Genomic DNA, 113,356 nt, shown 5'->3' with positions numbered 1-113,356 from the left:
TCTAGATTTCTGTTATTAGTTTTGAAGGAGATGTTAATTTTCTGTTTCTTAAATATATTTGTAATTTTGTGAATATTACGGTTGTAGGTAAAGGTTGAAAAAGATTTCGATTTAGTAGCTTCTTTAATTAGGTTCGATTTTGGGCGATGTCTGAATTTACTGATTATATTTTCTATAAAATTCTTGTTGTATCCATTATGAGCTGCGATATTGCGTATGGTATTTAATTCTTTGTTGAGGTCTGATTTCGACATTGGGACATTAAATGCTCGATGTACTAAGCTATTATAAGTGGCCCGTTTATGGCTTAGCTACTAAATCGAAATCTTTTTCAACCTTTACCTACAACCGTAATATTCACAAAATTACAAATATATTTAAGAAACAGAAAATTAACATCTCCTTCAAAACTAATAACAGAAATCTAGATATCCTATACAATTCTAACTCAATCAATACCTCTAACCCTTCTGACAAATCAGGCGTCTACAGATTTCACTGTAACGACTGTCTCAGCACCTACCTTGGACAGACCGGTAGATCGTTCAAAATTAGATATACTGAACACGTAAATGCGATAAAATACAGAAAATTTTCCGCAATAGGCCAACATATACATGATTATAAACATAAATTTTATGGTATGAATAACGACATAGACATCATTGAAATAATAAACAAAGGCCCCATACTCGATTTCACAGAACAATTCTACATCTCACTCGATCAATACCATAACCCAAATTTTAACCTTAACGATCTCTCCGAAAAACCTACAATACTTTTTGACACTTTTATCAAAATAATGAACACTCTTAAAATACCAAAAAACCGATCCATCTTCAAAACAATACACAACACGCTTACATATTTCCCCTACCATCGCACGCGCCCACCTGATCACAGTCCCGCCTCTACCGCGTTGCCTCCTTCCCCTAACTCAGTAACTCCGCCCCTCCCTGCTCCCTTCTAGGCCTCGTCTCTCCTCAGCCTGTCAGTTCCACTACGTTCCGTCTACCATCAACTTGGCACCTGAGGTGAGTTTCTCATTCACCAATACTTCGCGAAATTTAACTCCCTTTCGTTTCTTAAATACGGTAACTTTATATCGCGTTTTATTTCTTATAGGTTCCGACTTGGATCAGGATCCCTTCTAGTCAATTTATGTAATCACAACCTACAACATAAGATCTACAAGCACCATTTTAGCCAGGACCTTTGTTACTTCTCAGCAAGATGATATACAACCACATATCGACATGTATAATTGTTTAATAGGACTCGCTGATCATCTACATCAACAAGCAGTGACCCATTCAAATTGTTCATTTCTACTTATATTGATATTTTACATAATTATCTGCTCCTTAAGTCCAAGTTGTAGCTTCAGCTGAACTTTACCATATATTTTAAGTGGAACACCATTAACTAAATGTTTTATCAACTTTTAACTTGTCACACATGGCTATATGTCCCGAGTGTTAAAAATACCAACTAAGCCTACAAACATATTACTATAACCTCAGCTGAACTGTATCACATATTCTAAGTGGAACACCATTTAACTAAATGTTTGAACACTTTAACTTGTCAAACATAGCTATATGTCTTGAGTGCCAAAACTCCATAGATTTACACCTATAAACATCTCTGCTATAGCTATAATATAACAGCAAGTTTTTAACACGTTATTTTAATTAGAAATTTTATAAGTGTACACCCTACAGGACTATGATTTTTCTTAAATCGTGATTTTTTACCTGGACATGTTCACACCTTTTTGTAGATAGATAATGTATAATTTTATATTCACTGTTATATCATACCTGAAGTATTGTAAGGTTTATTGTCCTCGATTAATTGTTCTTGGCTGATGATGACAGGTACACTGTCGAAACCGGTCCCGAGTGTATAAAAATGTGAAGGTTTAACTGTAACGTAAAACTGTCACATAATATAATGTATTGAAAAGGTGGAACTTATTGTACTTTTCTTTGATGTGAATTCTGCTTCAATACGGAACCTAAATATGAAGTTCTTAACTTTAAATACTGAAATAGCAACCGTAGATCTCATAAATATGCTGCAAGAGTCAATAGATTTTAATAGTTTTGCTGGTGGGTTGTTTATAGATCTAAAGAAGGCCTTTGATACAGTAGACCATGAAAGACTGTTAGCTAAATTAGAGAGAGCAGGAGTTCGTGGTGTTGCATTGAAGTAGTTTGATAATTATCTGTCCGATAGAAAACAGTATGTAGTGCTGAATAACTGTAGGAGCTCAGCAATTAGGGTAACCCATGGTGTTCCACAGGGGTCAGTATTAGGGCCGATTCTCTTCCTAGTCTACATCAATGATATTGCAACTTGCCGCTTGAAAGGACGTATCACACTGTATGCCGACGACACAAACTTGTTCTATACTGGTAGTAATATAGACTCCATTGTTAAGGATATGCAGGAAGATCTCAATACTCTGTGCTTTTGGTTTCAAGCAAATAAATTAACTATTAATGTGCAAAAGACTAATTATATGATAATGACAAAACAAGGTCAGAATGAAATCCCACACAGTAAAATATATATGCAGAATACTGAAATAAAACTAGTTAGAACTGTCAAATATCTTGGGTTGGTGATTGATAGGAACTTGAACTGGACAGACCATGTTGAATACATTACTAAAAAGATCACACCTGTTGCAGGAATTTTAAAGAAACTTAGTTATCTTGTCCCACAACATCTTCTAAAACACATCTACTACTCTTTAATTCATAGTCACCTACAATATTTGAATGTAATCTGGATGCGCTGTAAGAAGTCCGACTTGAATGAGCTAATGGTAGTACAAAATAGAGCTGTTAGAAATATACTTAATCTTCCCTACTTAACACCAATAAAATATCTATACCTAAGTGCTAAAATACCACCCCTAAGCATGAGTGCAGAATTCAATACAGCTGTACTCATGTACAAAATAAAACATAAATTTATACAACACAACACTACATATACTCTGAATTCTGACAACCATCCATATAGTACTAGGCATGCAAATGACTTTGCCTTATACAATGTTTGCTCTTATAAATATGGTATAAACAGCTTGAAGTTCTCTGCGATCCAGTTATTTAATAACATCCCTGTGGAGATAAAAACAGCACCAACTTTGGCAAAATTCAAACAAAGAGTCAAGCATTATTTTTGGGAAAGGTACAGTGCTGTTTAAATCAAAATATCAGATGTAATTTAAGGCATTCTCCCAAACAATCTTGCAAACTGTCCGGAACTATTCTTGTACCTCTACAACTTTTATGTTATGTAAGTGTAAATACTCTGTAATCTGTTCTTGTACATCTGCAACTCTGTGTTATGTATATATACTATAAATACTCTGTAATCAATTCCTGTACGTCTGCAACTTTTGTGTTATGTAATTGTAAATAATCTGAAATCTATTCTTGTACTTCAGCAACTCTTATGTAAATGAAAATATTCCATAATCCATTCTTGTACTTTTGCAACTTTCATGTTACGTAAATGTAAATACAGTCAGAAATAATTCTCTGTAATCCTCATATTGATGATGTACATATTTTATATATTGTATGTGTTTATATGTTCAACCATTTACTAATTATCTTATATACACAAACTATATTTTGATGTGTAAGTGCCCGCCAGTATGTAATGTCCTGTACAATTCCTATGTATGAGCCTGCAGGCTCGTTGGAATTAATTGAAATAAATGAATGAATGAATGAATGAATGACTAAGGGAGTACCTGGACGTCTCGGGCTACTAGGAGGCAGCCACGCAGACGGAGCCAAGGACCGAGGACGACGGCGGCGCTCCCGAGCGCCGCGACGGCGCGACCCCAGTTGGAGAGCTGTACTTTACGAAGTACACGCAGACCAACAAGGCAGCCAATCAGGATCGTCGACCACCTACCAAGGCGAAGTGGTCGCAGACGCAGGCCTACCAGGAGGGGCCTGTAACCCGGGCGCAAACCAGGAGAGAGCCCGTGATGGTGGATGGCAGCACGGCAGTGGACAAGGACGCCCCTTGGCGTGCTGAGGCCGCCGTCCAGGCCCTGCCAGCCAACATGTCATTCGAGATGCAGACCTCGATGTGCGCCCCACAGGACAGGGAACGCAGTCGAGTGCTAGCACTGACCGACGCCGCCGCCAGCCGGGAGGAAGAAGCAGATGGCAACGCAGAGGAGCCACCAGCCACCCCGGGGTCACCAGGCCGGGAGGAGGGCCACCAGGACGAGGCCTCCTCCCCAGCCGAGAAGCATCCCCAGGGAAGAAGAAGAAGACGACCCCGCACCAGGAAGCAGAAGGCGACGCTGGCCCATCAGGAGAGGACCCAACAGCCGCAACCCAGGACTGCTCCCAGGACGGCAGCCGACCGAGGAACTAACCAGGAGAGGACCTCAGCGGGTACCGGCAGTCAGGTGAGAGTAAGACGTCCCCCTCAGCAGCTCTTGCAGTGTTTCCGCTGTTTGAGGTGGGGCCACCGTCAGGTTAGCTGTGGACTCCAAGTGAAGTGCAACCACTGTGGTGGTGATCACTACTACACGGCCTGCGCAACACTTAAGGAGGCGCCGGTGTGCGCCAATTGCGCGGGGGGCCACCCGGCCTCCCACCGCAGTTTCCCAGTCTACAGGGCCATGGCGTGGGCAGAGAGGAAGGAGGCCCGGCGCCATGACCCACCCTCTTCCAGGAGGCCCCCGGCTCGGCGGGCTTGGCCTCATTCTCCGGGATCGGAGACTGGGTACGAGGTAACCCAAGGAGGTGGAGCCGTGCGACAGGCCCTAGTGGTACTCGACGCATGGCTCCGCAGCCGGCAAGGACCGCGCTAGTCACAGCAGTGCCCAGACGGACTGATCCCCAGGCGATGGAATGGCGAGGAATGGGTTTTGTTATTGTGCATGTTACCTGTTCCTAACTAACACAACCTCTGGTCTTTTTCCAGCCCACATCCTTGCATGTGCTATCCAAAAGATGTCAGGTTTTACATGTAGGCTCTTTCTTCTTTCTGCCTATGTGGTTTTTCCCTGAACCTTCAATACCATACTTCAACACCATATACCTAACACAATCTCGCCTGGTAGCGTGCCTGACATAGAAACAGGCAGATACTCCTTGTATCACTTCCCACTCTACCCAGCTATCTCTTTTCTTCTTAGAAATTAATAGCATGTCGGAGGCCATGTAGATTGAGTCGATGGTCACGGCGGGGGAGCGGGCTACAGGGGCCCCCCCGAAAAAAAATTAAAGAAAGAACCATCATCATCGTCCATTTTCCTTACCCAGCTCCCGCCGGTTTGGAATGGCTAAAGTTAATAGTAAAGTTTTGCTGAATATTCGAATGCAGTTTTTTTTTTTTTTTTTTTTTTTTTTTATTTTATTTTATTTTTTTTTTATAAAGAAAACCGCCTATTGTTATAAACGCAGAATAGAGAAATACTCTTTAACGAACTAGATGATAACTCACGAGATTAAGAAGTGATTTTCCATTAAGTATTAATTGTACACACCTAACCAAACTCGGAGTTGCGACTCATCATAATTATGCATATTCTCCATTCTCCAAGCACCTGGGGAATTTAGTAGGCCCATATATACAATATTCTTTGGGTAGGCCTATTTATCAGGTTTTGTGACAGGATCTGTGTAAATAAATAGCCTTGTGATTCGTGATAACAGGCCAGGCCACTGACAGTACGGGCCAGTAGTCAAATTCGCAAGGAAAAGATGGTTCGTCTTGTGCTATCGAGATATAAACATGCTTATAAATTGTTGAAATCTGTGAAAACAGCTTCAGCAAACACATTGTTGAGATACCAGTACTACTGTTCTGCGGCGCAAGTATGTCATCATAGAGAGATTTGCAATTTCCAAAGATAAAATGTACTATTATACAAATTCTCAGCATTATTTAGGTTATCGGTAGGCCCATATATTCTTTCAAACAAATAATGTTATCCCATAGGAACAAAAATTGCTGGTAGATGGTTGCAACATAAACTATGTGAAAGTTGGAGCTGGGCCACATCCTGTACTGTGTACTCCGGGCGCTTTGGGTAAGTCGGCACGTCGGCAGCGAAAGAAAAAAAAAAAGAAGGTAGTGATTCGTGTGCGGGTTCCTAAAAGCATTCTCTTTGCCTAAAAGATAGGTTAGAAATCCAACATGGTGCGGTTAGGAACACAGAAAGTAGTCGCATTTGGCATCTATCCACAGTCTCCTTTTAATTCTTCTATATAAGTAAGAATATTTCTGGGGCGAGCTGGTGGCTCGCCGGCAAGCATAACGAATGATCTCTCATCTCTCCCACTGTTAGGTATCGCTATAGGCCTACTCCACTTTTATAATACCGGTATGCTTTCAATGTTTCCGAGATACGGATACCCGCAATCGAATCGCTACCCTAAAAGAAAATTATCACCACTCATCTTTCATTTTTGTCAACTGCTTGTAGAAGTACGGTACGACACCTTCGCCATTCGCCTCTAGCTTTCTGCTATCCTGACAGCCATCATTTCTTCTATCTTGACTAACAGAATTTAATGTTTCATCAGCATATCCCATTATTTTGGGAGTTGCTGTAGCCGGCTGGAGCTCCCAGGCTTCGTTTTTAGCCTTGACCAGGGGCTTTAAGGCCAGATGCCCCTCCGTTTGATATGAAATAATAACGTAGCCCCCAACACTGGTTACTTGGGTAAATCAAAACCAGGCTGAAAATGTATTGATAAAAAAATGTAGCAACTGAACAAAGACAGGCAATTAAGGATAAAATGTTAGCCTTCAGGACCAATTGGAGTAGGCTACACATCTCAAAACAGATCGCACTGTCTGCATGATAAGTGGAATGGTTGAGATGCCATCAACATTTTTACATTGTTAACATCAAGTACCATATGACTTTGTCTCTCCACTTCATGCTCCATAGTGCCAAGAGTTGCCTTTAGTTTTTCAACAAGGATCTTCTGTTCAGTGCTATCAAATTTTATGGCATAGTTAATGAAGAATACATAAAGAGAGGTGACTGGCTGTGAAAGAGTTATGTTGATTTCTGGCAGAAGTGTCGCTCTTGCTTGAATCATGACTTTGCCTTTCATGAAGCTGTATTGCTCTCCAAAGTTATCCAGCAGTAAGGACGGACTAGGGTCTTCCTTACTGCCTTTCCCTTTGTATAACGTGAGGACAGTTGATTGCCTCCATATATCGGATATTTGTTTCCTCCTCAGACATTCGTTGTACCGTATATAAAATAATTGTTTCTGCGATGTCAGCTTCTGTTAACGCTAGGTACTCTTCATAGGTTCCATCCAGACCAGAAAAATATAGAAATTGCTTTTACCCTGCAAATGCAGATTCTGGTTATTGAGATGGCTCGCGATGTCTCTTGTACACGTCAAGTTCCACAGCCACTTTTCATCCTTTAGTAATGCTCTGTCATCAGAATGTTCGTTCTTTTCTTTTAAAAACTTAAGAATATTTTCAGCTACAAAATCTTTCAATGACAGCCAGTGGACACTACAATGAAGTAAAAATTCTCCATGGTATTCATCATCTTCCAAGAGTTTGAGTAATTCCCTTCTGTTGTGTACACTGGCATGTATTCTATTAATATCATCAAAAGTCATTGGATCCAGTAAGACAGACAGTTTTGTTTAAGTCCTTGCATAGAAGGGTTCTTAGTGTCCGGCTCCATGGCTAAATGGTTAGCATGCTGGCCTTTGGTGACAGGGGTCCCGGGTTCGGGAATTTTAACCATAAATGATTCATTTCTCTGGCATGTTGTCTCCATCATCATTTCATCCTCATCACGATGCACAGGTAGCCTACAGGCGTCAAATCAAAAGACCTGCATCTGGCGAGCCAAACTTGTTTACGGACACTCCCGGCACTAAAAGCCATACGCCATTTCATTTCAGGGTTCTTAGTCAATAATGCAGCAAAATTGAAACATTTTACAAATGCCATTTATAAAAAGATTATGACCCACGTGCCTTGGGTTGGCCGCCCGTGGCATAAAGGATTGATTTCTCCCCTCTAACTGCCACACTTACTAGTAATAATTGTTCCTGGCTGAATAATGTACTTGGAAACAATATTTCATAGTAAATTCTCTTGTTAAATAAAGGGTCCTAATGCTAAAATCCTCAGGAATATAAATATTTGGAGAGTAGCATTTCGACAAATAATAACTTTGTTGATAACGCACACATGCTGGGCAGAGTAGCTCAGGCAGTAGAGTACTGACCTTCTGAACTCAAGCTGGCAAGTTCAATCATGGCTCATCCAGTGACATTTGAAGTTAGGTACTTAAAAAAAAAAAAATCTGCAGCATAAAATTCAAGTTCCTTGCAAACTCAGAAAACTGTAAAATTAGTTGGTGGGATGTAATATCAATATTATTATTATTATTATTATTATTATTATTATTATTATTATTATTATTATTATCACACACAAGGTCTGGCTGATAGGGTTAGACAGTAGAGCACTAACTTTCTGAACCCAGCTCGGCAGATTTGATCCTGGCTCAGTTTGGTGTTATTTGAAAGTGAAGCCTCATGTCATTAGATTTATCGGTACATAAAAGAACTCCTGCAGGACAAAATTCTGGCATCTTGCCATCTCCATAAACCATACAAGTAGTTTGTGGGATGTAAAGCGATTATTATGATTATTATTATTTCTTTCTTTATTTCTTCGTTATGCCCATTCAAAGAGTGTGTTTGGACTTGTCCATTGGCCTGATGGATTTTGCCTTCTTATTTTCCCAAAATCTCTTCATGAATTCACTGTGTTGCATCTTGTGTTCTGTGGACCACTTCTTTCCCGTTTTCTTTTTAGTTTTCTCTGCAAATTTGTGCTTGGCTACTATTGATCTTCTATGATGTCATTTGTGATATTCATTTCTTGGAGGTCCACCTTAGTTTTTTCTAGCCAGTTTATTTTGACCTTCTTTGAGTTGATTACTTTAAATAATTTTTTGGCGAGTCTGTTGCTGTCCATTCTATAGATGTGGCCAGAAAATTTCAGGCATCTCTCGCATACGGCATCAGTGAACCTGTCAGTTAATGAGTAGAGGACTGGGCGAGTTGGCCATGCAGTTAGAGGCGCGTGGCTGTGAGCTTGCACCCAGGAGATAGTGGGTTTGAATTCCACTGTCGGCAGCCCTGAAGATGGTTTTCCATGGTTTCCCGTTTTCACACCAGGCAAATGCTGGGGTTGTACCTTAATTAAGGCCACGGCCGCTTCCTTCCAACTCCCAGGCCTTTCCTATCCCATCATCGCCATAAGACCTATCTGTGTCGGTGCGATGTAAATCCACTAGCAAAACAAAAAGAAACAAAAAAAATGAGTAGAGGTTTGCTGTTCTCCTTTTAATCCACATTCGATTTCCTCCCGTGGGACCATAAATTTTCCAGAGAATTTTCCTTTCCTGCTTTTTAATTTCTATCATTTAGAGTGACCTCCAAGGGATGTAGTTTCTGAGACATTTAAAGCTTCCAACAAATACAACTGTCTTGTAGTGTCATAATTTTGCATTATGCAATATAACTCTTTTGTTGCACTAATTCTACGATAGTCTGTCTGTGTTATGGAGTGGTTCTACGTTAGCCCTACTGTCTAGTCCTGATGGTAGTATGATTTCTCAAAGGTATTTAAAGGAGGACACCTGGGAAATTGTGCCAATTTCCATCTCTAGTGGAGTTTTTTAAGTTTGCTATGTTGATGTCGATTTTCCATATACTGGGTTTTTATGTACAATATCTGGAGGCCTACTTTTGATGCTGTATTGTGTAATCTCTGTACGGTGTATCTGGTTTCATCTGTGGTCTTAGTAATGATTGCTAGATCATCAGCAAAGGCTAAACATTTCACCTTGACTTTGCTTCCCAAATTTCTGATGCTCACGTCTTTGCAAGTAATGACATTAATGGCATTGTTTATGAATAAGATCTTAATTAACGGATTCCATATTATTGGAATGCATTTCCTAAACATTTTGAAAAATTGTAACATTATAAAAACATCAAGATAGACTACTACTATAAAGCATTGTGGTATGTACTTTTGACACAGCCATCAATTATTTACAGCTAACGGCTGACATGTTCTTATTCAAGATAAAACCAAAATTGTTATCCAATTTTCCTTTTCAACTGTTCCTATTTTTAAGTGTGAAATGTTAAATTTTAATAATTATATTTTAACTTTAAATCGGGTGCCTGATTTATCTCAAGGTGATACAGTGACTGAAGATGCCTTCTATGAAAGGCAAAACATGTATCATATTTTTATAATGTATTAAGGACAAGATCCTAATTATATAAGACCCAAATGTATTGAATAAGTGGTTAAATAATAAATTAGTAATCTTATAAACTCACATCTTATCCAGTAATCGGGAGATAGTGGGTTCGAGCCCCACTATCGGCAGCCCTGAAGATGGTTTTCCGTGGTTTCCCATTTTCACACCAGGCAAATGCCGGAGCTGTACCTTAATTAAGGCCATGGCTGCTTCCTTCCAATTCCTAGGCCTTTCCTATCCCATCGTCGCCGTAAGACATATCTGTGTTGGTGCAACGTAAAGCAAAAAAAAAAAAAACTCACATCTTTGACGTCCCTTTCCCATTCTCTAATAAGTTTGTCTACAACTAAGTTAAACAGAATAGGAGAGATGTCGCCACCTTAACGAATGCCCTTACATATTTCATAAGGTTCAGAAATTTCCCCAGGGAATGTCACTTGAGAAGTGGTATTCGTGAGAGTTTGCTGGATTAGTTCTCTCATCTTCCTGTCCACTGTGAGTTCTTCTAGAGTATCAAAAACGTTCTGTCCACAGAATCATATGCCTTCTTAAAGTCCACAAAAGTGATGATTGTGCTCCTCGGTGGATCGTTAATATCGTCTTCAAATTCTACATTCGTTCAGCACATGGTCGACCTTTCCTGAACCCGCTTGGTACTTGACGATCAGGCAATCTGTCTGAGGCTTTAGAAATAATTCTGTATGTGATAGGTAGTAGGGATATGCCTCTGTAGTTATTTGGATCCGCCTTATTGCCTTTTTGGTGCAGTGGGTTTATTAATGCGCACTTCCAATCCTGCGGGATTGTTTCAATTTCCCAGATTTCTGATAAGATTTCATGAATTCTACGTATGATGTCATCTCCTAGTTTCCAGATTTCCACAGTGATACTACCCTCTCTAGGGGCTTTATTATTTTGTAGTGATTGGATGGTCTCTGCCGTTTCCTGTGTTGTCAGGGGTTGTGAATCAAGGTTCGGCGTGGGCTTTCTGAATTCAGTCTTTCTTTTGGAGGATCACAGCTGAGGAGGTCTTGGAAGTAGTTGGCTAGAATTGTGCAGTTCTCTTTGGTGTTCGATTCTAATGTTCCATTTGCTCGCGATGGAAACATAAAGGAGTGGTTGATAACTGGATAAATTCTCATGGAAGGTCTTGTAGAAATTCCTAGTGTTGTTTTTGAGGAACTCTTGCTCGATTTTTATTATTCTGTACTTTTTAAGATAATTTTCTGTACTTATAAGAAGGCCTTCCATTTTTCAGTTGTTTGATGTCCATTTTACTGATTGCACGCTTTCATCCGGTCATCAATGGCTTTATCACAGGTTGTGTTCCGCCATCAATGTTTTCGTTTCCTCGGAGGCCGTCCTAACTTCAGGGCTGATGTTTGAAGTGTTTTACATAGGTCTAGCCAGCCCTTGGGATCTACCTCTTATATGTCTTGTAAGAAGGTGTTGATGTTTTGTTTAATGCATTCAGGTTCAGCTCTTACAGATCTGTTATGTTTAGGTCTGGATTGGTTGGGTTGGAATCTCACTTTGATTTGTGATAGTGGTCCAAGTCGTCAATTCCATTCCATACTCTGACATTTTGGATCTCGCACATATTTTTTCTGGAGATCACAATGCAAGCAATGTGGAATCTCAGATGGATAGATTGAATCACAAATGAAGAGATATTGAATCGAATTGGTGAGAGGAGATCGTTGTGGCTAAATTTGATGAGAAGAAGAGATAGAATGATAGGACACATCTTAAGACACCCAGGACTTGTGCAGTTGGTTTTTGAAGGAAGTGTAGTGGGTAAGAATGGTAGGGGTAGACCAAGGTATGAATACAACAAACAGATTAGAGCAGATGTAGGATGCAGCAGGTATGTAGAAATGAAAAGGTGAGCACATGATAGGGTGGCACGGAGGGCTGCATCAAACCAGTCTATAGACTGATGACCCAAACGACAACAACATCAATCTGGAATTCCCCTAATGATGGGTTCAGTGATTTCCATGTTTTCTTTTCGTGTGGACGCCTCACAAAATACATAGACATGAGTTTCAAAGCAAAAGTTTTACAAAAGTCTATAAGGTGTTCTCACCATCATCATCACATTTTTCACCTCTTGCCATGTGAGCTACTGCAATATAAGGCATTCTCCATTCTTATTCATTTTACGATGTGCCAAGTGAAATCCTACAATCCTTTTGTGTTTCCTCTCTCTGCCGACCTGTGCTTTAAAATTTCAAATTTTCACGTGAAGTTTAGGAATCTTGCTAGTGGTTTTTTCTAAGAATTTCCAGAAGGCTTCAAATTTCTGTGGGTTTTTGTTGTTGTCAGTATTTGTGGGAGCATGGGTGTTGACCAAGAAGTAAGCTTTGTTGATCGATTTCACAGTAAGTATTGAGATTTTTCATATGGGGATGTAAAGTCAAGTACTGAATTGATGATTGTTTTGTGTACCGCAGAGGCTGTCCCTAGTTGTGGCAGGTTCCCATGGATTCTTATGGCAGGCTTAACTTTAAATATCCTGTACTCTTCAGAGTCAAAATAGTTTTCATCTCGGATGTGCACTTCTTGGAGTGCGGTTATTTGAACATCAGACTTGTCCAGAGAGTGCGTGCCTGTTTTCAGCAGGGTGTTGACATTAATTGAAGGTCCTTGTCTTGGGGCAAAGAGATTTTGACAGGTTCCGATCCTTCTCTGCATGATGCTCCCAATCCCCCAGAATCCGATGATCGGGAGAAACCAAACTAGGTGTGTCCGGAGCCTAGGGTAGTTGCTGTTATAACATGTTATCCATCATGCCAATGTTGCAAGTTGAAGATACATGCAAGGGCGATCATAATGGTATGATCACAAGATTACAACTCAATTGTTGAGATCGAGAGGTGCCTCTTGGTGTCTCCCGGTTAAATTTTCTTTTATGGTTGACCATATATATAGTCAAAAACCAACCCTCCTTCTTTACCTGGTCTTGGGACTGACAACGGCAACCACTGAACTACTCAATCTATCCAGTGGCTGCAGCAGGTGGAATTGTTGTTGTTATTATTATTATTATTATTATTATTATTATTATTATTATTATTATTATTATTATTATTATTATTTTATTACTATAGATGGGTGAATACCAGTTTTTGTCAGTACTTGATAATAATACAGTATATGATTTTTATCTCAATAGTAAAATACACATTTCTAAATATAGTATTATTAAATAGGCATTTGTATAATAGAACATACACATACATACATTCATTATCATTGTAGACTGGTATGCCTTAAAACGTTCAATCTGCAAGCTTCTGTAAATTTACTAAATGTCGCCACAATCCTCTATTTGCAACCAGTGCCGTGGCCTCATTTAGTTCTATACCTCTTATCTTTAAATTGTTTGAAACTGAGTCTAACCATTGTCGTCTTGGTCTCCCTCTACTTCTCTTACCCTCCATAACAGAGTCCATTATTCTTCTAGGTAACCTATCCTCCTCCATTCGCCTCAGATGACTCCATCACCGAAGCTTGTTTATGCGTACAGCTTCATCCATCGAGTTCATTCCTAACTTAGCCTTTATCTCCTCATTTTGAGTACCCTCCTGCCATTGTTTCCACCTGTTTGTACCAGCAATCATTATCACTACTTTAATGTCTGTTACTTCTAACTTATGAATAAGATATCCTGAGTCCACCCAGCGTTCGCTCCTGTAAAGCAAAGTTGGTCTGAAAACAGACCTATGTAAAGATAGTTCTGTCTGAGAGCTGACTTCCTTCTTACAGAACACTGTTTTTTGCAATTGCGAGCTTACTGCTTTAGCTTTACTACACCATGATTCAATCTCCCTTACTATATTACCATCCTGGGAGAACATACAACCAAATACTTGAAATTATCTACCTGTTCCAGCTTTGTATCACCAATCTAACATTCAATTCTGTTGAATTTCTTACCTACTGACATCAATTTAGTCTTTGAAATGCTCATTTTCATACCATACTCATTGCACCTATTTTCAAGTTTCAAGATATTAGACTGCAGGCTTTCGGCACAATCTGTCAGTAAGACCAAGTCGTCAGCATAGGCCAGACTGCTTACTACATTTCCGCGTAACTGAATCCCTCCCTGCCACTTTATACCTCTCAGAAAATGATCCATGTAAACTACGAACAGCAAAGCTGAAAGATTACAGCCTTGTCTAACCCCTGTAAGTACCCTGAACCAAGAACTCATTCTACCATCAATTCTCACTGAAGCCCAATTGTCAACATAAATACCTTTGATTGATTTTAATAATCTACCTTTAATTCCATAGTACCCCAGTATGGCGAACATCTTTTCCCTCGGTACCCTATCGTATGCTTTCTCTAGATCTACGAAACATAAACACAGCCGTCTGTTCCTCTTGTAGCATTTTTCAGTTACCTGGCGCATACTGAAAATCTGATCCTGACAGCCCCTCTGTGGACTGAAACCACACTGGTTTTCATCCAACTTCTTCTCAACCACTTATCGCACCCTCCCTTCCAAGATGCCAGTGAATACTTTGCCTGGTATACTATTCAATGTGATACCTCGATAGTTGTTGCAGTCCTTCCTGTTCCCTTACTTATAGATAGGTGCAATTACTGCTTTTGTCCAATCTGAAGGTACCTTACCAACACTCCATGCTAATCTTAATACTCTATGAAGCCATTTCATCCCTGCCTTCCCACTATACTTCACCATTTCAGGTCTAATTTCATCTATTCCTGCTGCTTTATGACAATGGATTTTATTTACCAACCTTTCCACTTCTTCAAACGTAATTTCACGAACATCATTTACTTCCTCCCCATGAACTTGGCTGTTCGCGACACCATCAGGAAGATTTCCTTTTACGTTGAGAAGATATTCAAAATATTCCCTCCACCTCTCCAGTGATTCCCTGGGATCTATTATGAGTTCGGCTTAATTACCCAAAACACTGTTCATTTCCTTTTTTCCTCCCTACCTAAGATTCTTTATTACTGTCCAGAAAGGTTTCCCAGCTGCTTGACATAGCCTTTCCAGGTTATTACCAAAATCTTCCCATTACATAGTAAATTAAATCAAAATATATTGTAGTATGTAATTCTAGTTTGTAGTTATGCATCTTTCCACAAACCAGATATTAATTCCTGGCTGAATAAATGAGGTGACATGCTTTCTCAGGTTGCTAGTGTTGTGAGATTTTCCTCCTAGCAAGAAACGTTTTACAAATGTAGCAAATAGCACAGTTATCACTGACAGGATCCAACTGGAAATAGTTCTGCACTTCACTCATATTATCCGGAAGTGATAAATTACAAAATGCACTGCCTTCTGTCATTTCAAATAACAGCTGACTTGAAATGATAAAATAATAATATAAAATTGAAATTGGGTTTCATGCTAAAGTTGCTGACACTTTTACAATAAGTTATTTCCTTGCTTGTGATGTGATTTGATTTACTTAAAAGTTTCTCTTATTGGTTACACTCGGAACTAGTTTAGTTAGGTGGAGTGTATTTTTTCCTTAGCCAACCAAATTGAAAATAAATAATGCTATAGATTAGTCCAATATCACGTTCAGTTATATCTTCTTCAAGCTACAATTTGACATGTTTTATTGGCCTGGTACATGACTTTTAAAGAAATTTGTACTTCAAACATGCTGGGTACCAGAACATCTGCAGAAATTTGGCAGAAGGTCCATTTTGTTATGAGATCAGTAGACATATAAATGAGCCCAATTTCTTGCTATACCTGCTATATTGAAACTTATGAGTTGAGACGTTCACCTTGCGATTGCTTTAAAATTTGCTACTTGTGGCAAGTTGACATTATTAATGAAATATTTTACTATTCTAGTAACATAGTATCCAAAAAGCTCATCTGTAGTGGTATCATTCAAAATCAGTACTTCTTTCGTATTGAGGTGTCATTAGTATAAAGAACTAATCTCTAATAATAATAATAATAATAATAATAATAATAATAATAATAATAATAATAATAATGATGATGATAATTACTTTACTCCAAAATTAGTGATACAATGTTTATCTCTGTGGGAGAGAAGAAAAGGGATTCTCCATCTGGCTGTATACCTCAACATTTCTGGAAATGTAAGTACCGGTACAAGAGAGAAAACTTAAACATCAACAATTTCCTGATGTTAATGGCAATTGGTTCCTAGAATCTGGATGTTAGTTGATGTCCAGACTAAGAGTTCTTCTGGACAAGGGGATGGGAGAAAAGAGGTCAATATTTCAGGAATTTTAAGCAAGTCAGTCATTAAGCACAGTATTGGTAAACACAGATGTGAGTGGGTTGAACTTTAGTGATGGAAAATTGACAAGTACTATCGTGGTGATTATGTAGCCATTCTGCAATAATTTTAGAAGCCTATCCAATGCAGAATTTTTCTGTTTTTTGATTAATGGATCTTGTTCTTCTTTCTTGGCCAGTTATATGTCATTAACTTAGCCATTCCCACCTCTTTGGGGAGCACTACCTATGTCTAGATATTAGCTAAGTTTTATGACCCTCTGAACGGAAGACCACTCTGTGGATCATACAACCAAGGAGCTGGACTCTTTGATTAATTTATCTATTGCTGCAGTTCATTTTATTTCTTTTTCTGGAACTTATTTTGTATCAGATTTTTAAAGAAATTAAAATGCTGAATCTTATATTTGCATTTTTTCCAATCATTTTCATGAAAATGATTGTTTTAATACCGGTATGTATGTCTTATCATATTGCATGTTGTTATTTATCTAAGGTAAGGTAAATCAAAATATCCATTTTTATTCAAAGTGCAAAATTTCAGGTTCAATATGGACAGACCTGAAGCCTCAAGTGGAAAACTTGGACAGAACAAAATTTACAATTGTTGCATGGGATCCTCCTGGTTATGGTAAAAGCCGTCCTCCCAGTAGAGATTTTTCACCTGGTTTTTGTGAGCGAGATGCAGAATGGGCTGTGAAATTAATGCAGGTAAGCAACAAGCGTGTTGTGAGAGTTTGTAACAAAGATAGTGAGCAAATAGGTGATTTTAGTACAAGATTTGGGAATAGAACCTATTAGGCTGGCTGAAAACTGTTTTACTACAAACGTTCTGTTAGTTTGTCTTTTAGTTGCCAGGCAAAAAATAATTTGTTTGTATTTATTGTTGGTACTATTGTAAAAAATGCTTCAAGATGAATAGTTATTTAAGCTATAAGGGAGGTAATTTTTGTCTTTACTAGTCAAGGAGGAGACTGTGCAGGCAATCATGTGCAAGACTAAAAACTCTATTTAACTCACAAATTGCTTATAACATGTTTATCTACTTCCATATTCTGTTTAATAGGAAATGGATTTATCATCATCTTAATCAGATTTAATAATAATAATAATAATAATAATAATAATAATAATAATAATATAATAATAATATAATAATAATAATATGGCCTCAGCTAATCTGGGCAGAGATTTTAATATGACTCATTCTAGGCTGCCTGCATATCAGTTTTAACATTCCATTTTATTGCACCAGATGACAACCTCTGTGGATCAGTGGTAGAGTGTGGGCTTCCAGATCCCAAGATAGCGGGTTCAAACCCAGCAGAGGTAGTCGGATTTTTGAAGGGCGGAAAAAAGTCCATTCGACACTCCATGTTGTACGATGCCGGCATGTAAAAGATCTCTAGTGACACATTTGGTGTTTACCCGACAAAATTAATTAAATCTCAGACATAGACGCCCAAGAGAGTTTCGGTTTAATCGGTCTGCCATCTAGTGGGCCTAGAGTAAAACGGAACGTCGAAATTGACGAGCAGACAGCCAGATGGCGTCAAATTGAAATGTCTGCACACGGTAGCTGAGGCCATACGATTATTGTTTATTATTATTATTGCACCACATGACAGAGTAAACCGTGTCTCTCTTGAACGTCTGTGGCTGACTTAGTTATTTTAATTGGATAAACACCAAATGTGTCACCAGAGATCTTTTACATGCCAGCATTGCACAGCATGGAGTGCTGAATGGACTTTTTCTTTTGCTCTTAAAAAATTCGACTATCCAGCCCTATGGTCTAGGTGTAGCATGTCTCCCTCTCACCCGGAGGCCCCAAGTTCAGTTCCCGGTCAGGTCAGGAATTTTTACCTGGACCTGAGGGTCGGTTTGAGGTCTACTCGGAATACATGATTACAATTGAGGAGCTATCTGACAGTGAGATGGCGACCTCTATCTAGAAAACCAAGAATAACATCCGAGAGGATTCATCGCACTGACCTCATAAAGCAGCATTCGCTTGGTAGGCCAAAGTCATTCAGGGCTGGGTTTTTTTTTTAAATCAGACTACCTCTGTGGGGTTTGAACCCATGATCTTGGGCTCCAGTGGTAGCTAGACTGAATAAATGAATCAGCATTTCTGTCTGGTGACTAATATATCTTCTTTGTGGTAAAGAAACAATAGAGAGTTGTCATGCAGAAACTTCTTCCCATAGACTATATGAAGCCCATGTTAAACCTGTGTGTTATTCCATGGCTTTTGGTGTTAAATCACCTTTTTCCCATTACTTCCCTGGGGAGGTAAGTTAACTTAATTCACATCATGAATAGCAACCAGTTATACTAAGGTAAAATACGCTAACTTCCCTAAATATAACTTTATAATAGCATACTGCATGGAGACTGGAAAAAGTTGTACTACAGTATATTCCGGATATCTATATTATGTTTCCTTCCTGCTTCGTTTACCTGTTTACTGGATTAGATCCTCATATCCTTTTTCTCCAGGATGTTCTATCCAGCATCATGTCAGGGGTTAGATTATTTTACTTTTGATTTTTCTCAATCATCTTTCTCTTCATTGTTCGGGGAAGCCTATTCTTCATGATTTGTTGTGTGGGTTACAAATGGAGCATGTATGAGGCTCTCCTCTCCTAATGTGTTCATACCAATGCATTCGGTTTTCTGTACTATGTTCTGCATATATTCTCCCCATTATTGTGACAATGAAGCCGAGATTGCAGAGGGTCCAGTGAGAGGTGACAATGTCAGCAGAGTGGCGACAGTGTGGACGGGCCAGCAGTGAGCAAATCAATTGCACTGGCGAATTGTTGATCATGGCAATAAGAAAGCTCCTAGAAGAAGCTGGAAGCTGATTAACCATGGAAATTACCTCAATCAGAAGCCATATTTTTGGTCATGAATGAACTTGTAAATAGTAGTTTAATAAAACTCACTACCTCTGAGTTTTGAATTTAATTGAAAATGTGCAGTATTGAAATTAGGTGCTTCTTAGGTTCGTTTGGAGATAAGTTTGAGTACAAAGTCAGTGACTGAAGAATGAACTGGAAGTAGAAACTATGAAAATCTCCTGTTGACCTCTGTAAAGAGTGAAACCAGCGACAGTCAGTCATTCGGTTAGTCTCGAGCAAATCGGTCTTAAATGGGTCAGTTGTGAGTTGACGCATGCAGTTATGAGACTGTCATGACTCCATAACGAGTTATTTCAGTGAGTACTACGTCAGACGACTATGCGGAGTTCGGTGTAGCCTTTTATTCTTTATTTGAACTGTCCTGGAATGACAATGTGCTGTGAAAGCCGTGTTGGAGAACAGGAGTTCAACTCACCACCGGGCTGCATGTACAGTGTAAAACCTGTGCTGAGTGGAAATCTCAAACATGTATGAACTTAATAAAATTCATGAAACTTGATCATATTTAGTTACGTCAATCAGAAGCCATATTTTTGGTATGAACTTGTAAATAGTAGTTTCATAAAACTTACTATTTCTCTGATTTTTTACTTTAATTGGAAATGTGCAGTGTTGAAATCAGGTGCTTCTTAGGTTCTTTTGGAGATAAGGTTTGAGTACGAAGTCACTGACTGAAAAATATGTAAGGCATAGGAATAATTTGTTAAAGAACAGTATTTGATTAGTTCAAGCAATTCAGGTTGAAGACCAACCTTGCTCAGAATGACCTGCTTCAGTAACTACACAGTAGTCCAGCCCCGCGGTGTAGGGGGCAACGCGTCCGCCTGTCACTGCGACCCCTGGTTCGATTCCCTGCCGGGTTAGTGGTTTTTAATGGTAAATTATTAATATCCCTGGCCTGGGGACTGGGTGTTTGTGTCGTCCTTAATGCCCCTTTCTTCACATTCAACACTTTACACTTCCGCCATTGCCAAATACATGCAGGTTCACAACATATGGTGCAAAGTAGGGGCAAAAGATCTTCTTAGGTCGACAGCCCTAATAAATAGCATTTAAAAAAAACTACACAGTATATATCTTCTTGAATTTGAACTATGATTCAATCTTTCAGCTTTGCTCTAACCTTCATAATTTTTATTTATTGACTACATTAATTCTAATGTCAATGAGAGTGAGGCATTACATGTGTCCTCCATCCTTTTGGTTGACATTTTCAGTGCCATCAGTTCTTGTTTTGTGATCAATGACTATATCTATTCCTAATTGTTTATCTTTTGTTTGGTATTCTCATGCTAAAACAGATATTTTCTTAACTTCAATAGAAATTTCACTGTATTTGAGCTTCATTTGCAGCTGTTTAACTTATTTGAGTGTATGTTGATTGTTGATCCTGGGGATAAGAAAGCTCCTAGAAGAAGCTGGAAGCTGATTAACCATGGAGCCGGTTCCCAGAATGATTTGAAGTAGAAACTATGAAAATCTCCGGCTGGCCTAAGTAAAGAGCGAAACCAGCGACAATCAGTCATTCAGGTAGTCTTGAGTGAATCAATGATTTCAATTACTTAAACATTATCATCTTAACTCTGTGTCAGTCAACTTAATTTTATTTGTAGGTGAAACCAGATCTGTATTTAGGTATCGTTATGCCTGTGAACATGAAGAACTCTGAATAAAGGTACACAGATAAATATTATTGAGTTAAATTAAATTGAATTTATTGGCAACGATTTGCCACAAAGGCTAATGAGCCCTTTATGTAGCTTCTACATTGAAAACAATACACAGAACAATTATTACCAAAAAAAAAAAATAGAAGGAGAAAATTAAACTAAAATCTGAATAACATACTTAAATGCTGAGCTGAGTGGCTCAGACGGTTGAGGTGCTGGCCTTCTGACCCCAACTTGGCAGGTTCGATCCTGGCTCACTTTAGTGGTATTCGAAGGTGCTCAAATACGTCAGCCTCGTGTCAGTAGATTTACTGCCACGTAAAAGAACTCCTGCAGGACTAAATTCTGGCACCTAGGTGTCTCCTAAAACTGTAAAAGTAGTTAGCGGGATGTGAAAAAATAACATCATTATTATTAACATACTTAAACATTATAAACTACATTAAAAAAACATACTGTGGTTAACCGTAAGAATTCTAACATTGAAATTGCTAACTTGGTTGTAATAAGGAGCTATGCTGATGATTAATGAGGAGTTGGTCTAATTATCTGAAATGCTACAAAAAGAAATTAATCAGTTTATAGGGGAAAGAAATTACTAAGATTAAAACAAAATAATAATAATAATAATAATAATAATAATAATAATAATATTTACCCTCAGTACTCTGTCACATGACTTCCCTAGATCTACAAAACATAAACATAACTGTCTATCTCTCTTAGCATTTTTCAATTACCTGGCGCATCCTAAAAATCTAATCCTGACAGTCACTCTGTGGTATGAACCACACTGATTTTCATCCAGAATTCTCTCAACATTAAAGATGCTCCATACATTAAGAGAGAGGGTGTCCTCCCTAGAGAATGAAAAGGTTCTTTTATTTTCTCCCGACATTTGAAGTCAAATATAGGACTCCAATAATGCTAAGAAAATTACATTTCATTGTCAAACTGTTGTCATCAATAAGAAAGACTTTTCGGCAATAAGTTATCAATCTTAGGAGACTGACTTTCAGCACGCAGTTCACTGGTAAATGTTTTCAGGTTGAAGATAAGGCAAGGACTCTCAAGCTTCTGTCCGAGGATATAGTGTTGGTGATGGTGGATTTGAGATGTAAGGGGGAAGCGCGCTGGAGGACAGTTTCGGGGGAGGAAGGTTGCGGGAAGTGGCTTTCACGTGGACAGAGTCCGTAGCAATGTAGCAGTAAAGATGTCCTCACAAACCCCTATACAAGCATGCGCCAGCCAAATTTCCATGGTTGCATACAATAAAATTAAATAATAATTTATTTATATTTTAAGAAGAAAAATAATAAATAATGATGTTAATGTAACATTTGAGACCAGGAATTGATTCAAATTGGGTCTTTGGCTTGCATCCCGTGGTTTGTGAGGGTTGATAGCAGTGAATTAGTTTGTTTTCACGCGGAAGACTTGAATGAGTGCGGTGGTACTGGTCAGTAGCAAAGAAAGATTGGTGGGAAAAAGTACTGTGGCTTCCCCTCCACCCACCCCTCGACCTGGGAGTCCACCAGCCGCCACTGCCGAGATACCCACGCCCTTATTTGGTATGATAAAATCAGGAATGTTATTGTAACAGGTGCAAATTTACCAAATGTTAATTGGGAAGCAAATTACAACAAGTGAATAGAACAGAATAGAATAGAATTTATCCTTGTGTTTTATTTTTGTTTAAATAACTGTAATCTTTTAATTTTATCATATACTGTTAATGTTAGCTGAAGATGGTCCATACAAGGACCAAAATTTGTCCTAATTTGAGATTGTATTGACTATTTTATAACTAAATTAGTTGTACAGTATTGAACATGTGGATGTTTATTTAAAAATAATTTCCTTGTGGAAATTCTTTGTTTTAAAAACTGGGAAGGGAATGCAAATGACAGAAAGCATGACCAACAAATGGTGAATAAGAGGGAAGGACAGCTGAATCAGAAAGTGATGGAACCAACTGGAGGGGAAAATATTCTAGACATGGTGTTGATAAAACCAGATGGTAGATGGTATAAGTGATCATGAAGCTGTTTTGTCATAGTTAAAAAATAAATGTGCCAGAAAAGAAGGTTGTAAAAGTAGGACTAATAAGCAATATCATATGGTTGATAGGAATTCATCTACCCATTCAACCACTCTTTAAAATGTAATTGTGATCAATGGAAAATGGTAAATAAAAATGTGAACATTATACGAGATGGTTTTAAAGCAATTGTTGAGGAGTGGTTTTTTTTTTGTTTTACGTCGCACCGGCACAGATAGGTCTTATAGCGATGATGGGACAGGAAAGGGCTAGGAATGGGAAGGAAGTGGCTGTGGCCTTAATTAAGGTACAGCCCCAGCATTTGCCTGGTGTGAAAATGGGAAACCATGGAAAACCATTTTCAGGGCTGCCGACAGTGGGGTTCGAACCTACTATCTCCCAAATACTGGATACTGGCCACACTTAAGCGACAGCAGCTATCAAGCTCGGTAATTGTTGAGGAGTGTTAAAGGTGGTAAGAGGTGATAAGGGTGCATTATATTATAACTGGGGAAAAAATTAGGTTACAAAGGATGTGCAGGGGATAAAAAAATAGAGTTAGGAATGGTTGCAGGAGTAAGGAGAGATTGAAGGAACGACTTAGAAAATCAAATTAGGCAAAATAGTCCTCTAAGGATAATATAATGGCAAACATAATTGGCAGCCAGACCTAGATAATGTTGTGAGATGGACAGCAAACAATGGCATGATGGTAAACAGAATGAAAAGTTCTCTCAGTTTTAATTACTGCGTTGATGGGCTGATATGACCTCCAGGAGATCATTATAAGTACCTAGGTATTAACATAAGGAAGAATCTTCATTGGGGTAATCACATTCATCAGGTTGTAAAGAAAGGATAAAGATCTCTTCACATGGTTATTAAGATATTTAAGGGTTGTAGTAAGGATGTGGAGGAGAGGATGTATACGTCTCTGATAAGACCACAATTAGAGTATGGTTCCAGTGTATGGGACCCACACCAAGACTACTTGATACAAGACCTGGAAAAGATCCAAAGGAAAGCAACACAATTTGTTCTTGGTGATTTCTATGAAATCCTGCAACCATTCCTAACATGAAAGAAAATTTTGTAAACTTTGAGCTGGGAAGACTTCAAACATTTCAACAATTATTAGACAGGCATACACAAAATAAAAAAAATAAAAAATTGACACTTGTTCATAATATTCATCAGTTCTTAAATAATAATAATAATAATAATAATAATAATAATAATAATAAATTGTGTGATTTGATATAATCTGATGACGTTTTTGAGAATAAAACATGTCATTCTGTTTTTAATGAAATTATATCTTTTTCAGGCATAATAGGCCTATGTTATTAAATGTTTTATTTTTTCAGGTATTTTTAATTAATTCTGCAGTAACTTTGATAGATTGAAAACTTCACAGTTATAGATTAACTAAGTCAAAGCTAAAAAAGAAATTGCTTCTTCTGTAACAAAAAGTGCATGCAGAATATGTACAGAATTGAAGGTTGGCTCTTTGTGTTATTTATTCTCTGTGTTATATTTTCCAAAATAGGAAAAAGTCACCTAAGTTGAGTTCTCAGCTGTAATACTTATCTTTTATAGTTCTGATTACATATTTATTTTCAGAGCCTTTAGACGTGTACAAATGTGAGCCATTTATTCTACCAGCATCATTCAACAAGTCTTTGGAAACCATTACACTCAAAGAACTGGAGCTAGTACCCAGGAAACTTAGAATTGTCCAAAAGCACACTCGCTTACATCTTGATAACACTTTAGCCAGACCAACCCTTTCTTATGGCAGTGAGGCATGCGGTTAAGGTTGTGCAGCTGTGAGCTTACATTTCAGAGATAGTGGATTCGAATCCCACCATCGGTAGCCCTGAAGTTTATTTTCTCTGGGTTCTTATTTTCACACCATGCAAATGTACCTTCCCAATCCCAGTGCATCTATGATCCCACCTTCAGTGTTGTAGTACAACGTTAAACAGAAAGAATATTCAGGCTTTTCTAGTGGTGAAACCAGCATTTTACCCCAGTGTGGAGATATTTCTGCTAATGCACTGTCAGTGCATGTGCTTGAAAGGAGGCTGGGAGTAATAGTTTAGCAGTGTACCAGTCAGCAGCTTGTACAGGTGTGACATTCCACCTGATGAGTCTGTTCCCATACTGGGGTAAAATATCATCGATAAAGCCTGAGTAATTACAGTTTTTGTTGATATAATATTGTGCCTGCATGTTTCCTTGTATAGTTAAGTTCATGAATTTTATCTGCAGGCACTGGATATTCCAAAGTATTCCTTACTGGGATGGAGTAATGGAGGAATTGCATCTATGATTGCAGCTGCTAAGTACCCAGATAGAGTGAAGAAACTGGTTGTATGGGGCTCAAACAGTTATGTCACCAAGCCTGAAATCATGCTCTATGCTGGTATGTCATTATGTTGAAGGAGAAGAATGCACTTATAATTGTGTTGCCCAAGTTGTCAGTCCATTTTGTTTCATCCAGACCTCTTTACCACCCAATCTTGTATTAGCATTTTCATACCGGTACCTATTTTACTATTGCAGCCTGAATTATCTTTGTTATGCTTCTGAATTACATCCTCCAATATTATCCCACCATGTACATCCCTCTAAACCTAAGTGATAAGGTCCTGGGTAAATGTGTCATTTCAACCATTCTCACCTTCTGATTAAATTTTACCATATTAAGTTTGATCTGTCTCTCTCATCTTCAGCATTCTTCTTAAGTATATCTTTGTGTTTCATTTATTGCCTGTAACGAGTACCATAAAAATTGGAAGGACTTTATGTACAATAATTAATAATAATAATAATAATAATAATAATAATCGTGTGGCCTCAGCTACCATGTGCAGACATTTCAATATGACGCCATCTGGCTGTCTGCTCGTCAATTTCGACGTTCCGTTTCACTCTAGGCCTACTACATGGCAGAACGAGTAAACCGAAACTCTCTTAAGCGTCTATGGCTGAGATTTAATGAATTTTGTCAGGTAAACACCAAATGTGTCACCAGAGATCTTTTACATGCCGACATCGTACGACGTGGAGTGTCGAATGGACCTTTTTCCGCCCTCCAAAAATCTGACTACCTCTGCCGGGTTTGAACCCGCTATCTTGGGATCCGGAGGCCGACACTCTGCCCCTGATCCACAGAAAACATTTTTTTGCCTTCCTTGCTTCTGTCATTATCATTTTACTATCCAAATAACAAAAGTCATATATCTCTTCTGATTTCATTTCATAATCTAATATTACCTTGCTCACATCATTCATTTAAAATCCTCTGTCTTTGTTTTACATTTGTTTATTTTCAAAGGCACTACCATGGTCTAGTACAGGGAGGGGGAGTGAATCTTTTTCCGTGCACAGCTCTTTGCATCTTTGCAGATCAACTCTCATTGCCTTGCATTTTCCCCCACCAGAGTCACCTTCGCCCTCCTATATTACTGTGACATATGTTCCCTCTCTGTCTTTCCTTGGAGTGTTTTCTTTTTCTATGATGTTTAAATTTTTTCTACCAGACTTCTATCATTAAATACAAGAATAATGCTGGGTAGGACAGTTAGAAATAATTGCTATATGAAAACTTTGTTTTGCAAGAACAAACTTCATTATGCTACTATTAGTTGAAGTAATAATCAAGTTTACATCTGGCACAAGATTTCTACACACAAATGCAAGAATCTTCAGAGACTGTTGTCTGTAATATTTGTTTGCTACCTCGCTTCATTAATTTCATAATGTAATAGAAACTTCTCCCATAAGTGGAACCAAATTGTCGTCTTTTTCAATGGCTTATGCTGGGATCAAGACGTGGGCTAAAACTAGACTTAGGTTACCCCTTTTCGATGGTTGGTTTAGTGAAAGTCAAGTCTTCAGCATTTTGAGCTGCAGCCAGTAGCCACCGCAAGTTGCCTTCTGTGTCATCAAGGCTGCTTCAAAAGCTACTGCCCAGGCCTCTGCTACTGCCAATGCTCAACCCCTGATCAGTGGAGATGGTAGCCTAAGGTTTAGCAATTTCAAGTCTGGCTTTGTGGCTGAATGGGTAGAATGCTTGCCTTTGGTCCGATGGCTCCGGTTCAATGTTCAGGATCAACCCCCTCATACTGTTAATTCCCCTGGCTTGGGGACTGGGTATTTATGACATCTTCGCCATTGATTTTATCCTCAATAGGTCACCACCAAGCCTATACAGATGCCATTCGTCATTATTATTATTATTATTATTATTATTATTATTATTATTATTATTATTATTATTAAATAAAAATGTTGAATTTTACAGCGGTCGTGCCCATTGTTCACTGGTTAATTAGCTTCGTTGGGAGATCAGTGGTGGTATCCGATCCATGATCACAGGTTCAATTCCAACCAATGAAAGAGAACACTAAACTTGAAAGATTGCATTCATTTTAGCAGATCTATGAATAAACAGAAAACTACATTACTCCTATAACAGCAGCCCTGCAGTGTCTTCCTACAAGAATGTAGAAGTAAACGGAAGTGAAATACCAGCACTCTGTTATCTATATAATTAAGTCAGAAGTATGAGGTGAGGAAGTATACATGATGAGTAACGCATGGTTGATAGTTAGCAGTGGCGATCTGACGGACCGAAGGCTAGTACACCTATCCCCATCTGGTCCCTGCTCCTGGCCGATATACAGCAGCAAGCCGCGCGGGGCGAGTCAAGGCGAGAGAGGCAAGAGTCTGGACTGCGATATCAGTCTCCGATGCCTTGTTCTCAGAAATACGTGCGACGTTTTTTCTCACTGCTTTCAGCTTTTGTAAATGGAACAGTGTGTCAGATGCTTACATGATAATGTGCTTTAGACTTCCATCATTCTCAATTGAGGTTTGGGCTTCACTGATAGCCTTGGTAGCCCTTAGTATACGCTACTGATCTTTTTGTATAAAGAGAAACTGTGCTTCCAGGTCATTTTTAAATGATGGGGTCGTCAACTCTCCATGTTAAGACCCAATAGCTACTACAATATCTAAGCTCTTTGCACATGTGCAACAGTGTGAAACATTTGCTTGCCCCTGGTTTAGAGGTTAGCATATTAGCGTTCCATTCAGGGGACTTGAATTATATCTCTGGTTCTGCTGTAATTTTAAAACTGATTTGGAAATGGTGGATGAGGTGCACTTAGCTTTGGGAATATGATTGGGCAGAGCAGTGGGTTTAAATCCCATTTTTGACCATCCTAACAGCAGCAGTAATAGTAGTGCCTCTTTTCAACTCCAGGAAAATGGGAATATGTCACCTAACTTGTAGGCTATAAGCACTTTCTTCCCTTGAGGATTAGGAGAAACTGGGATAGACGAGGAGGGAGCCCTATCTATATAGGTGGTGTATAGTTGTGGGATTTGTCCTTGTCCTTTTGTTATCGCATTTGTCCATGTCTCTCCTTTTGTTGCTTCCGCTACCCCCGAATGACCTGTCAGTTTGTTTATTTGTTGAAATTTTAGAGATCTGTTCTGTTCAGTTACTTGGCCAGTTTACTAACACAGTTGATAAGCCATTTACTTCTTGAGCTTTAGGGTGTGGTATACAATGACATTAATGCTGATAAACATTTAACATGGTTCAAATGCAAGGATCTTTTGTCAGTAGATTTCCTGACATAAATTATTTTCAAGGCAAAATTCCAGCAATTTGCCATATCTTAAGATTGATAGTAGTATACAAAGACAAAGTCACCTCCGTACGGGCCATGAAGGCCCTTGGATTAGTAGAAGGTAAAGGCTTCCACCATTGTTAACCGCAGCACGTGATGGGGTAGAATGGTTAGCTCTACGCCCGGCCGCCTTTGCCCCCAGGAATTAACCTGGTACTCATTTTTGGTGTAGGCTGAGTGAACCTTAGGGCCATACGCACCTCCGGAAGTGGAAATCTCGTTTCTTAAATTTTACGAATTCCTGACGGGGATTCGAACCTACGTCCTTCCGGGCGAACCAAGAACACCTTTACCGCCTCAGCCAGGCAGCCCCTGATAGTAGTGGAAGAGAGATTAAATATACAGTACCATCTTTACTTAAAAACGAAGGGAAATTATATATAGAATTTAGCTTGTAACACAATGTTGTGAGAAAACTGTGATACTAACGTGTATGTATTATATATCAAAAGAAAGATCTCCATCTCAGGATTACTAGAAAAAATATTATTTAGGGTATTTAATTAAATAATTTATTTGCATAAAATAGTCATTTATTCCAATAAATCGTTATTCTATGAATGTTTCCGCTGATCTTTCTATGCCAGCCTAATAGAGGGCTCTTTGAAAGTTGTCTATGCAGATCTTTCTATGTTAGTCCAATAAATGGCTCTGTGAAATCAAGTCAGAACATTTGTTTTTTTTTAAGCTCCAGTAGGCTGCGCAAAAACATTTAAGTTTAGTATATGGTACATGATTAGAAGCAGAGTTGATATTGCAATCGCTGCTGCATGGACAAGAATTGCAGCTTTGTTATTAGCAGATGGTAAGACAATTCAAAAAACTTTTGATTTGCCTGTTCCAGTAACAGGAAATTCAGTTTTGAATATTAAATGGAACAGCTCAGAAGCAGACTTTTGCGAAAATCAGCTGTTAGTATTATTCATAAAGCTTTGATAATTCCTGCATTACAGACTATGAATCTGATTGTTGAATCCATATTGACAGTTGTACTTTTTACAAAATTGTACAAAACTATTTTTAATCCTCCTAGTTAATACTAGTTTTGACAAAGTAGGTGTTTATCTCAGTGCACTTTCAGCCATGGTCAGTCATATGTGGCATTTAGTAGAGTTAAAGCTGTGAGGGATGTCAAAATTAAAGTTATAATTACACCATATCAGGGCCATTTCTCCAAAATTGAAGGGTATTTCACAAGAAAACATAATTTACAATGAAATACTGAAATTAGTTAATGAGTAGGACAGTCAATGCAATCATTTACAGTGAATTGTAGCCTACATTGTTAAAGTGTTTAAAACATGATTGTTGGAAGCATGCACAAGAAGATTATGATAGGGTAATTGCGAAGGTTCAAGAATTCTATTATATGTGAATAGTCACAATGGAAGTGTAAGTTTAAAGGCAAATAAATGGTTTTCCTGAGTTCATTATATTTTCCATTACTTTTCTCTCGCTTTCTTTATCATGTTTCATCTTGTTCACAGCTTCTGTGATGACAGGCCACTAGTATCGGCTATAATTAGGGATTTTGGTATCAAAGGTAGGTAACTTACTGTAGGCAGTCAAAGGTATTTTATGTTGAGAGAGCAAGATTTGATGATAGAATTAATTTATGCTTCAAAGTTGTTATGGCTGTCAGACATAGCAGTATTCTTTTACACACATTTCTTTTAAAGGAACATTTTAGAGAAAATGTTTTAAGCAGTTTGGATTATGCTGATGACTTGAAAACATGGATGTTGGGGAAAAATAGCCGAGGAGTACTGCCACCAGTTTCTCCCCAAGGTGGCCATGGTTTGAATCCTGGTCAATATATGTGGGATTTTTTAAATGAAAAGCTGTGTCCTTACTGTTCAGATTCCATGTTGAACTGGAAGTCCCGTGGCTATGATCATGATATCAACAGTCGTAGAAAGCTACAAGCTAGCTTGCTTGCTTGAATGTATGTAATCTAATAATTTGGAATTTGAAAATAAATGTTGGATATATGGTATCAGACTCAGAATTTTCAAGACTAAAGTAATACCAGCTATGCCAGGCAGAATTATACCAAGTGGGCCATTTACGGTGTTTAGTCTGTGTATTCCCATTGGATGGTGATATAGTGAGAGATACAGTAAATAATCCAAGTGTAGCAAAGCTAATGTAATACACTTGTATTTGTAATAATTAATATTTAATAATATTTTGTGCAAATAAAGTGCATTGACTCATCAAATTATCTTTGGATAGTCCTGTTCCCAAGCCAATTGTGCTGCATACTTCCTGACACAAAAACCGAGTGGGCTTTTTGTATGAAAATCGGTTGTTAAATATTTTATCTGTCGTCCCTTGCCATGGTCTTTTGTAAAAAATGTTTCATGTCGTATTCTTTAATATAGGTACTGTATCAGGAACTGTTTTAGCCAGGTACATTATTTTAAAGTTGCCAGAATATGTGGAAAAGGACGAAATTTTCTTTTTAACCGTTGAAGATACAGAAATGAGACATACCTCGTCATGTAGGTAGTGTTCTGAAGGCAAACATATGTTAATCTCAACAAATTCCATTAAGGCGTTCAAGAGATAATAAGCAAGAAACCACATTTCTCCTCATGACGTGGCGAGTAACCTTGGCCTTACGGAATATAAGCCGCAGTCCTGGGCGAAGCAAACCAGTTCTTAGCTCACAGCTGGCATGTCAGTCATGCTACTCGCGACAAGTGAAGTCGAACTCAGTGTTCATTCTACGGGAACGTCGTGATACTTGTATAATTTTCGACAGCAAGTTGACACTTAGTTTATCTGAACACCAGTGAGTAACCAGTAGATTTTCTTGAGAAATTGTTGGACTTACAATTCTTCAGGGACATTTGAACTTTGGAAATTAACATGTTTATAACATTGAAGTTATAAGACTTGTAATATTTCGTCAATATTGGAACTTATAAAATATCCCAGGCTGAGTGGCTCAGACGGTTAAGGTGCTGGCCTTCTGACCCCAACTTGGCAGGTGCGATCCTGGCTCAGTCTGGTGGTATTTGAAGGTGCTCAAATACGTCAGCCTCGTGTCGGTAGATTTACTGGCACGTGAAAGAACTCCTGCGGGACTAAATTCCGGCACCTCGGCGTCTCCGAAAACCGTAAAATAGTAGTTAGTGGGACGTAAAACAAATAACATTATTATTATTATTACTTATAAAATATCTCGATTCCGTGTGAATAACTCTAACAAACTTGAAGCTAGCACAACTACATTAAACTTCAACAGTCATGAACTGTTCCAACATAGAACATCGTGAGTGTAGGTTGGCAACACATTAACTATTTTGAATATTATCAAAGTCTAAAACCACTTTAACTTGTGCATAAAAACTATTTCCTAATTTTCATAACAGACTGTACCATCTGAAACCAATTCTTATGAATAGACTGTTTAATGAACTGTAAATATGCCATGACACATTATGCATACTTCGTAATTCAGTGACGTTGTGAATTATAGGACTCAAACACGAATACTTGAGGAACTGTGACAGTGAGAAGGAACATTACGATATATTACGAGAGAGAGAGCTATTTATTTATTTATTTCTTTGCCGTGAAAGTGAGTCATGATAAATTGTGCTTTGAATGAGAGTTATTTCTGACAAGACGGACGGTGTCCAGTGAGTGTAAAGATGAACTATTCATAAAAATGTGTTTTTCATTTTCCAATTATTGCAACTTATGAAAAGAAACAGTGCTTCGACACATTTCTCATCTAGTGAATGGTGATTATTTCTGAAGAAGTTACAATCAGTTCTAACACCACAAATCAAATTGTGCTCATTTCAACATAGGACACTCTATCAGTGGCCTAGTCAGATGGACTTTCGCGTGTTAAAGCCACTCTTTTATTAACATGAGAAATCCTGACTCAAGACGATGGAGAACAACGGAGATTTGATACAGAGCAATGCAGAATGTGGACTTGGTACTATGAGGGACAGTTCCAGGGACATGGTACTATGGAACATCGTGGTGCTCGCTGTTTGCTGAGTTCCAGGTCGTTGCTTGCAGAGCAGTATTCAACAGTTCGAGCTTAACAAGAAGACATAATTCAGGCGATATAAGTGTCTTTTCATTCAGAAACATAATTCGGCTTTCAACAGAACTCGTATAGACAGTGTCATTGCTGACAAAGAACTTTAATTCAATTCAGAGGCTCATTTTGATGAACAATTATTAGCAGGTTATAAACTTTAAAATACAGACAGAACTTTTGGAAGACAGTGCGCTCTCGTAATATTGTATGCTGTCACTTGTTGGAACTTTAGAATTTCAGTTCAGTGCTTTATTTATAGTGAAGGTGTACAATAAACTCTTAATTAGCAATATTCATATAAAATGTATAGTAAGTTATGTAAAATAGGACAATACTTAGAACTTTCTACCAGAAGATCGAATTTAATTTCAAGTGTTTTATATTTGAATATAAATAGTTTGAGATGTTCACAAGAAGGAATTGCAAAATTTACTTTGATTAATTTATGTAGAAAACATACTCTGAAATCACAAGTGATAATAGAAAGGACTTTAGGATTTTGTTGAAGTGGAATATTAACTTACTTTCAACATGCTTTATTATTTTACATCAAGAAAGTCATGATGGACATAACTGGTTGAAAAGAACATTATTCAGTTGGATTTTTGCACGATCAACATAATTTTTTTTATATTTTGTTGTTGGGATTGGGGTATATTTTCCAATAAATATCTATGATTACTACAATTCAGCGATATAATAGGGTAACTTTTCGTAGATTGAATAAATGGAAGAAAGTTATGATATCTATTATTTTGCCTTGCCTTCTCCTTCTCCTAAGGACTAGGCACCCCTCAGAATGACCTCATGCTCTTTGAAATCAATTTTTCCTGGTACAGAGAGGAGAGTAGTTATAAATGGCGGCCAACTTACAGGGCTTCGAAAGGAGATATACCACGCTAGCAACAAATGCATAGCGATACCCCGTGTGTAATAATAAATGAAAACCAACTTACGGATTTTGAAAGGAGCTGTGCTGATTATTATAGCATGAAAACTAACAGGATATTGAATAAAGTTATACTTAAGCTTTACAAGATACCAAACGTAATAGCATATTTTGAAAGACAACATTCAAAATAACATGCGAATGTGTTTAGACAACGCTAGGAGACGCAAGCATTGTCAGATTACACACAGTCAATTACATTTTTGATCTTCAGAATACATAATTCATTTCAAGTCTATTATAAACATTTGGCATCATGGACAATTTATTAGCAGCAATTGAAGCTCTTCGCACTAGTATTAACAATCAAAATACAAAAATAGATCAATCGAACACTCAATTGAACACTCAAATTCAGGAATCAAATACTCAAATCAAGGAATTGAGTACTAGGACTGATGAGGCTAACAAGCAACTAAGTCAACAAATAATTCAACAAATGCAAGAGTTAGCTAATAACCTTAACTCAAGGTTTGATGAAGCACAAGCATCTTTAGAGAAAAGATTTGCTGAGGCAGATAAATCCCTTAATAACCGATTTGCTGAATCAACTGCTAATCTCAAACATAGATTTTGTGAGCCGAATGCTAATCTAGAAAAGAGCCTCAAGGATTCCAGTGACAAAGTCGAATCCAAGTTAGGAGAAATAAAAACTCAGTTCGTAGAGAATCTTGAAACATTGAAGGAAGAAATTAAAGGTCAAGTTATTCAATCATTTGGTCAAGATCTCAAGAATGTTCAATCTCTTTCTGCAGAATTAGAAGAACTTCGAGCCGAATTCCAAGAGTCTCATGGACACATTTCGCAGGCTCAAATAAAAATGGCACAAATCCAGGAGAGCCTTAGGGACTCATTCAAATCGGACATAAGCAAACTTAATGCTGAGGTGAGACTTATGAAATCCACACAAGCCAAAATGGACAAGCGTTTCACGAATCATATGGATAGCACACACACACACACACACAACTCACCGCCTTCTGTAAGGATGTTCAAGCTTTGAAAACTGATTTACAGTCTGAAATTAAAACTCTTGATAACACATTTCAGATAAAAGTAGACACCCTTGCTGAAGAAGTCTCTTCTATTAAGTTAAGAGAAAGCTCATCATTTATCTCCAGTCCAGGTACATCTAGAAATTTAGTCAATACCACGACACTCATTAAAATCCAAGACAACAAACCAACTAAATTTTTGGTTAGAGATGAGTATACTGCTAGGGAATTTCTTCAAAATGTTGAGGATTTCTTTCAAGAAAATCGCATAGGACAGGATAGGCAATTATGCACAGTATCCAAATTGCTGGAAGGCAGGTCATTATCTTCGTTCATAGCCTTTAAGAACAATTCAAGACCTATGATGATTTTAAAAAGGCCTTATTAAATCATTTTTGGGACACTGAGACACAGCATCTTGTGAAAATGCAGTTGTATTCACGGAAGTATAATACCTTATTGAATACATCTAGATATTCAGATTATTGTTTGATGCAATTGAAGAAGATGCAATATCTGGATCCTCCACTACAGGTCCCAGAACTTATCCAAATAATAACATCTCAATTTCCATCCCATGTACAGGAAATATTAGTGGCAGCGAACATCCAAACTGTTCAACATTTGGATGCTATATTAAGACAACTAGACGGCTAATACACAGCCAACTCCAAAGAGTACAAAACTTAAAGGGGTATCCATTAATTCAGCCGAGGTGAAGACTACAGATCAAGAGACAACAACACTGAGGGAAAACATTGTAAATAATTCACGTACTCCTCCCAGGTTTAGGAAATTCCGAAGACAACCGGACCAACGACAGCCTTTGTACAGAACAAGACCGCCGTGGAGAAAACCAGAGATAACTTCTGAAGAAGCCAGAAGTGCTCGGAGGGAAGATCTTGAAAATAGATGGAAAGAAACTGGAGAATATATTCAAGACAGGAACAGAACTAATGAGGACTTAGGAGCCACATCGTTAGAACACCAAAAGCATGTGAGAATTCAAGAAGAGACTGACCAAGATCTCAGATCGACTGGCGCTATTAAAAAAAAACTCAGACCAACTAAACTGGAGATTGCCTGAAAACAAAGAAGAGGACGATCATCAAGTTATTTGTTTTACAGAAGTACAGTACTGGTACATTGATGATTCTGAATTATTATTTGAGGATGAACATAAGGATAGGCCCATAATTAAGAGATCACTACCTGTTATATCTATACGAGTCAGAAAGCTTAATGTGATGACTTTGGTTGACTCTGGTGTGCAAGCTTCACTTATTTCGGACACTGTCTTACTAATGCCTGTAGCTCAACTAAAGGTTCGAGGTGTGGTACCTGATCGCAACATTAAATATAAACTACAAGCATTTATAGAATTTTATATAATTCCGCCACCGCCGCCGCCGCCACCACCACCACCACCTTATTTGCTGCCATTTAGACTGCCTTCATATCAGTTTCAATGTTCCATTTTACTCTACCAAATGACAGAGAAATAGATCTCTTGTTAGGCATTCCATGATTGGGTTTTATATATTTTTGTCTGGTGAACACCAAATGTGTCATCAGAGATCTTTTACATGTGAACATCATATGACATGGAGTGGGCTTGTTTTATGTCTGCTACAATATTGTCCATCACGAGGATGAGCAGAAATATAGTTAGAACAAAGCCCTAGTGGACACCAAATGGAATGAGAAAGTTATCAAACATTTCTTGAGTAGCTTGGACATTGCTTCTTGACCCTGCTTAATTTTTTTACAATTTGTTTTAAATCGCACTGATGCAGGTAGGTCTTATGGCGATGATGGGATAGGAAAGGCCTAGAAGTGGGAAGGAAGTGGCCATGGCCTTCATTAAGGTACAGCCCCAGCATTTGCCTGGTGTGAAAATGGGAAACCACGGAAAACCATCTTCAGGGCTGCCGACAGTGGGGCTCGAACCCACTATCTCCCAGATGCAACCTCACAGCTGCATGCCCCTAACCAGATGGCCAACTCGCCGGGTGACCCTGCTTAAAAAAGCTGCTCTCAACTGACAAGACACACTGGGACACCATGTTGTAAAAAAAGCTTGCCAAATCAGGTCGAGTGGTATGCTTTCAAAGTCCAGCAAAGCGAGGTAAAGTGACTTTTTCTTCTCATTTGTCAAATAGAAGCCATGCAGCATGGATTGCTATTGGTTGTGCTGCATTTTGATAATCTTACAAATCCATTTGTTAAGAATACATTCAAAATAATGATAATTTCTTATAACTGAATAAATATAATTTCTGATTTGTAATAAATGAGTTAATAATCTATAAGTTTTATAAAGTCCCTTTTAGTTGTCTGTGTGCACCTGTGTAGGCTAATCTTGAGAACTGCTTGACTGATATTTATGCAGTTTTTGGCATTGTATACAGCATTTATTGAGGAAGATTTAGGTATATGAAACATTAATCTGTGACAAAAGAGATCTGAGCAGTGGTATTTTACTAAAAGAAGTCAAAGAGAAAACGGCCATCCAAGCCATTTCTTGGCTCACGCTGCCTAAACAGCCAATTATAGACCCCAAGTATGTGTGGGAAAAATTGCTGGGCATAAAAAGGCTAAAAAAAGCTTGCAATGATATATACCTATCGGCAAAAATCAGCCCTCATTAAATGTTATTAGTTAGCAGTAAAAATTAACCTTAAAATTAGAAACCCCATTTTGAGATGTTGACATAAAAATACCCTTTGCATGGATGGTGTAAGAGTTATTGTTATTGTAGTGAAAATGATTTAATGGTTGCAATTTTCCATGGGTAGAAATGAGCGAGCATACAGCAAGTGACCAGAAAGGTGTTGGGAACTTGTTGCACTGAGCTACATACATACACTAGCAGGAAAACTACTAATATAATTTACAAGAAAATCTTATAAGGCCTGTCACCATAAATTCAAAATTGCTCTTGTGTGCAGCCAGGTTGGGTTGCCAGTCACAAGTGAAATAGAAACAGTTGTAAATCTAAAGTGCTGTGCCTTTCTCTCTAATTTTTCTCTGAATTTCATTAACTTAATTGATTCATCCTGATTCCTGGAATTTATTTTGTGTCTCCAGCTTATCGTGATATTGATTCATTGTCTCCTGAGATAGTGGCATCAAAGTTGGCTGTTTATGGAGAAGATACCTTCAAGAAGTTGTGGGTTGATTGGATAGATGGTAGCATTGCTGTGTATCACAGTGAAACTAAAGGAGATATATGTAAACAAATGTTGCCTCTCATTCAGTGTCCTACTCTTGTGATCCAAGGCAGCAAGGATATGAATGTAGCACCTGAACATCCTCAGTACATAGCAAAACATATTCCAGGTTGCAGGTAAGTTACCTCCCTCTTTAAAAAAAATATATTAAAAAATTTTATGAAGTATTGTGAAATATGCATTCTTAGAACAATCCACATGAAGAGATGGGAATTAATTTTACAGCATTTTTTCTTGAAAGGCCCCATAATAGTATGTTCATGTTAGCTGTTTTACAAGTTGAAATCTGTGAGATCAAATCACAGTTTTGTAGCATTCCTATATTGTTATGATCACAGTTGTGGTGACATGCCGTTACTGAGTTACTGAGTTCTTTTATTTACATCAGAGTAACCTCCAATGGGATTCATTAAGAGCTGACAAAATATAGTGTGAAATGTTATTTTACCAAAATCTGAATTAGTTTAAGAGCATGAAGAGGAAAATTTTTGTATGTTATAGGTTGCTTGTTATGAAGGATGGAAAGCATAATCTTCATTTAAAATATTAGAAGGAATTTAACAAAATAGTTGAAGATTTTTTAATGAAATAAAGTCTTCACAAACTGCTTGCAGCTGTAATTATGGTAATACTGGTAAGCCAAGATGCTAGAATATGGTCTCTTTCCCATTAGAGTACTGAAGTACAGAAATCTGATGCTATTCTTTGAATATGCTACGAAGACGGATCAAATATAAATAGGAATTTGTATGTACCGCTGCTGTTAGTAATAATTTTGAGGTGGGGCTTTGCCAGGGTATTGGTGGGGATGTCTGCAGAAGGGGTCTGTGTGCGTGAACGACGGTGGAGAGCTGGGTTACTTCAGCATACTATGAGTGAGCAAGAGGTAGACACATCTGTTGCACAATGCATCATTATCAAATTTCTTGCAAAAGAGGGCACCAAACCATCCAAAATTTTGAGACGGCTCCATGCACAGTTTGGAGAAACACTTTCACAGATTTGAGGGTATGAGTGAGCTAAAAAATTTGTGGCAGGAAGAGAAGCTGTGGAAAAGGAACCTCATGAATGAAGACTGTAAACAAGCATCGCTGCTGACAACATTGTTACCATTCGTGATATTATTGATGAAGATCGGCGAATAAAAATTTCACCATATTTTTACCCGTAGGAATAAGTTACAGAAGTGTTCAAACCATCATCCAAGATGAATTCCATTTCAGAAAATTGTCTGCCAGGTGGGTTCCTCGTCTCATTAACCAGGAACAAAAAACTTTACGCCAGAAAGTTTGTCAGAGACTCCTGCATCGCTGCGAGGAGGAAGGAGAGGATTTCTTGCATTGTATTTTGACTTGTGATGAAACTTGAGTGCATCATTACACCCCAGAGTCCAAGCAAGCAAGCAAGCAAGCATGGAGTGAAGGCAGCGAAGAGACAAAGCAGGGGTCCAGTCAAGGCCACAGGTCAAAGCCAAAACACGCCCATCTGCTGGAAAAAAGCTTGCATCCATTTTCTGGGACTCCACGGGCATTTTGCTGGTGGATTTTCTTCAGGAACAAAGGACAATTAATGCAGCCTAGTAATGTTGCCTTTTGGATGAAGCAAAAGCTGCGTATTGCAACAAGTGATGCCAGCAACTGATCCGAAACATCATTCTTCTCCATGTCAATGCAAGGCCGCATACTGCCGCTTTAACGGGGGGAAAACTGGAGAAAATTCACTGGACACCTTTGGAACACCCTCCGTACAGTCCAAATTTATCACCCTGCGACTACCATTTGTTTGGACCACTCGAACAAGACCTAGGAGGACAGTGGTTTAATGATGATGCAAGTGTTGAAGAGTTCGTGCGCAACTGGTTCCGCACACGTCCCTCTTCTTTCTATCAGGACGGCATTAAAAACTTACCAATCCGATGGAGAAAATGTGTATCAAAGGCTGGACACTATGCAGAAAAGTGATCTCTATATGTGTATTTTTTTGGTTGATGCAGTAAATTTTAAAAAATAATTCCTGTTTATATTTGACCCGCCCTCATGGTTTTGTTAAATGAATATTATTTCTGTGGAAGTTCAAACAATTTGAAAGAATTTTCATCCATCAACAGTTTCAGTTTTTAAGGCTGCAAGCAAATTCTCACTCTGTCTTAAAAATCATGAATGTTTACTTTTGAGACTGTATATATTCATTGTTTGTATGATGCCCATCTTCAGTTTGATAACAGAATTTTTGTTGGCTTGTTGGGTCGTGGTCTAATGAGAGATTTATAAAATGTGGGTCCCTAGGCTAGGCTCGGTTTTAGGCCCTTCTGTTGTTATTGTTCTTATTGGCAAGACCTTTTGTTATAAACTTCACTCTAACTAAAAAAACAGAAACCCAAACTCCATGCCACAACAGCCCAGAAGGGCCATGGCCTATCAAACAACGTAAGCAATCAGATGTGTTGCATATTAATTCATTTTCACTTGTAAAATACTCAGCCACAACACAATTTTTTTCCATGAATGTATTTACAGTCAAATATTCTGCCTGCCTCATAACATAACCGAGAATTATCAACATCATGCCAACAAGAAGAGCTCGATCATTGTATTCTATTGGAACTATCACGTGTGTCTAACATCTTTATCTTCATTTTAACAGAATCAAACATTTGTGCTCCAGCATTTTAAGAACATTCTCCAAATTTTATCATACATTTTAACTGACGTATTCGGTAACCCGAATCGTATTTGAATGTGTATTTGTCTTTGTCTATTTTACTTATTCTTACAATTATTTTGGCTGATGATGTCCACGAAGAAGGATGAAACATGTCCCAACATTTGTTAATTGCTAAGTAAACAGCAAAAATTAAGTATTGTAAAGGTGAAACCTGTGACTGTACCTTTTGAAAAAGTATACTAACGACAATACAGGCTTTGCAATGAAATGTATTTTATGCAATTAATAACATCTCTCTATTTCCATACGCTTCCTTTGTCTCCCTCAAAGTTTCATCCATAACCAATAGAAACAGAGTTCTCCTGTCTTAGTCCATTTTCATTTCTAAACTATTGCGTCCTTCCAACCAGAGTCTGTACGCTGTTGACACAGTTCTTGTACATTGCTTGCACCATTTCTACAGTTTGTGTACCAGTCTTTTTTTTTTTTTACCATGGTTTCCCAAACCTTCTCCCTGGGAACATTATCGTATGCCTTTGTTAGATCTCTGAATGTCATGACCAGATCTTTTCCATATTGCCAATTCTTTTCCATTAATTGCCTCCTGTTGAAGGTTGTGTTCACTGTAAATCTTCCACTTCTGAAGCCATACTGTTCCTCTTGCAACTTTCTTACCTTTCTTCTCATTCTCCTAACTAATATCCTTTCCAGTAGGACAGTATATTGACAGTTGCTTGTGTGAAACAGATCATCTTCATCGCAAAGGTTTCAAGTGTGCAAATATACTTTGTTGTTGCATTTTCGCTTGTTACAGGTGAAGGTAAAATTTCCAATTATTAATGATGTTGGTGAATAAAAGTTTGGTAAAAATTAGTTACTTCCCATTATTATATGATGTTAAGGTGTGGCGTATAAAGTACACCACGCGCCTGGTCATGTATAATTTTTATGTGCGCCAGCTGGAGGGTTAAATTTCTTGCGATTCATGGTTTATTACTTCGTAGTGGAAAAGACAAAAAAAAGTTTGGTTTAAACAAAAATGGAAACTTTATGGGACTTTTAGAACTCATAAATGAATGACATGTTGAAGAACCATATCAAAACATACAGTAATCCAGGGAGGGGGGAAAACAAGTTATCTGTCAAAAACAATTTGCAGTGAATTTATTAAACTAGTATGAGGATATGAAATGAAGGTAACAGTGCAGGAAATTAAGATATCCATTACTACTCACTTATGTTTGATTCAATACTACGAATTCTGATCAGCTTACTCTTATACTCATGTACCTCTGTGAGACTTGAACCCCTATAGCGACAGTCATAACATTCATCTGTCTGGTCACACAGCAGGTGAACTGGAGAAACACCTTTTGAACACCCTATCATTTCTAAACATTCCCACAGAAGAATTATCACAAGTATTATCACAATGCACCAAACATGGCAGGAAATTATTCAAGGTTACCAGCCAGTATTCAGTCTCACAATCCATTAGCCTTGCTTGTACCACATTCCGCACATTCATTAAACCTTGTAGGTACAGCAGTTGCCAGTAGTTTATTCAAGCTACAAAATGTTTCATGTTTCTTCACAAGGTGTATGTATTTCTTAATGGGTCTCCTCCACATTGGACGAAACTTCAAAATAACGTAAAACACAGTGACAATGATATAAAGTTCCTTCCTAAAAAATTAGCAATCACATGCTGGTCAGCTTGCAGGGCATTGCTAGATAATTATTGGACATATCATAAAATGTTAGTAAAAATTTCTCAAGATTCCACCCAGAAATCAGATTATTATTATTATTATTATTTTTTTTTTACAAGTTGCATACATCACACCAGCACAGATAGAACTTACGGCGACAATGGGACAGGAAAAGCTATGGCTTTAATTAAGGTACAGCCCCAGCATTTGCCTGGTGTGAAAATGAGAAACCACGGAAAACCATATTTAGGACTGTCTACAGTGCAGTTCGAACACATTATTTCCCGAATACTGGATACTAGACTTCATACAAGTATATGTACTACAAACAGGGAACAGAAAGGAAAATATCAAAGAATTCCTGTTAAAACTAGAAAAGGAAATAACTGATAACTGATATAAATAGTGAACAATGTGATTACCAATGATATTAGGTTTTTATGTAATGCCAAGCAGAACATGTACGGAACGACGCACAGACCTGTCGGCGAAAGAAAGAAAAGAAACAGAACCTGGCAGCATCATCATCCAAAGACTAAGAAGCTCTAGCGAGGGAGACCGTCCAGCACAACATATACAAATGGAAACACAACAAACCGGCAGCATGGGAGTGAGAATGGAAGAGAAAGAGGTAGAAATAGGTTATGATGGCCCTTGGAAAATGCAGCGTAGCCGTAGAAGGCATACACAATTAACGGGAACCACGGAAGAAGGTCGGACAAAACAGGGAAGCCAACTCCAGAGACCCAGGCCTCATGAGAAAAGGGAGCTATTGCGTGGCAGTAAGCAAGGAGAGAGCAAGATCAAAGCAGCTGAGGGCGAGGGCTGGTTATACATCGGAAGGCTCAATGCTGACACAACGAATGAGGACCTCGAGGAATACCTAAAAGAAAGCGGAATAAGTGACATCGACTGTCAACTAGTGAGCTCCAGGTCTTCTAGTCGAGCATTCAAAATTGGCGTGCCCCTGAAAGACCTCGAGAAGGTATATAACAGCAAGTTCTGGCCGGAAAATGTAATCTGTCGTACTTTTCGTGCCCCTTGGAGATTTAGGGGAAGAGACGAACATAACTGTCAAATGTCTGTTGTGGAATATTGAGGGTCTAGTAAATGCCATGAATATGATGCCTAAAGACATACTCGTAGATTACGACATAGTTATTTTAGTGGAGACATTTTTGACAAAGGAGTGGTGTCCAAATAACGTGTATGCAGCGCATGTTCTTGCTATACAAGGAGAGAAAGGCAGACCGAAAGGCGGCATAACATGCTTGGTGAGTCCGAGACTAGCCCCGATCAGGACGATATATAATACTGACAATGTATTGGCAGTGAGAACAAACTCGTGTGTAATTATAGGAGCATACTTCCAACCAGAATGCAAAGAGGAAGAAATAATAGACGACATAGGCACAACGCTAGCTAAAATTCGCAGTAGTGAGACAGTTATACTAGCAGGAGACTTGAACTGTCGGGTGGACCGAGTTAACAAGAAAACAGACAGTATACTCAGTTTTATACAAGGGAAAGGGCTGTCCCTTGTAAATGATCCTCACCGCATGACGTATATATGCAGCAATGGGAGCAGCACAATAGACCTTGTTTTTACAAACATGAAAACGTGCACAATAACAGGTGGCAGAGTAAGGGATGATGTGGTCATCAGAAAACATTTACCAGTAGAAATCACACTCTGTGTAGAACGAATGTCACCGAAGAAGACCGAAGCCAGAAATCCATACTCCAGGAAACTGAATCAAGAGATTCTTAAAAAGGCACGCTAAGACATAAATCCCACAGATGGGCGAGATCTGAATCAGATACTGGATTATCTTGAGAGCATTATCAAAATAGCTGCCGAACGACCATTAGTTAACCCCAGACGTGCAAAGCCATGGTTTAATAAGCTATGCTACAAAGCCCGTAAGGAAGCGCTCCAAGCGCTGCAGATATTCAGAAAATCCCAGTCTCAGTCTGATCTACAGGAATATACAAAGAAAAATAGAGAATACAAAACCATATTGAGAGCTACAAGGAAAGATTTTCTGCTGGATGAAGAAAAGAAGCTAATAGAAGAAGCCAAGGCACATCCATATAAAGCCCTGAAAGCAAAACAACCTCATTTCCCCAGGGATATACCCATGGAGATCTGGGAAGTGCATTTCAAAGATGTGCTACAGAAGAAAGAAACACGACCGTCACCAGTTGAAGATCACAAGAGCAGCGTAAACGTAGAACTGTTTACTGCAAAGGAAGTCGAAACAGCATTAAAAAAGCTGAAGAAGAAAAAAGCATGCGGCCCTGACCAGATTTTCAACGAACACATAACAGAGAGCACAAATGTACTGACAGAAGACTGGACACACTTGCTTAATAACTGCCTACTAGAGTGCAACGTGCCAGACAAGTGGAGAAGTTCATTACTAAAGGTGTTATACAAGGGAAAAGGAGACATAGGTGACCCTAACTCATATAGGGGCATTGCTTTAGAATGTGCAGGCTTTAAAATACTGACAAGATTATTGACGGAAAGACTATCAGACTTAGTGGACAGAAGATTACCTGAGGAACAACTTGGTTTCCGGAAGGTTCGTTCAACAATCGACGGCATAAAATGCCTACAAAATTATATCGAGAGATCATTGAGACTGAAAGGTGGCAAATTACATGCCATATTTATTGACTATTGCAAGGCCTTCGACCTGGTGAGCAGAAAGCTTATAATAGAGAAGCTAGAATCCCTAATTGGACCTCAAAACTACATATCAATGCTTATAAGGAGTATTCTTGCGAACAACGTGGTCCAGATCGACGACAACAGATCCGTATCCAGCGTGTTAGAACAAACGAACGGTATATTGCAGGGCGACCCACTAAGCTCCCTACTGTTCAACATAGCTGTCTTGGATGTAGTACAAGTAGTTAGCATGAACAACGTCGCAATCTATATGTATGCGGACGACATGGTTCTAACTTCGGAATCGATTGAGCAGTTACAAGTAGCCTTCGACAAATTACTGAAATGGTCTAAAGAGAATGGGCTAAGGATGAATAAAGTGAAAACGGTTATGATGACCTTCAGAAAGGAAGGAAGACTAGCTGCAAACCAAGTTATTACATTGGAAGGGTCAAACCTGCAAATAGTGAACAATTTCAAGTATCTGGGTCTGACATTCCAAACCCATGGCGATGTCTTCTCCATACATATAAAGGAGAAGGTAGCGTCTGCAGTGGCTGCAATGAGCGAACTGAAGAATATCAGTAAACTTTCGCTCAAAACGGCTATGGACCTATTTAAGCTGAAAGTGACACCCGTCTTGACGTATGCTCTGGAATGTATATGGGGCCACCTGAAGAAGAAAGACCTGAAACTATTAGAAAGTGTCAAAGCAAGGTATCTGAAAAAGGCTATGAATCTTTCAAAATTCACCCCTTCCCGCCTGGTGTATGTTCTGGCTCGGCAGGTATACTACATGGAAGAACTTCGCATGCAGTTGCATCTGCCATCTACTGAGGCCTATCAACAATTATTACACGAGCTGCAAGAGAAACGGAAGGAAATATGGGGCGATTTCTATGCGACCGAAGCAATGATGTCAACTGACTGGATGGACTCGAACTACGAGCTTCGACATATAGTTACCCGTCTTGCAGTACATGGGTTTCACCATAGAGTGTGCAGCATGAAGAAGTTCCACGTTCCGGATATACAGTGTCTGTGTGAACTATGCAGTCGGCCATGTGACAGATATCACGTACTGTGGTGTAATCGACGCGGCTCCTCTCTAAGAAAGTTCTGTGAAAATTAACTACTCCATCACATTGTGCGAAATTCTGTACTACTAAATAACTGATGTGGATGTGATTATAATAGGAGACTTAAATGCACAGGTGGGTAAGGAAAGACAAGGAAATGAAGTAAATGGATCATATGGATATGGGAAAAGGAATAAAGAAGGAGAGAAACTAGTTGAGTTTTGTGAGAGGAATGACTTGATTGTGGGAAAAACATGGTTTTGGAAGAAAAACAGCAGGAAAATTACAAGATGTGGTTGGGGTGACTGAAGAATAAAACAGTAATTGATTACTTTCTGGTGGAAAGGACAAATTGCAGACAGTTGATGGATATAACAGCTTTACTAGGAGAAGCATTTGATGGACAACATAGAGTTGTGATTGCAAAAACAAGAGTGGGGAAAATGGAAAAATTAAAGAATACAAGAGATAATAAAATAAAAGTGTGGAAATTAAAAGATAAGATAGTCCAGGAAGATTTTTTGGAGAGAATGAAATAACAAATTCCAGATACTAAAGCAGGAAATGTGGAAGATGAATGGTCCATTTTTAAAAAGACATTTGTAAGTGGGGCAGAGAGTGCGTGTGGTAGAACACTGATGAGATTGAAGGAAAAGGAGACACTACAGTGGAATTAGAAGGTGAGAAAAGCAGTGAAAGAAAAGAAGTAAGCATGGCAAGAATGGAATATAGATAACAAAGAAGAAAGCAATAGGAAGTATTTTGATAATAAAGGGACATGTAAGAAATTGGTAAGAGAAGAAAAGATGAAATGTTGGGAGAATTTACATAAAAGATGGACATGGATGGAGCTGGCAGTAAAAGAATGCTGTATGAAGTAATTGGAAGGAAAGAGTTTATACAGAGGTGCCAACCTTTGAAGTGGGTTATCAGTAATATCCCCCCTCTTGCCACCTCACATACTCTCTCAGAAAATTTGAGTCAAAACCAAAGCATGCTCCTCTCTTCTCAATGCCCTTTCTAACAAGAATATTTTATAAATTATATAATGGTTTACACAAAATTAGCTCATTACCTTTTAATTCTATGATTCCAACAGATGTGGTTCCAATGTGATGGAGCCACGCTTCACTTTGGACTGAGGGTTTGTGAACACCTGGATTACACATTCCCTGCAAAGTGGATAGGAAGAGGAGGTACTGTTTCGTGGCCCGCTCGTTCACCTGATCTCACCCCACTTGATTTCTTCTTGTGGGGTCATGTGAAAGGCCTTGTGTATTTGACACCTGTCGAAACTGAAGAGGATCTCTTGGGAAGAATTCTCGCTGCCTGCGACGCTGTTCAAATGACACAGCGAATATTTGAACGGGTACGAAAGAACTTTGTGCGATAATGCCATGCCTGCATTGAGGCAGGGAAACGCCGTTTTGAACATTTGTTGTAAATGGAGCAGCTTGTGAAACTTGTGCACTTAAGGGACACTGGGACTGAAATTTTGACAAAATATATGAAAAATATTGATTTTCAGTTTTTTCCATATTAATACACTCCTGAACCCTGCGGATCAGGTAGCACTGTTTTTATCTGAATTCCACCATTTTTAAAGCTCTAGCATAGATTTTAAATGCCTGGCATGCAGTCCTTTAAACACCCACTTTCGTTCGACTCACGATCAGCGCACATTAGTGGTGTATTCAGGGAGATTTCTTTATTTCATTTCATAGGAATAATTCAAAAAGGCCTCCTACATCTGTCGGACTGCATTGTGCTGCTTTCTAGTGGAGGAATGTGTCAACCATGTAGCAAAGAGAATGGGAACAGGCTTGCGACAGGTGGTACAGACTTGGAAGTTGAAAGGTGTACAACTTGGTTGTCGTACAGGAGGTCTTACTAATGCCACGATAACAAAATTTACAAATTATTATAGGAATACAATGGTACAGAACGTAACTAATATTGCAGATATGAAGAAAGCAGTATATGCCACTCTATGCCACTACATGTCAACTGACAGTAAACCCCAGCACAGGAAGTGTCCTGAAGGTTCTGAGTCTTGGTGCTTTTACAGTCAAGTATCACAGTGGGTAAAACCCCACAGAGCCATGACAAAATGGCTGTAAAGCTTTCAGAACCTTTAGTTGTAAAGATTATGCCTGTTTATGAAAGGCTGGCATCAGATGAGCTACTATCCAGATGCATCCAGGGTGCTACTCAAAATCAGAATGAGTCTCTGCATTCTGTTATCTGGAGGAAGTGCCCAAAATAGATTTGTATTTCATGGAGGAGACTTGAAATTCCTGTTTGTAATGATGTAGCAGAATTCAACATGGGATTTAGTGCAACAAGAGAGTTGAAATCAGGAATAACACAAACTTCAGTATCTCATGTCACAGCACAGGCACTTACAAGATGTGACAGTCAAAAACATTCCTTGTAGCTTGTTTCGCACCCAGCAGCTGATTTTTAGGGTAGATTTTCTTGAAGCATCCTTCCCTTTGTAGTGACATTTTCATCTTGTGAACAATAAGCGATTCCAATGTAGATGTGTTTAATGTAGGCTTGACTTGTCTGATTTTTCCCAACAACACTGGAAACTCTTCCTGTGGGTGAGTTACTGTCAGGTACACTTAATACTGTAAACATAACATTACTTGGAGAAGAGAAGAGTAGAGCACCTTTCATTCACAGTGAAACTCTTCCTGTGGGTGAGTTACTGTCAGGTACACTTAATACTGTAAACACAACATTACTTGGAGAAGAGAAGAGTAGAGCTCCTTTCATTCACAGTGAATTTCACAACGTTCACGAATAGCAAAAGGAAGTAACAATCGAACAAGTTTAACTCCCAGCTCACAAGCAGTGAAACGAGGAGGGTTGAGCAGTAATGCTTGAAAGAACTGTATATTTTTCTTTTTTTTCCCTTCTTACGTAGACTTATTTTTTTTGTGTGTGTTAATGCTGTAATAATTTCCCCTTTGACCGTAATGCCGTAATCATGGGACAAAATCCGTAAAAATTACGGACAATCCATAATAATTGGCACCTCTGTTTATACAAAGCTGATGAAAGGGGATGGTGGAGAGTTGATAACACATCCAGAAGAAATAAAGAGAGGATGGAAGGAGTATTTTGATAAGATGATAAAGCTGAGAAATTGTGCAGAGGAGATGATAATGATACGCTGTGATAACTCAACAGTAGATGATATAACAATAAGAACTAGCAGTCCATAAAATAAAAATGGGAAAGGCTCCAGGGATTGATGAAATTAATGTGGAAATGATAAAGGCTGCTGGACCTGTAGGACTACAATGGGTGAACAGATTGTTAAAAGGCATAAGGAAACAGAAACATGTGTCAGAAGATTGGGGAAAGGGAATAATATACATAATACCAGTCTTTAAAAAAGGGGGGACAAAACAGTGTATGATAACTAAAGAAAAACCACACTCCTATCAACCGGGCGAGTTGGCCGTGCGCGTAGAGGCACGCGGCTGTGAGCTTGCATCCGGGAGATAGTAGGTTCGAATCCCACTATCGGCAGCCCTGAAGATGGTTTTCTGTGGTTTCCCATTTTCACACTAGGCAAATGCTGGGGCTATACCTTAATTAAGGCCACGGCCGCTTCCTTCCAACTCCTAGGCCTTTCCTATCCCATCGTCGCCATAAGACCTATCTGTGTCGGTGCGACGTAAAGCCCCTAGCAAAAAAAAAAAAAAAAAAAAAAAAAAAAACACTCCTATCACAAGTAGCAAAAATATGTACTTTCGATGTAAGGCAAAATCAGTTTTGTCCATCATACAGTACTTCGTATCATAAAAATATTTCTTTGTGCATCCTAGTTGTTCATTACTATGCTTGTATTCATTTAATCACAGTGCATTTTCCCAGTCACAAAATCCCTGTATAAAGGAATGATCACCATGGTGAAATACGGTAGTTTGCAAGGAATACAGAAAATTCTACCTTTGCTCTCGGAGTATAGAATCCACTCATTTTTTTCAACCTGTCCATTATGGCCCGGTTTCTTCAACTGTATGTTAAATTTTATTTAACAAATGTTAACTAACAATTGTTATTAATTTAACACTTTGTTTAAAAGTGCCCTGTTTCACGAACACATTTCCAACATCTGTTACAAAACAATTGTTGAAGACAAATTAACACATTTCAGTGAGATTTCTGAACGCATTTGGCAGTGAGCATCTTTTGTTTTTTTACATAAAGCGCTCCTAGTGGTGTGTTGAAATAGTATTTTGTCACACAGACACATGGTTGACATTATTATAGGTTATGATTAGCGGAGATCGATAAGACGTAAACATGTCAAGTAAGAGGCAACAAAAGCGTTATGATGAATGCGAGTTTTTATTTTATTTTATTTTAATTTAAAATCATGCAAATGTGCTTAAAACATTAAAGAACAGACTGTTATATCACAACATTCGATACAGCCTATTCTTATATTCTTATCATCAGGAAAATGTGATAATTGATGTGTTTTGAATGGTTTTTGAGCATTATTTTATTGCGGGGAAAATAATGCAATGCCTTGTTAATGCTGCAGTGGCAGCAGGAATTCTTTGCAGGATTCTACACACTTTTTTCTTGCACTCGTGAACACAGTCGCCTACAATTACATGAAAAGTGTCTCAAGCATAATATCTAACAAGTAGAGGCCAGATCCTGTCCGCCTCTGTGGTGTAGTGGTTAGTGTGATTAGCTTCCATCCCCGGAGGCCCGGATTCGATTCCCGGCTCTGCCACAAAATTTGAAAAGAGGTACGAAGGCTGGAACAGGGTCCGCTCAGCCTCGGAAGGTCAACTGATTAGAGGTGGGTTCGATTCCCACCTCAGCCATCCTGGAAGTGGTTTTTCATGGTTTTCCACTTCTCCTCCTAAATTAAGGCCACGGGCGCTTCCTTCCCTCTTCCTTCCAATCTTCCCATCCCCAGAAAGGCCCCTGTTCAGCATAGCAAGTGAGGCCGCATGGGCGAGGTACTGGTCATCCTCCCCCGTTGTATCCCCGACCCAGAGTCTAAAGCTCTAGGACACTGAAGGGTAAACAGATAAAAAAGGAGAAGAAGAAGACGATTAAATTAATTATTGAGGGAGCATTAAGATAAAAATTGGAACAAAAATATTACGCAAATTGCAGTACAGTTTATTTTCTATCTAAAATTAATATAGGCCTAAACGTTACTGCTGGATCTCTTTCTATATATATATATTAATTTGAGGTAGAAAATAAAGTTCCACTGGAATTTGATTATTCATTTTATTTACATTTTACCTTCATATTCCCAGAAACAATGATTTCATGTGTATAAAAAAAGTATGTCTATGGTGAGACTCGAACTCACGTTGTCGCGGTTCGGAGACAAGTACGATGACCACTCGGCCACTGCTCCACTTGTCGATAATGCAACTCTCAAGTATATAGGTGTTGCATTAGAATAGGGAGATTCATACATTTTTTCGGAAATTATTAGGTTGCAGACCTGACAAGTTTGAGTATGTGTTCGCATTTTAGTGTTCTATCACCTCCATGTACTCTGAAGTGGATCCTGCCTCATGGTATTTGTCCTCACTGTTGGAAACTCTAACCTATTTTCAATATCGTCTAGTATCTTGTCCATTATGGCTTTGGTAATTAGAAATATATCTTCTAACAACTCTAGAAAGTAGTTATTTCTTAGTATGGGTCGTCCTTTGCCTTCTTCAGTTTATAAATAGTCTTCATACAGCAGTATAGCTTCAAACTTACGTCTTCTACATGTCTCCATTTTAAAATTTTAGCAGTTGTTAAGAGGTTTAACACAGGGCTGCTGCCAGGTTAATTTAACACAAGTATTAACAATTTGTTAGAGTTAACAATTCTTGGTGAGACAACCATTTTGTTAAATTATGTGTTAAGTCTCCTAAACAGCAGAGTTAACACTTAACATTCGTTGAAGAAACCGGGCCATGTATTTCAGTGAAACAACTTTTCTGCCATGTAGCTTGTTTGCTCTGAGCAAATACACTTTGAATTTTAAAAATCCAAGTTATTTTACATCAGTCTTTTGAAGTTTTGAATGATATAGTCACTATCGTCATAATTTAAATTTAGCCACAAAGAGAGATCAGAAAGATTTATTTTACTCATTGGTTCTGCTTCACGATGGGGAAATAGTGTGTCGTCGATGTCACCGTCACTTTTTTCCAAGTTTGTAGCTGTGATTGTGTCGAGGAGAGCAATCTCAATGTGTCCTAATCTCAGGTCTTCAATTGGATGCCTGTTGAACTTTATACTGAACCCGTCAGATTTGCTCTGGACACACTTTGTGAACAGAAAAATTAATTTAGGTTCTCTCTTTAGAATTTCCAAAATATGTTTCTCGTTTTCTTTCCTCACTTTTCTTTGCACTATGCATTTCACTACTTTAATACTGCACTAAAAGAAGAGAAACTGACCCAACATTTCTATCCACTCCAGACAGTAAAACAGAACTGAGACTGCTCTACCAGATATCGTATTTCTGCTTACCATGTGCTCAAACATTTGAAAGCAGTAAGTTGATTGGTTGGCTAAAAGCAAGTAAATACAAAGTATGTATGAGATATTAAAATAACACTTGTAATATACTTTGTATTTATGTACATTTCAATACGGACCTAACATGAGAATTATAACGTGTAAAAGCAAGTATCCGAGTAGAACCAATAACCTGTAATGTGACAAGTTATGTGTGAATGTTCTTAATGTTAGCAAGTTTTCTGATTTTTAGAGGTAATAAACATTATCATATTTTGAATAACTGCTTCTGCTTAAAGGTAATCGTGAGTGCTTATTTTATTTATCTTATGGCTTTTAGTACGGGAGTGTCTAAGGACATAATTGGCTTACCTGGTGCAGGTCCTTCTATTTGACGTCCATGAGCGACCTGTGGGTCTGGATGGGGTATGATGATGATAATGATGATTATTAGGAGGAGGGAGGGACAGGGTGAAACCCGGTGTAGGCATGTAGCATATTCCTGTCGAATAACACCAAGGGGACTGCTCAAAGTTTTACAGCCCCATCCTATGGACGAATCACCATCAACGCTTTTAGAAAATCAGATGACCAGGCACCTACTATAATAAAACCTTTGTAAAGCTATTACCAGTTTTTAAAACTATGGACAACAGGGAAGCCACCATCTCATTGACTACTTTGCTAACCATTTATCCTAAAAAGAAAGTATAGAGGTTCCACCACTTCAATACACTGTTATTAAGTTGTACCAATATTAAGTTACAACAAGTTAACTTTGGAACCAGTTTTGACACTTTTAAAATGTTGTAACTTAATATTGGTACAACTTAATAACAGTGAATTGAAAAGGTGGAACCTCTATACTTTCTTTTTAGTATTGTGATCCTCAGTTCAATACAGAACAATCATGAAGTTTTTAACTTTAAAACATTTATCCTTCAAACTCACATGCGGTTTGGAAACTGTGCTTCCTTTGCCGTCTGCCATACGGACGGCAGACTCCTGTTGAAATATAGGCTGGTACATCAATATAGTATTTTGATACAAGAAGTTGTTCAAATGCTAAACTCTTTAGTGCCTTGTTTTTATGCGGCCCTTAGGCTTACAGCCTACGATAAACTAGTCATAAATGTCCCCGCCCCACCAATAAGAGTTTAAGTTTCTGGCATTTTACCAAAAACTGTTTTCAGCATTTCCAAGGATTTGTTTTTTCTTCTATCTTCTGTAGCTTTAAATTGCACTGGACCATTTCTATTACCAATGTAATACAGGTCAATACAGACCGTGAAAGCCTTGGCTATTATGATGCATTCAACTTACAAGGTTGTGGCATGAATGCTAGATAGATTAAGCTTGGACGTACAGTAGATTGGTTATTTATCATTGCTTCTTTTGAGATATACAACCAACAGCTGAAGGCATTCTTAATATTTTTGGATGTAGTCCAAGAAAATTGTTATAAGTCCCTTGTTATACAGGGTAGATAGTACCTCTTCTGGAGAGCTATATGGTGCCTAACATTGGTTTGTATTTTTCCTTACAATTTTCACTTAACTAAATTATCTTTTTAAATTTCTGTTTATTTAAAGTTGTTAATTTTTAGCTAACTGTATTCTTCATTGGGTATTTTTAAATTTCTAAAATTTTGGCTGACTTCTTGAAAAATGTGTGCTGAATAAATAGAAAGTGATTCAGACTTTCTCTACAATTTCTAGCTTCTTCTATTTTTCAATCCTGGAAATTCATCATAATTAGGCGGTGAATGTTGTTTAAATGTCATCTTTTTTTGCCTTTGCATTAGCTTGCTCAGTAGTATACAAATTCATTCTGTGATATAAAAAGGGATAATAACATGTTTTTATTTTGCATTCTTTTGCATTTTTTGCCCATTTGGGATGATCAGTCATTATTTCAACTTTCAAGACAGTTTTAGGTCCATGTATAGCTTTTTATAAATTTGGAGCATTTTAAAATTTATTTATTTATTTATTTATTTATTTATTTATTTATTTATTTATTTATTTATTTATTTATTTATTTATTTATTTATTTATTTATTTATTTATTTTTGGACTGATGACCTCGATGTTAGGCCCCTTTAAACAACAAGCATCAGCAAGAAAACATCAGCTATTTATTTATTTATTTATTATTTATTTATTTATTTATTTATTTATTTATTTATTTATTTATTTATTTATTTATTTACACAAATAATAAGTGAAATGCACACAAATGTGCAAAGAGTTTAATAGTTAATTGTCCTTACTGTATTCGTTGATTGATTTTGTTCTTTTTTTGTACTTAAGTATGTGGTAGCGATCACAGACTTCCTCACATAGAGAGCACACACACTTGTTGTTCACCTCATGGAATTGCTTAGTCGCACATAGCTTATGGTGGAAGCCATGGACTGCCATCCTTATAACTACATGTCGCTGTTCGTAGTACACTTCTGTCCATTTTCGCTCCAGCATGGCGTTGGTGGTATAGAATTCGAGGTCGATTTGGGCTTGTTTCATTCTTCTCTCTTCGATTATCTTTGTGCTTTGTCTTGTGAATGGCAGAACTAGATTGATTCTTAGATCCTTGATATAGAATGGCCCTTTACAAAGTTCGTAGAGTAACCTGGACTTTGTGTTCGTAGGCACACCTAATACTCACTTTAGAAATCTGGCTTTTAGTTTCTCTAGAGCCCTAAGGTCAGCCACAGGTAACTTTTCCCAAATAATTTTGATGCCATAGGTGGCAATTGGGGTTATTGCAGCATGAAATAACTCTATTGCTGTTTTTAAAGACATTTTTTTGAGGTCTTTAATTCTATATATTGCTTTGATGGTTGTTGTTGCCCTTTCCTTTATGTGTATTCTGTAGGAGTTGATTGTCGTTTGTAAGATTATTCCAAGGTATTTGAAGGAATTTGTTATGTTTAGGTCTCTGTTCTGAAATTTAATTTTGTCCTTTGTTGCAGCTCTTCCTCCTTTTCTGAAGATCATCATTACTGTCTTAGATTCGTTTATCTGCAGATCATTTTCTTCTGCCTATGTTTCCAGCTTGTTCACTGATTCCTGAAGGTCTTCCAAGTTGGATGACCCAATTACCATGTCGTTAGCATATATGTGTTGTGATACTGTTTCACTGAATCCTACTATTTTTGATACATCTGCAGTTGCAATGTTGAATAGTATTGGACTAATTGGGTCACCCTGCATTACTCCATTGGTCTGGTAAATATCTTGGGAAAGAGAAATGCCATCACTTATGTTAACTATGTTGTGTTCTAGGATGTTCTTCAGAAGGACTGTAATGCTGTGTGTTTCTCCAATCATTTGTGCTAGTTTCTCAATCACTACTTTTCTGTTCAGGGTGTCGAAGGCTTTTGTGTACTCGATGAATACTGCATGGTATTTTCCGTTTGGGAATCTTAAGGCCTGTTCTATTTCAGTTATTAGGTTCGTTATTGCCTGCAGTGTCGAGCAATGTTTTCTGAAGCCATACTGACGTTCAGGGAGGAGATGGTCCACTTCCCTCACTAATTGGTCCATGATTATTCTCATAAAGATCTTGAAGGCATTTTTTTCTAGGGCGATGCCTCTAAATGAGTTTGGGTCCATGTTGTTTCCTTTTCCTTTATAGATTACTTTTATCATGGACCTCCTCCAAGATTCAGGTATTTGTGCGCTGTCTAGATACGCGTTAAATAACTCAGTCCACACTTCTAGGAGTATGTCTTCGGTTGCCTTGATAAGTTCATTGTAGATCCCATCAGGACCAGCAGCTTTCCTGCTTTGGTTTTTGATATGGCTTGTTTCACCTCATGAGTCATTATTGGGATTGGGTGCAACTTTGGTTGACTTCCTGTTCGTGTTGATATACTTGTGGTTGGAGTGGTGCACTTCAGGTTGAGGATGTTATTGAAATGGTTTTCCCACACGTCCATTTGTATTGTCGTGGTTTGATGGACTTTGTTCCGTTTTAAGACAACAAACGGGTCTCTGTTCGCCTTTTCCATTAATTGTTCTTCTTCTTCTTCTTCTTCGTCTTCTTCTTCTTCTTCTTCTGCTGCTTCTTCTTCTTCTTCTTCTTCTTCTTCCTGATGGTGTTGTTTTTTATCTTTTAGAGTGAGTTTGTACTTTTTTCATTTCGTTGAGTATTCTTTAATGTCCTCTCTTTCTCCGCTATGTCTCACTTTATGGAGGGCTTGCAGTGTTCTACATCTTAGTTCATAGCATTCCTTGTCAAACCATGGCTTCGCATTTCTTTTCTTATAGGGGACGGTGACTGACCTAATGCTGTCTTCTATGGTTTTCACAGCCAGATCAAGGTTGTTGGTTTTAAGGTGGTGCATTGCTTCCTCTGCACCCTTCCGTAAGTTCTCCGTCCTGTTTTCAGTTATGTTTTTTGCCAGTGTGGGTACCGTGTTGGTATTTTGTGTTTCCTTTACTGCTGATTTGATTTCAATGTATGTCTTAATGGGAATGTGCTTCCTGAGCGAAGTGTTGGCTGACGACCAGAGTCCACCTTGTGATATAGAGCTTAGTGATCTTCCCTTGATAAACACTAGATCTATGGCACTTGCACCGTTGTGCGCAAAGGGCGTTAGAAGGTCTGGATTGTCTAGCCTGCATTTATGGTTATTGTCTTCACAACAAATATCACAATCGTAGGACTTTACATACAGCCACAATCATCAATGGAAAAGTACACAAATGACAACATAAAAAATAAATTTTTCTTGCAAATGGTAGAATTTGCTAAATATCTTTCATGGCCAAACTAACTGACCAGTAGTTCCTGGTGACAAAGAAAGTGTAAGGAAAGGATTTATACCAGTGAGTCCTATGTTTCCAAGATATGTGCAGGAACACAATACAGAACTCTGATAAATTAGGCAAAAGTATTTCCTAACATGTCTCAAGCACAAGGAAATTATTTCCTAATGTGTCTCAAGCACAAGGAACGCACGTGCCTCTGCAACGAATCATTCACCCCGCGTACCTCAAGGCCAAAAACAAATGGAAACGAGAAGGGATTAGGAACAACAGTTATGTAACTTTCTGCTTCAGTACAGAATTATCCTCCCAAATAGTTATGTGCAAGAAAAATGCCAAGAGAGAAACCATCACAAAGTGTATTTTTAATTCAGCTAGTGAATGAATTTGGAAAAGACCTACTTTCAACAGATGAGCGTGGTTTTTTGTTGTCAGTTGTGCCGTATTAAAGTGAGTATGGAAAGGAGATTAGTTGTACAAACGACAAAAACATGTGAAACCTGGAATGAGTGTGAAGATAAAGTGCAAGCACTACATCCAGCAAATTGTTATTTCTTTATTTATATACACTTCCAAGTAAATTAAGAGAACATTTTCTCTGTAGAAACAAAAGCTGTGCAGTGAATAGAACAGGGATATTGTACTTATTTTATAGCATTTTCCCATAAATTTATGGGCATTTTATTGATCATTTTCAGTTATCAACATCTGACCTCCTAATCATATTCATTCATCTATCTTTAACTTGGAGGCATATAGGCTTTCAAGGCTATATATTTAATAATAATAATAATAATAATAATAATAATAATAATAATAATAATAATAATAATAATAATAATATTGTATTTTTATGTCCCACCAACTACATTTTTATGGTTTTCAGAGGTGCCATGGTGCCAGAATGTTGTCCTGCAGGAGGTCTTTTACGTTCCGGTAAACCTACCGACAAGAGGCTGACATTTGAGCACCTTCAAATGCCACCAAACTGAGCCAGGATTGAATCTACTATCTGCATCTCACGAGAAGTCGCGGCACATTGTGGGTACAGCACGAGTAACAGATACTAATTATAAGCTATAAATTTCATTTTTATTCCTTATTGAAGTGCAGTTATAAGAAATAAATTGACAAGAGGGTCTACCTTTTCAGTACAATATATCAAGTAAATAATATTACATCAGTCTTGGTTTTACATATTTGACTAGTTTCAGCCACTTAGTGGCCATTTTCGGCCAAAATAAAATTAAACAGATTATGTGATAACTATGTATGTATACAAGGCAAAGACAATGTTGCAGGAATAATTATAACAGGGGGGAGGGAGGGGAGAAGAGGTGTCTAAGGTGGGCCTGAAGAATGCGGAAAGAAAGACTGCTGCTGAGAGGGGAATTTAAAGAGATTATAAAAGAAAGAATTATTTTTTTCTGAGACATGATTGCTAAAGATAGGAATTAAAAGATCAAATAAAATATTTGATTTCTCTAAAATATCATTTAGATTGAAGTTAGGATTAAAAAACTGTTCCAGATTGATAAAACAATTTTCCATAATATTGAGGAGAATGCCTTTTTCTATAACTTTGGGAATTTTCATGTCTTGGTTGATATTTGTGAACTTATGGTTAGTATCTCCCATGGCTGAAAATCTGTTGTATTTCAGGGTGTTAACATACTCTAAGTGTCTTGTATGGAAGCTCCTTCCTACTACAGTAAATGTGTAACTAAAGAACAATTGCACTACCAATTTGAAACTTCACAGCAGCACGTTAGTTCACTAGAATCACCACGGACGGAACCAATGTTTCTTGTTGGACCTTGAGACTTGAGTTTGGTGCATGCGCAGCAGCCATGCTTACCCTTCACACCTCTTATCCCGCATGCACGCGACTTCTCGTCAGATGACCATAGTACCAGGTTAGGCTCAGAAAACCCCTGCTGCCTGATCTGTTCAGCCAGGCCTTATATATTTACCATGACACCAGTTGGCAATTCATTTCCTAATCTGACTCTTGGAGAGTATGGTAGATAAACACATGGATTTCATAATCACACAGTGCCTACAATTGGCTTGTGCTGGTGGATCATTGAGAGGATATTATACTGGTGCAACCAGTGCAGGTGTTCTGAAAATAACTATCCATTCCGTCTTGTAAAAGACCTTCATTTTTTTCCAACACATTCCATCTTGAAAGGCCTTCTTCCACAATCTGTTCCTTCTTAAAAGGCCTCTTTTATCACAGTCTATGTGTGAGCTGAAGGAGCTTCTGAAAATGGTTATCACTGAACTGTTTATTAGACATTAAACATGATATACATTAGCTTTTAACATGGTTTCTACATTCCAAGGAATGTTACTGGTACAGTACAAAAATTTCAAACTGGAAAAAAACTGCTACCAAAGAGGAAGGTGGATGTGAAAGACATTATCAGACTGATCTGGCATTAAGATAAGCCAGACCAATCCTGTCTGAGGCACTTGTTAATGGGATGCCTTGGGTTCACCAACGTCCATTTATATAGATCCTCTTTAAAGGATTTTAATAATAATTGGTCTTCAGGGACAGTAATCGCTACTAGCGGTAGTCCATCTAGAGTCTATGATTGGATCTATCAGTGTCGTATTATTTGGAAGTCATATAAACATTGCTTCAAGTAACCGATTCCTGATTCTGTTTGCATGTATGTGAGTGCTCCTCGAACCCAGGATTTACCAGTAGAACAATGTGACCTTTCTAGGTTTCATGTAATATGCCAAGAGATACATCCACTTTCATTTCCTCTTCTGCTGCCACTCGCACACCTTTTTTGCAGTCACAGGTGCAATTTGTGTTGCCCTCGTAGACGTGGCCTGGTTTTATGGCCGGATGACCTTCCTGACACTGATCGTCCGTGGAGGGATGTATTTTCTATTGTGTGTTTCTGTGATGACTGATAGTGTGGTATGTTATGTGTGAATGAAAAGGTGCATATTAAGAGGAACACAAAAATCCCAGTTCCCGAGCCAGAGGAATTCACTAGACACAGTGAAAATTCCTGATCCGTCCAGGAATCAAACCTGGGACCTTCTACGAAAAACCTCAGTACTGACCATTCAGCCAAGGAGCCGGACAAAGGGGTACATCTACAAAAAGTAAAATCTTGTATTATATGAATGTATTGCACTTCTGATTGATGATTGTTGTTTAAAGGGGCCCAACATCTAGATCATCAGCCCTATTGCACTTCTGCAGAAACTTAATTTGTTATTACATTTATTCTTGTAATAAATTAAAAGATTATGTATAAATAAATTAATGACCCTCAGGATAGGGAGTTCAGAAAATAGTGGTTTACAGTGCCATTTTGGGGGAGAGTCAGCACTCTTTTTCATCTTTAGAACACTGATAATAATTATGTGAACTGTTTCAAAAGAATATAACACCATAACTCAAAACACTTCGGAAAGAAATTAAAAGTACAGTACAAATGTATGTTGTTTTAACTGTATTTTTCAGATGAGGGAGTCACCTCTGAGTCCATACAAACATGTAGAAACTTGAAATATTTATGTTCATAACTTGTAATTTGTGGCTAAATGCTAGATTCTGAGATTTCTTGTCATATAGAAGAAAACAACTAGCTCTCCTTAAAGTGGATAAGCTAACTGTACGGTATGCTCTTTTTCCTGATTTCTTTTTTTAATTGTTGAATGATTTTGTCTAACCTGGAATGGTTTGTTTATAACTCTTATCAGTTTGAGATTTCTTGTCATATAGAAGAAAACAACTAGCTCTCCTTAAAGTGGATAAGCTAACTGTATGGTATGCTCTTTTTCTTGATTTCTTTTTTTAATTGTTGAATGATTTTGTCTAACCTGGAATGGTTTGTTTATAACTCTTATCAGTTAGTACTTACTGATGATATCCTAGTCTCTGACAGCATCAAATTGTAGCTGTTTGAGTGTTTTGATTCTTATCACTACAGTTTGATTTTGTAGAGATTGTAGATGACTCAACTTCGACAAAGCAAGAGCTTTTCAAGATCCACAAATGCCATGTACGTAGATTCACCCGTTAAGTTCTCCTAAATGAATCAGTCACATCAATAACGAGTGTACTTATCCCTTCCACCTTTAAAAAGGTAATAAATCTTGTCTGAATTACCTCATGATACAAAATTCTGATTCTCTGATTGTGAGTAAAGCTGAACTGTATTAGGGTAGTTCAAAATTGTGTGAAGATTATTCCCATAAGTTATTTATCTAGACAAATTGTGTTCAGTCTCTATGAACATTCAGTGTGAATAATGACCTCTCCCCCCCCCCCCCCCCTCTCCCGCAAAAGGAACATTATTATTCATGGTGTATATTTTGGGTTTATGCTGTGTAATGAACTATATAAACAATCTCAACACTGCTTACCTACTTGCATACCTTACATACATAAGACGACGTATCTTACATAGGTACAATGTACGAACTCTATTTGGAACCTCAATTAAGATTAGGCAACTATTCTGACCATCTAAAGACAGTTTGCCTAAATTGCAACAACCTGGTATGTACAGAGTTCCCTGTACTTGTGGCAAGGTTTATATTGGGAAGACTTCGAGTACGATATGTACTCGCATTAAGGAACATAACAGGTGTATAAGACTCAACCAACCTGATAAATCAGCTGTTGCTGATCATGCCTTAACACCTGGTCATGATTTCGTGTTCCAAGGAGTGGATGTTCTTGCCCTTATAAAACAATATTGCCCCAGAATCATCAGGAAGGCAATTGAAATATGTAAACACCCAGATAATTTCAACCGTGATACAGGCTACAACTCAGTTAATCATGGCTACCTATTATCAGAACCATCAGAAAATGATGCTTTACTGTTGCCATTCGTTGTCCCTGTTACATCTTAGTGCACCATTTTAAGTTCTTTGTTTCTTTCTCTTAGCTACCTTTGATGTGTTGTGTTTCCTTTTTCTGTTTTCTCCCGATGAAGAAAGGCAAGGTTCCTTTTGAAATGTGTTGAGAGTGTTTATATAGTTCATTACACAGCATAAACCCAAAATATATATCATGAATAGTTACATGGACCATGAAAGTCTAAATGATGATGATGATGATATTATTATTATTATTATTATTATTATTATTATTATTATTATTATTATTATTATTATTATTATTATTATTATTATTATTATTATTATTATTATTATTATTATTATTATTATTATTATTATTCCTGATGGAGTGAGGAACGCCATTTCCCCCCCCAATCGAAAACATCATTACACTGTAGGTGGAGATCCTATGTCAGCGTTAATGGCATCCTGCCATCGTTGTTTTGCCCTTCAAATTGGTTGAGTTCTGCTGACCTTAAGGTAGTATGCGGTATTGACAGTGGTGTGAGGTGCTGATATTATGGATATAAGTTGCCATTATCTTGAATTATAATGATAATTATTGGCTCCATTTCTGGGGTACTGTGGCATTTTAAGCTTGTTCAAAAGAGGACTGGAATAGTATTATTCTCCTCTGTTAACTATGTACAATACTGAATATTGAATATTTTTATACCAGTGAAATGTGATACTTTTATATCTTGATATTGCTTGTAAGTGGATTATTCATATTATTCATACATTAGTATTTTATGGTCTATGTCTTGGTGTGCTCTTGCTTGTAATAAACAAATCTGTTTGATACTTTGTACTACTAGCTTATATTGTATTTTTATACAGAGGTTGTGAAATCTGAATTTTTTAAAAATTGTCGGAAATAAATTACTTTATAAAAAATACATAAAATTTACTAATGTCATTAACTCATTAATCATCTTATAAGGAATGATGATACTTCTACCTGGCCACTTCAGTACTTCTCCATTCTTACTGGTTTTGGAACAGCCGTCTTTCAGTTCTGAAAATGCATCCTGGTGTATACTTCTCATCTGATTCTTGGTTTTACAACTGACCTTTTCCCTATGAAATCTACCAAGAGGGCTTTCTCTGGTACATTGCAGTTTTTCCTTTGCCTAGCCATCTGATGAAAGGGTAATAAATACTGACAGCTAAATATTGTTATAACTTTCTCAATGCATACACTTTGGCCTAAAATAATAAATATTTTTGTATCAAAGAAATCAGTTTTATTCACTACATGGTTTGGTTTATGCAGAACCGAGCAAATGGCTGAGCAGTTTGGATCACATAGCTATCAGTTAGCATTCAGAAGATAGTGGGTTCAAACTCCACTGTCGGCAGCCATGAGGATGGTTTTCTACGGTTTCCCATTTTCATACCAGACAAATACTTATGCTGTATCTTAATCAAGGCACCGGTGAATTCCCTACCACTCCTAGTCCTTTCCTGTCCCAGCGTTGCCATAAGATCTATCTGTGTCAGTGCGATGTAAAGCAAATTCTAAAAATTAAAAAAATTAAATGTTTGTGAACTTGCATTTGGGAGATGGTCATTGAATTATTTATTTGGCATTACACATCATATGCAATATCCTTTGTAAATATCATACACTTTTATACATCAGTATACACGAGGGCTATTTTTAAGTAAGGAACATTCTGCATTAACTACTGAATACTTTATGGGCAATTTATGGTTCATCCAATTCTACACACATTCAGCTACTTTTCCACACAGTTGCTATTTTCGTTTAAACATTTGTCATATCGTGAGATAAGTTTTTGTAAACCGTTGGCATAGAAGTTTGCTGCCAACAACGAGAGCCATGTCTGAATCGTTGCTTTCTCTTCAACATCAGTGTGGAAATGCTTGGTGGTGAGGAATCTTTTCAATGAAGGAAAATATGGTAATCACTAGGCTAAGGGTCAGGCTATTGGCGGAAGGGGTTGTTAATTAAATTGCTGCCAGTCAAATGATTTGATGTGAACTTGAATTCGAGCTACAGAGCGAGGTTTTGCATCGTTATGAAGGAACAAGACTCCAACATACAGAAGGCTGAGGCATTTATTCTAGGTTGCGCTCGAATTTTCGTCAAGGTTGCACAACATGCAGCTGCATTGATCATTGTTCATGGCAGCATGAAGTCCACTAGCAGAACATCACGTCTGTCCCAAAACTTCGTTGCCATAATCTTGTTGTGAGTTGAGAAAGTCTGCTTGAATTTCACTTTCGTCGAGGTGTGTGTTGCCACTCTGTTGATCGCTACTTAGATTCAGTGGTCAGTTGGAACACCCATGTCTTGCCTCCTGTGGCGATGTGATCCAATAATACATCATCTTCCTCATGGTACCAGGTCAAAAATGTCAACGCATTGGCTTCTCTTTCCATTTTGTGTTCCTAGATCAGCATCTTTGAAACCCGCAGATTGCACAAGTTTCTGTATTCCACATTTCAAATACAGTTTTGTAGAGAACTGACCTTGAAACTTGTAGAAAGTGAAGTGACAGAGAGGATATTGCTAAACATCTGTCAACATGAAGGTAGTGTAAATTTCACACACAATATTGTCACTGATCAGAGATGGCCAACCAGAGCATGGTTCGTCATATACAGTCTTCTGACCTTCCATGAATAACCTTATGGATTTACAGACTTTGGCATCAGTGATAGCATTAGGTCTGTAACTTCACTAATCTGGCAATGAATCTCTGTCAGTGGTACATTCCTTGCTGTCAACAACCTGATAACTGACTGTATCTCTCAGGCAGCAGGGCACTCAATCATCTTAATGAGTTCCATTCTACACTACAAAACACGAACACAGTACCAAAGTGACAATTAATGCGTGTTTGTGCACAAAAGCACAAAATATGCCAGGAGTCATTGTGCATGTGTGAAAGAACAAACATGCAGTATCAAAAATCAATATCCTGGCACAACATTTTCAATTTGTGCTTTTTTGCCTCAGTTTCATTTTTAAGTTTCCAGAAAGACAAAGTAAATATTACTACCAACAACTTCCTTTCTCAAAAATGTAATTTCATACGTATCATCTTCAACTTTGTCAATTCTGCCAATAAAATATCTAACTCTCTTTAAGGCAAATGAAAATGAAGGAACAGATGTACGAGGGTCAGAATTAAAGTAAATTATTCCACCATCGTAAAATTTCGTACCAAAAGGTAGTTAGATATTTTATTTGCAAAATTAAAAATGTTGAAGATGATACATATGAAATGACATTTTTGGGAACTTGTTCGTAGTAATATTTACTTTGTATTTCTGGAAATTGAAGATGTAACTGGGGCAGAAAAAGCACAAATTGTTTGAAAGGTTGTGCCAGGATATTGATTTTTGATTTTTTTTTTTTTGCTAGTTTCTTTACGTCACAGCGACACAGATAGGTCTTATGGTGATAATGGGACAGGGAATGGCTAGGAGTGGGAAGGAAGGGGCCGTGGCCTTAATTAAGGTACAGCCCCAGCATTTGCTGGTGTAAAAATGGGAAACTACGGAAAACCATTTTCAGGGCTGCCGACAGTGGGGATCGAACCTACTATCTCCCGAATACTGGATACTGGCCACACTTAAACGACTGCAGCTATCGAGCTCGGTTTTTTATTTGGTCCCAGAACCTTCTTATAAACTCACGTTTTTTTTATTTTTTTATTTAACAGGCCATGACTTAAGATCAAGTGTAGTTTCTGTGCGTCTTATCTCCATCTATACGTTAGAACGATGCTCCATCTCTAGTTTTTAGGCAGTATTTTTTACGCTGCATTAAGTGTTTAGTGTGTGTTAGTGTTATCTAGAGAGTTTATGATCGTTTATCAGCTATTTTAGGCATAAATATTTCCTACTGTTGTGCCCTAAGTATCAGCCATATTGTTTTTGCGTGCATTCGATCCATAGATAACTTTACAAAGAGAGAAACTTGATATACCGGTATAGGTTTACATTCTTTGCCTTAAGTGTCAGCCATTTTGATTGACTTACCACCAATACCACGGTAGTCATGGAGAAGATAGATGCTATGTATGGCCTTCCCGATATTCTTAAGACTCAGTCTACACTTCTGATTGCGGGGACAACGTTGCTCAATGTCCGTAGGTTTTACCTGAAATTTCCCTACACGTGTCCTGCGGGTGGTGCTAACTGAGCAACAACACTGGTTGCCAGATAATCCTTTGGATCTCCTGGCATAAATCACATCATAAATGGAATGTAAGTCTGAGGTCCCACTGTCTAGAAAGTTAGGTCATTGCCTGACGATTTTTCAGTTGAATATAGAAGGCATTAGTCGATCTAAATGCCAAGTATTACACAAGATCTTGGTTGATAACAACGTTGACAAAGCCCTAATTCAGGAAACACATGCAGGAGATGTAACCGAACTTCTTTCAAGAGGCTCCATACCTGGATTTTAATTATTAGGTGCCACCTATGACAAGGTCTATGGTATTGCGACATACGTACGAACCAATATAGAAAATGCATATATTATTTCTATTAGTTCTGATTTTGGTATCCATGAGATTGTTTCCAAGATAGGAGAGGTTACTGTGGTTAATATTTATAAACCTCCGGGGATAACTTGGCCTGCGCATGTACTCCATACTCACAGTCATCCTACGATATATGTGGGAGATTTCAATAGCCATCATGATGGTAATGGAATAGCTTTGGTTGATTGGACTGAACAACACAACCTCAACCTTGTTTTCGATGCCAAAGATCTATGTACATTTCGGTCCGCAGCCTGGAAGACAGACCATAATCCCGACCTGTGCTTTGTCTCGTCTGATAATAATCTCCAACCCTTGCCAGTGTCGAGACAGGTTATGGCAGACTTTCCACACAGCCAACATCGACCAGTTCTTCTGGAAATGGGCCATAGTATCCCAATAATAAGGTCCTTTCCACACCCTAGATGGAACTTCAAGAAAGCTAACTGGACTCTGTTCTCAGAAAATCTTGATAAATGCGTTGGTTGGATTCCTCCCATAAGGTCCAATTACAAGCGATTTGTTGGTGCTATCATAAGTACAGCAAAGAAATGTGTCCCAAGAGGCTACCGTAGGGAATATATCCCTGGCTGGACTGAGAAATGTGAGAAACTTTATGAGGAATTCTGTGTAAGTAACAACCAAGAAGTAGCTGATGAACTGCTATGCCAACTTGACGCTGCAAGATGTGCTAAATGGACAGAGACTGTTGAATCCATGGACTTCCAAAAATCAAGCAGAAAGGCCTGGTCTCTCCTTAGGAAGCTTGGTGGAGGCAAACCATCACACCGTACTAACGGAGCTGTTACACCAAATCAAATTGCGTCCAACATAGTCAACACTTCAAGAGCTCCTCAAAATAAACAACACTCGATCAAAGTTAAGAAGGAATTAAGAGAGCTCAAGAAAATATGCACCTCGAATTCTGAATATTCCACTCCATTCACTCCAGAAGAAGTTACAATAGCACTGAAAGATATGAAAGCAGGAAAAGCTCCAGGTTTCAATGGTATTCATCCAGAGTTCCTTCTCAACTGTGGTAAAAATGTAAGAATATGGTTAGCTAAATTTTTCACAGACATTCTTCTATCAGGCAATATACCCCATGAATTAAAGAGGGCAAAAATCATTGCTATTCTTAAACCTGGCAAACCTAACAACGAACCTCAAAGCTATAGACCCATTGCTCTGCTTAGCATGATCTATAAACTTCTGGAAAGAATTATTTATAACCGTATTTGCCATATCATTTTCAAGAACTTACTGCCCGCACCGAAGCTGTACAGACCAGGTCCTTTCTATGACAACATTCATAGAGGCTAATTTTCAGAAACACCAGAAAACTTCAATTGCCTTCGTTGATCTAACAGCAGCATATAATACTGTGTGGAGACAAGGATTGATTCTCAAACTTCTACGAATCATTCCATGCCTGCACATTGGGAACCTTATTAACAACATGCTCAGTAACAGAAACTTCCTGGTTCAAATTGGCAATAGTATGAGCTCACTGAGGAATCTTAATAATGATCTCCCACAAGGTTCTGTGCTGGCTCCCCTTTTGTTCTGTTTATATATAGCAGAACTACATCTAGGAAGTTTGGGTACGCAGATGACTGGGCCCTTGCTGTTAGCCATATAGACTTCGAAGTTACCGAGGATATTCTAACCAGAGACCTATCTACTATGGGACGATACTTTCGTGACTGGAGGTTACAGCCAAGCGCAGCAAAGACAGTAGTTGCTTCGTTCCATCTCAACAATAAACAAGCGAATAGAGAACTGAAAGTTCACTTTGATGGCAGATTACTCTCACATACCAAGTATCCAAAATTTCTAGGAGTCATTCTAGATAGGACTCTAAGTTTCAAAGAACATCTTAGCAGAACTGCCGCCAAACTCAGAACCAGAAATAATATCCTGCAGAAACTGTGCGGCACTACGTGGGGGTCAACAGCTTCTACACTTCGGACTTCTGCCCTTGGGCTAGTTTATCCCGTGGCTGAATATTGTGCTCCAATCTGGATAAACAGCGCTCATGTTAAGCTTGTTGATACTCAGCTCAACCAAACCATGCATTTAATATCAGGGACGATCAGATGTACTCCAACATACTGGTTGCCATCATTAAGTCACATACCACCTCCATCCGTGAGAAGAGAACAAGCACTTATCAAGGTGTACAATAATATGTGCAACAATTCTTCTCTTCCTGTACATCTTGACCTCCCTGTTATTAACAGGAAGATACTTCGCTCTCGCCACCCTCCATTGAATACTGTAAGGAAGCTTGCTGAAAGTAATTTCAACATGATTGACAGCTGGAAGCAATTATGGAAGACCTCTGCAACACCAGAACAGCAAGCTATGCCATGCATCACATCTAAGCCACCAGGTTTTGAGCTCGCCAGAAAAATTTGGTGTACTCTAAACTGAATCAGAACTAATTGTGGTAGATGTGCGGACTCCCTTTATAAATGGAAGAAAATTCCATTTCCCGAGTGTAGTTGTGGTGCTGAAAGACAAATTGTTCAGCATATTATCCAAGAATGCCCTCTATCAGCCTTCTCAGGAGATCCAGCCGAGTTCCTGATGGCTACTCAAAAGGTGTAAATTATATTAGAGATACCAATCTGACATTTTGACTTAATGTGTTCAGACGTGAAAATAATTTTAAAATACTTTTATTGTAATGTGATTGTAAACCATACGATAAATAAATAATAAATCAGATTCACCGTTGCAAAATTACAATTTTATAATTGCGGACAAATGTTGATACCAGGAATTTCAGCTCATGTCATAATTTACCTGATCTACTCTTTAAAATTCAGGAAGACTAATCCAAGGACAAGATGGGCAGTAATTTGCTCATCAAAGATGCATTCAGAGTCCGATTGTACCGCATATTGACAGCTGACAATAAAGCAGGTAAACTAAATGAATACGTGATTGGAATCTACAATCAACAAGCTCTGCTATAAACTGGGCAACACAAGTGTTCCTATACCCTGGCTTAATCAGAACTGAAAGGGCTAATGGCACAGAGGGATGCAGCCCATAGGCAGTTTAAACGATAGCCGATTCAACAACATTTTGAAAATTATAAATGGCTCTGAAATTGAACATCCCAGGCTGTACACAGTGCACACAGACATGCACACAGCTTATAAAAACATAACACAAGACCTGCCATGGCATGTAAGGAATTAAGAAACATAGGAATAGGCAAGGATAAAAATTTCCAACTTACTGAAGTATCTCCAGACTCACTAAATAAATATTTTACCACTGTACCAAACACAACTGACAAAGCCATGGAATAAAGAGCACTCACTAGCAACTACAACACTCATGCCCTCAACAGAAAATAGTTCTACTTTTCTCATGTCATTCCTTCGCAAGTCAGACAAGACGTCCTTAGAATCAAAGCGAAGTCTACTTAATGTCTACTGTCCAGTAGGTACACTGTACTATCAGCTCTTTCAAAAGCACTAGAATATGTCATTCACCAGCAACTTTCCAACTATCTTCAAAAGCACAATATTCTTTTGCCAAAATCATAGTACTACCACCACACTACATAATTTTTTTTTTTTTTTTATCTGCTTTACCTCGCACTGACACAGATAGGTCTTATGGTGACGATGGGATAGGGAAGGCCTAGGAGTGGGAAGGAAGTAGCTGTGGCCTTAATTAAGGTACAGCCCCAGCATTTGCCTGACGTGAAAATGGGAAACCACGGAAAACCATCTTCAGTGAGATTCGAACCCACTATCTCCCGGATGCAAGCTCACATCTGCGTGACTCTAACCACACAGCCAAACTACATAAGTTTACAGATGATGTATGGGAGGCTATGGACAGAAGACAAGTGGCTATTTCAGCTCTTCTAGACTTCAGTAAAGCTTTTGACTCTGTTGACACAGACGTACTGCTTTCTAAATTACATAAACTTCATCTCTCAATGAACAGTCTCCTGTGGATGAAATCATATTTTTGCAAATGCCATCTGCATGTAAAAAAATGCAATTCTAATTAATTAATATTCATCCTGGCAAATTTTAGAGACTAGGGTTTCACAGGTATATGTTTTAGGACCTCTTCTCTTCTTTGTTCATATAAACAATATTACTTCGTTAGTTTGTAGCTGCAGATGCCACGTATAAATGTATGATGTAAAATTGTACTTGCATTTGAACTGGAAAGACTGACTGAAGCAAAAGAGACTTTCAGCAATTGTTTAAAAGAAATCTGTAACTGGATGGATCTGAATGGACTTCACTGAATGACACAATAAGTAGATTCCAGAAGATTTTCTGGAGGATTGAAAAAGTGGATTTTCTGTATGTTAGTTTTACTTCATTTTAACTGTTGGGGTGTAGTTTACAATGATCTGACTACCACTTCTTCTTCCTTGGCGTTTTCCCATCAAGATACGTGGTCCGCCATAATTCTACATCGAGCCATCCTTTTCATCCAGTCAATGGCATCAGTAGGTCGTATGCCCACATGCCGCATTTCGTCATGTCACACTAAATCCGACGTTTTCTTGGCCTTCCTCTTGGTTTTGGTCCATCAAGGTTAAGTGCAAAAGCTTGTTGCAAAATGGATGGTGGGCATATGCCCATGCCAGCAAAGCCTTGTCTCTCGCATCTTGTTCCGTATCAGGGCGACTTTGAAAGAGGCCTCGATAGCTTCATTCCTGATATGATCAAGCCACATGACTCCCAGTATGACCATCTTAGCATCTTCATTTCCATGGCATGCAGTATCTACTCGTGTCTGGTAGTCGAGGGCCAACACTCCGCCCCATAGAGAGCTACTGGGTAGATAATTATGTGGTATATCTATGACAGTTCGGATACGTTAATATTGTTCGTAGATTGTTTACTACATTGTGATTATCATCCATTACTTCTACAGAGATATCTTCCTGTCACAGAGGATGCCTGTAACCTGCCACCATTTAAGCCAGGCAACATTTACTTGAGCTCAAACATCCTGGAGCGTGCCACCGTCTGCTAACAGGTGAGAAGCAAGCTATCTGAACTCACAGGACTTCGTAAGAGGAATATCATTGGCCAGAATTTTGCCATCTGTCTGGGTGCCACATTCCAGGTACTGGTATGCTGTGTTAGAGAGGTTAAGTCGCAATCCAAACACGTCCAACCTTGCTTTCCACTGGTTGACAACTTATTCAAGTCTGTTCCGGGAGTCACTAGTCAGCATAATGCAGAGACCATGGCAAAGTTTTCCATATATCTGCAGTCACAGAATCCATGCAGAGAATGAACAACACCAGTGATAAACCTGAACCTTGATGGACGCCCACTCAAATGCTTAATGGTTGAGTGATACCGGCAAAATAGTGATATGCTACTTTTGCTGACAAATTAAAACATGCTCAAAATTCTTGTGTGCACTACATAAGGATCTTTGGTACTACAAACTTGTCACCCAGCCTTTGATGAACTTGGCTGGTTAAGATTAAAACAATGCCATAACCGTCTTGCTTTATGCCTTCTTCACCAAATTCTATCCATATACTCTCCACCTTACATTCATTCTCAGTTTAACCAGTTGTCATCCGACCACAATTTTGGAACATAGTTCAAAGCAGACACACTTACCTTTACCACCCCACTGTGTCTTTTTACAGCACGACTATGGAATAAGCTTCCTAGCTCTATCAGAGAAGCCACACCTGCTAGATTCAGGAAATATTACCAGCAATATCTCCTCAATAACAACTGAATTTCCTGAATTGTAAATTGTTAGCAGTAGCAAGTTATTTGATAATTTGTAGCTACTAAATAGTAAGGATTCACTTATCTATATAATAAAAGAGTTTACTAAAAACAGCTTCGGAAAATCCATCCGTTCTACTGGACCGATTTGCTTCATTTTTGTTTTACTATCTCCGGAGTTGCTGGTGAATCATGAGATGGTGAAAGATCTCCAAGTTCAGCCAACTTTGAGTAATCATAAAATCAAATCATTAAATGATCACTCCAATAATTGCAGGCGAAGGTTTATCCTACCCGCAATACATTCTGTACTTAGCAGGTTGCTAAACGACTAACAATTTCATTAACATTCCGATATATGAAATTTTCTTCCTTAGTAATGAGATTGCATACAGCCATGTTTGATTACTACCTGTCAAGCGAAAGCTCTGATCATGGAAGAATATTATTCTTTGCTACATACTTTTTGATTCTTTGATCTTCCCCAGCTTCTAAATATATTCAACAGATGACAGAGCATTGTTAATAACTTAGATGTTGGTAAGAGAAAAATGTTTACATACAAACAGACCCCATCATGACATACGCCTTAGACATTATCTGGGAACACCTATCGAAGGATAACCTTGCTACACTAGAAAGAGTGAAGACCATGTATCTTAAAAAAGTTCTCTGCCTGGCAAAAAACACTCCTTTAAAACTAACGTATGAGCTCACAAGACAACCGTTCCAAATAGAAGAACTGCAATTAAAAATACCATTGATTTCTACGACACAATACCAAGCTTTATATCAAGAACTGAAGGATTTACACTGGTCGTACCCATTGTTTCCTGGTTAATTAGCTTCCTTGGGAGATCAGTGGTGGTGTCCGACCGATGATCACAGGTTCAATTCCAACCAACAAAAGAGAACCTGAAATATTGCATTCCATTTTAGCAGATCTACCTATAAAACTATATTACTCCTATAACAGCAGCCCTGTAGTGTCTTCTTACAAGGATGTAGATAAACGGAAGTGAAATACCAGCACTCTGTTATCGATATGATAAGTCAGAAGTACGAGGTGAGGAAGTATATACGATGAGTAACGCATGGTTGATAGGTAGCAGTGGCGATCTGACATAATGAAGCCTAGCACACCTATATCCCTGCTCCTATCCGATATACAACAGCAAGCAGCGTGGGACGAGTAGAGGGGAGAGGGACGAAACTCTGGGCTGCGATATCGGTCTCCGATGCCTTGCTCTCAGAAATATGTGCGACGTTTTTTGTCACTGCTTTCAAGTGTTGTAATTGGAACAATGTGTCAGATGCTTACATTATAATATGCTTTAGACTTCTATCATTCTCAAGTTGAGGTTTGGGCTTCACTGATAGCCTTGGTAGCCCTCAGTAAACAAAATGCCACTGTGATTCTTGGTGCACAAATGATACATGGCTGTGTGGCTGTAGGAAGTCGTACTCCTTGTATTGCTTGCTTTGCCTTTTATTTTCAACGGACACAAATGTTTGGATAACAAAGGGAGATTGTGATGATAACAGTCTGTAGATCATGTTCCAAAATAGCTTTACCGAAGTTCAGTAGCACGAGAATAGAGGAATCACTAAGTCTTGCCTTCAAAATTATTCGGGAGAAAGATAATGCAAAAATTAAAGCAAACAGGTATAAAATTTGTTGTCTGATAGATGCTGTTTGTTTCCTGGCAGAGCAAGAGCTGCCTTTTAGAGGCCATACTGAAAACCACCACTCAGTTAATAGAGGAAATTTTGTTGATTTGCAATATTATAGAGCCACTTATGATGAAAGATTACGGAACCATTTGGAAACCTATGCTGCTTTTCTTGATACTTCCCACAATGTCCAAAACGACTTCATTGATTCAGTCTCAGTTGTTTTGTTAAATAAAAGAAAAGAAGCACCATTTGTAGCTGTGATAAAAGATGAGGCCACAGACTTAATACAAACATCCCATCCAGCTTTCCTTTGTGTTTCGTTTATATCAAGAACTGAAGGATTTACAATGGTCGTACCCATTGTTCCCTCATTAATTAGCTTATATTTAGGAGAGATTTTTTTTTTTTGCTATTGGCTTTACGTCGCACCGACACAGATAGGTCTTATGGCGACGATGGGAAAGGAAAGGGCTAGGACTGGGAAGGAAGCGGCCGTGGCCTTAATTAAGGTACAGCCCCAGCATTTGCCTGGTGTGAATAGGAGAGATTTATGTGAGTATTGATCACTCTGTTGTTTCTCTGACTAGGCATGTTTTCAGTTTAATCAATGAATTCCAATTTGGAAACAAATTAGTCGCTCAAATGTACGATGGGTGTTCTCTTATGGCTGGAGCACATAACGGTCAACAACAGATTATTCTTGCCAAATATCAGACAGCATTATTCGTGCACTGTTCCGTGGCCTTAATTAAGGTACAGCTCCAGCATTTGCCTGATGTGAAGATGGGAAACCGCAGAAAGCCATTTTCAAGGCTGCTGACAATGGGGTTCGAACCCACTATCTCCCGGATGCGAGCTCACAGCTGCGTGCTCCTAACCAACTCGCCCAGTCACACCAAAATTAATGTTAAGGTCGATGAATTCAAGAGATTTCTGAATGATAAACGTGATACATTTGATTTGTTTTGGAAGCAGCGCAGAGACAAACATTCATCAGTTTCATCAAATGAATATGAAGTTAGAGCTAAAGGGTAGTTAATTGGTGATGTGGAAATCATCAAAAATAAATAATACTGCAGACTGTATTGTGAAGTACACTGACTGACAGAGCAAATGCAACACCAAGAAGGAGTGGTCAGAACTTTATGCCAATTGTAGGGTAGACTGGCGTCACTGAGGTATGCTCATGATGTGAAATGCGCCGCTGTGCTGCGCACGTAGCGAACGATAAATGGGACACGGCGTTGGCGAATGGCCCACTTCGTACCGTGATTTCTCAGCCGACAGTCATTGTAGAACGTGTTGTCGTGTGCCACAGGACACGTGTATAGCTAAGAATGCCAGGCCGCCGTCAACGGAGGCATTTCCAGCAGACAGACGACTTTACGAGGGGTATGGTGATCGGGCTGAGAAGGGCAGGTTGGTCGCTTCGTCAAATCGCAGCCGATACCCATAGGGATGTGTCCACGGTGCAGCGCCTGTAGCGAAGATGGTTGGCGCAGGGACATGTGGCACGTGCGAGGGGTCCAGGCGCAGCCCGAGTGACGTCAGCACGCGAGGATCGGCGCATCCGCCGCCAAGCGGTGGCAGCCCCGCACGCCACGTCAACCGCCATTCTTCAGCATGTGCAAGACACCCTGGCTGTTCCAATATCGACCAGAACAATTTCCCGTCGATTGGTTGAAGGAGGCCTGCACTCCCGGCGTCCGCTCAGAACACTACCATTGACTCCACACCATAGACGTGCACGCCTGGCATGGTGCCGGGCTAGAGCGACTTGGATGAGGGAATGGCGGAACGTCGTGTTCTCCGATGAGTCACGCTTCTGTTCTGTCAGTGATAGTCAGCGCAGACGAGTGTGGCGTCGGCGTGGAGAAAGGTCAAATCCGGCAGTAACTGTGGAGCGCCCTACCGCTAGACAACGCGGCATCATGGTTTGGGGCGCTATTGCGTATGATTCCACGTCACCTCTAGTGTGTATTCAAGGCACGTTAAATGCCCACCGCTACGTGCAGCATTTGCTGCGGCCGGTGGCAGTCCCGTACCTTCAGGGGCTGCCCAATGCTCTGTTTCAGCAGGATAATGCCCGCCCACACACTGCTCGCATCTCCCAACAGGCTCTACGAGGTGTACAGATGCTTCCGTGGCCAGCGTACTCTCCGGATCTCTCACCAATCGAACACGTGTGGGATCTCATTGGACGCCGTTTGCAAACTCTGCCCCAGCCTCGTACGGACGACCAACTGTGGCAAATGGTTGACAGAGAATGGAGAACCATCCCTCAGGACACCATCCGCACTCTTATTGACTCTGTACCTCGACGTGTTTCTGCGTGCATCGCCGCTCGCGGTGGTCCTACATCCTACTGAGTCGATGCCGTGCGCATTGTGTAACCTGCATATCGGTTTGAAATAAACATCAATTATTCGTCCGTGCCGTCTCTGTTTTTTGCCCAACTTTCATCCCTTTCGAACCACTCCTCCTTGGTGTTGCATTGTCACTGTCAGTCAGTGTATTTGGCAAAATCGTTGAACATACTAAGTATAACCAACTGTTTTTTCAAACTGAATAAATTAGATTTTCTTGCTCTTTTGGATTTTGACTTGTTTAAAACATACATAGACTCTTTTCATGGTTAAATCATATGGTAGCTACTTCAACGTCCTGGTACTCAAAACCGAGTTGTCGGCCATCTGTTCACCACAGAACAGGGGCGGCTTTTCAGGTGAAGTAGGTGAAGTGCCACTTCACCATTTATTTTTATCAGAATTAATTTTTTTAATTTAATTTTCCTTTGACATTTGTTGGTTTGCGGAAAGAAAATGTGTTTTTGTACGGCGTTCGGAGCACCAAGAACTCGCATCACTTGATGAGAACCAGGGGAATTGACGAGAGCGCCGGCTGTCGGCTACCCACAACACGGCGCGTGAGCTTGAGTGAAGACGAGAGATTCAGCAGCTGGCTCTACCTCCCAAGTGCCGTTTGGCCTTGGCGGTTGCCATGACAACCGTGACGTCACCCGCGTACTTGACTCATAGCGAAATGTGCAAGTGAAGTTGCGGGAAGATCGGAATGTTTCGTCTTCCCTGCGTCATCCTGTGAGAAGTACGAGTACTTAAGCGTCGTGGTTCATTCGTAGTGTTGCGCTGTTTTATTTAAACATGTATCCTGTTTATGACATAGTGTGTATTTTATTAGAAACACCATTTACACGTTGGAGAAACGAAGATCAGAATGAAGTTCTACGTTTTGGTCGCCCTACTGAATCACTGCAAATTTGTGCTACAAAAGAAGTGAATCATTCCGGTAAATCTTACAATCCTAGTTTCAAACGATCGTGGTTGAAGGTATTTCCATGCTTATGCTCCTCTCCAGCTCTACAGAAGTTGTTTTGTCGGCCCTGCTTGCTTTTTAGCAATAAAAATAACGTTTGGAATAAGCAAGGATTTTCAGCCCTTTTGAACATAACACGTTCTTTACATAAGCACTCAGACTCTGCGGAACATATAAAGTGCCAGCTAAATTTGAAGACTTTGGAAATAAATTAAAATACGATATCTGATGCCCTGAAGGAAAATGGTAGACTGTACAGTTCAATGAAAACGTACATGTAAATAGGCTTTTCCTTCAGTTGGTAATATAACTTTTTCGGCTTCTAGCGTCAGTAAACAGCTGTGCGTCGTAAATGAAAACACGACAAAATGTCCAGCTCTTCCCGAGGGTGCCGCGCTTCCGTAATTATTGTTATTAAAATAGTCTCCCGGTCAGATCTTACCTGTACTTTGCATTGTAGAGCAAAGGCAGCCACATGGTTGCCGCGCTATGACGTTACACAGCGCTCCGGTCTGTATACATTTTTGCTCACGTGCTGGACCCTTCGCCAGACACAGGTACGAGGTACGAGTACAAAACAACCAGAAACAACACGTAGTTCCTAAATCTGTCGCTGGAAACAGAACGGGTTATAGCACTTCACTATATTATTCAGCCACTGCCATAGAATTTAAGAAGTCCTGCACACTAGAACTTTATAAATATTTAACATGTTCAGGATTAACTGTGGCACTGCCTTAAGTAACCAAACTCTGTTCTTTCAATTTTGACTATTCTTGCTACTAGTGCCTCTGTCGAACGATTTTTCTCGGATATAAAACGGATAAAAACATTTGAGAAGTACGTAAACACAAAAAAAATTATCAAAATGGTCATAATTTAAATTGAGAAGAACATCCGGAAAGGCTGTAAGAAAAATCCGGGATTCCATTTTTGCTGCCAACAATCGCCGGATAGAGCTGGATTACAAGATGTAACATCTGCAGATGTACGGGGAGGATTGATCTGTGTATGTTAAAAAATACATGTTTCTATTTAAGCGATAATACTCATAAATCGTTTTATCCATGTTTCTACAAACTAGCTAACACTTTTATAAGGGTCACGCGCTGCCACTGTCAGTGCTTAATGCTCTTCTTTCCCCTTGACTTTACAGGTAAACACTTTCAGTATCTAGAAGCGATCTAACGTTCACATCCAAGTGTCGGACAGTTTAAGTTGCAGGGAGTACAAGCTAACCATGCATCTGACACCCCTCATACTTCAATATGTCCGCGCCTCTTTGTTACTATAGCCAAATACAGTATTTATGTCCATCACCAAAAAGAAAGGCTTTGGTGTAAAAGTATCTTCCATGAGAGGGAGTGACCTTCGCATCATAAGATCTGAGATGGGCAGTTTGTCAGCTGTTGCTAGAGAACGAGTGCATTTAAAGATTGAGAATGCTTTGAACATCTGTGTGTGTCGTCCACCCACCAGTTCTGCCTTTCAAGGCGATCTCCTGGATGTTGACTGGGTGTATGACTCATCACTAGACAAAACGTGCTGCTGGTCTGCGTTTCCATTGAACTCTTTACTTTATCATTTGCACTGCCTGACTTGTCATTTCTAAATAAAACCCTACATAGCATGACATAATCATAATTACTCTATTTATTCTCTCTGTCCTGTCCTCTTGGTCAAGCACTTTGGTACCGATACCATATCATAAATTCAAGATAAATTACCGTACATATCACAGTAGTGTATATTTTGTTCTAATATAACAAGTCCAATCCCTTGTAAACACAATTTCAAAATATCATCAGAATGGTTATTAGTTTCAAGATGGAGATGAGATCGACTACCGTACCTCATTTCAAGTTAACTCTCTCTCCATGCAATAAAATTATTTTTCCATCACTGAGCTTATCCTGAACATGTTATGAAAGCCTTTTGTAGGTTATTTGCTATGAGTTGAGTAGCATTCTGCCCTGGAGTAAGATGTCTAAAATCTTTCGTTAAACTCGGTGGCGCAGTCGATTATACATAGTCCTTCTACTCCCAAGATAGCAGGTTCGATTCCGACTGAAGTCGGTGTCATTTGGAGATGTTTAAATGTGGCAACTCCATGTCATTGGCTATCAGCACGTTCAAGTTCCCCTGTAGGACAAAATTCCAATAACCAACGTCTCCTAAATTCCATGAGAATTGAAGAGGCTTCAACAATTTTTTAATAATAACACTAATGTTAAAATATAATAATTTGTAATGCAATAGAATAACGAGGTATGTTCAAGCCGGACAGAGTAGCTCAGAGAGTAAAGCGCTGGCCGTTTTCTTTAAGTTGGCATGTTCTATCCTGGCTCAGTCCGGTGATATCTGAAGGTGCTCAAATACACCAGCCACTTGTCAATCGATCAATCAATACTGATCTGCATTTAGGGCAGTCGCCCAGGTGGCAGATTCCCTATATGTTGTTTTCCTAGCCTTTTCTTAAATGATTTCAAAGAAATTGGAAATTTATCGAACATCTCCCTTGGTAAGTTATTCCAGTCCCTAACTACACTTCCTATAAACGAATATTTGCCCCAATTTGTCCTCTTGAATTCCAACTTTATCTTCATATTGTGATCATTCCTACTTTTAAAGACACCACTCAAACTTATTCGTCTAAGTCGAGCAGCTCGTCTTCTTTCTCGCAAGCCTTCCCAACCCAAACTTTGCAACATTTTTGTAACGCTACTCTTTTGTCGGAAATCACCCAGAACATATCGAGCTGCTTTTCTTTGGATTTTTTCCATTTCTTGAATCAAGTAATCCTGGTGAGGGTCCCTTACACTGGAACCATACTCTAGTTGGGGTCTTACCAGAGACTTATATGCCCTCTCCTTTACATCCTTACTACAACCCCTAAATACCCTCATAACCCTGTACAAAGATCCGTGCCCTTTATTTACAATCCCATTTATGTGATTATCCCAATGAAGATCTTTCCACCGAGCTCGATAGCTGCAGTCGCTTAAGTGCGGCCAGTATCCAGTATTCGGGAGATAGGTTCGAACCCTACTGTCGGCAGCCCTGAAAATGGTTTTCCGTAGTTTCCCATTTTCACACCAGGCAAATGCTGGGGCTGTACCTTAATTAAGGCCACGGCCGCTTCCTTCCCACTCCTAGCTCTTCCTTGTCCCATCGTCGCCATAAGACCTATCTGTGTCGGTGCGACGTAAAGCAACTAGCAAGAAAGAAAAAAAAAATTTCCTTATATTAACACCTAGATACTTACAGTGAACCCCATAAGGAACTTCACCCCCCCCCCCCCCTCAACTCAGTAATTAAAACTGAGAGGACTTTTCTTATTTATGAAACTCACAATCTGACTTTTAACCCCGTTTATCATCATACTATTGCCTGCTGTCCATCTCACAACATTATCGAGGTTATTTTTCAGCTGCTCACAATTTTGTAACTTATTTATTACTCTGTACAGAATAACATCATCTGCAAAAAGCCTTACCTCTGATTCCATTTCTTTGCTCATATCATTAATATATATAAGAAAACATAAAGGTCCAACAATACTGCCTTGAGGAATTCCCCTCTTAATTATTACAACAGATAAAGCTTCGCTTACTCTAATTCTCTGAGATCTATTTTCTAGACATATAGCAGCAACCCATTCAGTCACTCTTTGTCAAGTCCAATTGAACTCATTTCTGCTAGTAGTCCCCCACGATCCAGCCTATGAAATGCTTTAGCAGGTCAGTATATTTGCCGGAACGTAAAAGAACTCATGCAGAACAAAATTCTGTTACCTCGGCGTCTTTGGTAACCGCAGAAGTAGTTAGTGGGACGTAAAACCAGTAACATTAAATAATTGCGGGATGTTCAAGAAGTGCAGTAATCGTTAAAGTCATCATTAAACGTCTTACGAAAATTTCTGCTGGTTATCTTACATTTCACTAAGAAGTTCTCGGACTTAGCATCGTAACACCAATATCTGTTATCTAATTACGGTATTCAACAAAGATGGTCACATTGATATAACATGAGGCACACCGACGTAGACGATGTGAATCTAACAAAACTTGGTTCCATCTAGAGGTTTTTTGGTGACGTAAGGTTGGGTAAGGGCTAGGATTTGAAAGGTAGCGATCGTGACCTTAATTAAGGTACAGCCCCCGCATTTGCCTTGTGTGAAAATGGGAAAGGAAGGAAAACCATCCTCAGGGTTACTGACGGTGAGAGTCGAACCCACCATCTCCCGAATGCAAGATGATAGCTACGCGACTCTAACAGCGCGATAAACTCTCTCAGTCATCTAGAGTTTATATGTCAATGAATAAAACTCCGTCTATAACAAAACTCGAGAACGGATTTGTATCAGGAACACGACCGCAGGTTTTGACGTAAAATACGTATCGCATGATAAGTATTGTTGAAATAAAGTACTTAGTCCGTGTAGCTTTGGAATTGTATTGTTGACGTGTTATTTCAGGGGTTTCCAAACGGCGGCCCGCGAGGGTTTAAATATACATATTTTTAAAAATTTACAAATTTTTTTTCATAGCTCGTTTAAAAATGGATTAATATTGTATACCCTTTACAGACCCAAGTCACAACTAATTCATTCTTTAATATTATTTCCTGTTTTTAAGTATTCACTTGGTCTGAATAGATTATTTTTTATTAAAGGAATTAAAATCCAAACTTCGGCGGAAGATGAGCCCTCACAAATGCCAGTGCTAGGTCTTAACCTTTATAAAAATGACTAGGCCTGTGGGATCCATACCAAATCTTGAACTCCGTGCCAACCACACTGTGGACATTTTATGCAACGTAGCATGCATTGAATACCAAGAAATTATTTAATTATTGCCATTGGTGTAAGAAGCGGATTCAGTTCTCTCATTGGTAGTACTGGCTGGTACGCAGTGCTGCACACTCGAAGACATTTTCATTTTCACTCCTGGAAGTACATGCTGGGATTTTAGGCTCTTACAGCTGTATAATTGCTCCCTTCACATTATTCCCACTAAATAGCCCTTCTTTAAGTTTTGTTTTGACTACGTTATTAATTTCAGTTTGTATTTAGGTATTTTTCTTTTCCTTTTTGTCATTTGTCAAATATTAATTCAAATGAACTGATATTCTTGGATGCTCTTCTTCCAAATTCGGTTGTCCTGGGTATAATAATGTTTATTAACAGGTGAGGCGAGGTACTGGTCATCCTCCCCAGTTGTATCCCCCGACCAAGAGTCTGAAGCTCCAGGACACTGTCTTTGAGGCGGTAGAGGTGGAATCCCTCGCTGAGTCCGAGGGAAAAACTGACCCTGGAGGGTAAACAGATAAAGAAGAAGATAATAATGTTTATATTTAATTTCAATCGTTTATGCAATTGTATAATAATGTTTTAAGCAATAAAAATTATTGTTCATTGCAATTGAACTACGCATGTTATTTCATACTGGTACCTCTGTTCTATTTGCGGAATTTTACGAAAATTGGCCTATTATTAAAATGGGCCCGCAATCATGCCTAAGGTTTCCAGTGTGGCCCTAGAGCCTTTACAAATTGGAAACCCCTGTGTTATTTCTTAATTCTAAATAATTTACACAATCATCTTCAACACCATGAGTTCCAAATCATTTTCCGCCATTGGGGTGGTCTGGGCTCCAGCAGCGCGGAACTCGCCTCACTACGTTCGGCTGCCTTGAATTTGAGACGCTCACTATAAGACATTTGACGCTCGACATTTGTGATTTTGAACTTTATGGAATTGCGATAAGCCGTTTTTTTCTTTGGATTGAGTTTTCGATCATTTCGAAGCTACTTTGTGTCCCTATATCGAGATGTTTTACGAAATAAATTTTTCGCACTTCTTCGCTCCATCCTGGCTCAGTCCGATGGTATTTGGAGGTGCTCAGATACGACAGCCTCGTATCCGTAGATTTACTGGCACGATAAAGAACTCCTGCGGGACTAAATTCCGGCACCTCGGCGTCTCCGAAAACCGTAAAAATGTAGTTAGTGGGACGTAAAGCCAATAAAATTATTACTTCGCACCACAATTTTCTCAAATGTTCGTTATTTGATTTATCCTACACTTTTATAAATTACTGAGACAAATCAAATGACATCTTACACGACGTGCTACCTCCCAGGAGTTCAGAGCTACACTAAGTGTTAGTCGCGCGGCACGGCGAATTTAGTACCTCAAGATACTATCGCATCACCCGATGGAATCATACATGTTCGTGCGATTCGAATTATTTTGAAAGTACAAATTTAAGTGTGTAGTGAGGTAAAAGGTATATTTATTTGAAATAACATTAATTGTTTTGGTTTTAGTAGAGAAATAGAACAAATTAATTCATTAATAAATGAACAGGAAATTAACTACAGCAGATGACGTAAACACCAATTGACAGATATTTTCTCACTTCAGAAAATGACGAAGATAAGCACGTAGTCGTTATTGTAAGATGTAGGTCTATTCAATCTGCATACGCCTTTAAATCAATCCACTTAGTTGTCGAACATAAAGTTCATGCTTCATGTACACTGAGTGGCCAAAAGTCATGGGAAGACACTGAATGTGATGTAAATAACGAGTTGCTCCTCCGCGAGCCCTCAAAATGACAGCAATACAGCGAGACATCTACTTTACAAGGTGTTGGAATCGTTCTAGAGGGATCTGGATCCACACATCTTGCACTGCTACCCATAACTGGTCTTGTGTAGTTGGTGCGGGGTTCATGGAGCGTACACCAGCATCGACAGTATCACATAAAAGCTCGATTGGATTAAGATCGGGGGATTTGGAGGGCCAATCCATGGTCGTAACTTCACTGGAGTGCTCCTATAACCACCTGCGTGCCACTATAGAGCGGTGACATGGCGCACTGTCCTGTTGAAACATGGCATCTCTATCAAGGTACTCTATGGCCAGAAAGGGATGCAGATGTCTGAAGGAATGTCCACATAACGTGCACCTGTCACCGTTTCCTGCAGCCGGACAATGGGGCCTAATTGCGACCATGAGAACGTCGCCCAGGCCAGAACTGAGTCACCTTTCGCCCGGAGTCCTGGACACAACCTTGTTGACACGTGGGATCCATAGCTTCATGGGGCATACGCCACACCGTCACACGCCCATCAGCTGGATACAACTGGAACCGGGGTTCATCGGACCATAGCACACGCCGCCACTGCTCCATGGTCCATTGCCGATGTTCGCGAACCCATGCACGTCGTTGAGCTCTGCGTCGAGGTGTAAGCAAAAGGACACGAGTTGGTCGTGCGCTGGTGAAACCTATGCCGTGCAGTTGCCTCCTTACAATCCTGGTAGAAATGGGTTCCTGACTCCCAACATTCAACTGACCAGTGATCTCACTGACAGTAGCCCGTCGAGCGCCCAGTATGGTTCTGCGGAGGCGACGCGATGTCCGTTCGTTAAACACCTGTGCTCTCCCCGTGCGGCGGTTTACGCGGGTGGTATAACATTCTCTCTGCGATATTGAAGATCCACCCTCGATACTGCTGATCTCGGAAACCCGAATTCGCGTGCAATCTCCGCAGTGCTATGACCCATGCGCCGTGCCCACGTTCAAAGTCGGTCGTGACGTATTGCCATCTTCACGACACTGGTGTCTATGACAGACTGCTCAGCTACGCCGCAGCTAGCCGCAATGCTCAGGGGTCATACAGGGCACATTTTCTAATGGGACGCCCCATCTCGTGACTTTCGGCCACTCATTGTAGGTTGGTTTGAGTACTGTTAAATGGTGTTATAACCGTAAAACTTCCTTGACACAAACCGTTGTGTATGAGTTCCATAGATATCACGTGCCGTTGGCAGAACCGCTGTTATAGGCCACCTGTGCGATAACAATAAAATAATGGCGTGTGTCCTCCGAAGAGGCCTTGTGCAGGTCTTTCAAAAACGCCGTATAGGCGACTTGCGCGTCAATGAGGATGGGACCCTACCTACGCTGAACTCTAATGCTGAAGACGGTACACATACACCCAACCCCCGATCCATTGGAATTAACCAGTGAAGGTTAAAATCCCCGTCCCGGCCGGGAATCTTACCTGGGACCCCCTGGACCAAAGGTCACTCTTACCATTTAGCCATGGAACCGGACAAACCTCCTGCCCTCATCCCGAGATGGTGCAGGTCTTTCCAGGCACATGCCTAATAGAGGCGAACTGCATGTACCATTTCAACCACATACCAGCCATCCTACCATTCTTAAACCTGGGCAGAGCTGGGAATGGAACCCAGGCCTCCGAGGACGGAGTTAATAGTACTAACCGTTACCTATAGAAGCGGGCACCTATGTGGTGAAAACTTCATCTTATTATTCCACTGACACAAACTTATAGTTCCCATTGGTTTAAACATTACCGGGCGAGTTGGCCGTGCGGTTAGGGGCCCGCAGCTGTGAGCTTGCATCCAGGAGATAGTGGATTCGAACCCCACTGTTGGCAGCCCTGAAGATGGTTTACCGCAGTTTTCCATTTTCACACACATACCGGGCAAGTTGGCCGTGTGGTTAGGAGCGTGCAGCTGTGAGCTCGCATCCAGGAGATAGTGGGTTCGAACCCCACTGTCGGCAGCCCTGAAGATGGTTTTCCGTCGTTTCCCATTTTCTCACCAGGCAAATGCTGGGGCTGTACCTTAATTAAGGCCACGGCCGCTTCCTTCCCATTCCTAGGCCTTTCCTGTCCCATCGTCGCCATAAGACTTATCTGTGTCGGTGCGACGTAAAGCAACTAGCAAAAAAAAAAAAACATTTTCACACCAGGCAAATGCTGGAACTGTACGGTACCTTAATTAAGGCCACAGCCGCTTCCTTCCCACTCCTAGCCCTTTCCTATCCCATCGTCGCAATAAGACCTATCTGTGTCAGTGCGACGTAAAGCAACTAGCAAAAAAAAAGTTTAAACCTTCAGACCCCTTCGTTACTTCTGTATCTAACACCTTCCTTCGAAAATACTTCCACCCCTCAGAAATAATTAGGAAATGCTATTAATCAGAAAACGAATTATTTAAAATATTATTCACTAAACATTTTGTCACTTTAGAGAAGGTTGTTTTGTGAAAGGCAAAAGCCACTGTACGCCGTAAACACCCGATAGAGAAGGTGCAGGCTTCTACTACCCGTTGTCTCGGTGCTAACAAGGGACATTCGCAAAGGCATGAATGATCCATTAGGTGGTAGTAACGCTGAAGCTGCTCTTACTGACTCGTCATTCAATGTGCTTATTTCCGTTTGCATATGTGCTTAACTGATTTCTACATCAAGGCGCACAAACATGTTTAAGTATATGTAACGACAGCTGAAATTAGTAGAATAATCATTATTTATTGCCGAGTTTCCTGTCCTATTCATTATTATACCAATATCTATCTAGTCTTATAAACATGTATAATTACCACTATGGGCAGCTAAAATTGGTACAATAAGCATTGATTACAGCTGAACTTTCCATCGTATTTGATTTTATACCATCATCAGTCAGGCTTTTCGCAATTTTCCTTGCAAGTGGGATAGAGTGGTTTTTTTTTTAATGTTGCAGAGTGAATAAACCATAACTTCACGGCTGTGCTCCTCCAGGAGTGGAAGTTCACTTCTATTCTTCGACGTCCAGACGGGAATTTGACCGTCTTTCCAGGTAAAGGTTGAATTGTTGTATGGTTTTGTTTATTGCTGGTTTCTCCTGGCACATACGATAGTATCACATAGCTTATCTTTATTCCTATGAAACATACATATACAGTTGATCGTTCGGGACCTGTTTGTGGGTAATTAGAGATTTGAAGGGTAATTAGTTGATGAAAAGCTTTGTCTCCACCACGATCATACTCAGTTTTAAAGCCAGGATTTCTAGCTAGTCCGACAACGTAATTTCCATTGCAGCAGACTTTCTCGCAGAGCTAGCGTGTCTATCTTAGCCCACTCCTGACAGGCTTTCCAGAGGCCGTTGATAGAGCGTGGACGTCTATTTCCTAAGGCATTTTTTAGGAGTCCGAATGCACAGAAGTTCATGGGTGACCTATCGGATGTCTTCAACGGAATGTCAGTGAAAGGAATTGCACGGATTCCAGTTTCCATCTCCATTGTCTTTAAAAATAGACGAGTCGGATGAGAGGTGTGGCTGGATGCTTTATCTTGATTTACCCATACCTGATTTTTCGACCTCTCATACAGTGCTGGGATATCTGTGTTGTAAATGGGTGTTAAAACGTCTTGCTGATAGTATGTAGAATTATTTGCGACACGGCGAATGGTTAACTTGCCATTGTATCAGTATCCAGCAATGATCATGAAACCCCTTGGAAAACTTTCCTGGCATTATTTATACAACTTTTTTTTGTCTCTAGGGCGGTAGTATATCGAACGGGGTTTGTTGCAGTCACTAAGGTACACATATTCGCTAATTATTAAGAAGAAAGGTTCGCCCGAATGGCCATTAGATTATAAACTAGGTTTTGCAATAGTCACTCAACAACTTTGTTCTCGCTCGGCACACGGTTATATGATATCTATCACATTTATTACTGCACAGAATACACATACAAATTTCATTAGGATCGTGGTAGGTTTTGTTCACACAAATCTTATGGTGAAAGCCATGAATGGCAAGTCGTGTTATAATATGTCTTTGCTCTTGGTTTTCTCTGGTCCAGTTCCTGTCGAGAATGGCGTCTGTGGTGTAGAAATCTAAATCGATTTCTCTCTTCTTGGCTATTCTTCCTTCTATATGCTCGGTATAGCTTCTTGTGGACGACAGTGATAGTTGTAACCTCAAATCTTCTACATAGAAGGATTCTTTAGCTAGTTCATAAACCAGCCTTGTCGGTGCAAATTTCCCCACTCTCAATACATGCTTTAAAAATCGACTCTTTACACTCTCAATTTTTGCCAGGTTCTTAATCGACAACTGTTCCCAAACTACATATTCGCTAATGTCACCACATTTCTCCATCTGTCCCCTGCCAGATGTCCTTGATACAGCTTTCTTGCGTTAGTGCGACGTTCCGAAATATGACTCGGCGTGTATACCGCTTTTCTAATTGCAGGTCCTTGAGGATTATGGTACTAACTAGACATCCCCAACTATGTACGATAGTCCTTTGGGGGGCAGGGCTTTCACTTCCCTCACCACTTCTGGTGTACGGCTAGTGGCTGGTCGTGGATTTGTCTGTTTTTCCCCTTATGGAGGTTCAGCCCAGTCGGCCTTTGCCTTTTTTTAATTCCATACAACACTGATACAGTTCTTCGATATCAAGAAATCAAACTTCTTGCACATTCTTTAGATTGCAGAATAGCTACGAGATTTAGCATAGTAATGGACTGTTATGTAGCCCTTCCAGTAAGGGTCAATCCGCTTCGGCATCATTGCAGTTAACGTCATGAAACTCTACACACACGTTCTCAGTATTAACGTGAATCGTACTCCCCATTGTGACGTGCTCAAGTTGATAACAGCGCCGACAGCGACTTTCAAATTCGTCACCAGAGATCCCGAACGATCTTTTGTACAATCGTGTATCCATAAGGACAAGACCCAAACAAGTAGCATACGATAAAAACCTCAAAATCGTCATTTTTGCATTTACTATAGTTTACCTCTGACGTCCAGAATTGTGTATAGTCGTCTTGCCTTCGCTGGTTCTACGGCTCAGGTGGAATGCAGAGAAATGACGCCTTCAGGACACACTAGTTCATACCAGGAAATCGCAAAGGGGCTACGAGAAGGATGGCGCGTAACAGTTTTTATACACTTGTATAGGTGACATCTTGAAAGCCCGTATCTTCACACAATGTAATGTTGGTTGGGTTTCATAAAACTAAATACCAAGGGGCGGGCCACTCAGTATATACTGTATATACTGTTTTTGTAATACGGCTTTAGATTTCTATTAATTTTTTATATACCGGTGCTTTTTAGTACACTCTGTCCGTCTGGGAAGCCTCAGTACTTGGAGGAGTCTTGTAAATACAAATAAACAACAGCTACCTCCACGATCACCGTGTCTAGTAGTGTGAGTCTGACCTCTTATGAATGTTAGGAACTATCCTGACACTCTTATTGGGTAAATGCCCAGTTATAAATTCTAAGATACCTTGCCCAATTCTGCCCCTGAATGAAATTACCACAGCGATACAGTTTACCAAATAAACTTCAAATTCTCATTAAGCATTCAAGACTAATGACTATGATTTTTTCCCTCTAAGTAAAACAACAAGGCAGGTTGACACTTATCACATTGTCTAAGTTCCGTATGGAAAACCAAGTGCCACTTGTCATTCAGACGTAAATTCCTTCCTACTCTACAATTAGATTGATCCTATGTTTAACTACTCAGATCCATAAGAAATTATAGTTTAGAGTAATGAGATTGTGATCACCGTAGTTTGTGCTGATAGCTATTATAATAGAACGTGTAGCGTATATTTAGCCAGAATCAAGTCTTGTGAAAGTGTGTGTTGCTGGGATACCATAATTGGCAAGCTGCTCGGGTAGTCAGCCCACTACAGCTGGAACACCTACAGCACCGGCTCCAGCCCACATCTCACGGTCCCGCTTTCCTTTTACAGCCACTCCACCTGAGTTTAAAGTTCTCAAGATACGCTCGCTACACAACATTTTGTGTGAAAGACTTGCAAGAAAGGAGACCATTTAACTTACCTGAACCTATCCTTTTGAATTCATCTTCAATGTATGTATGCTGAATACTCAGCCCGAATTGGTTGGATCCCCACCAGCTCCGCGATCAGTTGTCATAAGTGGCCTAGGCATCACTGACGAGGCTTACAAGGGAAACGAGGAGTGAGATGGTTTCCAGTTGCTTTCGTCGCCAAACCAGAAATTGCTATTACATCTCAGTGTGCCAAGTCCACTGAAATACACGCACCAGCCGACCCTATAAGCGACATTTTCACACAGTTCATAACAGGGTCTGCATAAGGAATGGTGTTACTAAGCATTGTTCATAGGTCAGTCCATGTTGCTAAAGCCAAGGAAGAGACTGAACAGGTCAGTGAAAGTAACAAATTTATTTTTTTCTAGCCCGTGTCAGAAGACATAGTACACTGTAAACACCGGGTCTTGCCGATAAGGTATCATTTTCAATTACCCGTTCTAATTCTACCGCCTGTTGTTATTGGATAGATGCAGTATTTTTTCATCTGTAAAATGTACCTTCTACCGAAGTCTCAGTCTCCTTTATGACAGTAACAGCATGCAACATGCTCAGGTATGGATGATGCTGAGCAGTGACATTTGGGCGACTGGTGCATCTGGACTCACAGAGCTGGTCATGCTGTAATTATCTGAGGCCCAGTGAGGAAAGCAATGGCAAATTGCTTCACTCCTTGTCGTACCTTGTACCTCTCATTATGGCACCGCCGACGGTTTCACTATAACCAGGTAAGCTTTAGTGGTGTTGTTTGAGGATCCAACCAGCCGGTGGACTGAAGACTCAATAGACAACATTTTAATTCTGGTGAAGGAAATACAACCTTTTAATTTCAATGTCTAGTCGTCATTTTGGCCAGGAAGGAAATTGAAGAAGAGAAAGATTAAGAGGAGCTGCCTAGTCAGGGTGTTAGAAGCGTTATCGGTTCACCGGTAAACGTATATTCACTCGATTCTCTGTCAAGAAGTGGCAAAACTTAGAAAAGAAACTTTTTTTTTTCCTGGAGTGGCACATGGTCCTATAGTTTACTCAGTCTAGATCAGAAATGAGTATCAAGTTAAGTCCTGGGGCAAAAGTGGCCGGGTATATAGCTAAGTACTCCAACCCACTTAGCGCCTAGGTTACCCTTCCACTCATCCAAAGGCGCTTCATGACTTTTACGTAGATGGCTTTGCTTTGCCATTTAATATCTTCAAACAACTTTCATAAAAGTCTTAGAATTTAATCCCTTCCTTTCTGTACATCAATATTCCGTTTTGGGCATAACAAAAATAGCTGATTGCAACAGATCTCGTGAAAACTGTTTACACGATTCCATGACTCCATCCTCCTACACGAGTGATTTCTATTACTTGTAGCTGTTTTCCTTGTTCATTTCAGTGTCAGTGTTTCTCGACATCTCGCCATTAATGTGTGATATTGGGTCGATGCATAAGTTCGTGCAGTTCTTATATTTTATTTTATTTTATTTTATTTTATTTTATTTTATTTTATTTTATTTTATTTTATTTTATTTTATTTTATTTTATTTTATTTTACCGTCACTGTCACTGTCACGCACTGTAACTCGCAATCACAATCACTCAGTGATGTACTCACTTCCACTCTCCATGACCTTCTGCCAACGTTCAGGCAGCTGTTGAATGCCTCGCCTGCAAGTTAGAACTGTTTTGGTTTTGACTGGAAGAAATCTGTTAGCCATTGGTCAAGAGAAGCTTCGTCACGAAACACTTGCCCCTCAATGTGGTTAGAAAGAGAGCGGAGAAGAATGCCATCTTTGTTATACCAAACACACAACATGATTTTCTGTGGATGGGCACTATCCTTGGCACGGGGAGTTGCTGTTGTTGTTTTTTTTGATGGGCTGAGCCACTCTTTCCTCTTCTTCATGTTGACATACAGGCACCATTTCTGGTTATCGGTGACAATGTTCGAAAGGAAAGCTTCATGCCTATCACAAGCCAACCGGTGCTGGGGAAGCAATGACGAACAGATGTTTACTCGTTGATTTTTGTTACTGTCACTTAGCACATGTGTACCCAACCCACCAAATGCAAATGACGTACAATAGTTGACTGATCACATTGAAAACCTTGCGCCATTTCCCGCGTTGTTTGACGAGGATTCTCATGAAACAACTCGTTCAAGCGATTTTCGTCAAAATTTGAAGGTCTTCCAGAACGTGGATCATCAGACAAGTCAAACCGTCCAGCACGATAGCGGGAAAACCATTTCTGTGCTGTTCTTTCAGTAATTGCTTCATTCCCGTACACTTCACAAATGGTTCTCGCAGCTCCTGCAGCACTGGATCCTGGGTTAAACTCAAAGAGTAAAATGTGTCGGAAATGTTCACTTTTCTCAACTTGACATTCCGTATCCGTTTGTCTGAAATATACACAAATAATACGTTCACAATCAAGAAGAACAACGGAATAACGATAGGCAATCCCTTCACGCCGCATTGTTGCCATCCCAAAAGAATACCGCACGAACTTGCGCATCGACCCAATATATATATATATATATTTAACGATCTAATTTTTGACACATGGGAAGACAATTTCAATTTTCTCTTTTTCCTCAATTGTTTATGTATGGCACTGTAATCCGATACAGAATATTTTCACTCAGTTGAGTTGTGCAACGATCACTTTCCTGACCTAGGTTTCAGTTGTGCAAACTATTATCTGCGCACTTGTTAGCGATAGATTTACACCCTACTGCTGAAGCGGTCGACCTCGGAAATCTTCGAGATTCGTACTGGCAACCTTTGAAACACAAACTATGAATCGGTTATGTATAGCTGTGCGACATCTGGCGTACACTTTACGTACTAGTACTGTTGTTATTTACACAGCAAAGCTTAACTATAGAATTCACTCTACGAATAAGATTCGCATCGAGAAATGTTATATAATGTTAAATAATGTGTGTGTGACACAGTTGTTGGCTTGAGATAACAAAGGTATAAAAAAATTCATAATGATCGATCATATTATCGATTCAATTCAGATTTCATTTCCATTCAGTTGGCAGTGCTAACAGAACCGGGAGAGCTCCCTCCTTACTCTTCAAACCCGTACACAAATCTATCGCTAAAAAGTGCGCAGATAATATAGTACAGGAGACCCTGAGGTCGGTCCTCGATTTAAAACTGGTTTCACGCCATCTTTATTAAATATCTGCAGAAGGCCAGTATGAGACTCCCGGGATCTCTAGCACCAGAGAGAACTGACTAAGCAATTCACCCTTTGCTTTTTATGTTCTTTCTAATTACTGCAGCATTCAGTTCTGTCATTCATTTATTCAACTCCTCATTGCATTTGAATTACGTGGTGAGAAGATGTCTTTTTCTTTCTTCATGAATTGTTTGCTTGACGCGCGATGCAGTTCTACTTCACCTTGCCCGAGGCAGAGTCTACATATTCTTCGAAGCCATTGGCGTCGACGTTAAATTGACTGAGTGGGGATAATGTATGTTTTATATTACAAAAACCTCAAATTCGTATCCTATCTAGGAGCACCGTTTTATTTGTTTCGACTCAGGTTTTAAAAGTAAAATAAACAGTTACCGGCAATCAAAAGGAAAATCATAAGCGCATTACTGTCTATAGGCCTACTTGCGGTAATTGTTTAACTAGAACAAAAATACTGTGATTATCTGCATCTGTCCGGCTCCATGGTTCAGTCTTAGGTGTCGGTCTATGGGAGTCTGGGCTCGATTCGAAGCCGGGTCGAGGGATTTTACTTTTAAATGGTTCATTCCCTTGGCTTGATGACTGGGTGTATGTGCTGTCTCTGACATTCCTGGGACTCATACACCACGCACAACACTACCACACAAACATGCAGTTTCCTACGTACGGCAAATGCCGCCATCCTCTCGAAGGGTCCGCCTTACAAGCGTTGCACGAGTTTTATGATATGTAATTAAAGTAATGTGATAAACTTCGTAGTGGACAAGTAGGTAAACTGGACAGCTATGTAGCCGCAGAGATGGTGGGTTCGAATCCCACCGTTAGTAGTCCTAAAGATAGTTTCCCGTGATGTCTTGTTTTCACACCTTAACTAAGGCTACGGCCTCTCTTTTTTTCAATTTGACCCTTTCTGTGCCGCCGAAAACCTGTATATATAATTGCAACGTTTAACTGCAGGGATAAACAAATATCCAAGTCCAGAACTTTCGATTCTTCGACGGTAGTACAATCTAGGCTAGACCATGAAGTTTAGGCGATGTCGTTCTATTAACGATTTCAAGTTAATTTATAGCTACTTAAGTCTTAGGAGAATCTCTCGGTATTTCATGTTGACACAGGGACAGTTTGCAAAAGACGTATATATTTTATTTATGTACCGTGGTTTTATGTCCGGTAATGTAGGTAATCCTGCGGGTATTATTATTATTATTATTATTATTATTATTATTATTATTATTATTATTATTATTATTATTATTATTATTTGTCTTTTTTTTTTGCTATTTGCTTTACGTCGCACCGACACAGATATGTCTTACGGCGACGATGGGATAGGAAAGGCCTAGGAAATGGAAGGAAGCGGCCGTGGCCTTAATTAAGGTACAGCTCCGGCATTTGCCTGGTGTGAAAATGGGAAACCACGGAAAACCATCTTCAGGGCTGCCGACAGTGGGGCTCGAACCCACTATCTCCCATTACTGGATACTGGCCGCACTTAAGCGACTGCAGCTATCGAGCTCGGTATTATTATTATTATTATTATTATTATTATTATTATTATTATTATTATTATTATTATTGTAGCACACGGACTTAAGATATGGTAGCATATTACACGGGAAAACCAACCATATTTCAATAACTTAATAGGTTATTTCGTAAATTCTCGTTGAACTTCCATTAAGAAACTTGAGCATAATTCTGCAGGCTTAGTACTATAGATTTCTGGATGTCTTCTGTCAGACAGATAGCAACTGAAGCTTCTTCGAGGACTGGTTAAGGTAATGCACTAGTCCTGTCTCTCCATCAGAAATAGTATTATTATTATTACTTGGTCCGCTCACCCCTGATCGTTAACATTCTGTGCTAGTATCTGTGTATTTTAACTTAAGTTGGATAAATATTTGAACTACATGGCACTGCAGAATTCATCATTCAAACATGTTTGACAGTTAGATCCCATAAACTGATGTCTGGTCTAGTATGTAGCATATTTCTATCGGTCAAGATTCTCTTGTCCGGCTCCATGGCTAAATGGTTAGCGTGCTGGCCTTTGGTCACAAGGGTTCCGGGTTCGATTACCGGCAGGGTCGGGAATTTTAACCATCATTGGTTAATTTCGCTGGCACTGGGCCTGGGTGTATGTGTTCTCATCATCACTTCATCCTCATCACGACGCGCAGGTCACCTACGGGCGTCAAATCAAAAGACCTGCACTGGCGAGCCGAACATGTCTTCGGACACTCCCGGCACTAAAAGCCATACGCCATTATTATTATTATTATTATTATTATTATTATTATAATTATTATTATTATTATTATTATTATTATTAAGATTCTCCTCTCCCGTTATAGCTTGTATCTGTCGTGGTTCACGAAGGCCGAGTAAATGAAAAACTTCCTACGCCTCGAAAACTAATATCGTCGGGGTCCGAGCAGAAGATGAATTAACCAAGGAAGGCCGTAGAGGTCAAATTTGCCCACTGCAGATGTAGTATGCTCACGTTGCCCCGTTTTGTTAATATGGTGATATTATGATCAGCGTCCCTGAGGCATAAAATCAACCATGTGCTTAGATTTAAGGCCACTAGCATTGCTCAAATAGATCAAAGCCCTTCAGGGCTGTAGTGCCATGGAGTTAGTTAGTATTGCTCAAAACTAAGGAAACATTCATGTCACTTGGCTCGTTATTCTAAGTCATGAAAGTAATTCTCTTCCCTGGAAGGTCATTTGGTACAACATATAGTCTGTGCTAGGTTCAGGGTTTGAGCAGGATCTTCCCGAGGAAAGAATTTCATTCCAGAAAAATTCCCAAAAAATGATTGGAAGAGTAACATGCACTATTTGTCAGAGCTAGTGTAGATGGCTGAGTTCTACTCGCAAAAATGTTATTTTGAATATATTCGTTCTGCGAGGGGCCGTAGTGATAGAGACAGACAACAATCACCACTGCTCTTTAACGTGTCTACTTTACCATACATAACCGTTTGCTGGAAGCTAGATCATGTTTACAAGCTGCACCGACACGATTACCATCCCGAATATAATTATGTTATTGGTTTTACGTCTCACTAACTACTGTACTTTTACGGGTTTCGGAGAGGATTACTATCTACCCGTAAGCGTCTGCAATGGAACCGAAGATAGGTTAATTGTTTATTGTAGAGAGCAAAGGGAGGCAACGTTGAAAGCATGTTATGTCTGGGAAAGAGTGATGGTTTCACACATGTCGGGCGGAGAGCTGGTGAACAGGAACTTCCGTCATGTGTTTCCATGGACATACGGAGTATTGCTGGCATGGTAGTAGATGAGCAATGTTACTTCACACCTAATGCTGCAAATGTACAGTATTTTAGCAAGTGCGAAGTTCATCAGAGGCATCATTGAACCATTTGTGGTCCCATTCTTGCGTGTATTAGAAAACGTGCCATTTTAACTTTTTTTTTTTTTTTTGCTAGTTGCTTTACGTCGCACCAACACAGATAGGTCTTATGACGACGATGGGACAGGAAAGGGCTAGGAGTGGGAAGGAAGCGGCCGTGGCCTTAATTCAGGTACAGCCCCAGCATTCACCTGGTGTGAAAATGGGAAACACGGAAAACTATTTTCAGGGCTGCCGATAGTTGGGTTCGAACCTACTATCTCCCGAATACTGGATACAGGCCGCACTTAGCGACTGCAGCTATCGAGCTCGGTTGCCTTTTTAACAAGATACTGCCTATGCGCATTCAGGACATAACTATTATAACTACAGGTATGGTTTTTCTCACATTAACGATAAACGTGAAAAAAAAGTGTTAAGATATCTTAATGAATATGATTATGGTTGAGAAATAATGATTTCATGTTTGAGAATTACAGGGATTTAAAGCGACATGGCCAGTTAAAGCGAAACACTTATTTTGTGATAAGTGCGAAACTGCTGCGAAATTCATCGAAAAATAATGAGCTTGAAATTGTATTCTAATATTAGATGTGTGAAGAATTTCTCAGTTCGAAAGAAATACCTGTTCGTTTTAATATTCTACGAAATCCCTTAATGGTATCACCATATAGGATGAAAGCCATGGCCACTTAGGGTGAAATGGTAATTTATTATGTAGGCCCTAACCTGGATTAGGGATATATATATACATACAATATTCTTTATATTCTTTATATTATATTCTTGGCGACGATGGGGTAGGAAAGGGTTAGGAATGGAAAGGAAACGACCGTACTGTCGCAGACATTTCCCTAGTGTGAAAATGGGAAACTGCTCGTGCAGTGCACAACTGAAGCATGAAATATACCCCCTCCTTTCTCGCGAATGCTTTCTAAGCGTCTTGCACAAGTAGTATTTAAGACTAACGCTTGTATGCTGAAAGAAGTGCCACCGAAGACATTATTGTTGTCATGATGTGGAGTGGCATCAGTACTGATGGCCGTACAGATCTTGTCGTCCGTGGTAATCTTACCGCTGCGGGGTACACGGAGCTGATACTGCTACAGCATATGTTGGTGTTGGCCCTGAATTGGTGCTCATGCACGGCAATGCAAAGGCTCGTGTAGCGCGCATCACTAGAGTTGTCTTGCGAGAACTGGACATTCAAGAGATGGAATGACCAGCAGTGAGTCCCGACCTTAATCCCATCGAGCATGTGTGGGAGAGGCTTGACAGAAGTGTTCGTGGGAGTCCTGTTCCACCACAGACTCTGCAAGACCTCGAACAGGCTCTCATTGAAGAATGGGACCTGATACCGTAACGTGACCTCCGTCGACTTATACGGAGCATGTCACGTAGGTGCCAAGCTGTGAAAAATGCTCGTGGAGGACATACACCATACTGAAGTTCTCCAACTGTGAGAAAATTTCACCCTGGAGGACTGTTATCACATTGTTCTCGCTCCTATTTGGACATTTCCGTTTGTGTTCTGAAAATGAACGCGAATCCATCGATGTTCTTTTGTATACTTCAACGGTAAAGAATAAAGGTTTAGTTGGTAATATACCTGGGTGTGAGGTATTGTTTTGTGGGCATGACATACGTTCAAAAACATGTTCCCCTAATTTTTTTTAACTGGGTAGAAGATAAGAGATAAGTTTCACAAAGCGGTAACCGTCCGAGTTCACAACACATCCAGCGAATGGCTGCGCGGTTTGGCTAACGTAACTAACAGCTTGCATTCGGGAGATTGTGGGCTCGAACCCCACCGTCGGCAGCCCTGAAGATGGTTTTCCGCGGTTTCCCATTTTCACGCCAGGCAAATGGTGGGGCTGTACTTTAATTAAGGCTACGGCTGCTTTCACCTCGCTCCTAGCCCTTTCTCATCCCATCATCGCCATAAGATCTATCTGTGTCGGTGCGACGTAAACCAAATTGTAAAAAAAAAAAAAAGTTTATAGGAGACTTTTAACCCGCACCGAATAAAGAACGAGTCCTTGCATTCATCACAAAAGTTTACTCCGTCTAAATTTAAAGCGAACTCCTTCGATGAGGTAATCCATCCCATTGTTTTCTGCAGATATATGAATATGAACAATAAGAAAGTGGATCTAAATAATGTTCCTAATTTTTCGAAAAGAAAAACCATTGCGGAAAAACATACAAAACGTGCATAAAACACTTGGGTTTCCCTCTCCCCGGTCTACGTACGAATATTGTATTAATCTAATAACGTGCAGCCAAGCTCTTTCCAGTTTGTCTTCTGCTTACCAACTGACCAGTCCAGCAGCTTCCACAAACAGACAAAAATGAAACTGTAAGTGAAATTGGTCATACTCGTATTATACGCCTTATCCGGCTTGGAAACGAAGTTCCGGGCGAGTTGGCCGTGCTGTTAATAATAATAATAATGTTATTTGTTTTACGTCCCACTGACTACTTTTTAAGGTCTTCGGAGACGCCGAGGTGCCGGAATTTAGTCCCGCAGGAGTTCTTTTACGTGCCAGTAAATCTACCGACACGGGGCTGTCGTATTTGAGCACCTTCAAATACCACCGGACTGAGCCAGGATTGAACCTGCCAAGTTGGGGTTAGAAGGCCAGCGCCTTAACCGTCTGAGCCACTCAGCCCGGCGGCCGTGCTGTTGGGGGCGCGCAACTGTGAGCTTGCATCCGGGACATAGTGGGTTCGACCCCATTGTCGGCAGCCCTGAATATGGTTTCCTATCTCATTGTTGCCATAAGACCTATCTGTGTCGGTGCGACGTAAAGCAAGTTCTTAAAGAGAGGAAACGAAGTATTAGAAAACTCGAAATATACAGATAGAAGTCTCATGTGAGTGGGGGTGAAAGAGTATATCCGCGGTATCCCCTGCGTGTCGTAAGAGGCTAATAAAAGGGGGGATCAGGGGCCCTGAACTTGCGAGTGTGGCTTCGTGACGTTTTCCGTTATTTGTGTCAGGCTCATCTTTCACATCCGATCTCCTATGGCCTCTGGTTTTCTTCCGACTGCGACGGCATTAGATTTATGAGGCCTAGGGAGTATTTCATTTTGACGCCCTTTGTGGCCTTTCCTTTCCCTTCCTTTTTTTTATTTGCCGATGCCTTCATTCTTCGAAGTGTCGGACCTCTTCCACGTTTTCCTCTGATTAGTGTTAAGTGATAGTGATACGTGTTCTTCTTAAAACAATAATCACCACCACCACCACAGAAGCGCCTTTTTTATATGAATAGAAGAACTTTTAGACGACATTGAAGCTTCTTCCTCGCCCTTTTCTTCCAATTTCTTTGGGGTCGGCACGGCTGGTGGATATGGCCTATTTTTACAACCGGATGTCCTTCCTTGCGCCAAGCCTGTATAGAGGGATGTATTCTCTATTATGCGTTTCTGTGGTTATTGGCAGTGTGTTGTGTTGTGTGTATACGAAGAGATGTGTATTAAGTCAAACACAAGCACCCGGTTCATATCGGAATTTACCATATGCAGTTAATATCCCGGCCCTATCGGTATTCGAACCCAGAGCCCTCTGAATTGAAGGTCACTATGCTGCTCATATATCGAATGAGCCAGGTCTGTGTGAAATATTAGCTGTCACATTATTTCAGTCCGCCTCTGTGGTGTAGTGGTTAGTGTGATTAGCTGCCACCGCCGGAGGCCCGGGTTCGATTCCCGGCTCTGCCACGAAATTTGAAAAGTGGTACGAGAGCTGGAACGGGGTCCACTCAGCCTCGGGAGATCAAATGAGTAGAGGTGGGTTCGATTCCCACCACAGCCATCCTGGAAGTGGTTTTCCGTGGTTTCCCACTTCTTCTCCAGACAAATGCCGGGATGGTACCTAACTTAAGGCCACGGCCGCTTCCTTCCCTCTTCCTTGTCTATCCCTTCCCATCTTCCCATCCCCGACCAAGGCCCGTGTTCAGCATAGCAGGTGAGGCCGCCTGAGCGAGGTACTGGTCATTCTCCCCAGTTGTATCCCCCGACCCAATGTCTGACCCTCCAGGACACTGCCCTTAGGCGGTAGCGGCGGGATCCCTCGCTGAGTCCGAGGGAAAAGCCAAACCTGGAGGGTAAACAGATTAAGGTAAGAAAAGAAGACATTATTTCAACGTTATCGAAACTGTGTTTGTAGATTATGCATGTTTTTGATCTGTTTTTTGTCTGCAGTCGTCCTCCGTAGCGTAACGGTTAGCGTTATTAGCTGCCGTCCTCGGAGACCCGGGTTCGATTTCCGGTACTGCCAGATTTTTATGAATGGCGGGAGGGCTGGTATGTGGTTGAAATAGAACATCCAGCTCACCTCCAATGGAGGTGTGCCTAAAAAGAGCTGCACCACCTCAGGATGAGGACACGAGTTTACGAAAAGCAACTTTACTTTTATCTGCAACTTTTGCAATCTTAACAATATTTGAACCAAGCTTTATTTTCTTTCTTTCTTCCTTAATCTGTTGCCGGGCTGAGTGGCTCAGACGGTTAAGGCGCTGGCCTTCTAACCCCAACTTGGCAGGTTCAATCCTGGTTCAGTCCGGTGGTATTTGAAGGTGCTCAAATACGACAGCCTCTTGTCGGTAGATTTACTGGCATGTAAAAGAACTCCTGCGGGACTAAATTTCGGCACCTCGGCGTCTCCGAAGACCGTAAAAGTAGTTAGTGGGACGTAAAGCAAATAACATTACGATGGCCTAGACTGAATACCTCGTATCTCACAAAGTTCTTCCTATCAATTATTTCCCTTAAGACTGGTCACGCCTTCCAAGCACATTTGAGTATGCAGTCCATCAGGTCAATGTTCGTTGGGTGTATTTTCCTATGCTTGCGAGTAACGGAAAATGCCTTATAAAATTATACTCTAGGAGTTAGTAAATACGTCACGCAAACATTCTTTCCTATAGTACGTTACGATAAGGTTTATTTTCCTTCACACATTGACATAGGAAAAAAGAACGCAACGAACATTGTTCTGATGGACTGCATATCCATGTGTAGCTAGGAGGCGTAACCAGTCTTAAGGGAAATAATGGATAGGAAGAACTTTGTGAGATACGAGGTATTCAGTCTAGGCCATCGATTATTATTATTATTATTATTCTTAATATGTTTACTCTCCAGGGTTGGCTTTTCCCTCGGACTCAGCGAGGGATCCCAACTCTACCGCCTCAAGGGCAGTGTCCTGGAGCGTGAGACATTGGGTCGGGGGATACAGCTGGGGAGGATGACCACTACCTCGTCCAGGCGGCCTCACCTGCTATGCTGAACAAGGGCCTAGTTGGGGGATGGGAAGATTGGAAGGCATAGACAAGGAAGAGGGAAGGAAGCGGCCGTGGCCTTAAGTTAGGTGCCATCCCGGCATTTGCCTAGAGGAAAAGTGGGAAACCGCGGAAAAACTCTTCCAGGATGGCTGAGGTGGGAATCGAACCCCCCTCTACTCAGTTAACCTCCCGAGGCTGAGTGGACCCCGTTCCAGCCCTCGTACCACTTTTCAAATTTCGTGGCAGAGCCGGGAAACGAACCCGGGCCTCCGGCGGTGGCAGCTAATCACACTAACTACTACACCACAGAGGCGGACTAGCTTTATTTTAATTTTTTTTTACGATTGGTTTCATGTCGCACCGACACAGATAGATCTTATACCGACGATGGGATAGGATGGGCCTAGGAGTTGAGAAGGAAGTGGCCATGGCCGTAATTAAGGTTCAGTACCAGCATGTATCTGGTGTGGAAATGGGAAACCACGGAAAACCATCTTCAGAACTGTCGACAGTGGGGTTCGAACCCACTATCTCATGAATACTGGAGACTGCAGCTATCGAGCTTGATAAAGAAAATAATATGCATATATTTCTACATACAGGATGGTCAGAAACAACGTAAACCGGGTATGTGAGCGTTAGAAGGTTGGTCATACTGATAAATAATTTGAAAAAATAATTCTATATCTCGCGTCGTTGTTATTTTATCAGCTGCTAAACTTAGCCAATCAGGTTGCTTCGCGGGCGAATTCAAATGGGCTTTGTGAGGCGGTGTTGCTAAATCTAAACGCAGCTTAAAACCGGCTTGAGAGCACCAATCGAAGAAAAAACTTCGCCCGGGGAGGAATTAAAACACGGAGCTCCGAGCTGACAAGATTGCGCCACTGGCTGAAACCTACGGCGTGTTTGTGTTTGTTGCTGATTTCTCGGCGTGGCTCTCAAGTCGGTCTCAAGTCACGTGCAGCTTTAGCAACACGGCCTCGCAAAGCCCATTTGAATTCGCCCGCGAAGCGATCTGATTGGCTAACTTCAGAAGCTAATAAAATAACAATGGCATGAGATCTTAGATTGATTTTTCAAACGATTTATTAGTATGACCAATCTTCTAACGCACATATGTCTGGTCCACGTTGTTTCCAACCACCCAGTATATTTTTACTACAGATTGCTATGTCTTTCAGCGCTGCATTTGAAAGCTTTTGTGAGCGAAGTCAGCTCCTCCACGATCCACTGTTTCTAGTTAACTGTGTTGCTTCTTCTCGTGGCGCCGAATGTGACGTCCTGTCGGTTTTTTTTTTTTTTTTGCTGGACTTGTATATACAATATATACTGTAGCCCGAAATTTAACGATGCATGGGTTCGACTCCCATACAACAGTGACAGCCATGGACCACTGTCAGCTGACCTGGAAGGGTCATGATTCTTATTTAAATATTCTTGTATGTGAAGTGTGATATTTATTGTTGTAATTTCAGGTGATGGTTCATTATTTCTTATACATGTGTTCTTGTACGTATTATTATATTTAGGACGTCTTACAGGGAATCAACGTTGTTCCGCCCGCCTTGTGATGTGTTAGGATAGGACATCCCGGATAAACATGCTTAAAGCGGTATTGTGAATTTATTAAGATAATCATGTCAATCTAATATGCAAATTACGGTGATATGATATTCGTGAATATAGGAATGTGCTTAACCGTATTTTATTAAAACCTCACAACCATTATAGACACCTAGTAAATGTGTCATTTCGTGAGAATTGCCATCTAAAGTGTATATATTTAATCATGTGTTATTTGTACCTTAGTATAAGAGATACCGGCGGGTATTGCTCGGATATAAAGGGGGCGCCCTTATTCAGAGATATGCAAATTCCTAAGATGCGTGTTTATAATATGTTTTAGAAGTTTAATGCGAGTCAGATATAATATAGACTGACAGGACATAAAGATCTTCGTCAAATAATTGATTTTATTTTCGTGTATGTTATTTACCTTGTGACTCTATCAGATAATTAAATCTTTATGATTTTACTGGGAACAAAAATCTTCTCATTTCGTAATTAGAGTATTCCTCTCATGTCATAGAACACCCTAATTTCAATATAGTTAAATTTAGTGCCCAATTTTTCTTTTATCGAACAGACCATTGACCCATATGCTCTTGAGCTTAGCCGTTGAAATAGTGAAAGTAGGGAAGATGGGACTTCGACGCCCGGGAAGTGATTTCCGAAGTTTCTCATCCAAAGAATTCCATTCAAATATTTATTAGTGAAACTGAGTAATTTAATGATGCCCTGTAGAACCCGGGACAGGTGCAATACATACATACTTACATACATACATACATACATACATACATACATACATACATACATACATACATACATACATACATACATACATACATACATACATATTACATCCAGCAGAAAACATCGCAAATAGTAATTTCAACGAATCTGAAAAAGATACCCCTTCAAGTATTTACAGATGGAAGCAAGAGTGACATCGGAGTTGGTTCAGGAGTAGCTATATATCTGGAAAATCTATATGTATAAAATAACATGTCCTGACTGACTGATTCATCATCGCCGAGCCAAAACTACTGGACATAAAGAAATGAAATTTTGGGGATACATTCATATTAATATGTAGGTGCTCGCTGAGAGAGGATTTTTGGATATTCCGTTGCTAATGGGGTGAAAAGGGGGGTGAATTTTTGAAATGAGTGTATCTATATCTCAAAACTTTGAAAGTTTAGAGATGTAAAAATTGGTATCTAAAATATTCTTTAAAAATAAAGAAACACCAATTTTTTTGTTTTCGGAAAATCCCAATAGGAGAGGTGAAAAGGGGTGAAACAGGGGTTGAATGCCTTTAATGAGGATATTTATATCTCAGAAACTGAAGATATTACAGACCTGAAAACTGGTAATTGCGATCTCCTTTAAAAATAAAGAAATACGTATTTTTTGTTTTTGGAAAATCCAATTAATGGGTGGGTGAAAAGGGGGGATGAATTTTTAAAATGAGTATATCTATGTCTAAAAACTTTGAAAGTTTACAGATGTAAAAATTAGTATTTAGAATCTCCTTTAATAATAAACACGTATTATTTTGTTTTCGGAAAATCCCAATAGGAGGGGTGAAAAAGAGGTTGAATGCCTTTAATGAGGCTATTTATATCTCAGAAACGGAGTATAATACAGACCTGAAAATTGGTATTTGGGATCTCCTTCAAAAATAAAGAAACATGTACTTTTTTGCTTTTGGAAAATCCAATTAATGGGGGGGGGGGTGAAAAGGGGGCGAATGTTTAAAATGTTTGTATCTATATCTCAAAACTTTTAAAATTTACAGATGTAAAAATTGGTATTTAGAATCTCCTTTAAAAATAAAGAAATACGTATGTTTTGTTTTCGGAAAATCCTAACAGGAAGGGTGAAAAATGGGTTGAATGGCTTTAATGAGGATACTTATATCTCAGAAACAGAAGACCTGAAAATTGGTATTTGGGATCTCCTTTAAAATAAAGAAACACATATTTTTTGTTTTTGGAAAATCCAATTAATGGGGGGAGGAGTGAAAAGTGAATTTTTAAAATTAGTGTATGTATATCTCAAAACTTTTAAAGTGTACAGATGTAAAAATTGGTATTTAGAATCCCCTTTAAAAATAAAGAAACACGTTTTTTTGTTTTCGGAAAATCCCAATAGGATGGGTGAAAAGGGTGAAAAGGTGGTTGTATGCCTTAAATGAGGATACTTATATCTCCGAAACAGAAGAAATTACACACCTGAAAATTGGTATTTGGGATCTCCTTTGAAAATAAACACGTATTTTTTTGTTTTTGGAGAATCCAGTTAATGGGAGGGTAAAAAAGGGGGTGAATTTTTAAAATGAGTGTATCTATATCTCAAAACTTTGAAAGTTTACAGATGTAAAAACTGGTATTTGGAATCTCCTTTAAAAATAAAGAAACAAGTATTATTTTGTTTTCGGAAAATCCCAATAGGAGGGGTGAAAAGGGGTGAAAAAGTAGTTGAATGCCTTTAATGAGGATACTTATATCGACAGTATATCTCAGAAACGTAAAATGTTACAGACGTAAAAATTGGTATTTGGGATCTCCTGCAAAAGTAAAGAAATATAGGTGATTTGTTTTCGTAAACTCCACTTAAGGGGAATAAAAGGGGGTGAAATTTTAAAATGAGCATTTCTACAGTATATCTCAAAAACTTAAAATGTTACCGAAGTGAAAAATAGTATTTTTATCCCTATTAAAAATATAGAAACATGTATTTTTGTTTTCTGAAAAACCACTTGGGTGGCGGGGTAAAAGTGACTGAAAATGGGGTTGAATTATTTTAATTAGGATACTGATATTTCAAAAGCTGAAGATGTTACAGACGTGAAATTTGGTATTTGGAATCTCCTTTAAAAATAAACGATTACGTAATTTTTGTTTTCGGAAATCCACCTAAAGGGGGAGGGAAATTGAAAAATTACTTGAATTATTTGTATGAGTATACGGTGCTATTATCTCAAAAACGAAAGATTTTTCAGACGTGAAAATTGGCATTTGGAATCTGCTTTAAAATTAAAGAAACACGTATTCTCGGAAAATCCAATGAAGAGGGGAGAAGGTGAAAGAATTGAAAAATTAATTGTATGGGGATACTTACATCTAATAAAATCTAAAGATGTTACAGACGTTAAAATCGTACTTGGATTTCCTTTAAAAAAAAGAAAAAGGCGTTTTTCGGGGAAATCATCTTGGGGGCGGGGGTGAAAAGGAGTTGAATTCCTTTTATGACGGCACATATCTCAAAAACGGACGATGTTGGAGTCGTGATAATTGGCATTTAGAAGATCCTTTACTATTAAAGAAGCAAGTATTTTTAACGGAAAATTCACTTAAGGTTGGGGGGGGGGCTGGAATATGAAAGGAAGTGACAAAAATTGAATTCCTTTTATGGGGATACTTATATCTCATAACTGAAGGTAATAGACGTGAACATTGGTATTTGGAATCTCCTTTAAACATAAGAAAACACGCCTTCTTTTTTGGCGGGGGGGGGGGGGAATCAACTTAACGGTGTTGGAGTGAAAAAGGAGTTGAGACCAATTGATTTTACTGTTCATAATGTACTTATTCTGATCATAAACTGATCATTTTTAATCTTTCCTGGGTTCGTTTTCAAGAACCATCTTTTTCTTTGGAGAACATAAAGTTAGATTACAGTAGATTCTCCTGGCATATAAATAACAATTTAAACACATATGAAATAAACGATAGGAATGAAATTGACCGTGAAATTGTTCACCTCTGTAATAAGGTCAATAATGCATGGAAGTATATCATTCGTGTCGCCAGAAATCTCGCGCACTTGCCTACGCGCGACGATGGTGCTGGTCACATTGTCAGCAATGGCAATGGCAGCAGATGTAATTTACCGCCAAGTAGCGGTCTTGCAGCTTGCTGTGGGTTCCAGACCATCAATAATAATAATAATAATAATAATAATAATAATAATAATAATAATAATAATAATAATAATAATAATAATAATAATGTTCTGGACCGTCGTCAAAATGTGCGGACCGCGCTGGAAACGGGTCCTGGCCGGGTAATGACTACGATTGCAGTCCGAGCGCGGGTTCAGTACCGCCAAGGCACCCAAGAAGACACCACGCCGGATATCCTCAAGGATTTGATCCATATTACGAAGTAAAATGCTTATAGGCAAAGATGACATAGATTTAGGGGCTCAACTGGCCGGATGGAATATCTGGACCTAGCCCGGGAAGTACGAAATCGATTGCTGGAAAGAAAGATTGAAAAATGGGAGGAAATTTGCCGTAATCTCTCAGAAAACTAGTCAGATCACGAATTTTGGCGGATTTTCTCAGAAAACGAGTTTGAACGCGAATTTTGGCGAATTATATAAAACGTTAAGCATTAAATTATAAATTTCATTATAATACCGTAGCGAAGCACGGGTATCGTGCTAGTAAACTTATACGACAGCTAAAATTTAAACTGGATAAAAGATGTTTGAATAATCAGTCAGAATGGTTGGCAATTCTGAAAGCACTTGAATCAATTGAAACATTGGTATTAAAGGAAATTATATCGTGGAAAGCCATGATATCTACTGTCAATAAAATGACAATAGACTCATTAAAATGTAGTGACTCCAACTACCTTATTCACCTAATCAAGATGAAAGGGAAGATTCTTGCAAGTAACAAGTGGAAAATCGAGATCACCTGGATAGGCTCACGCTGGAAACTACGGTAACGAATTCGCGGATCGTCTGACCAAGGAAGCAGCACACGACAGTGAAATTAGTGAGTGTTACAGCAAAAATCCTAAAAGTGTCTTGATTAAGGAATTGAGAGATGAGAGCTTAAGAAAATGGCAGAGTGAATAGGATCAAACGACGAAGGGCTCAGTAACAAAATAGTTTTTTTTCCCAGTGTAATAGACAGACTTTCCCAACATATTAATTTAGTGCCGAATTTCACAGCAATTATAACAGGTCATGGAAAATTAAGAGCTTATTTTCATCGTTTCAAAATGTTACATAGTCCCATAGGACCATGCAATGCCAATGATCAAACTGTTGACAATTTATTATTTCATTATGAATTACTTAAGAGAGAAAGAAGCCTTTTAATTAAAGATATTTTAGGTATAGAGTTATGGCCAGTCAGCAAAAATAGGTTAGTCAAAAATTATTTTAAATAGTTTTTACGTTTCACGAAAATTTTATTTGAACAACTTTGAAAAAAGGACATAGTTTTGTTTACATTTTTTTTTTTGTTTATGCACACAATAACAGCCATCGAATTAAGAGTGTATCTCACATTCAATTAGAAAATTAAATTAATTTGTAATATGGATATTGATTACTCAAAGCATGTAGTATTACCGTCATGTAATGGGGCATGCTGTGAATAGACGGTTTTAAAACATGCGAACGAGTTGGCTGTTCGGTTCGGGTCACGTAGCTATGAGCTTGCATTCGGAAGGTGATGGGTTCAAACACCACTATCGGCTGTGTTGAAGATGGTTTTCCGGGGTTTCTACATTTTCACCCCAGGCGAATGCTGTGTCTGTACCTTAATTAGGGTCACGGCCGCTTTATTCCGAATCCTCATCCTAGCGCTGCCGAAAATCGTGTTAGTGCTGCATAAAACCACTAGGATAGTAAAAGCATATATACGAATATACTACTCCCAGATATAGAAACATCTAAGAACTATTAAAAATTTTATCTTCCTGCTAGAAATAGGCCTATACCATCCAATATACAGTTACACACATAGTAATACACCGTGACGTTATGATCATGCTCTAATTATAATCAAACATCTCGCCCTCGTGCTTCAGTTCATCATTTTAATTGAATTACACCTAACTGGTCTTTTAATTACAAGGAAAGGCTGTTGTCCTACAAAACAGTTGTTGCATTATGAGTATTATCAGTAGCGTAGCGTGAAAACTTGCCTGCTGCCATTTCTTGATGGATACAGTACTAATGTATCCATCTCTTGGCACAGGCCAGAGCAAAGTGTAGCTTTCACTGAAGTCCCAGTCTCATCCATGGCTGTGACAATATGGAAGCTGCTGGGGTCTGGGTGGTGCTGAGTAATGACATTCAGAGCACGACTAGTGCATCTGAGTATTATGAAAGGTGTTGCTCATAGGGTCAGTCGTGCTGCAATAGCACTTTCTGACCCAGTGAGGAAAGCAATGGCAAACTACCTCACTCCTCATCTTGCCTAGTACGCCTCATTTTGGTGCTGCCATTGGTTTTTGCGGTTTCCTTATAACTGCATAACCTTTGGTGGTGCTATTTGAGGATCCAACCAGCCTCTGGGCTGATGACCTAACAGACAGACAGCGTGAAAACACTGTACGGTACATGTAAAACTTCATATAAAATATTCCTCGAATCCCTATCAAGAAGCTGATAAATTTATAAATGAGACTTCTAATTCTAAAGAGGCACATTGCCTTAGGGTTCACTCAGTTTTCAACAAAAATGAAGACCAGGTTAATTCCTGGCGTCAAAAGTGACCGGACTCTGAGCTAACCCCTCTATCGCACTTAGAGTTGAGGTTATGGAAGTCCTTACTTTCCAACTCTCTAGGGGCCTATTCGGAGATGACTTTGCGTCGGTTGACTTTTCAGTCTTTCAAACAGATATTTGCTAGATACCTTGATCACACTGCATACACTGACTTATTTGCTCAAACTCTACTTTTGTTCGTATTTCAATGGGTATATTAAGTCGTGAACTGGAATAGTTGCTTACGAAGTCCGATAGAGTACTTAAGAAGAGTTTGCTTAGCTGAGTATAGCAAAGTAATTGGGTCTTTGGTGATTTGATGCTTCACTACGACACCTACGCCCTAAACAAGACTAATAATGCTGAAGAGGCATATGTGCTGATGTGTCAACTAACTATTTTTACGGTTTTCGGAGACGCCGAGATGCTGGAATTTTTCCCGCAGGATTTCTTTAACGTGCCAGTAAATCTACCGACACGAGCCTGACGTATTTGAGCACCTTCAAATACCACCGGACTGAGCCAGGGAAGATTGGAAGGGATAGGCAAGAAAGACGGAAGGAAGCGGCTGTGGCCTTAAGTTAGGTACTATCCCGGCATTTGCCTTGGCCTCCCGAGGCTGAGTGGACCTCGTTCCAGTCCTCGTACCACTTTTCAAATTTCATGGCAGGGACGGGAATCGAACCCGGGCCTCTGGGGTTGGCATCTTATCACACTAACCACCACATCATAGAGGCGGACTTATTATTTTGACATTTATAATTTAAATTAGTATCAAAATAATAAACCAGTAACTGTTACACCTGGGAGATTTTGGTATATTTCCCCTAGTTAGGCAGAATTGTATTTTTCTTCATTATAATTTCAGAAAATTTAAATTTCAGTAGGCTCTCCTCCTGAAAGAAAGTACAACTAGTTAATCACGACCCCTTAACAGAAGAAAATAGGGAAACGTTCCAGATTCTTCGAAAAATGAGGGTATCAGCAGAAGAAAAGTAAGGGTAACGAAGACTGGAAATGAAAGTCTTGCTAAACCTCGCAAATGTAATACCGTCGGGGTCGAAAGAGAACAAGAGTTGACCAAGGAAAATGATAGGAAAGATGAAATAGAGAAGGCAGGTACAACAAAGTGGAAGCCATGCCAGACGCAGCAAGGGGTCCCGTGTTCGCCAAACCTTGTTTCCAAGATGAGAACCCGTGGGGTTCACTCCTACCCATAGAGGAATGAATTCCTTTTTAAGTTATTTAAACATTTGGCTACCTTGAAAGATATTGCCGAACAGATGAGATGTCTGCTTTCAGTTATTCTCGGATCGAGCGTGTTGGGTACGCGGTTTGAGTCACGTAGCTGTGAGCATGTATACAGGATATGGTGGGTTCAAGCCCCACTGTCAGCACTGTTCCGTGGTTTCCCCATCTTCACACCAGTAAAATGCTAGGGCTGTACCCCTTAACTGAGACCAGTGCTAACTTTCGGCCGGAACGGCGCTCCGACACTTTCCAGGGATTTTTTTCACAGTGTTTTTAAGGGGATTGCTCAATAAAAAGTTACTGGAACATGTATGTTCATACATGCTTCATACAGTTTTATCACAAGTTTTCAAATATTGAAACTTGTGCCCTTCATGGTGGTGGGGTGGGGGGCATGGTTAAAAAAAGCATAAATGCGTGACACCTACAATTTTAGGACTTTTTTTTTTTTTTTTTTTTTTTTTTTTTTTTTTTTTTTTTTTTTTTTTGCAAGTTGCTTTACGTCGCACCTACACATATAGGTCTTATGACGACGATGGAACAGGGAATGGCTAGGAGTGGGAAGGAAGCGGCCGTGGCCTTAATTAAGATACAGTCCCGGCATTTGCCTGGTGTGAAAATGGGAAACCACGGAAAACCATCTTCAGGGCTGCCGACAGTGGGGTTCGAACCCACTATCTCCCGAATACTGGATACTGGCAGCACTTAAGCGACTGCAGCTATCGAGCTCGGTAATTTTAGGAATTAAGCACTGACTAAGACCACATTCGCTTCCTTCCTTGTCCTTCCCTTGCCCTATACCATCTTTAGCTTAGACTAGAATGAGTCGGATGAGACGGAAAAGAAATAGCAAAAAACTTTCTTGGAACTTCCCACTTGTTGTATGGTATAACAGACCCGACTGGAAGGTGCCACTCTTGTTTACCTGCATTGCTGCTGTCGCCAGTCACTGACAATGCTAGAGAGAGCTTTAACGCCCTAAAAGGAACGGCAGGCAGGAACAAGTGGGAAATCAATCGTATGAGTCACAGACTGGAGTAGACAGACCACGTTATTTCACACGCGGCAACTTTCCAAATCACGTGACCAAGTGACGTAAGTGCCTGCCCAGCCCCCAGCATCACTTGCCTCTGTTCCTCATATTAAATCCAAATTCGTCTGGATGTCACCATTCATTATATTCTTTCCCTGCCACTCAATATTGGACTTTCGTTTGGTTTAGTCACATCTGTTAAGTCTGACTTTCGATGGACAGTGCCGAGATTCGATCCTTCAACCTGTGCACACGGGGCGAACACCGGCTGAGTGATCACCGACTTGGCCTTCAGTTCTCGGGGCCCCGCGTTCGAATCTCGGCCGGGTTGAAAGATTTTAAACGTTAAATCCCTAGATGTATGTGCTGTCCCCAATATTCCTCTAACTCATACACCACACACAACACCACCCTCTACCATACAATCACACAGTTTCCTATCGATGGCAGAGTCCTCTCCCCGTCTCCCCTGGTCAGAGGATCTGCCTTACCAGGGCTACATGAGGCTAGCAATAGCAACACAAAATTAGATTAGTATGTCCTGCCTGCCGTAATACGCAACTAAGAATGTAACCTCCCTGCCTCAGGGTCATTCAACTTGGGAGCCTGATTTTTTCAACTACGGGGTCC

The 113,356-nt window shown here is 39.5% G+C and overlaps 1 protein-coding gene and 1 long non-coding RNA gene across 3 annotated transcripts; one reads left to right on the top strand and one right to left on the bottom strand.

Annotated features, from left to right (window-relative positions):
* The first annotated feature begins 5,716 nt into the window (after positions 1 to 5,716).
* LOC136876334 (valacyclovir hydrolase) lies at positions 5,717 to 63,385 on the top strand. 2 transcript variants are annotated; one of them, XR_011018463.1, is made up of 7 exons: positions 5,717 to 5,873; positions 5,998 to 6,088; positions 17,158 to 17,324; positions 25,526 to 25,679; positions 38,063 to 38,321; positions 38,707 to 38,839; positions 58,515 to 63,385. XR_011018463.1 is itself a non-coding variant. In XM_067150186.2 (6 exons), the coding sequence occupies exons 1-6, from the start codon at positions 5,760 to 5,762 to the stop codon at positions 38,753 to 38,755; spliced, it is 834 nt and encodes a 277-aa protein (XP_067006287.2). In that variant the 5' UTR covers positions 5,717 to 5,759; the 3' UTR covers positions 38,756 to 41,875. The 2 variants fall into 2 exon arrangements, 1 of the variants encoding a protein (XP_067006287.2); XM_067150186.2 differs by lacking the exon at positions 58,515 to 63,385 and having other exon boundaries at positions 38,707 to 41,875.
* On the bottom strand, positions 20,738 to 50,445 carry LOC137501321 (uncharacterized). Its single transcript, XR_011018464.1, has 3 exons — positions 50,304 to 50,445; positions 21,389 to 21,579; positions 20,738 to 21,031 (listed from the first exon to the last, which is right to left on the bottom strand). It is a non-coding gene; the product is annotated as an uncharacterized lncRNA (long non-coding RNA).
* Positions 63,386 to 113,356: the final 49,971 nt, after the last annotated feature.

Source organism: Anabrus simplex, chromosome 6, assembly GCF_040414725.1.
Source record: "Anabrus simplex isolate iqAnaSimp1 chromosome 6, ASM4041472v1, whole genome shotgun sequence".
NCBI lineage: Eukaryota > Metazoa > Arthropoda > Insecta > Orthoptera > Tettigoniidae > Anabrus > Anabrus simplex.
Note: the sequence above shows the minus strand (reverse complement) of the source record. Positions and strands in the feature narration are given on the sequence as shown.

Bases quoted from the DNA above. Each gene is read 5' to 3' on its own strand.
- LOC136876334 (XM_067150186.2), top strand. From the start codon at position 5,760: ATGGTTCGTCTTGTGCTATCGAGATATAAACATGCTTATAAATTGTTG. The intron at 5,874-5,997 runs GTATGTCATCAT...GTTATCCCATAG, and splicing joins ACTACTGTTCTGCGGCGCAA to GAACAAAAATTGCTGGTAGA. The intron at 6,089-17,157 runs GTAAGTCGGCAC...GCAAAATTTCAG, and splicing joins GTGTACTCCGGGCGCTTTGG to GTTCAATATGGACAGACCTG.